At 35.9% G+C, this 144,179-nt stretch overlaps 4 protein-coding genes and 1 pseudogene across 10 annotated transcripts in view; 3 read left to right on the top strand and 2 right to left on the bottom strand.

Moving 5' to 3' along the window:
* Dhc98D (Dynein heavy chain at 89D) overlaps positions 1 to 8,593 on the bottom strand; it is a 608,487-nt gene extending 599,894 nt beyond the window's left edge. The window contains exons 1-2 of one of the 5 annotated variants that reach the window (XM_081742517.1): positions 8,462 to 8,593; positions 3,298 to 3,533 (exon numbers count right to left, since the gene is read on the bottom strand). In XM_081742517.1, the coding sequence (XP_081598643.1) occupies positions 3,298 to 3,494 (197 nt within the window). In that variant the 5' untranslated portion in view covers positions 3,495 to 3,533; positions 8,462 to 8,593. Of the gene's footprint in view, positions 1 to 3,297; positions 3,534 to 8,159; positions 8,326 to 8,461 lie in introns of those variants that run through there. The other 4 variants (XM_081742516.1, XM_081742518.1, XM_081742519.1 and 1 more) reach the window with 4 other exon arrangements.
* A 28,670-nt stretch (positions 8,594 to 37,263) lies between these two features.
* On the bottom strand, positions 37,264 to 38,775 carry LOC145672761 (cAMP-dependent protein kinase catalytic subunit beta pseudogene; annotated as a pseudogene).
* A 5,754-nt stretch (positions 38,776 to 44,529) lies between these two features.
* LOC145672491 (uncharacterized) lies at positions 44,530 to 47,231 on the top strand. Its single transcript, XM_081741653.1, has 2 exons — positions 44,530 to 45,124; positions 47,206 to 47,231. Exons 1-2 carry the CDS (start codon positions 44,530 to 44,532, stop codon positions 47,229 to 47,231), a joined length of 621 nt encoding a protein of 206 aa, XP_081597779.1.
* A 3,689-nt stretch (positions 47,232 to 50,920) lies between these two features.
* Positions 50,921 to 109,797, top strand: LOC145673127 (peptidylprolyl isomerase domain and WD repeat-containing protein 1). 3 transcript variants are annotated; one of them, XM_081742514.1, is made up of 13 exons: positions 50,921 to 51,036; positions 64,580 to 64,682; positions 66,900 to 67,096; positions 69,261 to 69,348; positions 71,817 to 71,922; positions 73,884 to 74,102; positions 83,989 to 84,107; positions 90,361 to 90,553; positions 93,156 to 93,292; positions 96,354 to 96,451; positions 98,504 to 98,692; positions 104,055 to 104,206; positions 105,934 to 109,797. In XM_081742514.1, the coding sequence occupies exons 2-13, from the start codon at positions 64,645 to 64,647 to the stop codon at positions 106,075 to 106,077; spliced, it is 1,680 nt and encodes a 559-aa protein (XP_081598640.1). In that variant the 5' UTR covers positions 50,921 to 51,036; positions 64,580 to 64,644; the 3' UTR covers positions 106,078 to 109,797. The 3 variants fall into 3 exon arrangements, with proteins under 3 accessions (XP_081598640.1, XP_081598638.1, XP_081598641.1); XM_081742512.1 differs by having other exon boundaries at positions 50,974 to 51,241; XM_081742515.1 differs by having other exon boundaries at positions 51,001 to 51,025.
* A 23,699-nt stretch (positions 109,798 to 133,496) lies between these two features.
* On the top strand, positions 133,497 to 135,818 carry LOC145673126 (transcription factor Jun-like). The gene has a single exon (XM_081742511.1). The coding sequence runs from the start codon at positions 133,822 to 133,824 to the stop codon at positions 134,725 to 134,727; it is 906 nt and encodes a 301-aa protein (XP_081598637.1). The 5' UTR covers positions 133,497 to 133,821; the 3' UTR covers positions 134,728 to 135,818.
* Positions 135,819 to 144,179: the final 8,361 nt, after the last annotated feature.

Raw genomic sequence — 144,179 nt, 5'->3', positions numbered from 1 at the left:
TGAATGGCGGAAACTTCATAACGAGGAACTACATAATTTATACGGTTTACCAAACATTGTTACGTCATCAACTCTAGGAGGCTCAGGTGGGCAGGTCATGTAGCCGGGATGGAAGAAACCAGGAACCCTTTCAAAGTCTTAACTGGAAGACCAACCAGAAAACAACCATTAGGAAGACCTAGGCACAGATGGGAGGATAATATTAAAATGGATCTCGCAGAAATAGGAATACAAAGTAGAAACTGGATCCAGTTGGCTAGGGATAGAAGTCAGTGCAGAGCTTTTGTGAACGCGCCACTGAACCTCCGGGTTCCATAGGCCATAGAGTTAGTCTGAAATAGGGCGATTGCTGAACACCTTTTCTACATATGCAGAATCAAAAAGAAATTTTTTCCTGTCTACTAATGAATCCAATTTAAAATATGTTCTCTAGTAGTTTGATATATTGGAGTAATGATTGAGTATTAATGTGAACAATTTCAATTTTCTTCATAAATGTCTGTGATAGGCTGTTCTAAATTACTAACGCGTATTCTAATTTTGATCTTACTAGCAGTTTATATAGAAGTGTGTATGTATCTGGTCGACAGAAGGCAGGCCATTGATTAAACAAATAACTGATTATTTTCTTTGCTTCGTTACATACAACCTCTGACAATAACGTTCGGTGAATGAAGTCGCCGTACTCGACCTGGCAATACTGGTGCAACGAAACTCTACACACGAGTAGTGACAGGTGCCGCCATTGTGGACTCACCGTTCTTCAGTTGTGAGTCAACTGTGGTCTGTGTGAGACGTGTTATACCAAGTGAGTGTTAGTATCTTCTGTTCCAAACTGATAACAGTAAAATGAACGAACGAAGGATTAATTTGAAGTTTCGTTTTAAGCTTGGCATGACACCGAAAGAAACCTATGATATGTTGGTACAGGTTTATGAAGATCAAGCAGTGTCCTTGAAGTGTTTACGAGTGATTCGGCTGTTTTCGAGAAGGGCGGGATAGTGTTTTTTGATAATCCCCGTAGCAAAAGGCCGTCAAGCTCTCGTACAGACGAAAACATTGAAAAGAAGTGGACATTAATCACGAACGATTGAAGATTAACTGTGCGAATGATTGCTGAGGAATTGAACATTAGCCGCAAATCTGCGAGACATATCTTCGCCAACGATTTAGGGAAACGGAAAACGTGATGTCGACTCGTGGCACATTACTTGACTGATGATCAAAACCACGCACGTGTTCTTGCCTCACAGAATTTTATTGCTGTGGCGGATGAAAATCCAAATTTCTTGACCTGTATTGTTGCTGAGGAGGAATCCTGGTGTGGAGGTACGATCCGGAAACAAAACGCGAAAGCACGGAATGACGTTCTCCTACATCACCTCGTCGGAAAAAGGTCAAAGCAGAAAAATCACGCATCAAAACGAAGCAATCACCTTTTAGACAGTAATGACATAATCCACAAGGAATTTCTACCTAATGGAGCAACATTGAATGCTGCTACGTATGTCGAAATTTTGAGACGTTTCATGAAACGTGTACAAAGGGTACGCCCCAGTACTGAGAACAAGGTTCATGGTTTTTGGTTCACAACAATGCTCGGCCTCACACAGCCAATAGAATTCCTGGCCCAAAGTGGGTGGCGCAAATTGGCCATCCACCATACTCGCCAGATCAGAATAATCCCGACTTCTTCTTGTTCCCATGCCTCAAACTCGTGTTGAAAGGAAAGAGATTTGACGATATTCCAGACATCCAACGAAACGTGACGAGGCTTCTGAGCACCATCTCGAAAGAAGACTTCCAGGACATGTACAGCCGTGGTCAGCGTTTCATAGCTGCGGGAGGGAACTACTTCAAAGGACAGTAAGATACGTTTCATTTATATTGTATCTACTTTCTATTTACGGGATCATTCACCGAACTTTACGTTCATTAAAATGTTAAAGGTCTATTAAATATTACACCTAAATCCTTTATTGTGTCATTTTTTTCGAATATATTACCTTGTATTTCGTTACTGACATAATATTCATATTGAAATGAAATCTTTCAGTTTAACATCCCATGATTATGCCCTTTAGGCTAAGGGAGAGGGATGATTAAGGCAAGTGAACGATGCTGGAAGAATTGGTGGAATGAGGATGTAGAAGGAAACGAGTACCCCGAACGTAGTATATCGTCGTTCACCACAAACTTACCTGGCCAGGGATCGAACCACGGACCACACATATCAGAAGTAAGCGCTCTACCACTGAGTCACTGTGCCCCCAATATTCAGATTTATTAGTGTACGTCAGTCACTTAGTTTTTACATAATTGATATTCGTACTGTTATCTTTACATCATACAATAGTTAAGTTATCTTGTAGCATAACATTAGCCTTAATGTTGTATCTATATATTAAAATGCTAGGTTTATATGTTTGTCTTCAATCCTTTCGACAATGAGATCTCAAAAACCACAAGTGCTAGAACGAATATTTAAAAAACGTGGCCGTTATTTCTTTATTACATTTTTTAGGGGTACACTGGAAGTGTCGAAATTTTAAAAATTAAAGCATCATATTCTATAAGTTATACATTCCAACACAACATAGTTGTATATAGTGGTTGTATATCTCTCAGACATTTGTTTCATGACCGAATGATAATTAAAAACGAAGGATAACCATTTCTTCTGTCTAAGATGAATCTTTATTGTTTGGAGTGTTTTGCCCTATGAACATCATATATTACTGACATTATAACTAATTGTGTATATAATGTATTTGCTTATTACATATTACATATTACTTATTACATATTGCAAGAAGAAAGAAAGCCTAATCATACATGAATTAGAAACTCCAACCGGAAGTAGGTTCAATCTTGCAAACGGTGCGAGATATTGAAAAAAATCTTCCCTTTATGGTACTCCTTGCAGATTTTTATTAAAATGTCTTTCACTTGTGTCTGTAAAGGGACATGTACAGATGCTGTGAGGAATGACAAGGAGATTCATGCTCATATGTGAATGATCCGCTGTGTAGAAAGTGCAGGTTCAGCTAGTATTATTAATGTTACCATAAAGTAAAATATTTGAATAGTTTAAACAGTTGCCTAGTCAGTAATAAAAATTGAGAAAAAAAAAGTTCTGGTCAATATGGAGGATCTTAAAGAACGCCTTTACTGCTAGTGAATGTATTAAATAACACATCTACTCAACGAAAGGAAGATAATAAAAATAACAATAATAATAGTAATAGTAATAATAATAGATTTAAAACCAAATTATATTTTTCCATCTCCATTTACCTGATCCAGTCCATCCTAAAATCATCGTATTCTGAACCGTAAATACTCTCTTCCTCTTCGACTTCTTCCTCACCCATCGGTGTTTCATATTGTTCCACGTCGAGTCCAGAAAACCCAGGAACATCAGGACCAGTAGTTTCGCCATATTCTGTCATTATATCTACGCCAGTCGTTGGCCCAGTAGTATCTTCTTCCATGTTTGTATGTAGACAATACTCTTCTTATGAAAAAAAGGTCTATGTTAAAACAAAAGAAAGTACTGTAACCGGCCACTTATAAACTCTCATTTTTACTGTACTTTAATTTTAAATTTAATATTAACTGTCAAAATTTAATATTAACTTGCTATATATCAGGGTTGGCAAAAACCATGGTTTTTATTAAAAAAACCAAAAAACCCGGTTTTTTTGGTTTAAACCAGGTTTTTTTGGTTTAAACCAGGTTTTTATGGTTTAAATGATTTGCTCTATATATTCATATCATATATGGACAGAAATAAGTTTGTTTCGCCTTGATGTTATTATGCAACAACCGGGTTATGCTGGAAGGGGTCACATAAGCTTAAAGCGGAATAAAAACCGCTTCGAGTTACATCCGAGAGAAATTGTCCTCCATTTGAACTTGGAACCAGGACTAATTGGCCACAAATGCGATACGTCTGCCGACTCACTCACGAAGGAATTCTGATAAAAAAAAAAAAAAAATACGTTGTACTGATCTTTACATGCTTCTTAATATAACTGTCAAGAGTCATTTCAGAAGGACAAAAAGATAAACAGTTGCACAAGTGAAACCATTACACAGAATTACATATGAACAATTTCAAAGTACGACGGAGTACAGAAGAATTAATTTAGTTCGAGTTAGTTAACAACGACTTTTATTGGTCCAAATTAAAGAAATACACCGACTTAATCTGCATATCAATAAGAAAACTGAATAAAGATACGAATTATTTGAGTCCACTTTGGCTCAAACTCATTTATACATAAATAGATATCAAAGATACTTATTTCACTAAATGCCTCTCGTGGGGTCTGTATGACACCCCCCCCCCCCAAACACACACAAAAAGTACGGCATTTTCGATGTATTTTATCAATAGTAAACATTGAAACGAAACAATATTTAGAATTTTTCTTCGATTGTAATTACATAACAATAATAACAACTACAAAAAAAAAAAAAAAATCACAAAATAAACATTTATAAACTTGTAAAAAAAAGTTGCTTTTGTAGTATAATCTTTTTGAGTAATGAATGGGGAATTTAGGTCTGAATATAATACGAATAATATACGGGAGTGAAACGTGATAACCCACAAATGTGTGTTCATCAAGATTTTACAAACACTTACACTTTTACGAACTTTTTTTTTTTTTTTGGTTTAAACCAGTTGGTTTTTTTGAAAAAACCAGCTGGTTTAAACCTTGGTTTAAACCACCTTGGTTTAAACCAGCCAACCCTGCTATATATAATTTTAGATCAGAAAATCTATTATAAAATGTTAAAAATTATTAAATAATTTTATCTGTGAATTCGCTTTAAGTGCTACTGCTTAATTTACACAATGAATTCCCTCATTATGTAGATCTTGCATTGACAGATTTCAGAGTCAAAATCAAATTCCTCGGCCTATAATCATGGAATGTTAAACTAGAAATCTCGGTATTACTTTACAATAGCCCGTCACAAAAATTAGTAATATTACGGTTAAAATAAGTAAGTCCATACGAAAGAGGGTTATGGGAAAGGCAGTGTAGAGATGGTGCGAAAATGAGAAGATTGTCACATATCGTGTTTGTGTTTTATGGATTGTACAAAAATAACGAGTTTCAGTTGTTGAAATTGTGTGAAAGGGATGGTCTACTAAACAGGCGAACAGTTTCTCGTAAGTGTAGAAAAGAATTAAAATTACAGAAAAGAAGAGGAACATTCAACCAAACCTAATCTAACCTATGGCATTTAGCATCTCCCCAAAGCTGTGCAACACATAAGCCATGCCATTTATGACATATAAAGTGTTTTTCCACTATTCTGAGTTTGCGTAGAGCCATCGCCGCTGACGCGCCTGCTCCCTCGCTCCCGCTCGGGCCATTCTCCTGCGCTCCTCCGCTGACTCGGTTAGATAGCATTCGTGCTTTTTAGTGGGCATCTAGCACAAGTTGGATTGTGTTTTATGGACTAGTTTTTACGCCATACGCCCACACTGTATTGCGAAGAATAATCACTCCCAAGTGTGCCAGAGCCCCAACCTAGTATTTTGGGGAGAAACTAAACAATATTCTCTTCTTTTCGAATTGGTGTGGTCCGGCGATACAGCATTAATGACTCCTAAAACCTCGCCCGAACAATTTTAAGATTAGGAATTACGTCGCAAGCCCGAAGAACCTTTCACAGGCAGCGTCTAGCCCATGGGTTGTAGTTTGCTATTCACAATCTAGGATATTAATTTCCACTGTCGAAGCATTTATGTATATGTAGGAAATCAGTATTTTGTGTTTACAAGTTTAATTGTTAGTAGTGTTAAACCATTACAAGCGCTATAGCTACTATGGTTAAAATGAGTGAACATATCAAACACAACTGTTCTGCGATATCAAGTATTTTCAGCACTATCCTCACTTGTGTGCACTGTCCGTCGCTGACGCGTCTGTTCTCTACGGAAACGTACTCTCCTGTGCTGTGTTTTTACACTGACTGTAAGATAGCATTCTCACTTTTAGTGATCACTTAGCGTAAGTTGGTTTGCGTTTTGCTACTAGTTCACAATAGACCGTCATTAAAATAATAATTTTGTGGTTAAAGTGAGTGAGTGCATTAGAAATAGGGAACATGTTTAGCAGAAGGGGTCCAGCTTTTTTTTCCTAAAAAGTGTTACAAATTCAGTAGTTTCAGTTCATATTAGATTAGTTTAGGTTAGTTTCGGGGCTTAAGTTTAGAGTTGCCCCTCCAGTTTGTAGGTGCCCTTGGACTTTGCAACATACAAAAAACAGTGCTTAAAGTATTAAAAATTATTACATTTCACTTAACTTTAGTACTCCGTTGGCTTTACAAAAATTTAAAAAGGTTTTCTTCATTATTTTTGAGCATCCGTTACACCTGTTCGCCATATTTTACAACTACCATGCTGCTGAAACCTTTGCGAATGCTTCCGCATCCGGCAAATAGTACTAACTTCCACATATCTTTTCTCGTATTAAACATAACTCTCATGCCGAACTTAAATTCCTAAACCTCAAATAAAAACTTCAAATTATCATTTCTTACCTCATTTCTCCTGTAATTTTCCTGATTTTTATAAAAAGCGGAGGGGTAACTCTAAACTTAACCCAGTTTCGGTTAGGCAAAGTTAGTTTATGTTAGATTATATTAGTGTAGGAGTCCAGTGTAATTCTCGAAAAAATGATGGAATTTCGCTTATTTCTATTAATACTAGGTTAGTTAAGTTTACTTTAGGTTAGATTTGGTTATGTTATGTTAAATGTAAGTACTTGTATCTTCCATTTCTCCCGTAAATCTTGCTTGCTCTTTTTTTTTTTTTTTTTTTTTTTTTTTTTTTTTTTTTTTTTTTACTTCTGGATCCCGTATGCTAAACATTTACCGAAATAGGTTTGTCTAAGAGGGTTAAGTTTAGAGTTGCCCCTCCGTTCTTTTATAAAAATTAGGAAAATTTAAAGGAGAAATGGGTTAAGAAATGATGATTTGGCGTTCTTATGTGATGTTTAAGTTTCAAATTTTGGCAGTAAAGTTATGTTTAATACGAGAAAAGATATGTAGAAGTGGGTACTATTTCCAAGACGCGGAAGGTTTCGATAACTGAACAGCAGTAGTCGTATAGGATGGGGAATCGCTGCCTTGAATATGATATTTCTGCATTGAGGTTTACAGAATTATATAAGAATAATTAAGAAAATTTATTAAATTTTCATGAGAAGCATGGATTACTGAATTTAAGTGATACTTGAAGCTTATATGAGAACATGTTCCGGTCACTGTTCAAGTCTAACTAAGTCTTACCAGGTAATCTAACCGAACCTAACCTAGCCTAATCTAAGAATTGTTAAAGTTTTAACTGCATTTTTGTAGGTTAGAAACTGGAGGGGCAACTCTAAACTTAAGCCGAAAAGTGAGTTTTGCAGTTATATAAATTTTGGGGTTAAATTCCAAAGTTGGGCGTCCGTTTCCAGCGAAATTTTTAAAATTTACAGGAAAGATGTGGATAATTTGATCGTTTGTGTGCTTGATAATATATAAGAGTCTCGAAGAACCTGTTTATTTGTTATATACAAGCGGGTATAAACATGGGACTATATGGCGGGCGGAGGGAACTACTTGGCGCAAGGTAACCGAACAGTTGCATTGTGGGAAAGAAATGAGCATTTATGTTATCAACATGGCGAATGTACAAGGGCAATGAACTAACAGTTTTAACATTTGTGAAGCAATACGTTGATAACGAGCAAAATCTTTTAAAAGTTTGTGAAGAGCACGGATTAATGAACCTAATAACAAATTGCAAAAAAGTGTGGAAAGGAGATAACAGCGAAAAAACTTGACGAAAGCGGACGCCCAACTTCGGAATAAATTCCAAATTTTGTCTCCATATTCATAATCTTCACGGACTCTTTGTCCAAAATTCTTTGTTGTAATTTTATTTAAGGTAAAGCATTGTTTTTATTAAATGTCAAAGAAAAGTAAAATAAGTAGCTAATAAGCAGCAGATTTACCATTAATAGCACTAATACGTGTTAATTTTATTACCGATTCTGGAGATGAGAAAATTGCAGATAAAGTAATGTACATAATTCCAGTAATGTAATATGATAGGTAAGAGATATATAATGATAAAACTTCCTTACCAAGCACTCATGTATGTAAATTAAAATACGTTTAACAATTCACACTAGCTAATGTTCAAATTTCATGCAATATTGTTGTTTATTTACATGTGTTACTATAGTAACCAAGTAAAGCGATGAACAAAACACAAACGAATCATTAGATGGTATTTTCTCAATCCACAGAACTGAAACAAACGTCATTTTGTTTTTATTTTGTAGATTTAGAAAACACCATCTATAGATTCGTATTTTTTTTTTAATACCGTTATGCGCTTTACCTGCTTGGTTCAAACGGATAATGTTATTGAAATAAAACAAACCTCTAGGGATGATTACAATAATCACAGTAAGTTGTTACTTTATAAATAAAGTTCCGAATTACTGTGCGGACCCGTGCATAAATTCATCGAATGTACACTTCTCTTATCATTAAATCGAATCTCTGGCTTTATGCAGTCATTCTGACGCCTGATTAGTGCCATACTAAAGAGTTCGACTCACATATATTTCCTGCAGTAGTCGGTCTTTAGTATGACGCTAATCCCACTTCAAATGACTCTACATAAAGCAGTCTGTATTTACTATAATTTTTGGAGTGTGGACTTGTATCCTTATATACAGATTTACTTTAGAAAGATTTCAATGTACATACACGATAAGAACTTCTGTAGTAAGAAATTATATATTGCAAATAATGTAATAATTCTGTTCATTGCTCTTAGTCCTAACGAGCATCCATACTTGATTTCCATTACCATGGAAAACGAATTCTGGTTTGGGTTCAGCTACTTTATGTAGTATTCGTATGAAAAAGGGGTCTCCAATTTTTATTGTAAAAGTTAAAAAATGAATGGAGACATATTGAATTAAGCTAAACATACATAAATCCTAAAGCGTGTTTCGCAAATTTGTGTTAAAAAAAAAAACAAACAAATTATATATATTGTCAATTTATATTTGTATGAATATTATTGATGATGTCTTCCGAGACCCTTTTTGTTTCCTAATACTTCATTGCTTGCATTAGTGTCCGAACCAAATCCCCTAACCTCCCTGAAGTAACTAAATTGTCCTGATGTCATAAATCGTCATTTTGCTAAGGTTTCCGAAATCCGAGTAACAACTGACGATGCATTTGATAAACAAATAAATCAGTACAGTTCACTGAAACACACTGCTTGTGGAACTCCTTTCATGTTAAGACCTGTTCATGAATACGAAGTTAAAAGAACAATTGTTAACATTAAATCCAATGCCGCGTTCTTTGATGAAATAACCCCACATACAGGGTTTGTCCGGAAAGTAATAGGACTGAGTCGATTAAAAAAAAAAATTATTGAGCCAATCGTTACAATTCTTTAAAAACTTTCAAAATAGGCTCCTTCTGCGTCGATGCAGCGCTGCCAGCGCGATTTCCAAGCATTGAAGGCGTCACGGAAGTCATTCTCCGGAATAGTCTTGAGAGCCGCGGTGCAAACTGCTTGGATCCCCTCTATTGTCTCAAAATGCTTGCCTTTCATCGGGCGTTTCAGGCGAGGAAACAAAAAGAAGTCCGGGGGGCCACATCTGGGCTGTAGGGCAGCTGCGAAAGCGTTGGGATGCCGGCCTTGGTCAGGTAGGTGTTCACAAGAAAGGCGGTGTGAGCCGGGGCGTTGTCGTGGTGCAGCTTCCAGTCGGCTCCGATGTCTGGTCGGACCCCATTGACCCTTCGTTTGAGTCTCTTGAGCACTTCCACGTAAAACTTGGCGTTGACGTTTGTCCAGGAGGAACAAATTCATGGTGGACAATGCCTTTGAAGTCAAAAAAGACAATGACATCGTTTTCACTTTGGATTTGCTCATTCTTCCCTTTTTTGGGCGAGGAGACGCCGGCGTGTGCCACTCGAAAGATTGCCTCTTTGTCTCGGGATCATACTCAAAGATCCATGATTCGTCACCTGTGATTACGTTATTCAAAAATTGGGGATCACTTTCACACATGTTCAAATTTTCTTGGCACAATTCCACTCGCCGCAATTTCTGGTCGTCAGTGAGCACTTTTGGGACAATCTTCGCGCACACCTTGCGCACGTTCAAATGCTCCGTCAGAATTTCATGAACCACAGTTTTTGGTAAACGAATACTTAGTCGACGGTCTGAGTTCAAAACTTCGCGCACACGAGTCACATTGTCGGTGTTTGTCGAAGTCGAAGGTCTTCCAGCACGGTCTTCATCGGCGACCTCTTCCCGGCCCTCCGAAAAGGCCTTGTGCCACCGAAACACACCACTTCTTGCTAAAGCATCATCTGGGTAAGCGTGCTTGATCATATCAAACGTCTCTGTTGCAGATTTACCGGGTTTAATACAGAATTTAATCGCGTACCTGACTCTCCGTGTGCTCGGAGACAACTGACCAGCCGCTCGTTTGTTAGCTAGGAACGCCCTCTACCAGATCCAGTCGCTGCGCGCACGCTCCGAAGTACAGTCATGGCGGAATAAAATTAGTCATATTACTTCCCGGACAAACCCTGTATGCTTAAAATATTTTTACCTGTTATCACATCTTCCTTAACTAATATTGTAAACTACACTTAATCGAATGGTAAATTCCCTAATCCCTGGAAACTAGCTAAAATTCTGCCATTACCAAAGAAGCCTTGTATTAAATCAACTAGTGACCTTAGGTCAATATGTATATTACCAGTTCTTTCAAAGGTAATTGAAAAGTTAGTGCTTCAGCAAATGATTTCATATATTGATAGCTCTGGCATACTTCCATGCGAACAATCTGGGTTTCGTAAATTTCACAGCACTTCTACTGCTTTGTTAGGTATTAAAGACAATATGCTTCATGCACTAAATGACAAATATGTGGTCACACTGGTTTTATTAGATCTCTCAAAGGCATTTGACCTTGTCCAGTGTGGTGTTCTCTTAGCAAAAATGAAATACTATAACTTTTCAGTAAATACCATAAAATGGTTCGAATTCTATCTACATACGAGAAAACAGTAAGTTACTTTACGTAGTTCCTCTCATTATAACATTTCTGAAGCTGCTATTCTTGTTAGAGGTGTTTCACAAGGCTCAATTTTAAGGCCAGTATTGTTTACCTTATACACTACAGAATAATATCTATGTTTCAAAAACTTATACGTAAAAAGTAAATGAAACAAAAATACGTAACTAAAAATAACTTTTATATAATATTTGGTCTAGGAATTAATTCGTGCGGTTGGTACGCACACATTGAAGCTGTAGTACAAACACAAAATACATAAATACCTTAAGAAAAATATTGTCCATCGCTAGCCACCACTTTCGCCCATCTGTCAGGCAATGTACGGATTCCGTGGCGAAAGAAGTCCCCATCCTTGGAAGCGATCCAGTCAGAGACCCATGTTTCGATATCTTCTGAAGAAGTAAACCGCTGTCCAATCAAATCGTTGTTCATGCAATCGAACAAGTAGTAGTCCGAAGGAGCAACGTCTGGTGAATACGGCGGGTGGGGTAAAACTTCCCATCCGACATTTTCTAAATAGCTTTTGACCGGTTTTGCGACATGTGGGCGAGCATTATCATGTTGAACAATAAGTTTATCATGTCTGTTCTCCCATTCTGGTCGTGTTCTGGCCAGAGCTTGCTTCAAGCGCATTAATTGTCGTCGATAACGTTCTCCATTCATAGTTTCACCCGGTTGCAGCAGCTCATAGTACACCACACCTTTCATATCCCACCATATGCACAGCATAACCTTTGCACAGTGAATATCTCGTTTTGGTTGTGATGGACCTGGTTCACCTGGTTTCACCCAGGCCTTTTTTCGTTTAGGGTTCTCGTAATGGATCCACTTCTCATCACCCGTAATAATTCGATGCAGAAACCCCTTTCTGCTCTGTCGTTGAAGCAGCAATTCGCAAATGGTTTTTCGTCTTTCAACGTCTCTGTCTTTCAATTCATGTGGAACCCAATGTGACATCTTTTGAATCATTCCCATGGCTTTCAAGCGTTTGGAGACTGTTGTTTGATCAACGCCTAATGCTGCTGCAAGTTGTTCCTGCGTTTGACACGAATCCTGCTCGAGCAATGCTGTCAATTCTTCGTCTTGAAATTTTTTTGGCTGTCCAGCTCGCTCTTGGTCTGCCAAGCCGAAATCACCACTTCTAAACCGTGCAAACCACTTCTGACACGTTCGCTCAGCTAGAGCATGGTCACCATACACTTCCACCAAAATACGATGACTTTCAGTCGCACTTTTCTGCATGTTAAAGTAATGCAGCAGGACATCCCGCAAAAACACTTTATCAGGCACAAATTGCGTCATGTTCACTTAACTACAAACTGGTGTTGTTGACGCTTTAATCCACTGCCCTATACTACGAACGATACGCGATGACAGGGGTTTGCAACACATGTGTGGATACACGGAACTGTGGGACGCTCCGTTCGTTGCGCCATCTCTTGTCCACCCGCACGAATTAATTCCTAGACCAAATATATCTTTTTACTTTATGATCAATTTCGTTTCAACGAAACCAAAAATGAGTTGTTTAGAAAATCAAGCAATAGTAAAAGTTTACAAAGAAAATTCTACATCCACTTCACTTTTAGTAAGTTTCTACAGATAATCAGCTTGCTATCGGTAATATGTTATTTGTGTCTCTAAACGGAAGCTCTGCAGACTTAAGGATATTAAAGCTTGAAGTTTGTCTTCATTAGAGGGCAAGAGATAAAATCAATCAAAGCAGGAATTCTTAGTTCGTCATCACTTACGCTGATTCAAATAAGCAGAAGGAAAATAAACATATACCTGAAGTTATTCGAACTAATAGTACTTGGTTACAGGACAAGTTGTTCGCAGCACAAAAGTCGCTAGATTTGTAAGTCGCCAAACTGTCATTCAAAAATCACCAAAAAAGTCGCTAATCGGAAAAAAAAATTTGTCGCTATTCTTGAAGTCGAATTCCTTAGATTTAGACTTTTCCCCCAAATTGGCAACACTGATCTGGTATCTGTTGTACAGCATTCAAAGATGTACTGTTACGTAGACGACACTCAATTGTTTATATAAGCCTTGCCTCAGGACTTGCCACAAGTTGTTCGACTCCTTAACCAAGATCTTAATGTTATCAGTAACTGGTGTATTGATAGCGGTCTTGTTATTAATCCCTTAAAATGTCTTATACTGTTCTAGGTTCCGCTAATCAACTCAATAAAATTGTTCCTGACAAATTAGAATTACAACTAATGGACTAAAACATTAGCTATTCACCGTGTGTAAAAAGTCTTGAAGTACAAATTAATGATAAGCTTTCTATGAATAATTACGTTTCTACTCAGTGTTCAAAAGCTCTAGGAATACTAAGAAACTTGTACAAAATACGAGACTATCTGTCCAAAGATACCAAGCTACTCCTGACACAAACGCTGATACTGTCTTTGTTTGATTATTGTGATGTTGTGTATGTTCTAACAAAAAGCAATGCCATCCTGATCCAAAAGGCACAAACTTCATGCATCCGCTTCTGTTACAATGTACGAAAACTCGATCATATTTTGCCTATTCTGAACAGCAATAGCATGCTAACAATGTCCAGAAGACGACATTTGCATTATTGATTTATAAAATTCTTAAAACAACACGTACCGTGTATTTATAAAAGGAACTCACTGCTAGGTCAACTATACACACTCACTTAACACGCAAAAGAAATACGTTTAATATTCCACATCATAGACTCAAGCAAACCACTGCGGCATTTTCAGTATTAGCACCAAGGTCATGGAATGCTCTACCAACTGTAGTAAAAGAAGCTAAAACATTTAATTTCTTCAAGAAAATGTTAAAAATTTATCTACTCAGCCAACAAAATTTAAGTTCAGGTACCCATGATTTGTATTCTATCAGTTGAACCACGTAAATGAAATCAGACTTGACTTAGTACATCTTCTTTATTAAATAATTTCGCATTGTAAAAATATTTCATCACCCTCCTCCCTGTATTGTGAATCACAAGCATAATTTATTTTGTCTCTATGTTATTGATCGGTTTGTGTTTGTTTTCATGTTTGTATTTGTATGCTTTTTTCTTTCTTCACTTGTAGTACTTGTGCGTGTGTGTGTTTTGTTAAAAGTACCACTTTTTATTTTTTTATCATCTTAATGTATATCTGTATTTTTTGTTGTATATCACCGTATCATTTGTACTCAATTGATTGTATCTTTTTTGTATAACTCAATGTACTTGCTTGACAAGAGTTAGATGGTAGAGCAGCAATATGCTGAACCTCGCCCGCTTGAGTAAAGCCTTTTTCAATTTCAATTTCAAAAGTCAGTGTGACCATCACCGCTATTCACGCACATGGCACCTTAGTAGAGTGGTAGGATCAATTCAGATTTGAACAGGATAATACCCGATAACTTTTGTAGAAATTTGATGATAAGAATCAGAATTTGACAAAAGAAAGAAGGAGAAAGAAAGGAGAAAAATAGAAAAAAGTGAAATTTTCACGTGTTCTTTGGAATTCAAGTCTGTAATACACTTTAAATTTAGGGCATAACATTTTATTAGTTCTAATCCAGTGATTCTCAACTGGTGTGTCGCGACACGTTGATGTGTGGGGTAGTCCCATAGGGTGTGTCGCTAAATTTTAGAATTTTAAAATCGGGTAATTCCATGTCAAATCACCTAATTTTAAAACATGGCCATGCTTCAATATCTCAGATTATCTTCAAAACTTTTTCATACATAAATACCAATGAAATTATGCTTATTAATTTTTTTCGGTTTTTTGGATGAGAAATGGGCCGGGGAAAATTTTTGAAAAATGTGAATTTGGCACCAATTTCACTTTCCGGCACTCAGCATCAAGGAACTAAAATTACCATAACTGCCTTATTTTTGAAGTTATTGGGTTCATGTAGGTGTCAAATGAAAGCTTAATTCAATAAAAAGAAATTTACATAGTTGCCCTCACAAACATAATCATGACGAACACTCTGATGAAGAAAGTCAATAAAGTTTGCCATTTTTTTAAATGGTTACTTTTTATTTATTAAATGTATTTCAGATTTTCTTTGCAATTTTAGATCATCTCTTTTGTATTTCAGAGCCTTAAATGTATTTCAGATCATCTCTTTTGCTACTCCTAAGCATAATATATATAAGAATTTTCAATTTATAATATTTCGGGAGCAAGCTTCATACTATTTCTGCTTACTCAAATTAAAATTTATTAGCTCCTGTGCCCATAAATAACTAACTCTCAGTTCAGTTCAGCCAGTAATCATTATTTTGTAAATTCAAATGGCTTAAATATATCTGCGTTCATGGTAACTACATTCTTCTTGCAGGATGTAAGCCTTTCCTGTATTTTCATTCTTCCACAAATATTTATCTCTCACATATTACATAAGGGAAAGAAAAGGAAAATGTCAATAAGCACAAAACATAATAAGACAAATCCTAAACCTATCTAACCTAACCTAACCTAATAATGAGAGGATGAGATATGTACAGAATGGAGATGGAACACAAAATAAATGAATAAACATAAATGGTACGGAGATATCTGCACAACGAAAGCAGTAAGTATAGGACGTATTGTATATGGAGCCAATCTCAAAAGCTCATTCTAATCCATGACATTTCTAAAAGATAGTAAATGAGGCACAGTGAGTTCATCTCTCCAATAATTATTTTCGGTGAAGAAAGAAAAGTATCATGACGATAGTCGAAATCATTTTATTCAAGACGTTTATAGAGGAGGTAAACCTATACACAAGGACAAACAGAATTAAACAAGAAATAAATCATAACAATGGGTGATATCAATAAAAATAAGTAACTACTCCTGAGAAGTCCTGCTCGAGAATCGGAATAACTACACCTGGAGTAATCTCCTCCCTCAATTTCGTATCAATGGGTGATATCAATAAAACGGAGAAGTTACTCATTACGCCCAATTTTGAAGTAGTTACTCGCATTGGTATCAATAAAAAGAGAACTGAGCACTAGTCGCCTCGGCTGACCTCGGAGAAGCCCCGCCCTTTTGAAGTAACCACACCTCTATTCTCGAGCCGAGTAACTACTCCGCGTTTGATATCAATAAAAATCAAAGACTCCTCTGTGATGCTAGTAACTTCTCCAAATTTGTGGAGCAAGCTAAATAGGTGACTCCGTGCGAAATATGGCAGAGAATATGATTGTTTTACTACGTAGAAAAACTTATAAACTGCATAGAAATGTTGGAAATGGAGATTATAAAAAGCATTATAAGTTTATGAAAGAAAATGTAGTGATTAGCACAACATTTTTAGAGGAGAATCAACCGAAATTCGGGGTGGTGGACTACGTAATGATGAAAAGATGCGGGTTTTCTTCAAGGGGCCCCCTATTGTATTTATACAATATTTGGCATAATTAGAGTGCAATTTGTCTTAAAAATCCTGATATATATACCTTCTGCATCTGAATGCCCTCCCCCCCCCCCAAATTTACAGAGAAATCGGTGCCCTTGGTTTTCTTGCGTTACGTGAGTGATCTGGGATTCCAGGTCGGAGTGTCAGGGGATTCTGGTGTGGCTCAAAGTACTGTCTATGACTACCTGAAAATGGATTGTTTCCGGAAGTGTGCGTAATATACAAACAGCAAAGGCACAGTGGCAAGAACAATATACATTTCCGGGTGCTATCGGAACACTTGACTATACACAAGTGGCATTAAAGAAACCTAGTATTTTGGAGAGTAATACGTTAATAGGAAGAGCTATTTCGTGGCTAAGCGGTTAGCGTACATGCCTTTGGCATAGGAGACCCGCGTTCGATTCCCGGCAGGAGCTCATGTGGTTTAGATTCCACGTTAATCAGTGGGTTCTGTCTCATATAGGCACGCTACTGAAAAGGACGTTAAACTAATAATCAACTCAACTCAACGTTGATAGAAAGGGTGTATACATGAGAATGTATTTTGTTTATGTCAAGGCGAAAGGGGACACGTATGGTGTGGAAAAAGCAATCAAATGGACGTGATTTATGACGTGGGTGGCTGGACTTCTTTAAAAACAAAACAAAGGAGCCAAGTGTCTGATTTCGTTCTTAAAGCCAAACAATCTACAAAGACCTTGGACAACACGTGATATGCGCTTGTCGTGTTAATCTTGATATTGCTGGATTCCAATCAACATCCATCAGTTCCAAGAAGTTCATTCTCGTGGTTTCAGTATTACTTTCTTATTTCCCGTTTTCTTTTTCAAATTAGTTTTTTTTTTTTTTTTTTTTTTCTTAATGCTCGCTCGGATATTAAAGATTCTCTTTTGGATTTGTGTCTCATTTGTAGATGTATTTGATATTTCGTTGCATTTCACTGTAATTGCCTTCAAAGCTTCGGCTTTCCTTCGTTTACTTTCTGGTAACTGTGACTTTGAAAGTACCACTGGAACTTTTATAATATCCACAAATGCATTTTAATTGAAACTGTCGTTGCTACTTGTCCCTTCCATGGCGTTTAGGATATTACGTCATAAGTTAAAAACAACGAAATGACCACGCGACGGAAGGGAGAAATGAATAACTACTTCTTTTATTGATACGACTCAGTGCTACGTGCAGAGGAAGCGCGAGAAAACGTTCATAAATCTGGAGCAGACTAGACCTGAGTAGTGGCTTGTTTTATTGATACAAAATTGAGGGAGGAGATTACTCCAGGTGTAGTTACTCCGATTCTCGAGCAGGACTTCTCAGGAGGAGTTACTTATTTTTATTGATATCACCCAATAAAACAAGCCACTACTCAGGTCTAGTCTGCTCCAGATTTATGAACGTTTATTCGCGCTTCCTCTGCACGTAGCACTGAGTCGTATCAATAAAAGAAGTGATTACTCATTTCTCCCATTCATCGCGCAGTCATTTCGTTGTTTTTAACCTATGGCGTGTATCTTAAAAGCCATGAAACGGGCAAGTAGCAACGATAGCTTCAATCAAAGTGCATTTGTGGATATTCTAAAAGAGTTTCCAGTGGTACTTTCAAAGTCACAGCTACCAGAAAGTAAACGAAGGAAAGCCGAACCTTTGAAGGTAATTACACTGAAATGCAACGAAATATCAAATACATCTACGACTGAGACACAAATTCAAAAGAGAATCTTTAATATTCGAGCGAGAATAAAACAAAAATAAAAAAGAAGAAAAAAACGGGAAAGAAGAAAGTAATATTGAAACCATGCGAATGAACCTATTTGAGCTGACGGATGTTGATTGGAATCCAGCAATATTAAGATTAACACGACAAGCGCATATCACGTGTTGTCCAAGGTCTTTGTAGATTGTTTGGCTTTAAGAACGAAATCAGACACTTGGCTCCTTTGTTTTCTTTTTAATAAAGTCCAGCCACCCACGTCATAAATCACGTCCATCTGATTGCGTTTTCCACACCATACGTGTCCCATTCTCATGTATACACCCTTTCTATCAACGTTGAGTTGAGTTAATTATTAGTTTAACGTCCTTTTCAGTAACGTGCCTATATGAGACAGAACCCACTGATTAACGTGGAATCCAAACCACATGAGCTCCTGCCGGGAATCGAACGCGGGTCTCCTATGCCAAAGGCATGTACGCTAACCGCTTAGCCACGAAATAGCTCTTCCTATTAACGTATTACTCTCCAAAATACTAGGTTTCTTTAATGCCACTTGTGTATAGTCAAGTGCTCCGATAGCACCCGGAAATGTATATTGTTCTTGCCACTGTGCCTTTGCTGTTTGTATATTACGCACACTTCCGGAAACAATCCATTTTCAGGTAGTCATAGACAGTACTTTGAGCCACACCAGAATCCCCTGACATTCCGACCTTGAATCCCGGATCACTCACGTAACGCAAGAAAACCAAGGGCACCGATTTCTCTGTAAATTGGGGGGGGGGGGCATTCAGATGTAGAAGGTATATATATCAGGATTTTAAGACAAATTGCACTCTAATTATGCCAAATATTGTATATTCATAAATACAATAGGGGGCCCACATGAGCTTTGGGGGGCCCGGGTCTCCTGGCCCCCACAGGATCGGCGCCCTTGAAGAAAACCCGCATCTTTTCATCATTACGTAGTCCACCACTCCGAATTTCGGTTGATTCTCCTTATAAAATGTTGTGCTAATCACTACATTTTCTTTCATAAACTTATAATGCTTTTGTAATCTCCATTTCCAACATTTCTATGCAGTTTATAAGTTTTTCTACGTAGTAAAACAATCATATACTCTGCCATATTTCGCACGGAGTCACCTATTTAGCTTGCTCCACAAATTTGGAGAAGTTACTAGCATCACAGAGGAGTCTTTGATTTTTATTGATATCAAACGCGGAGTAGTTACTCGGCTCGAGAACAGAGGTGTGGTTACTTCAAAAGGGCGGGGCTTCTCCGAGGTCAGCCGAGACGACTAGTGCTCAGTTCTCTTTTTATTGATACCAATGCGAGTAACTACTTCAAAATTGGGCGTAATGAGTAACTTCTCCGTTTTATTGATATCACCCAATATTAATATAGTAAATATGCATCGACCCTTAGGTACCCGCAATGGCAATGTACCAGTGGCGTAGCAGCTGCCCCCGCAACCCCCGCAGTGCGGGGGGTCCCCGACGTATAGAGAGCCCCGAAGTCTTGCAATGAATAAAGATTTAAAGAAGTAGAACTTCAATCTTACTTCTATCGGCTTTACAACTAGGGCCCCTTCTCTATACTTTGCGGGGGCCCAGCAAAAGTGTGCTACGCCACTGCAATGTACCATGCATTTCCTTGTTATATGGAACAGCAAAGCATGATTAATTGGCAGCAGTAACATGTGTGCTAACCAGGCGCAATTATGATAATTTTTCTTGTATTAACAGTTACGTAAAAACATATGAGAATACAATATGATCTTAGTATTCGTATTCAAAATTCCTTCCCTTTACAATCTGTTAAGACGTATGTGATGGTGCGAGGCCGGTTTAACTGAGGTTCATTTCCCTATAGGACATTTCTATAAGTTCAACACACACATAAAAAAAGAAGAAAATCACTGAAGACAAAGAAAAAGTTATCCAACAATTTTATATTATTTTGCTGCGGTTTCTAGGGGGCTTAGTTACAGTTTCACAAAATGGTGGCACTAGGCACTAGTATGGGCCTTCCGATTGGTATTAATGACAATTCAAGATTACTTGCAGTTAGTTCCTTTGAATTCCTTTTAGCTTCTCATAGTTCAAATAACCAGTGAATCCGAGAACCAAAATCTTCGTTTGGATTTGCAGCTTCCATCGGTGGGCGTCTTAAAACTCAGGATTTCAGTAGTATTCCCTTTATCCTGGCGAAATTTTGTACCCTTGGATCTCTGGTCAAGGGGCCATGGTTTCTGCTTAGGGAGAATGAACCAGGGGTACATAGGACCACCCTGGGTCAACTTGGGTACCTTGACTCACCTCAGTTTTGTGACGAAAATCGTTTTAAGAAATTCTTGAAGAAAGATCTGAAAACGGAATTTTGTTACTGATCTTGAGGAAATATCTGAAATTCTTGAAGAAAGATCTGAAAAACTTACACAAAAATTTTAAAATTTCTGAAAGAAAATTTTTCTTTGAACAAAACTCTAGTAACGAAAAATTAGTTTCGAATTTTTTGAATGATTTTTTTTTTTCGCAAATAACGATTTCAGAAAATTTTGTTTCTGAAATTTTAGTGCCCATGAAATTTCATTTTCACTGTTTAACTAATTTAGAAAAAGAAAGTGAAATAGAATTTCAATTTTTACCGGTAAAATTTGTTACAGAAAAAAACACTGAATTTGATTTCCAGGATGCAGTGGCGTATTTAGGATTTTGTTTGAAGGGCGGCTATGCACAACACCTGAATAAATGCTTATTTTTTTCTTTTGGTACCGGCAAATTTTAATGAAGATGTGCATATAACAAATTTATTTTGGGGGCTTGAGCCTGATAACCACCCCCTTAAATACGCCACTGTCATGATGTGAAATAAAATTCAGAATTTCTTTTTTCTTTTCAAACAATATATATTTAACATAATATTTTTTTCTCCATGTGTACATTTATTTACAATGATTTCTTTCCTTCGTACGTGAAGTGAAGGTATGTTTGTGATTTCACTTCGGACGGTGCAATTATATAAGAGGAAAATAAAACATTAATATAAGTAATATATTAATATACTAGTATATTAATATACTATTAATATACTAATATACATGAACACCAACAATGAACAGCATGTAATTAATAAAATGGCGTGTTCATTGTAAGAGAGAGAGAGAGAGATGAGAAAAAGAAAGCAAATTGTTTTTCCTTAAGAATGATTTGTTTACAAAATTTAATAGATACAACCTTGATCTCCGTCTTCTTCTTTAGGTCGTCGAGAAAGTTCACTGTTGACTGTTGCATTTGGGTTTTTCGCTAATGTAAGAAACGGGGTGCTCAGATGAATCCTAAAATAAGGTGGGGAAATGTGCATTGTAAGTATTAAACAACACGTAGTATTTTATGACGAAATACACATAAAATGATTAAAGATTTTTTCGCGCCTGAATTCGTTTTTCCGTTGAGGGGCCTCGGTGACTCAGTGGTAGAGTGTTCACCTCTGGTGCTGCGGTCCCGGGTTCGATCCCAACCCCCGCCAAGTGAACTTTGTGGTGGAGAAACACCGTATGCGTGGGTTTCCTCGGGGTTCTCCCGTTTCCTCCCATTTTATTCGTTCCACCATTTCATTCATTACTCATCATCACCGTCTCCTTTAGCCTAACCGGCATAACTGTGGGACGTGAAACTCAGATTTCATTTCATTCTTTCGTTTTTCCGTTTGTTTCTGCAAGGACATTACATGTGTGTGTGTGTGTGTCTTTGTGTCATGTATTGGGATTCGTTTTGGTCTCCTGCAAAATGTCATCGTGGTTTGCAATTAGTCATCTTCTGTACCTGTGTTCGTTTTCCCAGTTCGTTTCTGAGGGACATCAGGAGAAGAAAGATGTATGATGGCTTGGTACGACTTGGTGCACAATTCCATCACGGCGTGTACTCTAGTTGGCTTTTGGGGTTTTCTTCTTCGCTCGCCTTGAAGATGTTCAGAATTTAAGGTATAGATTATGTTAGTGGGATTGGGAAATAAATATGACTATTGCATTTATTGTTCTGTTTTTGCTTTCTTATAACTAGAACTAGAGACCGGATGTTTAGGCACCGAAAACCTGGAAAATAGGCAGGCAAATAGGTACTTAAAATTTTAAAAAAATAGGCAGTAAAATAGGCACTAAAATAACTCCAAATAATGAAGATAAATATCAATAAATTAATAAATAAATTCAAATCATAGATAATGTTCAAAGAATATAGAAACATGCCTGTTTGTTAATATTTTCGTTTACTGAACGTAGAAAAACGAAGCTTGACATGTATTCCATGCAGTGGCGGATCCAAGATATGATCAAGGGAGGGGCTAATCCATAGTTTGCCGCTTTATCCAGTGTAAAGCAGGATTCAAGTCCATTTTATCCAGTGTATCCATTTTATCCAGCGTCAAGGGGGCTATAGCCCCTATAGCCTCCCCTTGGATCCGCATCTAATTCCATGCATAATTAATAAATACATTCTATACAGCACTTTATCACTAAACATAACAATCCAAATTTTATACACTTTATTAGTACACACAACAGTCCAAAATTTTACAGCACTTTATCAGTGCACATAGCAGTCCAAAATTTCACAGTACTTTATCAGTGTACATAGCAGTCCAAAGTTTCATGGCATCTTATTACTACAAATAGCACTTATAGTTCTCGGAAGAGGCAAACTCCTTTCTTGAAACACTAAACTACATTTCCTGCAACCCAATAAAATGTTATTTTGAAGGAAATGCGTAGAATCAGGAATATTATGCACTAAAGCAATTATTTAGACAGGGAGGGGCGAAATTAAAATTGGTTTAAATTGAAACTATAACCCCCAATATAAACTCTAAAACGTTATTTTTAATCATATCTTTAACATTAGATAACAGACATTTTGCCTAACATGCGGTCTCTACTTATAACCATATGGTAGTCTCGTACATGTCAGGTATTTTTCGGCGTTTTTTTAATAATTGAAACTGCGTTCGATCCCAGCTCTCGCCAAGTGAATTTTGTGGTGGACAAACATCGTGTGTGTGTGGGTTTTCTCGGGGTTCTCCCGTTTCCTCCCACTTTCTTCATTCCACCATTTCATTCATGTCTCATAATCACCGTCTCCTTTAACCTAACCGGCATAATCGTGGGACGTAAAACTCAGAGATTTCATTTCATTTCATTATATAATTGAAACTGCACGTTTTCTTCGGGTTTTGTAACAAGATTATGATCTTGAGTTCTGTAAACTTTGTGTTGCGTACCAATGGATATTTTTTTTTTTTCCACGGGACTGTTTGACGATAATATGTTCCAAACCATTGAAATTTGACTTTCGGCTTGCTTTGTAATTACGTGTAAATTTACGAATTTTGCATGCATAATTGGTTGACTTCGTGTGGGGGTCATAGATTTCCAACGCATACTGTTTTGAACCTCAAACACGAATTTCCTAATGTAAGATTTTTTTTTTTTTTTTTAAATTTGGCATTTCGTTTATATGCAAGCAAGAAATGCCTTTGAGTGGTATCATGGGTTCAGATGGTCGCTGTGTGAATATTACAGAGGCTGTATCAAAGTATAAGACGATTTCTTGGAGCAGTTCTAAATATTTGTAGAGTTTCAAACAAGCTTGCCACGTTGAAAATGCTCTGAGGTCAACGTAAGAATTGGATTTTGTATTGGAGCATCTTCTTCATACTGCCAATAAAGGTATAAGAACGAATCATTTACTGGTAAAGTTTGGATTACTTGTATATCTGGAGCTGTCAATTTCTGATACAATTGTTTGGGATCCTTAATTATGGTAGTCTGGGGGAAATTGTTTCTTATGGCGAGTCTTCCCCAAAACGCATTCAAGCCGGGTTTTGCGACACTACGACATGCTTAATTGGTCACCATATTAGATGCATCCAAGGTAATTCCTTCACGTTGTTGTACTGTCCGCAGCAAAAAACCTGCAACATGAGCATGTAAGATTATTGTGAAACGACGAAGTCTTTTGCTCTAAAATAAGTGTGCAGGGAAGGACGCCAAGGTTTCTCCTGGCGTGATTCGTGCCACTTAGACGTTATGTTGATTCCCTGCGCTGTTAGGCGTAGTTTCCCAATAAACTTACATGTTCATGGTGCAGTTTTTTGCTACGGACTGTACCACATTATGTTTTTTTCTTCCCTAGTGCAATTGACCGGCCATCCAGAAGCTTAAAGCTTGGGTTTCAGAATGTGTTGATATATTCGCTGAATAAGACGCCCGTCTTGTTTTCAGGATCATATACTGTAATGTCGTAGAACCAAATTTCGTAGACTTCAATCAGTTGATAACTAAGTTTGATGGCTTTTAATTTACGTAATGTTAGGAGAATTGTATCACATGTGTTTATAACTGATACCTTTAGATTGTACTTGGAATGAAAAACACAAATCAATTAAAATGATAATTTTATTAATAAACACATTGATTAACCACACATCCATGCTAGATAAGGGCAGGGTTGATATGTTTAAAACAAAATACTTAAAACAAGTGTTTAAAACATGTTTAAAACGAGGGCTGTTGTTTTATTCATTTTGTTTTAAGCGTTTTAAACAAAATGTTTTAAACGTGTTTTTTTTTTCGATGGTGGTTGAACATGTTTAAAACAACTAAAATATCAGATTGAGTAAGTTAATTTAATTTTCTAACAAACAACCCATTCTCCGCAGGATTTATGCATGGAGTAAATTACAAGCAGAGTTATTTTCTTATTATAACAGAAATTACTGAATGAAATTCTGCACATCAATGTGCGTATAACTAAACCAACAGAAATTCAAATGAAGTATTTCAACATTTCTTAATTTCCAAGAATAACGGAGGTTAAACACACTATACACTATTCTAAGATCCAAATTCACAAATTCAAAACTTGGTATTTTTTTGATCACTATCATTTCCATAATAATGAAGAGTTCTCACATCATAAGCTAGACGAAATGCTCTGACAAATACAATACAACTCATAGAAAAGAGCAGTGACTAGCCTACAAGGAGCAAATGACATATTTTAACTAAACAGTTTTCAAGATACATCTCTATCTGCAACATGGGTAGCTAATAATGATCAATGTCTACGGCATAACAACACAATTAACTCTAGACGCCCGCCAGGGATTTTAACAAAATGGTAGAGTCTCACGTTCGGGGCTCTGGTAACCTCCCTAATTATCAGAGTCATGAGTTATACACCATTGGAAAGCTTATAGACCACAAATTCCAATTAGGTAACATTCGTGAAATTCCCGTTGTATTCGTAGAAAAAGAACAGACATAAAAAAAAATCATTAAAAATAGGAAAATATTGACTTTGCGGGGCCCTGGCAACCCTTACAACCACCCTACGCTGACAAAATGATGAATGTGTAGGCCACATACTTGTGACAATAATGTAAGAAATGGTAGCCATTGCTGCCATTGTGTAATGAATTCGTTTTATGTAGAAAATATTTAATATATATATATATATATATATATATATATCAGTGGTGCCCACCCCCCCCTCATGTCCATGACGCACCCCCCCCTCAATTGCCTATCCGTAGGTGTTCTTCCATGAAAAAAAAATCTTTTCGGTTAATTTTTACACCCTCTCAAACATATTTATATAGATTTTTACCCCCCCCCCAAATATTTCAATGACGCAGTTTGCGTCATAGCCCCCCCTTGTGGGCACCCCTGTATATATATGCGCAGAAAACACTCATTGAATTAGACATTCTCTCCCCTCCCCCACTAGTACCACGTCCATATGCAAATCATTTTTGCTGCACACATCATGTATACGAACAAGAATTATGCTTCTAGACCACTTCAGTGAAATATATCTTGTGTTATATGGGACCGTCCCGAAAATAAATGTAAATTAACCAAATTTGACCCCTTCTTCCTCTATAAACAAGAAGTACACATACAGGTTACTATCATGTAGGGGACTACCTCATAGCTTCACATACCAATTTTTATGGATGTACCACAAAGGGGGAGGAATACCCGCCAAAACCTGATGAAAAATAAATTGATGAAAAATTAAAAAACGAACTTCATCCTCCCTTTCTCGGACGTACATACGTACCCCCTATATACATAAAATGCAACTGACGGAAGCTTCATCCCTCAAAAATACTTTGGTACCAAACCATCTTTCTAGCTTAATTAGAGGCTGAGCTATTGATGTTTGTTGTAAAAATAAATTTAATTTACGTCAAAAAACTTAAAAGTGCAAAAATTGGCTAACTTTGCCCCTCCCTTCTCCCCCATATAAGCAAGAAGTACAAATACACATTACCATGTAGTGGCTTACTTCATTGCTTCACGTAACAATTTTTATGAATCTATCCCCCAAGAGGGGGAATGGCGCCCCAAAAAAACTGTTGAAAAAAAACACAATATTTACCCTTCTCCCATATACATAAAATGCACAAAAGCAAAGCTGCATCTTTCAGGAATAAATTGGTAGCAAAACCATCTTCCAGCCTTAATTTGAGGTTTAAGACTGAGCCATTGAGGTTTAAAGCCCTGACACAGCAGTTGCGTCAATGGGCGTTTAAAGATTAAGAATGCAGACAACTAGTAGAACGTAACACAAAGAAACTAAACTATATATTCCGTGAACGGACATCGGGAAAATCCCGATTTCTTTCTCCGGAATTGAACATTTGGGCGAATCGAGATTAGGGCAGTTCCCGAAAGATGGCAAGCAATACCTAAGAGTGTAAAAATGTAATATATATGCCTATTTAGATTATTGTTTTAAACAAAATAAACATTTTAAACATGTTCTTTTTGTTTAAAACAAAGTACTTTGTTTTAAAAGTTTAAAACGTTTTAAACAAAAAAAACATGTTTTAAACATAAAAAACGTTCTTTTTGTTTTTTAAAAAAAAAACGTGTTTTTTTTCAACCCTGGATAAGGGATCCGAATATTATTGATAAAATTTATTTTGCAATTCTTGCACCAGTTGTAACAGCCCGGCTGGGCCAGCCAAACAATTGTAACAGCCTGACTGGCTCAGCCAAACTGTAGCGTGCTCCTGGCTAAACTCAATGTATATAGAGTAATACAGGTAGCACATTTTCTGCTATCGAGAGAAAAAATTACCCAGAATTCTTGCGCGACGTGACGTCACGTGGAAGAGAGCACGAAACAAACACATTGTAGGGAATACAGTGAGCGGTGTCGATGCGTGAAATTTATAAAGAATGGGTAATTATTGAGACAAAAATGAATAAAAATAACTTTGTTGTTGCTCAATGTCCGAATTGAGAAAGGAAGACTCCATGTATAACATAGCACCCCTTTCCTAAAATGTTGCTTGTACGACAGTGAGTTTCTAGGTGTAAACTCGCAATCAAAATCAATGTAAACAATGCTAATATTTTACAACACGAACTTCATAAGCTAAGTTCCGCTTAAATAAAAAAAAAGTTCCGCCCTCATGCAATTTCTTCTCTGCATATATCGAATTGGCAACGAATTGTTAAAATGTTAAGAGAAAATAATTTATTTTTCAAACATATGAAGTTGAAGAACTTGAAAGAAATTTAAATAACTCGAGTCATGGATGAAGATCCTGTAGGACGAGCAAAAATGTTAGAAAAGAGGATTTGCCCATTTTGTCTCCATAACTCGGTGAAGCCAAAAAAATAATCGAGACAAACCTGATTGGCTGCTCTCCTTTTCCGCCAGTAATGCTCGCTCAAAACTAGGTTTTCCGTATGCCAATATATAGTGTTCATTGCGTTTATTCTTATTTAAATATTCACTTTAACGTTTAAAATGGTTACATGTGCAGCTTATGGATTCGTGTTCGTTACCTTCAATGGGGCTCGCGTTCTTATTTCGGTTGAGGCTCATGCTCACTTGAGCTAGGACTCATCTTCCAATAATTATCACACTCAGGGTGGGATCCAGGATTTTCTGAGCGGAGTGCACCAATAATTACCAAACTAACCAGTCACACTGAAACTCTTCAAAGTGACATGTGACAATATTCTTTATCCTTGACAAAGCTGACACATAGAACGGGAAGGGCGGTTTTTTAAAGAAGGTCGCGTGTTTTCTGTCCTACTTGTCAAATGTTATATTTTGCTTGGTGAATCCTTTTCCTTCAACCTTAAGAAAATCGACTTAATGTATTGCTTTTGCAAAGCTCTGCTTTCTCTTAAGCCACAAACGGGAAAAACAATGGCAGAAAGTCTCGGAAAGTGTTGCTATTTTCATTGCTAGCTTCTCATTTTAGATAGTGTATATTTACAACGAAGGGGTGCACGTGCACCCCCTAAATCCGGCCCTGATCGCACTCACTAGACTGCTGGGAGCTCGTGCTCACTAATTTCATTGGGGGTGGAGGCGCGGTGGCTCAGTGGTAGAGCGTTCACCGCCGGTGCTTGGGGTCCCTGGTTCGATCCCAGCTCGCGCGGTGTGGACTTTGTGATAGACAAACACCATGCTCGTAGGTTTCTCGGGGTTCTCCCGGTTATTCCCACTTTTTTCATTCCACAATTTCATTCATTTCTCATAATCACCGTCTTCTTTTAGCCTAACCGTGGGACGTAAAACTTAAAGATTTCATTTCATTTCATTGGGGTACACGTTTATTAGGTTTGGGCTCACTACACTCAATAAAGCTCGGGTTTACTAATCTGAACTAGAGTAAGGGTCACTACCATTAATGACCTCGTGTTCAATGACGTCAGTGGGACTTGCAATGAGTTTATTACTTTCAGTAGGGAAAGCGTTCACTATTCTCGTTAAGGCTCGCTCTTACTCAAGCTTGAGCTCATACTCGTATCCTTCAATGAGGCTCGCGTTTACTCGGTCTCGGTCTCACACCTTCCAGTGAGGCTCACTCTCACTAGGCACCTTGGAGATCGCGCACCCTAATCTATTTCGAGTGAGCACGCGATTAGTTAGGCTCGGAGTCACTAATCTTAGTTAGACTCTTGCTCACTCGCGCGTGGTATCTTCCGTCAACTGGGCTCGAGCTCACTCATCAATGGGGCTCAAACTCACTGACACCAGTATTTATTAATGTGGGCTCGGGATCCATATTTTCAGTGGGGTTCGCGCTATTTATTCTCGTTGAGGCTTGAGCTTTCTTGGTCTAGGACTCACATTCTTTAATGAGGTTCGAACTCACTAGGCTTCTTGGAACTCGCGCTCTCTAGTCTCCTTCGGTCACGCACTTGCTTGGATTCGGGCACACTAATCTGGATTGGACTCTTGCTCACTTTTCTTGGCTCACTTCCGTCAGCTGGGCTCGATCTCAGTACCATCAATATAACTCGAGCTCAAGGATACCAGCGCGGTTTTCACTAATGTGGGCTCGGGTTCATTACCTTTAGTGTGCTCGTGCTCATTATTCTCGTTGAAGCTCGTGCTGATTTGGCCCCGGGCTCATATCTTTCAATGAGGCTTGCACTAACTAGGTTCCTTGGAACTCGTGCTCTCGGATCTCTTTCGGGCAAGCACTTACTTGGGCTCAGACTTCAACACTCAGTGGGACTCGAGCTCACCAACGTTAGTAGGGCTTGTACTCATTTTTGCTTGGGCTCACATCCTTCATTCAGGTTCGTGCTTAGTCGGTTCTGGTTCAGATCCTTTAATGAGACTTGCAGTTATTAGCCTCCTGGCACTCGCGCTTATGAATTTTGTTCGGGCACATTTTCCGCGAACTAAACCCAAAATAGAGAAACACGTAAAAACAAGAACATTTATTTGAGCAAGCTCAACCTAAAAAAAATAAAGCCCCAACAATGAAGAAACAGTGCAAGGAAAAACAATCAATGCGATCCGGGTTCTGTGACTTCTGAGGGCTGCAATTAGAATTATCACTAACATTTCCTATCAATATTCATAAAACAACAATGAGTGGATGATAACATTAATATAAATTTATTATAATATAGCAATTTACCCTGCGTATTTGTAGTGTTAGAATTAGTGATATTTTTGTCTCTATGTAGTTTCAACAATCAAATGAAGTTACAATATGCTCGGAGTATACAAAAAGTATATGCTAAAAGCAGAAGACGCAATTTCCTCTCTTCCGCCTGACGTCACACTTCCAGCGACCAATGCCAGTTCGAATCGCATATTTAGCAGCCCCTGGGCTAAACTGACCAAAAGGTGAGTAGCTACTACTACTCTATTAACCTTGGGTGAGTAGCACGTCGATTGAAGTCATCTGAGACTGTCCCGAACGGACTATAACTCTATGGAAATTTATAAAATTAAAATTGAATAGTTCCGCTAAATTTTAATGTACCCATAATTTAAAATCACCCTCTCTAAGAAGGAAAAGTTTTGAGCAACGGATATTTTTATAACAATAAGCAAAATAAATCCAGATTCTAGCTGACAACGTGTCAAAGAAAAGAAACTAAATACTTACTGCCGATGCGTCATAAAGAATGTATTAAACCTGAGTATACAAGGAAATATATATATATAGGAACTCTTAAGTTCAGATTAATTTGGATTAAAATTATTCTGGCTGATATCAAACTCTGAGCATAGGGTGTTACTATTTTATTTGAAGTTCTTATAAACCACCAAAATATCGTTCTACATAGCCATAATTAAGGTAACTAGGAACAACAACAACAAAAAAAAGAAGAATTACTAACTTTCATTTCAGTTAGGCAGGTAACATTAACCGACGTTCACATACCTTCAGAAAAAAGAAGTCTGAACAAATCGAGTCATTTGACGTTAATTCGTAATAATGAGAGTTCGGTTCTATGTGATAAGGTTAAGAGAAGTTTTCCACAGCTCCAAAAGTAGATTTCTAAGTCACTGTCAAATTCTAGGTTCCGAATTTTAAATAACTTGTAACAGTCCTAAATTATATCTTGAATTTCCAGATCATCAGTGGGTTCATTTTAACTCACCTTCCAGTTCCCATATAGAACCACTGCATTCTTTTACTTTATAATTCACTTTCATGTGAGAAAGAATTGGACTTCCGTTTAAAAATCAATATATATTTTGTATATGCCTTCCTTCACTTTACTCAAAACACTATCACACTGTGATGCTGTCAGCTTTGTGGAGTCTGAAATACACTTTACAAATTTACAGTATGGTTATTCTTCCTCACTTCTTTAATTCATTTGCTAAATTCTTTATCTTGGAGCCATGCATTTTGGAAGTTTTCAATGTAACTTCACTTACTCATTATGTTAATATAGATAATACAATAACACAATTTGCGGTATTCAGGTTTACACACCTCCTTACAACTATTAGCCCTATCCATTAATCGAGACAACATGGATCCGGTCAGTGATACTGCAACTGCGCAAATTCAACAAAGTCTAGTTTTGTCAGACTTGGAGATTAAAAAGTCCTAAAAGAAGAATTGAATTACTATCGAACATGTTAGTTGTAATAAAACTTTTGCTCATTGTGAATAGAATACTCAACAAACAAAACTTTTATTGTATGATATAGCACTAATTATTTGTAATTTCATATATGATAATAAGAAAGTAGAGCATTCTTAAGAGTAATAGTCTGGAGATAAGTAAGACCAAAAAGTAGCGTGTTGACCAATTTGAAATTTTGGTAGCGAAGGCACTTAAAAAATCGCACAATCCGCCACTTATAACACAATCTGGCAGCACTGTTATCAAAGACCTATCTTCGTCCAATCGTCACAAGAAAATATGTCTAGTTAATGAATTATATAAAGTAATAAAGCTGCTCTTTCCTTGTATGATTAAAGATGTGTATGTTTTCCAGTTCTAGATTGTGATAGTTCTGGGTGCGATCCTCATTGGAAATTTTGATTTGCTTTCCTCTGAAATTTCCTTTTTTTCTTATTCACATAAGGAGAATAATAAGATTAACCAAAGTTAATTATATATTTAGTAAACAGACTAGAATGTATTTTTAACTTTTTACTATGTCTAGAAGACAAACATACAGAGAGAAAATCGACCGTTAGAAGCTTCAACTACATTGAAGAGGACATTCCTCACGGTCGTAAATAAATGACTATGGTTCCGCTTTGGAAATAGACTCAAGGCGACATATCATTTTTTTTTTTAACGTCCAACGATTATGCGCTGTGGTTAAGGAAAAAGATAATATAATGGATGGCATCGGTAAAATGAACTAAGTGGGAAGAAACGGGAAACTCCCAAGAAAATCCTCGCGCATTGTGTTTGTTCACCACGAAGTTCGCTTGGTGCAGGGTGGAGTGACAGGTCATTCTCGGATCTCACGACAGGCTATAAAATACAAAGGCGACGCCTACATTTATCAATTTAATTGAATCATCTGGAGTTGGAAACATGTCAGATATCTGGGTTGGCAACGAGTATGGCTGTTGGTGATAGAATGTTAGGGAAAAATTCTACTACGTAAGGTGGAGTAGCACGTCAGTGTACGGTCAACTGAGCAGACAGTGATGGTGCAAAATGGCCGACCTCTTTATTTCCAAAGAGACAAATCCAAGATCGCCTGGTATATCTAGAAACCCATTCACAATTGTGTTGGAATTCATGTACTGAATGCTGCACATCACTCAATTAAAAGCTGTCTGGTAGGCTTAGAAACTCCAGTAACCATTGCGTTGGGACAAATGTGCAAACCACATATCACTTCATTATAAGTCATCTGGCTCGCCGAGAAACCCAGTAACAATTGTGTTTGGGTCGAAGTGCTGAGCAGAGTTTACTCGATTAAAAATATCTGATAGGACCTGAAATATAGCAACAATGTGTTGACAATACGTCAATTAACTAAAAGCCGTCTGGTAGGCCTAGATAGCCCAGTAACAATTACGTCGGGGTCGATGTGCTGACCACAATCCACACAACTAAAAGCCTCTGATAGGACCACAAATATAGTAACAATCTCGTTGAGGTCAGTGTGCTCATCACACATCTCTCAATTGAATATTGTTTGTTATACCCTGGTTCAACCTTAGCTACTGCCAGGTGAGCTTTGTAGTCAAGCACAGTGTCTGTCAGAGGCTTAACTACAATGGAGTGAGTGGAGCAGTTGCTCCAGGGCGCACAGTAAAAGGACGCAAGGGCGAAAAAAATACGGAAAACTCTTCCTTATGCAAAGAACGTTTGAAAAGATTTCAAAAGGGTACGCTATGACCAGTAGCGTAGCCAGGATGTGTGTTTTGGGGAGAAGGGGCAAGTGCTGTTATAGGTACATATAAAAAAATTACAAACAAAAAATATATAAACATAAAAATATATAAAAAATTACAAACATCAAATTACCAAAGTACACTCATGTCCAAAATGAGTGTCGCATATGTATAGCTGTCTTCTTGTAAGAATATGATTTGATAATGATTTTGCAGGTTAATACTGATACTATGTGTATAATCGGGAAATGTATATTTGCGGTAAATTTCATTCGAATAGAATTATAAATATGAAAATTAGAATGAATAAAACAAAATGTTGCTAAATGGACAAGAAAGTTTTATATTCGTTTTATTGTTCTTATTTACTGCCCTCTTGACATGAAATTTGCCACATACATGTCTTTGCCGATTATACACGTACTAACATTATAAGAAATACCGGGCGAATTCGGTATCAAACTATATTCTTACAAAAATGCATTTATAACCATGCGACAATAATTTTGGACATGAGTGTACATTGTCGGACCTCTTTGGGGAAGGCCGGCCCCTCTGCCCCCCTTCTCTTGGCCACTGGCTATGTCTGTTAGCAGTTAATTGGCAACAGCCGATACCGGGCGCAGATTCAGTAGTCTTGAGGGGGTGCGGGTCTAAAAAGTAAACTTGAGACATTTTTCGATATTTGGTTCGCTAACTAAAACTGTGGACTGGAATGCTTCATTTATCTCCAGTCTGGAGTCGGCATTGAGGAAATCCATGTTGTTCAACACGAGAGAATCCAGGATTACCATAAACTGGAAACTCATACATCAGTGGTGCCCACCCCCCCCCCCCTCATGTCCATGACGCACCCCCCCTCAATTGTCTATCCGTAGGTGTTCTTCCATGAAAAAAAATCTTTTCGATTAATTTTTACACACCCTCAAACATATTTATATAGATTTTTAACCCCCCCCCAAATATTTCAATGACGCAGTTTGCGTCATAGCCCCCCCTTGTGGGCACCGCTGCATACATTATCTGCAATGAGTGGAGAACGAACTCAGAATCTTCCTTTCGAGAGAAATTGTAAAACTTTTTTCCCCACAGCCTTTGAACAAGCGCTTCATTAGGGACTAATTTATATATTTTGCTCCTCACGGAGAGGCACACGAGCCCCGCGCCCCCTTTCTGAATCTCCACTGGGCGATACCCGGACAATCGTCACTGCAATGTTTGTCTAGCTAGCTCTCTAGTGAAAGTTTTGTATAATGAGTCACTGCAGTAAAGTAAACCTTTTTTTTTTAAAAAAAATAATAATAATAATTTCTTATGAACATAATTCATATTAAGTATGTAGTGATAACTTAGGAAAATGATAAGTAAAAACTTAGGTTTCTTAATAAAAATAACTTTGTATACCGGTACTGTTAGTATATAGATAGATAGAGATATAACGCAGCAGCTGAATTACGTGGGCCAGGGAGCGGGTATGAGTAAATCGATGATCGATTGATCCAGCAACCAGTAAAACTAGTTACGCCATTGTACTGGTGTACGTAGATTTTATCGGGGCTCCCTCGTTTTTGCGTACTTCCTTCATTCCACCATAGTTATGATTTCAGGGGGTCGTCCGAGGGGAAAAATTCACCTCAGGGAAATACTTCTAATCGTTCTCAACGTGGGTTACCAATATTTTTGCAGTACTACTTCTGTCCCCGTGTTCTGAAAATCTCTCCTTCCCGGATAGAATCTTCTGAAAGCATCACTCCGCCCAATTCATCATCACCGTCTCTCTAACAAGCAATGTACAGAACAAGGCAGGATCAGATCCGACTCAAACTTCTTCCAGAGGACACATAATAAAAAAGAAGAAAAAATGCTAGCTTCGAGACACAATTCGAGTCGTCATATTGTGTGGTAAACTAGCCTTTTACTGGGAGACTGCAACAACTCACGGAATTCATCCAGGGGCGTCATTTCGGACTTCGCTTGGGAAGGGGGGGGGGCAAGAGCACCACCGACGTAAGACTTTCGCGTTTTGTACTAGTATATTAGTAGACAATCGATTAAAGTATATGTATTCTTCAAACTCTTGGGGGGCAATTGCCCCCTCCTGCCCCCCCTAAATGACGCCCCTGAATTCATTGAGTCAATGCAGAACGCTGCATTTCCCTGATATTGTGACTGTTTGGGACTGCCGCGAAACAGTGTAGCAAACCGCGCAAAGAAAAAGAAATATTCGTAAAGAAATGTAAGCTAGAACATGGCTGGGCTTTCTCATTTGTACACACTTTGCTTCAGATAGTGTTGTTTAAACATATGTAGTCCGAAATGTCCTTTGTTTACACGAAACAGCAAGAAAATTGAACAAGAAACGTACAAAACGTTGTCTAGGAGTGGGCTTCAATCTCAGGTAGGTCGTTGTTTTGATCACCAATCCAAGATAATATCTTCTACACTCCGGAGCAAGCTGCCGAATTGCTGTTCCATAAGAGATAATCCTTTGTAGTTCATGTAGTCGCCAAACGAACGCTCGTATCGCGGGTTGGAATTGTGGTTTCCACTGTTCCAATCCGAATCCCAATATCCTCGAAAGGCATAATCTGTTAAGGCGGATGCACTTTCATGCACAGACACTGTTGCAGTTACTTGTCGCGTATCATTGTCGTGGGGATCTTGCCCTATTATTCTGTCCTTCGATAAGACGATTGTTTTGCCCGAGTCTTCCACACTTCGTCCCGTCCACACCATTACACATATTTTTTTACGCGGTTACATCATTGGTTTTCCTTTTGCATTTTACCTTACATTGATATATCAGACATCCCGCTTCTCATTTCAATACCTTACGCTATATCCAACATCCCGATGTTCAAGATGGCTGCCAAGTCAGTGTTATACGACCCGCTCGGGAGAGTAATGCTCCACGTTTTTTCGCGCGCTACTCTAGCCAGCTGTTTTATGCGCTATCCTAGGCAGTTGTTATAAGTTGATCACAAAATTTATATCATGGAGTACAAGGGGAACAAAACGAGCCCTGCGTGGCTTCTAACCCGTTCCTACTACTACTACTACTTATCTGCACAAAAGTAAGTAAATCACTTTTTTGAGTATTATTTTCATATTATTTTAATTTAAAAAGTGTTATAAAAATGTAAAAATACTTTCCTCGGGCCGGGTTTGAACTCACGCCAAAAGAGATTTTTGTTAGTAGCATATAGCAGTAGTCCATTCGGCCACGAAGACCAACAACAACAATTCTTTGATTTCTGCTATTTGAATGCAACGTGACAAGAAATGGATAACGCCAACCAATCAGAACTGTGTTTTTCGTTCCTACTTCCGGGAGCATTACTCTCCTTAGCTAGTCTTAGTGTTATAGCATATCAAATATCTTGATTTTATTTTGGTGCTGCCCATCCTTTCTGTTTTCGACATAAATGTTTATCTTGCGACATTTACCTTATATCATATTGTCGCGTAGTGCGTTATGTAGAGGAGCATATCTCCGGTGTTTCTGGATATGGGCAGCTAAAATTTGGAATTTTTCCCCTTTTTCATTATGTGTCCTCTGGGCGAAGTTTGAGTCGGATCTAATCCTGCCTTGTTCTGTACATTGCTTGTAAGCCTCTCTATATAACTGAGTACACTAAACTCGAAGAGAACAAGTTTTCTGAGCTGACTATATTAATAAAACGTACAATAATGCATTTCATGATAATAAATAAACCGAATGTCTTGCATAGAGATACTCTGATAATTTCTTGAATGCCTTTTTTTTTAATTAATAATAGCTGTATGCTCATTTTTTTAAGGATTCAACATGTAACATAAGTACAATAAGTTAAAGTACGTACTTGAAATATTATATTTAATAAGACTAATTGATGCTTGAAATATTATATACATTATAGAAAATTGTACCTGTACATTACAACGGAAGTTACGACACAGTTACTTTTCAGTTTTACGACACAGTCATTACCCATGCAATAGCTCGGGCAGTTCTATGTAATAGCTCGGCCAGTTCTAGTTCGGTATTATGCAGTTCTTGTCCTTTTATTAAATTGCAGTATTGTGTATTAAACAACAGTGCTATGTTTCGAAGAAGACATGTTCAAGTAAAGTGAAGCTATTGACACAGATGTTTCATTAACTAACAAGTAATCTAAAAATCTTTAAATGCCTCCTTGAATAGCTCTTTAGACCCCTCTCTCAAAGGTTCTTCTTGATAATTATCAAAATTAGAGAAGTCACCTGGACCTCCACACTTAGGAACATACGGAGCTTGAACTTTACCGTTAAGATACAATATCCAATCAACGTTCGAGAACCATTTATGATTTTTAATATCATTTGGACCGTTTTTTAAGTTTCCAAATCTTTTGGTCATATCCACTTGCAATAAATGTGAAAGCAAGTCTTTCAGATCTGTCGAGAATGACAAAGGGAAATTAACTTTTCCTTCTACTATCTTCTCATACGTTTTTATGGTTTCTTTTGCGTAAAAAGGAGAGTTTCCTGCCGACAGTTCATATAGCAAAACACCAAACGCCCACCAGTCAACTGATTTGCCGTATCCTTTACTCAATATTATTTCAGGTGCCAAATATTCTGGTGTACCACACATAGTATAACATCTTTCTGTTACGTGCCTACAAAATCCAAAATCCGTTATTTTGATATATCCTTTATAGTCCAGTAAAATATTTTCGGGTTTCAGATCTCTATACACTAAATTTAGGTGATGAAGATATTCGAAACTTAACACTACTTGAACGGCGTAAAATCTTGAATGACTTTCACTTAATTTTCCTGATTTCCGCAAGTATCTAAAGAGTTCACCTCCTCCTACGTAAGGCATTAGCAAATAAAGATAAGAGTTATCTTTAAAAGCTTGTTCGCAATTGATGACGAAAGGAAATTTGATGCACTGTAATATTTTCTTTTCGTTCAATGTATGTTGCACTTGTTTCAACTTCACGGCTTTAGCTCTCTCAATTATTTTCAATGCATAGTACTTTGAAGTACTTTTGTGAAGTACTAGAAGCACTCTTCCAAATGTTCCTGTTCCTAATGTTTTAATGCGCTTATAATCTGACCATTGTATTATTGAGGCTGGCTTATTGTCTTCACTGAACCACAGTCTATCGAATTCTTCTTTACTCTTATTCAAGAACTGATTGAAATCAGTTATTTTTGAGAACGGATTATCATAAAACTCAGCTTCATTATTACCAGCAACTTTCGACGAGAGTGTCGTCAACCTCCTCTCAAAAGCCTTTGATGAAGAAGCCCCACTACTCAAAATACTCATTTTGGACTACAGCTTTAGCATTTTTACAAGCCCTTGAATTTATAAGGGTCACAGTTTGGCATGAAAACTCGCCATTAACTTTCTTTTCTATTGTACTTGAGTTTTCTTCGGTATGTTCTTGTTATAAGCACTTCCAGTCATTTAGCTCAAACTATAATTTGTTTATTTACTACAATTAATTTGGAGAATCGATAAGTAAAAACTTTCAAACTAACTTAATTCAATTTCTTTAGATAATTTATATTTTGTTTTTTATACTAATTGCTGAAATTTAAACATATCCAGTTCCATTAACAATATTTATTTATAACAATTTCCTAGATTAAAGAAATTTCACCTTAAATAAGGCTATTTGCATTCATGTTCTGGTAATTTTGGTTATAGTTTATGCTGTAACTATTGAAACTATTATACTTCACACAATTTTAACATTATAACAATATTAGTAATAACCTACTTGGCTCTAAGGCCGTGATTCTAATCACATAACCTGAAAAAGTTGAAAGAAAATTAATATTTACAGAGTTGGATTTAGATTTGATGGGGCCCTAGGCTACTGAAGTTAACGGGGCATTTTATGTGTCCAGATGAACGTTAAACCCAATGTACAGAAATGAAAAAAACTGTGATATTTTAGGAAGCAGGCAAGCAGAAGGGGCCCCATTACTTACATCATAGAGGTTTACACAGACGAAGCACTGGAGCTATATCTAGATTTTACTTTATTTATTGGTTTTCTTATATTTTGGAAATGTACATTCAATTTTTTTTCTTTAATTGTTGGGACCCTCAAGAGCGTCGGACCCTAAGCTATAGTTTGTTTAGCTTATACGTAAACCCGGCACTGAATATTTATTAAGAGCAGAAAAACATTTCTTACACTCAAGGAAATCTCAGAATGTGAGATTAGGGCACGGTTATAGCACGGTTAAATTTTCCTTTCTCAACCTTCCTTTTTCTTTCTTTTTTCTTTTCTTTTTTTTTTATCTTGAATCATCATTCATCCTTCATAGAACAGCGTGTTTTTGCCGAATTTAACGATCAATTTTCCTCACTCAGAGGCAAATCAAGGTTGGTAGAAAACCCAGTATTTAACATTTAGATACAAAAAATAAAATACAAACTGTTTCTGAAATGAAATCCCAAAATTCTAACACACATCTCAGAAAAATCTTAAATACGTTACTATCATTACATACTGAGAGTCAGGGGCGGATCCAAGGGGGGCAATCGCCCCCCCCCCCAGAAGAGGAAACTATTATTTTATATATATAAATAAAACCCATCCCAAAGTTTGGAGCCCTTAAAAGTAGCAGTATGACAACCCACCGCCCCCCCCAGAAGTCGGTCCTGCATCCGCCCCTGCTGAGAGTTTCGGGTCCCCTGAGTGATCACTCTCCTGTAATGTTTTTGCGTGCAGATTGAGAAAAAATCGTCAAGTTAAGAAAACAAATTGTTTTATGCTTTGGTTTAGGTTAGATTGGATTAGTATAGTAGGATGTTAGATTAATAAGGTAGATAAATTTAGGTTAGCATAGAGTAGCTTAGGTTAGTAGAGTAATTTAAATGATGTTGGTAGGTTGAGATAGCTTAGATTGGGTTAGTGGAGTACGTTAGGGTATGTTAGATTAGATTAGTAGAATAAATTATGTTAGGTTAACAGGATAGATTTGGTTAGGTTAGTGAAGTGGGTTTGGTTAGATTAGTAGAGTAGATTAAGTCAGATTAGTACAGCGTGCTAGATTAAGATACTGCTTGAAAACATATTTACAAATACCTTAATGTAGTTTTCGTAGTGATACGAGTTTCTGTAGCAGTTTTTAATAATATACAGTACTTGATTTTGTCTACAGGGGCACACTTAGGTGGACTCATTCAATCCGGACCTCCTCCGGTCTTTGGATTCTGGACCCTCCAACAAAAATGTCTGGGTGCACACCTGACAGAATACTTTAAAACATTCTTATTTTATGGGTACTTTTAATCCCATGTAGTCTTAAATCTTCGAAGCTACTTTTTGTATTTCTGAGTGATAAAAAGAAAATAGTTCTTTTTTCTTTATTTCATGGTATCATCCTAATGGTAATAGTGAGTAACAAAACAATTTATACAGCCAGAATAATAGTCCAAATATGGAACTAAGTTACAAAGGGAACAAGCAATGTAATATCACCATAGTGTGCCGGTGCTGTGTCATCAGTCGTAGCTCAAAATACTTATTAAATAAATGCAACAAAATGGGGAAGAAACTGATGCACAACACGGTACTTAACTGAAAAATTATGGTTGAATTTAAATGAAATTCAAATGTTTTAATTTTGAAAAAAATGACTAGTTGTAGGAAACAGGTGAGAGAGAAAGGTTTTAACCAAGATAAAGGAATGAGCACTAGCCTGATATTCCAACAAGGCTGGCGTCGTTCTGGTTATCTGGAACGATGAATGTCTTTCTCTGGAGGAGCCTGGATAAACTGGAGTCAGTCAACATCTGAATCTCTATCCTGTTGATCTGCAAGGGGCGTCGAGTTCTCTCTTGACAATGCGTCTTTTCGATGATTGTTCTCCTACACCTTCATTCCACTAGTTTCAACTTAAGTTCGATGTATCTGCGGTGATAAACCAACAGAATGGTATTCTGGAATTATGGAGCTGACTGTTCTCCAATAGTGTGATCCGCTTCTCTCGTTGATCCTGCACCTATCCTAACCGTGTGTTGAATACTCCTTGTCGATGTGTCCTCCGTGGTTTTGTCTGGCTGTAAAGTGATGACTTTGGCATTGAATGAAGCCTGCGCGTAAGGTATGCGGAAAATGAATAAGGAAACTAGTCCTGTTTATTGACAATTTCGAAAGTGACAATTAACAAATACATGCTTATTCAAACTGTCTGGCAATGTACAACATTAATAAAAGTTTTGTTCAGATAGATTTTAAAGCGTTCATGGTTCTGTCATTGATAAATGTAATTTAATAAAATAATTGAATTTAGCGAATTAAGTTAAGAGTTTACACAATTATCACATGGTCACTTTACATCTAATACACAGCTACTTCACAATAGTAGTGTACCGGTAACGGAAATTCTTCTTTTCTCTCTCACCTCATTACATATTTAATTTCATACAGCTGTGTAGTCATACGATAGTTATTCGATGTAAGAATTATTGACATTTCTATTTGGAGAAATTAATATCAACCGAATTTTCGTTGAAAGGATAAAAACATTCTAAGAACACGGGATGGAACAAGGGATGTTACAACATTTTCTAAAAAAACAAGATTTCTGGCTGCATAACTGAAAGCTTCCCGGTTATGATGTGACTTTTAGTACCAGAAATGTAGTTATACTATTATAGTTATTTTTAATACAGTATACTTTGTTTCGGACCGATTTTCGATCAAGCACAGTTTTCACAGTTTTTAAACTACATTTTACACACTTGAAAATTTACTTGAATTAAGAAACAGGGAACCTTGGCCTAGAACAACAAAGAAAGCAATGTGCTGACCACACATCACACAACTTGCCTTCGTTAGTCCTTGGTGATCTGTAGCATTAGTAAATAATTATTTTTATTACTACTAATCATAAATTATTTATTAACTGGCTGAAGTACCGGCGTTCACGAGAAGAGGTAGGTTTATGGAGAATATCTGAAATGTGTATAATATTTCAACCCTCTTTCCCCATTTAGAACAGATATTTGAATCGGAATGGAATGATAAATGCTTAGGCGACCAAGTGCTATTTTCAAAAATTGATTTTAAACTGTTAAGCAGTTTGTGAAACATTCTATTTTTGAACACTTTCCCCTAGAATACGCCTTTAATGAAAGTGGCATGAAAGAAACCCGACTCGAGTCAACTATTTCCTGGATTCTACAATTCATTTGAAACAGTCTGCCTGTTTTTCCCATGATGATAAGGTAAATAGCATCAATTTGGGTACGGAAGAAAAAAAATACCTCTTAGGATACTAATTAATGAAAGGGACATGAAAAACCAAGCTCGAGCCAAATGCTATGTTCCAAAATTCATTTCAAGTGGTTTAGCAGTTCTCCAGTGATGATGAGACAAGACAGTCTCGACTGTCTTCTTCCCAAATTTTTCTTTTTACTTTCGAACGAGAATAAGAGAGAACAAATTATGACAGTCACGAAAAAGAAATCGAGATTTCAACCTGATTGTATATACTTTTCATGGCCTCCACATGCTCAAAATGAAGTTCTGAACTCTGTCCATCTGTTCGTTCCACCGAATATATGTTCGGCCGCTAAGAGGGCATACGGTTCAACGTATCGAGACCAAATTTTAAACTTAAAATTTTTATAAGATTCTCAAACTTGAACGAGTACATCTATAGCTATTGACTGCAATATATTAATTACATCAAAGATAGAACTTTTTCCTTGGACGCTGAATCAATGTCAAAAAGCCATTACTCTCTATGCGTTATTCTTTTTGTCCTATGGCGATAGATGTTTAATTTTAACCACTTCCGAATTCAATAAAGGATTAAAGGAGGAGGTAAAACCTACTCTTGAGAAGCTGAATCGGTTCCAAAATACTGTATCTCGATATCTCATCATTTTTGTTCTACAGAAACCCACTATGGAAACCACAAATAGTAGTAAATTTCAGCCACTTTCGGTTTGGTAGCGTTGTGGTTTGTGATGGTATGTTCCTTTGACATCCAGAAATTACTAATTTGAACAACTTCCGGTTTAAATATAGGGCTAATGAAGAAGACGAAACCTATTTCTGAGACAATGAATCGATTGCAGAAAACTGAATCTTAATATATCTTTCGATTATTTCCCTCTAGAAATCAGAATTGAAACCGGACGTAATATTAAATTTGAACCACTTCTGGTTTGGATAGAATATTCGGAATAGTTATGATATGTTGCATTGAGACTGAATCATTTGCATTAAACCGCTTCTCATCTGTTATCGTTTCCCTCCTATGGCGATAAACGTTGAAACTGGATAATTTAACCACTTCCGCTTTGAATAGGCGGTTAACTGAGAACACGAAACCTATTCTTGGGATGCTACCGCATCGTGTTAGCATTTACTGTCTTTGCTCTACGGTAATCAGTATTGAAACCAGAATAGTAAATTTGAACCACTTCCGGTTTCTGCAAAATATTGTGGATAGCAATGACATGTCTTGAGATCTCACTATCTGTTACGATTTTCGTTCTATGAATATAAAAGTTAAAACCGGAATAGTAAAGTTGAACCACTACCGGTTTTGATAAAGTATTCGCGATAATTATAATATCTTGCCTAGAGACGCTGGATCATTTGCAGAAACCACTATGTTTCTTTTGTTCTATGGCGATAAACGTTGAATCCGGGAACGACTAATTTGTACCACATCTGGTTTGAACAGAGAGTTAACGGATGAGATGGAACCTATCCTTGGGATGCTAAATCGATCACAAGAAACCGCGTCTCAATATCTCTTACCATTTTTTCTTTGATACCTGTGGATGGGCAGACGGATAAAGCCGTTCTATAGGACTTCTAATACTTATGCATAGCACAATTTGGAAGTCTAGAAAGTTTGAACAAGACCATTCAACACTTCAAATTTACATGTTCAAAGGAATATATTTCAAGACACTTAACAAGAGCCTCGAATTAACTCGAAACAGCAATTTCGTAGAACATAATCACCCCAGTAACCAAGAAGCATTACAGTCTGCAAGTTACGAATGAAGATGAAGATGGAGGCTACGAACTTAACATCTAGACCTATAAGTTATTGCAAATAATTTGCAGGATGTGCCAAACGAAGTAATGCCTCATATTGGTAAAGTTTCTTCTATTCAGAGAGATCTTCGAAGGCATAAGAGAGTCACACTTCCAAAAGAACCAGCCACAATACACGATCTGGGTTTAGAAGGTGATTGGACAACAACTGGAGGAATTAATTCCATGCCTTTCCTTGTCCACGATAGCGGGCCTGCTGCTACAAAAAGAGTAGTGATTTTCGCTACTGAAGAATGTTTGAGGCTTCTCGCGTCACCGGACACATGGTTTATGGATGGAAACTTCGCAATGGCTCATGCAATATTTCGCCAGTTGTACATAATCCGGGTTCCATTGGGCGAGACAGTTGTAACGTGTGTGTATGGATTTCTGTCGAACCAGACACACGAGACCTACAATGAATTTCTATCAGCTATTGTTGATAAGTGTGATTCTCTGGATATAATAGTTGACCCTCTGACTATTGTGATGGACTTCGAAATGGCGATGATGAACGCCGTCAAACATGTTTTCGGACCAAGTGTAAATGTGAAGGGCTGTTTCTACCATTTATCGCAGTCTGTGTGGAGGAAAAGTCAGGAATTAGGCTTAGCAATGTCCTACCGGGAAGAAGAACCAGTGCGTATGTATAGTGGAATGATATCGTGCTTATCATTTCTACCGGAGAACGAAGTTGAAAGTGGCCTGAAATATACAGATGGTGATCAGAAAAATGGAAACACCTGTAGTTGGCAACACGTCAGATGTATGGGTTGGCAGTGGTGTCGTGGCGCCCGCAGCGCCGGACCGCTGGTAGTGGTGTGTTAGGTCGGTCTCCATAGTAGGTCAGGCGCAGTGGAACAGCAGTGTCCAGTGGCTGCAGCAGACGGAGGTAGTGTAAAATGGGAGACCTCTCAGATTTTCAAAGAGGGCAAATTGTTGGTGCGCGGTTTTGTGGAGTGAGTGTGACGGCAGTGGCTACTGTGTTAGATGTGTCGCGTGGGACAGTGTCGAAGGTGACGGCCTTCACAACACACGGCAAAACCACATCGGGGAAGCGGAACAGTGGGCGGAAGAAAATCATGAGTGACAGGTCACGCCGGGTATTAAACCGCATTGTCACGCAGAACCGTCGTGCCACTACGGAGCAAGTGACGGAGGAACTCAATCAGCATCTCCCCCACCCTGTTTCGACAATCACAATCCGCCGCGAATTACATGACATGAACTTACGGGGTCGTGTTGCAAGGGGGCAAACCACTCATCAGAGACCATAACGCTTTCGCATGCCGCAAATGGTGCCGCGATCATGCAACTTGGACCGTTGAGCACTGTAAACGTATGATATGGTCGGATGAGTCATCCTTCACTCTATTCCCAACCACGGGCCGTGTTTATGTGTGGAGAACGCCCAAAGAAGCTTATGATCTGCAGTGTCTCCGCGCAACTGTGAAACATGGCGGCGGCTCGGTGATGCTGTGGGCCGCCATATCATGGTTTTCATTGGGTCCTGTGGTAACACTTAGCAGACGAATCACTGCCAACGATTATGTCGCAATTTTAGGAGACTACTTGTATCCTATGGTCCGGATGTTGTTCCCGGACAATGACGCCATCTTCCAGGATGACAATGCACCCATTCATACAGCTGGCATTGTTGCAGCGTGGTTTGAGGAACATCGGGATGAAGTTCAACACCTCCCCTGGCCCGCCCAATCCCCAGATCTCAACATAATTGAATATCTGTGGTCCGTCTTGGAAACACGACTCCGGCGACGATTTCCACCTCCATCCTCTCTCACAGAACTGGCCGATGCCCTGCACGAGGAATGGTGTAAAATTTCACTAGCTACCATTCACGACCTCTATACCTCCATCCCACGTCGCATCAAGGCTGTTCTGAAGGCGAAAGGTGGCCCGACACCATATTAATCTGGTAAGTTACAATTCCCTTCAGGTGTTTCCATTTTTCTGATCACCATCTGTATAATGGACAGTGCACCACCAGAGTTAGCAGAATTGGTAGATTATTTTGTTAAACTTATGTGAGGGGAACTTTTCGTCGAAATCAGCAGCCGAATGATAATAGCTTTCACTTCTGTGAAGCATGGAAAAACGGCTTTCAGTGATTGATTGGACATAAGCATCCATCCATGTGGAGTGCAATCCAAGGTATCAGGAAGGATCAAGTTCTGGCAGCCACAGTGATAGAGCAGGCAAAATTTGGCGAACTACCAAAGAAAAGGGTAAAAAAAGTCAACAGTTCATTTTCAAAGAAGAATTCAGAATTTGTGCACTAGACTAATTGGCAATAAACTAAGTGTAAGTGATTTTCTGAAAAGTGCATCACGTTGTATACATTTAGATTGAAGCGTACTTGGTATGTGATTGACGTACATTAAGTTGTAAAACTATGTATTTTCATTTTATTTACATTATACATGTAATAATCATATAAAAACATTTTTTGTAGTGTTGTATGACTTTTTTTTTAAATAATGTAATAACGTATGTGAATTTAATAATGCAATATCTAGAAAATCGAAATATGAAAATGTATATGTTATTAATTATTTCGGCAAGTGTAACTCATGTAAATACTTTGAAGGTAATGAAGTAAATTTGTTTTTATCTAAATTATATTAGATTTTCATTCTCATGAGATAGCATATAGAAGCCTTTTTTGTAGTGTTGTATGATTTCTTTTATAAAAATTTAATTCAGATGTACCTATCAACATCAAAATATGAATATGGTAATGTTAGAATGCTGAGTTTTTTTTTTTTTTTTTGCCCGTTGCCTCCCACCGGAATAAATTGAAGAATTACAGATAAAACTTTAGAATGCATGACAATTGAAGAAAGAAACAAACTTACAATTTAATTAGGGTGTTCACAGGCACTAGTCACATGATACTGTTCTTTGGATTTTGTCCGCCTTGCCAGAATTTAGCTTGGATTTTGTCCGCGCCCCCTCGTGTGCGCCCCTTTTACGCTCCTGCCCTGCCACTGTTAAATAGCATTCTCCATTTTTTTGCACTTTCGTATATGCGTTACCGGTATATGTCTGAATGCGCATATGCGTCTTACACGAAAGTCCTCGTAAAATTAATCTGCACGCATGAAAGCAGAAGCTTAAAGAAACTTCTGAAATATTACATGTGAATTTCGTGATAAAATAATTGCATATATTATAATAGGATAACATGTAATTATTTCCAGAGTGAGTCAGATTGCGGGCATATTATCAATCTATATGCAATTATTTGTTATTATCTCAAATTAATAACAAATACAAAACGTCTTATTAAAGGAAGAAGAGATAGATATATATTAAAATGCTACAACAGCACTTATAAACTTTTTTTTTTGCCAGCTAGCCGTCGCTAGCTACTACCCGAAGAGAGTACCACCTTCTGTAGGGGAAGAGGTGTTTAATATATTGTGCTGTTCACGAAGCAGTGGTTGGGATATGGCAGGGGCGGATCCAGGACCGACTTCTGGGGGGGGGCGATGGGTTGTCATACTGCTACTTTTAAGGGCTCCAAACTTTGGGATGGGTTTTATTTATATATATAAAATAAGAAAGTTTCCTCTTCTGGGGGGGGCGATCGCCCCGATCGCCCCCCCTGTATCCGCCTCTGGGATATGGGTTGATACATAAATTTTATTGTTCAAATTGTGATGGTCATTATGGCCTTTAACAATAGTCATGAGGTAAGGTCAATACATAAGCTTCAGTGAAGGAAAAGCATAACTGTAAAATGATATGAGATGAGAAGATGAAATGAAGTGCGAAACTCTCTACAACACATAGGTTCTGTTACTTGAACGAATGCAGGTTATCTTCTCGCCTAGGGGCTATAAACGCCTGAGCTCAACCTATAACTTTGGCTATCAAATCTTTCATTTACAGTTATATGTAATTTCACGTTTAGCAGAGACAGGCATTTAAAGTATGTGTATTTCAAATAAATTAGTTAAATACATCTTTTTCATAAAGTTTATGTTTTACAATTATTGTTCAAAGCATTTGTATTTTAATAAGACTTCACCAAAATCAATGCAAATGAAATGTGCTGTCATCTTTGGAGTTCTTTTAAACTATACGCTTGTGGAAGTTTATATGTTTGTGGCCAATCCTTTCGACAATGAGATCACGGAAACTACAGGCTCTAGAAAGATGTCGTTTTCACTGATCGATTACAAATTTTGTGTATATTGTCCAATTCTAATTGAATATTTAAAAAAATAACATAGCCATAATTTCTTCATTACATTTTTACGGGAACACTGGGAGTGTTGAAATTTTAAAAAAAACCTAAAGCATCATATTCTATATATTATGCATTCCAACACCACATAGTTGTACATTGGGTTGTACATATCTCAGGCATTTGTTTCATAGCCAAATAATAATGAAAAAGGAAGGATAACCATTTCCCCAGTCTAAGATGAATCTTTATTTTTGGAGCATTTTGCCGAATGAACACCATATATAACTGATATTATAATTAATTGTGTATGTAATGTATTTGCTTATTACATACTGCATGCAAGAAGAAAGAATACACTTATCATCCATGAATTAGAAATTTCAACCATAAGTAGGCTCAAATCTTGCAAACGGTCCGATATATTGATAAGATAATCGAAAAAATCTCCCTTTTATAGTATCCTTTACGATTTTTACCACGACTTCTTTAACTCTTGTCTGTAGAGGGACATGTACAGATGTGAAGAATGGCAAAAAGATTCATGCCCATATGCGAATGATGCGCTGTGTAGAGAGCGCAGGTTCAGCCAGTTTATATACATATCGGCTGTCCAAAATCGCGAAAAACCCAAATTTCAAGAGTCCCTATTTTGAATTCGAGAGACTATGGATGGTGGTCCTTATCAGTCACGCATACACAATCCAAAAATGAATATTTCATTAATCTTCAATGAATGTACAGAGTATTCCGTGCAGGGTGAAATTGTCAAACATGCCATCAACCGAATTTTGAGATATGCTCTGACTTTATAATTGGTCCAAAGTAGGCAAACGATAAGCCTTGACTGCAGTGAACAGGGAATCCTTTGTTGCAATGTTGGAAGTGTTAAGAATCATCGGTAAGAAGGTCTCTTGTACTCTGGAAAACGCATGCTGCGATGTTTTCTTTCACGCTTATAAGTGAAGAAAACGTGAAATATACCGTGATGAAATACATATCATCACACGTTATTCCGAACACACACACACACACACACACAAACATGGAGCTGCCGGTTCTTAACACTTCCTCCTTCCCTCCGAAGCAGTGGGTGTCCATTGTTGTCAAGGTTTACCTCCTGCCTCCTTGAAACCAGGGTATATCTGAAAACTATTGAGAGCATATCTAAGAATTACACCCTGTAGAGAATACCGTCTACATCTATTGACAATTGATGAAATATGCACTTTTGGATTGTGCATGCGTAGCTTCCTTTACGCTAATAAGAACCACCATCCACAGTTTCATGAATTCGAAATAGAGCCTATTGAAATTTAGCTTTTTCGCGATTTTGGTCAGCCCTAGCTCTGAAACTATGCACTTTTCACCGTAGGTCCATATAAACTTTTTCTCTTATTTTGATGTGAGGAATCACTTCTTACAGTTTGTCGGTATAGTTCATTAACACCCTATATATATATATATATATATATATATATATATATATATATATATATATATATATATATATATATATATATATATATATAGATAGATAGATAGATAGATAGATAGATAGATAGATATGAGGGACTCTTTTTTTCTTAATCTGAACCCGATATTCTTGTATATTGTATTCTCAAATTAATATTTTTACATATCATTGCCTCAAAATTTAACAATATAGTTATGGGCATGCAAGCACTATAACTACATAAATTGTTTGTATTATTAGCAAAAATACTAATAATATTTCCCGGTGTGAGTATTGGCTTTTGTTTATTATTGTAATACACAATTTGAATATCAGAAAAGAGTAATAAAAAAAATATGTATTCAACAACTGCCGCTCTGTCTCACTACGCCATCATAGTTGTTTTGTATTTTTCCTGCAATCAACTGAGTCCTGATTGGCTATTCAATGCTTTTAAGTTGGATTGTTTAGGACAGGACCGGGACGAAATCTCTTGAACGAAGTTATTGAATTCAAGACAAAAATTACATCAGTACTGACGTCTTTTCATCATTGTCCAAGCTTTATTTGACCGTGTATAACTGTCGTAAGACAGGATAGAAAAGAAAGAAAAAATCAATCACTCCGATATTTAAAAACGTAGGAAATCACTTCCTTCAATTAACTTCAATTTAATACAATTGTGAAAATTAAAAAAAAAAAAGAAAAAGAAAGAAAGTTTGAAGAGAAGTGATTGTGAAAAAGGACAACGAATGAAACGGAGCGAAGGCAACAAGGATCTTGGAAGGCAATGTAGATTTGAACAAGAAGTGATTTTAGTGACACCTATTTAGTGTTTATCGTAGGTAGTGAGAAACAAACGAAGCAAGTGCTGCGTGAGTTACAGGTTGATATTAATGTATTATGCTATTATGTGTATGTTCACTTGAAGATCCGTGGAATTTATTAATTACAGTGTTAAATAGGAAGGTTAAAATAAATAGTAATAATGGAAGCTAGCAAACGTACACATCATGATGAAGAAGAACAATCTGATGATGACTGGGTTGGACCAACATTATCAGAAGCTACTAAACCGAAGAAACAAAAAGGTTACATGTTTGTTTACATTTTCAGCGTTGTAGTAAATGCAATTTTCGGTCTTCATAAAATTTAAAAGATAGTTACAAATACTTCTGTATATTAATCCATTGAGGCTGTTAAACCTGAGTGGATGAAGGCAAGCGAATAGCATAAGGCGCAGGGTCAAGCGCTTTTTGACAACATCTTTGATGGTACTGCTGAAGAATAGTCCCTCATTAAAATTGTAATTGTACGGTAAAATGACTGAATGTACATGAAACAGAACTGCCTATGATAAAATTACCACTATCGGAACATTTCTGCACAAGTAGGAAACCAGTATTTTATATGAAATTAAATTAAATCTTTGTTTTACGTCCCACGATTATGCCGGTTAGGCTAAAGGAGACGGTGATGATGAGAGATGAGAGAAATGGTGGAATGAAGAAAGTGGAAGGAAACGGGAGAACCACGAGAAAACCCACGAGCACGGTGTTTCTCCACAAAGTCCACACGGCGCGAGCTAGGATCGAACCAGGGACCCAACGCTCTACCACTGAGCCACCGCGCCTTCACCAGTATTTTATGTTTACAAGTGTAATTTTACTTCTGTTAAACCATTACAACGGTTAAAATGAGTATGTTAAAGAAAACTGAAACATTCTAATTTCCACCGGCGGAAAATTTCTGCACGGTATAGAAAATCTGTATTCATATATATTGATTTATTAGTGTGAGACCATTACAAATACCCTGATCAGGTGAACTTTACAATGCCTGTTCCAGTTTGTATCCTTACGCACACACAAGAAATAACACACTATTAATTTGGCCTGCTTAGCAGAAGTGGATTTTGGTTATTTCTATTAATATTAGATGAGTTCAGGTTAGGTTAGGTTATAAATTATTTGGTTACGTTATGTTACGTCTAAGTACTTGGATCATCCATTTCTCTGTAAATTTTGTTTTTACGTGCTTCTGGATCCCTTCTGCTAAACATACTCCATTAATTTTACAAAATGAGTCCAAACTTCCGCATTGGGCTAACCCGACTCTACTTGTCGATGTACAGGTGGAGCGTGTATTGTATAGTTTACTCCACTGACCTATGTAATTTTATGCGATATCAAATGTTTTGCACAATCCTTTCTGCACATACATTCAGTCGCTGATGCACCTACTCCCTACGGATGCATCCCCCGCGCAGGCTGCGCTCCTGTCGTGGCTCGGTTAGATCGCATTCTCGCTTTTAATGACCACTTACGTTCATGTGCGTTTTTTTGCACAATCTTTTAACGCGTCAAGATACGTAAGGTAATGCACATCAGTTCGTGCTCATTTTGTCAATCTGCGCAATTATTTGGGCATGCTCCAAGGTAATAACAGTGGGCTATTCTCCACCTGCACTCCTTTGGTAAACTTAGAGTGTAGAGTTCTTCGTCTATGGCAGTTTACATATTAATTGTATATATGTTACTCGTATAATTGGCTTTAAAAAAATGTCTGAGTTTAAAAGAAGTATGCAAACATTATATGACAAGCACTTGTCACTTTCGCCCAAATTGAGAGTAGATAGTTAAATTATAAATAATTTTTCTTTCACTTTTCTGCCTTTGATTTTCCAAGATATTCTGCTTTGCTATTTTCTTGGTGCATGCGCAGATGCGTACAGATCGATAACAAGCGGGCAAACTATTGCCATGAAAACGGTTAATTATATATATATAATATATATATATAAAACACGCAACAGCGTGTGCTACGGTACAGTGAGGTAAGTTAGGTTAAATTTGTGGAGTTCGTACTAAAGTTAGTTAAGCAGGTTTTGTTAAGTTAGTGATTGTATGTTGTGTTTATAAGTACCTTAATTTGACTTTCGCAGTGATACGAAGTCTTGTAGGTTGTAGCACTTGTAATGTTTTGATAATAATAACACCATACTTGTAAAAATAAAATATAGCTTCTCTTCACTGTGCAGAATTACACGGCCGGCAGAAAGTAATATTTAACAAAGTCCTCTTTCATATGTTCTCAGACATTATAATAGTTTTATTGGACTTGTTATAGTTTGACTAGTGACTAAAATACAGCTGTGCTACCCTGTGCAGAAGTACTCCGCCGGCGGAAGTTACCTAATGCAATCCTCTGCCATATGCAGTTTCCTATTTTAATCGTAAAGTAACCATTCTTATAACGACTTATTCACAATATGCATCGTTATTTTAGGATTAGAACCCAAATGGTAATGAAGGACTGTGTCAGGAAGAGCAAACTAGATTTAGTCCTCGGAGGGGGCATGGTGGCTCAGTGGATCCCAGCTCGCGCCGTGTGGACTTTGTGGTGGACAAACATCGTGCTTGTGGGTTTTCTCGGGGTTCTCCCGTTTCCTCCCACTTTCTTTATTCCACCATTTCACTCATCATCACCGTCTCCTTTCGCCTAACCGGCATACCGTGGGACGTAAAACTTAGGAATTTCATTTCATTTTTTTTTAAGTCCTCGGAGCAAATTTAATATGGAATATTTAACAGCGAAAACTACAATAACAAGGAGAAAGGGAGTAGGATGTTTGTGGCCAATCCTTTCGACAATGAGATCTCGGAAACCACAGGCTCTACAAAGATGACGTTTTCACTGATCGATTGCAAATTTTGTGTAGATTGTCCAGTTCTACTTGAATATTTATTTAAAAAAAAAAAAAAAAAAAAAAAAAAAAAAAAAACATGGCCATTGTTTCTTTATTACATTTTTATGGGTACACTGGAAGTGTTGAAATTTAAAAAGAAAAGAACTATACTAAAATTCACCTTTAGTTCGGAACAAAGCGGAAGTGAGAGGAAGCGAAGTGCAGCGTTGCCGCTGCTTAACGCGAGGGAATGTTGTCGTCTGCTTCAGATCAAGGAGTTCCAATGTCGAGCACTGAACAGGCAGGAAAGAAAGAAGGAAGAGAAGAAAATAGTTTCATTGTTTTGTTTTCAGATACTAAATTTAAAAAAAATATATAAGGTCAAATAATATTAATTACGTTGACACTGTAACATTAGTTTCGTAGTAAGTTATCTAACGTGAACTATGAATTTCATAATTTAATTGCATACTGTGAGAAAGTAAAGCAAACTCATGGAAATGAAATGAGAGAAATAAATTCGTCGAAAAACTTACCATGTAAGGTCAATCTTGTAGAATACTAACTCTGAGATCCTCTTCGTCTTCAATTCCTTCGTCCACTGCATTATCAATTGTTCCCTCCCAAATGCCACAATAACCCTCCTCTTCAGAAGTAGTAGACGTGTCACTCTCGAGATTTATTAATATCTTGTGTATTATTTTGATAAGACCGTCTGCTTCCCACATTTCCTTTTCAACATTTTTTACGCAATCAACAACGATTTGCGGCCACGTTTTATAAATTTAAACCCCATATCAATCATGACTCTTCGAAGAGTAGGAATAGAAAACTTCGATAGGTCACTATGTTCATTTATAACGCGCTGAATTTTCGCTAAAGTTGGGAGTTCGTTTTTTCTATACATGTTATGAATTTTGTGCCGTATTACTGCTTGTGTAAAGGTATCATATTTCTGTAGCCGAGTCACTTTCCTATCATTCCGTCTCTTCTTCCTAGGAGTGGACACTTGACCATTATTACTCAAAAATTCCCGCTTCACGTTCATAATAGTGGAGGGAGAAATGAGAGTTGCTTCAGATGTTTTTCTCAAAGTCTCTCTAACAGTTTCCATGTCCCCTTTTCCCCGTGATTACGAAAGTATGTATACACATTTAACAACATTATTTTCTCTCCTTAGTGAGAAGTTTGCCTTGTTTCTGCTGCTATTTGTAGCACTGAGGAGAATTTGAAGCCATTGCGATTTATTCGTAAATTGAAAATCAAGAAAACAACTAAACACAACAAAACTACAAAACAAAATGTTAAACACTACCGCAAACTAATATTAAAACAATATAGAGAAAACACTTGGCACGCCACCGCTCGATAACTACAAAGACACCAAAATGTCAAAGTGACAACCCGTGGCAACGTCTCCGGTCATTGTTGTCGGATTTCCGCAAAGACTGTGTGAATGCATTAAGGTTAATGTTCAAAAGCCATATATCACACACAGCAACACGGGAAATCTGACAACACTGACACCCACCCCTACCAAGGCCTACCCCTCTGTCAATGAACGGTTGCCAGTGCATGATCATCCTTCTTAGAATTCGGCTAAAAGGGTATTCTGGGATTCATCAGAGATTGCCTTACTAGGACAGTGGGGTATTTACGGTTTTGTTTCAGGGGGCTTTGCTAACTTTATTTCTTGAAATGTGAAAATTGTAAACCTCATATTCATGCACTAATATCTTTCGAGAACTTGTACTTAGCGTTGTCTAGTACTGGGTGCTTTCTCTTTCGTTTGTGAAATATATACCAGAAAAAATACATAATTATGTATTTGTATGTTATTTAAGAGCTAAAACACTAAACATTTCTTTTTTATTTCACATATTTCTGAAAATGAAATGCAAATGTTGAAGAAAGCCCTGCTCCTCTGATCCTCCACGACATTGTTTTTCAACTTTATAAATATCTTAATCACCGCTTTTTTTTTTTTTTTTTTTTTTTTAAAGTAGATTATGCGAACGCCCTTGCCCGTCCCATCAATGTTAAAAACATATCTGCATCCATAGTACCATATAAAATCAATTTACAGCGGAAACGTTCCCATATTATTTACTATACATTTGTCAGAAGTATTTGTGCCGTACGATCTTAATTGCCCAGCAACCAATGCTAGAGAAGCTCTATATAATAATAATAATAATAATAATAATAATAATAATAATAATAATATTCATAAGATTGAAACTTTTTTTTTTTTTTTTTTTTTTTTGTCAGTTGCAGTTCACATTTCAGGTTGATATATTTGGGAAAAAGGAAACTTTTCTTGATCTGCTATCTCAGGGCTAAGGAATTCAGTTATAATTCAAACCGATTCCATTTAAATGAAATGAAATCTTTGAGTTTTACGTTCCACAATTATGTCGGTTAGGCTAAAAGAGACGGTGATTATGAGAAATGAGTGAAATGGTGGAATAAAGAAAGTGGGAGAAAGCGGGAGAACCCCGAGAAAACCCACGAGCACGGTATTTGTCCACCACAAAGTACACACGGCGCGAGCTGGGATCGAACCAGGGACCCCAAGCACCGGAGGTGAACGCTCTACCACTGAACCACCGCCCGCCCCGCCCCTTCCGATTCCATTTAATCTGGGACAAAATGAAAGATCGAGTGCAAATCACATCACCAGTTATGTGTGATAGTTATTTTTCAGTTACATCTTGAAGAATCTCTTTCAACGTAATAACTGGTATATTGTGTAAGAATTGAATGTCAAAGTAATGCAGAGATTATCTCTGTTTCTATAGTAGATGTATGTGAATCAAGTTCCTCCGGAGTCGCACGGCATTTTGGCAAATGTCATGACATGGAATTGAGAAAACTGCAGATCCGCTTCTACATAAATTAAATATAAGGAATAATCTTAAATAAGTTGTAGATATGTCAACAAAGCATAATCCTAGATATAAAATAATGTGTATTTCTTGTAATCACTGATATCGTTCAAAGCTTAAAGTGACACTGCTTCGTTTAATACTTGGTGCAAAGAAAACTACCGTTGCAGTTGTTTTATTTATTCTTCTTTCAAACGTTTACGCATAATTTGACACATCTAAAGATCATTGTGACGAAATTGAAAAAGAAAAACTAAGTGGATGTTCTTTGGAACTAATGTAAAATCATACTACTGTACAGAAAAGAAATACATATATATGCGTATGAAATCTTTGCCATCCGCCACATTTCATTTCTGCATATGCCTAGCTTGTTCTTCCTGCTCTAAAGGTTTGAACACGCTCACACACACTAGGATAAACAACATTTTCTACCTGACGTACTGGCAACCCTGCTAACTGTCGTCACTTCCGTTCTGATCCTAACCTGAATTTTTGTATAAAGCATCATGTCCTACACTATACATTCCAATACCACAAAATTGTATATAGGGGTTGCATCCCTCTCAAGCGTTTGTTTCATGGCCAAATGATAATGAAAAATGAAGTGTAGCCATTTCTCCACTCTAACAGTAAGTTGAATCTTTATTGTTTGGAGTGTTTTGCCCAATGAGCACCACCATATCACTTACATTATAATTAATTGTGTGTGTGTAATGTTTTTGCTTATTACATAGTGCATGCAAGAAGAAAGAAAACACTGATCATACTTGAATTAAAAACTCCAACCGGAAGTAGGCTCAAATCTTGCAAACGGTACGAGATATTGAAAAGGTAATCGACAAAATCTCCCCTTTATGGTATCTCTTACAAATTTTTATCAAGACGCCTTTCACTTGTGTCTGTAAAGGGCCATGTACATATGTGAGGAATAACAAGGAGATTCATGCTCATATGTGAATGATGCGTTGTGTAGAGAGCGCAGGTTCAGCTAGTCTATATATTAAAATGTTAGGTTTATATGTTTGTTTCCAAAGAAAAGTTTATGTGTTTGTCTCAAATCCTTTCGACAATGAGATCTCGAAAGCCACTAGTGCTAGAAACGTGCCGTTTTCGCGAGTCGATTCCAAATTTTGTGTAGATTGTCCAGTTCTAATTGAATATTTGAAAAACGTGGCTGTTATTTCTTTATTACATTTTTAGGGGTACATTGGAACTGTTGAAATTCCTATGAGTTATACATTCCAACACAACATTATTGTATACAGGGGTTGTATATCCCTCAGGCTTTTATTTTTTCTTTTTTTGCATGGCCAAATTATAATGAAAAACGAAGGATAACCATTTCTCCAGTCTAAGGCCCGTTACATTGTCAAGCGGAGCTCCGCGCGCGGAGTCCCGCGTGGCAAGATTCTTACATTGGTTGTTATGGGTGCATACATAGTCACGCGAGGCGGATAGGGCCATTGAGCAAATGGGTGTTTACATAGTCAAGCGGAACTCCGCGCGCCGAGCAGCCACTTCTCTTTAAAATCTAAAAAGAAACGTGCATGGTAGCAGAAATGAAAATTGATCCAGATTTCTTTTCTTATTTTTGATAGTGAGTTGCTAAATAATATTTTATACTGTTTTATAATAGTATATTCATATTTTTATAGTGTTATTTTTTTAATTTAGCCATAATGTCTTCGTTTAATTTGAACTTCCAATTAATGTCTTTGCTTAATTGGAACTGTACATGTAGTGCCCGTAATGTACCATTGTTAACAGTACGTGACTATTGTAATTTTTCATCTTTCTTTTAATAAATTTCAAATTTCAGTTTCATTTTCAATTATCACGGAGGTTAAATTAATACCATGTTAATGGAATCCCTCTTGTGAGGCATACAAAAAGTGTGACATTAGTGAACAGGCATGGAACGAGATACGTAAAAGATTTTTTTGTAAGAATGAAGGTATGGACAATGAGAAAAGATAAATTGAGGCAAATAATTTATCTCTATTATTAAATAGTTGATTGGATGAAAAGTGATTGGATGTGAAGTTCTAATCAAATGTACAAACATTCGTTATTTTCATTTGTTATAAAACAGTACCATGACATTTTTTAAAGGAAAGTACTGTATTGTAAGAGCGTGCATATGGATCCTATTTAAAATACATTTTTATAAATTCTATGAAATTTTTTCAATTAGGTCATTGAACGACTGAATTGACGTATGGAAATAATTGAAGTACTTCTTCTCGTGTTCTCGCAAATCTATATACACAGACACAAAAGCTCCCTTCAAACTTTTTTGAGAAATTAAGGATGAATCTTGAGACACTTATTTTTCTGTGCTCGTTTTCGCTTCTTACAGAGATATTCAGATTCCACTATTGTCGTTTCGATCTTGTTCATGTTGACTCGCAACACTGACTAAGAAGAATCCTGTATATAATCACGTGACGCGTAGCGCGTAGCTACGAATGAGCACCGCTTGACTATGTAACGGACCTAAGATGAATCTTTATTGTTTGGAGTGTTTTGCCTAATGAACGCCATATATCACTGACATTATAATTAATTGTGTATGTAATGTATTTGCTTATTACATACTGCATGCAAGAAGAAAGAAAACACTGATCGTACATGAATTAGAAACTCCAACCGGAAGTAGACTCAAATCCTGCAAACGGTGCGAGATATTTAAAAAATCTCCCCTTTTATGGTACCCTTGCCGATTTTTGTCAAGACGTCTTTCACTTGTGTCTGTAAAGGGACATGTACAGATGTGAGGAGTGACAAGGAGATTCATGCTCATATGTGAATGATGCGCTGTGTAGAGAGTTGTCCGAGGATAAAAATTCTACAATCCAAACCAACGAACAACTACTTTTTAATGTTGACTAGTGAAAACAGAATTTCAAGTATTAAGAAATTCCTTATACTTAATTAATACATCTTTTAAAATGTGTTAATTTATATTTTATAACAGCATTTACTCGTATATTTTAAAATTAAAAATATAGTAGTACAGTAATTTACTTCTACACATTTAATTTGAAATTTCATAACGTTAAGCTATATTAAAAGGTACTAAAAAGTGGTTTTTTTTTTTTTTTTTTTTTAAATCTCTCAAACCTGGTTACTTCATTGTTTTGTAATTGTATAACTTTGTTGGATGTTCTAACGTAGGTGCTTGTAAAAATTGACTCCTTAGACACGTACAATTTTCATTTCGTACCTTGGATATTCAAAATTTGCACTCTTGAAAATGCGCAAGTGGCACGTTGCAAAGTACATTTAAAACAAACTCATTGCGTTCAAAGTGTGTAAAGTTTCTGTTCACCTACTAACTAGTTAGATTTCCTTTAGATTTTGTAAATAGTAAAATATAATGAAACCTCTGAGAAAAAAACACCGGAGAACAGCATTATTTGCCCACAAATGATATATGTCCGTTGTAGAGAAGTTTAGTACGGTAACTTAGATTAACCACAGCTTACGCAGGAACATGTGTAGTGTACAGTAAATACATTAATTATAAATGTAAATATAAGCTAATATCGAAATATTGTACTCACTGTTCGATAACTGGAGGGATGAGAAGGATACCCGTCTCAGCATAGTAACCAGGGTTGGCAAAAACCATGGTTTTTATTGAAAAAACAAACAAAAAAAAACTTTTTTCGGTTTAAACTCTTTTTTTGTTTGTTTGTTTGTTTAAATAATTTGCTGTATGTATTTATATCACATATGGACAGAAATAAGTTTGTTTCGCCGTGGTGTTATTATGCAACAACCGGGTTATGCTGGAAGGGGTCAAGTAGGCTTAAAGCGGAATCTAAACTGCTTCTCGGCTTACATTCGAGAGAAATTGTCCTCCATTTGAACTCGAAACCGGGACTAATTGGTCACAAATGTGATACGTCTGCCGACTCCCTCACGAAGGACTCCTGATAAAAAAAATACGTTGTACTGATCTTTACATACTTGTTAATATAATTGTCACGAGTCATTTCAGGAGAACAGAAAGATAAACAGTTGCATTAAGTGAAACCATTATACAGAATTACATATGGACAATTTCAAAATACTGCAGAGTACAGAACTAATTTAGTCCAAGTTAGTCCATTATGACCTTATTAGTCCAAGTTAAAGAAATACGACGACTTAATTTGTATATCAGTAAGAAAAGTGAATAAAGATATGAATTATTTGAATCCACTTTGGATGTGACCCATTTATACATAAATAGATACCAAAGATACTTCTGATTTCTTGTGGGGTTTGTATGATCCCCCCCCCCACACACACACAAAAGTACGGCATTTCGACGTATTTTATCAATAGTAAACATTATTAAAACGAAACAGTATTTAGAATTTTTAAATTTCAATTGCATAACAATAATAACGAACTATAAAAAATCACAAAAGAAACATTCATAAACTTATTAAAAAAAACAAAAGTTATTTTTGTAGTGTAATCTCTTTGAGTAATGAATGGGGAATTTAGGTCTGAATATAATACGAATAATATACGGGATTGAAACGTGATAACCCACAAGTGTGTGCCCATCAAAATTTTACGAACATTTTTCGTTTTTTGGTTTAAACCAGTTCATTGTTTTTGAAAAAAAACAAGCTGGTTTAAACTAGCCAACCCTGATAGTAACTAAAGTATCAGAAGTGTGATTTGCAAAATGTATTATACTTTCCGAAGAATATTGTCGATATAAACATATCTGAAGTATGTTTATGTTTGAAGAATATTTTGCACGTATGGTAAATTTCTTGATTATGCGTCATCCTCTTCTAAAATTCGCATGCTGACTGTGTTAAAAGTAAACATAACGTACTAAGAACATACAACATTATTATTAAATGGTGGACATTAATTGTGGAGAGAGAGAGAGAGAGAGAGAGAGAGAGAGAGAAAAAAGAATTTCAGGTTCACATTCGGACAAACAGTCGTCAGAACGGAGAATTAATTTAGATCCATAATGAACTTACGTGACGCACGATTATAACTATTAAATTAAACTCAGGAAGGCTAAATATTTATTAATACCGGAAGTTTCACTGAGATGCTACAGCTTCCTCATGGGTTTACTTATTTACATTAACACACACTGCTGTTTCTATCATATCTCATAACTTTTATTATATTGTGAAAAATAATTTCAAGAATGATTAAGCTTACCTTTAACATTGTGAAAACAGAATATATAAACTATATCGTGATGAATAGTTTGTAGCAAATATAATATCTTCAAATAAAGTTATGTTTCTGTTCCAATCACTTATTGGGGCTTCAGTTGTGTTGCGAAAAATTTTATTTTACCAATGTAGTTATACAAACAGATAATATGCCGAAAACTTAAATAATAAAAAACACGTTCTGTAATAGCTTCCTTAGGCTCGGTTCATAATTGTAGGACGCTAAACTTAAACAAAGACAGTGTATTTAAAGCTATTATATTTGGTAGAAACCATCATGGTACGGTTTTATATTTTGTTTTTACAATGTTAGAGGTAAGCTTAACAATACCTGAAATGACTTTTCATTGTATAATGAAAGTCATGAGATGTGACTGAAACAGCAGTGTATATATATATATATATATATATATATAAAAGCCACTGACGAAGTTGGGAGGGTTCCATTGAAAATTTCGACGTTAATAAACATTTTAGATGCATTCCTGGGTTTAATTTAGTTATTATAATTGAGTCACTTTGGTTTATTCAGTTGATCTAAATTAATTATCCGTTCCGAGAGAAAACGTTTTTCCAAACCTTCATATTCTACCAAAGAAGATATACTACGTAAAAGCTTTCGATGAATTGAAACCACAGAGAAGAGTGAACAAGAAGAAGAAAGTGCAGTACAGTTACCGGTGCTTCAGAGTTTCGGTTAACAGTTTCTTTTTTTCTGTTATATCAGTAAATACAAAGCTCATCAAATCCGAACTTCTTCGTAGCTAATAGGCTCGGAGTAGGTATACCATAAATTATCGAAAATTCAGCACAACTTGATTTACAAATAGGGCACCAGAAAATAAGACAATAATAAAGTTTTAAAATATATATATATGTTTCTGCTTTTTCGTAAGTTGTCTTTGCGGTTAGTGGGAAACAAAGTAAGTATGAATTGATGTACATGCCTGGAGAATCATGTGTAATATCGATACTTCAAGATTGAAGTTGATATGTTTCGATGTTCGCGATAATTAAAGTGGAGAATGATGTCTTTTTACTTATCCACTTGGTATCAAACAAAATCTTCCACTAGAATGTACACATGAAAAAAAAAAAAAAAAGCGCTGAAATTGTATATTACTGATGTATTGATTTTAGCCTGGCAGCATCAATTATAAAATAATGTACACTATAACTTCACTTTCTAAGATAACTTAAAAATATGGCGCCCTTAGTGTTCCACGTTTTTTCGGCATATATGTATATGAAAGAATGTTTGATTTGAAAAGACAAACATAATATCATTGATTACTTTCGTAATTAGTGGGATAGATGCGTTTGTTGCTCTGTAAATTTTGAAATCGTAAAATAAAATTGGATACACTCTTCATTTCCAGGTTCCACGTCAATCTTCGACCGACACATACTTTCTTCATTAAAAATTTGGTGAAATTAAAACGAACGTAGGCTAAGTACCATTTCGGTATAACAATTTTGCAGCACCTAAGGTTGTAAGTTAGTCAAAGCGCATAATTTGGGAAACACTGGATTAGTATATACACAATGTACGTAATAATTTCGACGATTGTTACGAAATTCAGCAGTACTACCTTGTGTTTTCGACATGATCTTTGTTCCTATAAGGATATTGGTCAAGAGTATAGACCAGCGTTTCCCAACCTTTTTCAACTTGCGTCACACTACGGGTGTAACTTGAATTCTCGCGGCACACTCATAGATATTATTATTATTATTATTATTATTATTATTATTATTATTATTATTATTATTATTATTATTATTTGCAAATAAAAAATACCATTGTATTTTTTGTGTGTGTGTGTGGTTACTGATCTCCTTTTCACAGAGATGAACTCTCAGAGATCACTGGTTTTCCCGCATGCTAATTCATTATGCTTATTTTTTATTCTAATTTTAAAATAGAAAATAATTGCAATGATATAAAGGACTCAGATTTTTAAAAATACACTTTCTTTTTCGAAAACTGTATCCAACCTTTCACTAAGAACGAAGATCACTAAATAACGAACGAACAAACAAATGTCTTGTACTTTTAACTTAGCTGTTTTAACCTAAACCGGTGCATATTATTGCAATCACACAGGTTGCGATGCGTGGAAGTCAAAACACAGCTGTTGAACAAAGTGTTGTTCTGTCATTCACGTGCGAATGAGTGTTCTACGAACGTTCATTTGACGCATACCATACAAGTGTTTCCATTTCTCGGTGTTAGTATGACTCTCAATTGAAGCGTAACATTGCAGCTAACCGTGAAAATGTGTACGAGCCGAAATACTGTCTGCTACACAGTAATAGATGTAGAATAATATATTATAACTACAGTATTTTATCCATTGTAAAAATTCATAGTAGTGTGAAATACAAAAATATACATTTTTTTGCTATTTCTTGCAATTTGGTTGCTATAGAATTAATAATTTTGTTTCGATTTTCTCGCGGCACACCGGTTGGGAAACGCTGGTATAGACGCAGGTAATTTTTATTATTTCAAATTATAATTATTTAAACAAATAACTTAGTGTGGTACTTTATTAAACTATACTGCTGAATAATATTAGTTAGAGTTGATATTTATTTTAATTAAGATCTACAGATGATATACTTAGTCTTTTCTTCTTACAGTTCTAGAACATGAACATTTATATCTTGATAATTTGCCGTGTGCAGAGTCCTACGAAAGAAGTTACATGCATCGTGACGTAATCACTCATATAGTTGTAACAAAGTAAGTATTACTAAATTGTTTAAAGAAAGAATTTGGCTAGTGTTAGTGTATTAAATTAGACTTATCATAAAATATCTAGAATAGTATAGCTCAAGTAATTAGAACTTCAGTATTCACTCCCTGTAAAACAACAAACCTAATTCTCTCTTGGAATCATACTTTTTTTCTTAATACTTAACAGAATTCTCTTTGAATCTTATTTATTCATATACATAATTATTTCTCTCTACTCTTTGTCCGCACGACATATTATCTGAATCTTCGTTATATCTTGCCGCTGTACCGCCTGACACGGATGCGGCCATCATGATGCTGCAGACAGAGGTAAGATTCATCCGAGAAGAGGATGTGGTGATTTCGGTTCTCCAGGCCTATGTTCGCGGCACAATTGCATTCGCACACTATTATACGGTACAGTCAAAAATAGTCACAATAATGGGTGCCATCCTAATATGCCCCGCGCCACCAGATGACGTCGAACTCTTCGATTAGACACTGCACAAAAATTTTCAAATTCATGATCCAATATTCGAGATAAGACTGTTCGATCCGCCACAGTCATGAACGTAGGAACTAGGAAGTCTATCCTCACGTCCGTGGTATGACGAGCCTTCCGAATCCTGCGCGTAATTGTATATTACCTTCATAGAGCCATCAATTTCATATTCCCATTTATAAAGATGTTTAAAAATTATATTTAGAACGTCTTATTTGAACATGCATGTTCATGTAGCCATAAACTTCATTATTTTGTGATTGAGTAGATATACAAAGTGCAGCAGCTTTCATAGCATAATATCACACCATATAGAAGTAACTGCTTTTTATTTATTACTCTTTATTTCAAGTAGTAGTTATAAGTATGCCGTTTGTTAATTTGTAAATCGATGTTTGATCGAAGTAATGAACGTTTGAATATGACAAGTCTTCAAATGATGTACCCGCTGCACAAAACATTCATCTAAGCGGCGTTGGAAGCTGTTCGTTACTTGTCATAACATATCGTCTCGAATATTGTTGACGGCAGTTTTGATGCGGTCCTTCAACTCAGGAATAGTGGCACAGCGTGTTCGAAATACTTCTTGCTTGAGGTACGCCCTAAGGAAGAAATCAGCACATGTAAGGTCGGATGACCGTGGCGGCCAGGAGATATCACCATAACGAGAAATTCCTTTCCCTGGATAGGTCTGTCGTAAGAAAGCCATGCAAATTCCGCCTGTATGCGAGGTCGCTCCGTTTTGTCGAAGCCAGAATTGGTGCATATCCACATTCAACATTCGTAATTCAGGAACAATGAAGTCTTGCAGCATCTTTAGATAGCGTTCACTGGTGACAATTACAGCTGTATCTGTATCTTCCTCGAAAAAATAAAGCCCAATAATCCCAAAGGAAGCAACACCACATCTCACTGTGACACATAGCTGTGCAAGGGCTTGATGTGCAAATACATGAAGATTTACATCACTTCAGTAACGTAAATTCTGTTTATTCACAGAACCACCTAACTCGAAATGCCCTTCATCTGATATCATGGTGTGCAACATTTCTTAATTTTCACGGAGGAAACCACGCATGGTTATGCGGAATAGCTGTCATGGAACGCAAACGCGAAAATTTATTTCATGAACAATTTTCATTTTATAAGGGTGAAAATGGAGATGTTCGTGGAATATTCTCCCGAATGAGCGATTGGACATTTCTAAACATTGGGAATGTTGACAATCAGATCTTTTGGGGCTACGTAATATTGCAGACGAACATTGTCAATGGCTTCCGTTGTCCACGCAGTTCTTTCGCTTCTACCTGGTTTGGGATTGCAAGCAGAAGCTGTTAATCGAAATGAAAGTACCCACCTTACAGTGTTCCGTCCATCTGGAATTTTCCCATGACGCCCCAAGTTGAAATAGTGCCTGAATAGATGCTAGACAGCAATTACAGAATCATTACTCTTGAAATAACTTTCATCGACAAAGGCACGTTGCTCTGCATTCCACCGATCCTTGAACTAACAACCGAAATGACAGCTCAGCAATGCACGAACGCTGCATGAAATGGCGCGCATCCATACATTACGTCATTGTATTACGCGAATCAAATTACGCTATGAACGTTGCCTCACCCTTCACATTATTTGCCTAGGACTTGTCAAATATTTGTGCTAACTTCTTCTTAAATTTTATTAGTAATGTAATATTAATACTAATCTCTATTTTGCAGGACAGATTTTATAATCACAGCAAGTTGTGATGGACATGTAAAATTTTGGAAGAAATTGGAAGAATCAATAGAATTTGTAAAGCATTTTCGGAGCCATCTTGGGACTATTCACGATTTAGCTGTAAACTCAGATGGGAGTCTTTTATGCACCATTGCTAATGACAAATCGTTAAAAGTTTTTGATGTGATAAATTTTGGTACGTTGCTGCATGCTATTTGTGGAAGCATTTTTTTGTAATTCCATTTATTACAACATTGTTTCAATAGTGCTGTAATAAAAGTGTTTTGTATTGATATGAAATACGTTTTCGAAATATTTTGGAAAACTTTAGCAATTTACGCGTTTCCCACTTAGATATAGAACTAGGAAATAGTGTATATGGAAACTAGAATGATGTAGTTGGCTACTTGCACTTTATATCTGTCAAAAATGCATTAGTCATATAAAATGGTACAGATTTTACTTTTTTAATGCAACTCCTATTATGTATAATAAAATTTTAAAAAATTAACCTTTTGTTGCGTTGATTCTGTAGTTGATCGTGATATTTTGTGCACGTGTTTCACTGCGGATGTTATCTTGTTTTGAACCTAAAATTTATAGTATAGATTTGTAATGAAAACACCGAATATTGCTGATAACTGTCTCTACAATTACAAGAACAGTGTGCTTATTCTGTCTGTTATAGCCTCTGGTGCTAGGTATCTTTACAAATCGAAGTATTCATTTTAACTTCAAAAATAAAAAGATGTAGAAAATGCACTTAACTTGAAGAATTAAGCTGAACCCCTGAAGATATTCCTAGTAAAATAAATGAACGAAATATCAGTCAATTAAAGAATCAACGCGAAATAAAGATAAAGATTTTTTTTTTCATTTTATTACATTAGCTAATTTTACAAAAAAAAAAAAAAAAAAAAAAATGCTTGTTGGTAGCACCGAGAGATTATCTGTTTCACTTGGTCATGGGAACAGAAATATTGATTATCATTTGATAAATGAATTATGCTTTCTTGTGCAGGAAATATTTTGAGGATGGATTTTCGGAAGAAGGGACACACTATCACTTAGAATCCTGACATTTAAAGTAAATCCGTATTAGTGGAAGAATCTTCCTCGTTACTGTCGAGAAAAAAGTACCGCAGCGATTCGAGCTGAACTGAGCCGAGCCACTCTCTGACCGGCCCTGATCACCTAATATAGCGATCTTTATCCTTAAGCAGTGGGGTATTAGCCCGCCAAATTTCGCTCAGATCCAACCAGTAGTTACCGAGAACTGAAGTATCACATACACAACATACATTTAGAGAGAAACTATAAGCTTCCATATGCTTATGCCGGGAACTAATGACGCACTCAAAATTACAATCACTATCCGCTCATTTACTGGAAGTAAACACAAACATTACATTCGTAGTATAGGGGCGTTGCAGCACATAGTGTAAAATCAACTTGAATACTCGCCATTCGGCAAAAATTGAAATAATGTGTAATTGAAACATACTGCGTATTCAGAAGATGAGAGTTACCGTTGAAACCGTTGAGCACAACAAATTTCTGCGTAACTCAGTTTAATTATTAGTTGAAATACGTTTACCCAACATTAAAGTTCAACGTAAAATATAGCCTATCAGAGGATTATAACAATATTCAGTGCTTGTTTTCTCTTGTAAATTTGTCAGGTATTCAGTTCCTTTTCTTACAAAAACAAGCTCTTCAACAAATCATTTTACCGCTTTTTTTTTTTTCTTTCTTCTTTTTTTACTCACGAAAATGTATGTTTTGCACCAAACACATTCATCATATTGAAGTTTGTGTTTTACCGAATGGTGAATATTCAGATTGATTTTACAAATTTTATATAGAACTATGTTACTATAGCAATTAATGCATTGTTGCAGTTACTAATGGTTGAAGTAATAATTATATTAACTGAAAGCTAGTGTTGCGATTGTGAAATGTTCTCTATCTTAAGAAATCGGTCACAAAATTAGTAATATGGGATGTCTGTTGAAATTAGGTGTGGAAAGTCGAGAAAAGGTCAGGATAGGTAGTCTTAAAAGATTGTGTGATAGTCATGGAAAATTTCACGAGTACCAAATATAAAAGAGTAATATTCAGTCATTTTTACTGAAAGAAGAGAGAACATTTTGTTATGAGAACAGCGTGGGGAAAGCTTCAAATAAAGATAGAGTACAGCAGAACTGTAGTTCTGTTCTTGTTAATAGATACTTTTGTTGACCCGTTTGTCCGCAGTCATTTCAATAGCACATTAATAGTTTTCGCTTCGTTAACATGATTATTCAGCCTGTTAATGTTTCGTGTTACTGTAAAATGATTTATGTATTTGTATGTTTCAGATATGATAAATATGATGAAACTTGATTATGTTCCTTTATGTGCTGAGTGGATTCATTCCCCTGGAGATGCTATTTCTGCATTAGCGATGTAAGTACGCCCATTAAGAGTTTCTAATACTTTTACACTATTTCTAAATATTTGAGATACATATTGTAAATGTATAAAAATAATCTGTTTGAAATAAACATTAATAAATGTTCTGTTATGATCTTCACAAAACGAAAAAACAAATCCCGTTCAATTTTTGCACACCGTTAACTAAGAATCTGTTATAGGTTTTGACGTTTTATATGTTAATACTTTCTAAGATAGTAAACACAATATAAAGAGGGCTAACGAAATTGACACTTGTTGCAGTAGAATCGTTTATTATTGACTGGGAGAATTATATCTTGTAATTATTTTGAATCTCAAGCATAGAGGATTAAATTTTGTTCCATTAAGATAATATACATTGAGGGAAATGATATCGAAACAACAATATTTCCCTCAAATTTTCGGGGAAACTTACTTTATGGTTTTTAGGATTTTCAGGAATTTTACATCTCTATCTAAAAGGGATAAAACATATTACAGAACGTTGTTCTATTTATATATGACCGACATGTAAAGTGTACTTACCCTATAAGAAGCCGTGCCACAGCCACTTGATTGTGTTTTATCGGGCCACCAGCATTAGTAACGATCGCTCGACATCACAATTCCCAGAGCCGCTCTGGCTCAGGGGAGAGCGCTCACCTCTAGTGCGTAGTTCTTTGGTTTATCCCAACTCGCGCCAAGTGAGCTTTGTGGTAGATATGCACCATCTACATGGGATTTCTCAGATTTCTCCCATTTCTTCACACGTCTTTCATTCTACCGTTTCATTCATTATCGTCACTATCTCCCTTAGCCTGAAAGCATAATAGTGGGATGTTATACTAAAAATAATTCACTGCAACAAACACCGTTAGAACAGAGGCATAGGAATTCCATCACATTCCTGTCTGTATGATTTCCAAAGGTAATGAGGACGATATTGGAGACATCGTTTTAAAAGTCCAAATGCGCAAAAGTTCGTTGGGCTGGCGTCAAGACTTTTGATAGGAATGTCGAGAAATGGAATAACATGGATTCCCGCTTTATGCCATGATAAAACTGGAAGAGATGGGTAGACGCTTTGTTTTTGTGGATCCCCACGTGGTTCTTGTTGGCTCTGCTTAAACTCGAGATTCGTTCCAATAAATTGGGGTCATGCTAAATTGCTGCAAGTAGACTGCATTTATCTTCACGTTTTTGTCTACCTTACGCACCTTAGTTTCCTTCTTAACCGTATCCGGAATCCATCACGATTCTCTGTTAGATTTAACTCTGCACTAGCGGTAAAATTCAGTACATCTTTTGCCAAAATTATCAGATACGAAATTGCCCGAATGATACCATTACGCATGAGGTAAATATAGGCATCATCCAATGTAACAAGTGTCTTTCATTTTGATTCCCTTCCCCAAATGTCGTTTCTACAGTGAGCGGCAGTTTATGTCAATCAATGCGCCACCTGAGAAGGTTGTGGCTGACAGCGGAACGCGTCAGGTTTAATCTTAGACAGGTGACGTTGAGGTGGTTGATTCTCCTAGTCTGCTAGTCGACTATTTCCACGAAGCATCTTTGGTGACATTCTCGCTCGTGGCCACTTTTTTTGTCTAATGTTTCTGCATGGACACCATTTATGTTTGTTTGGCCACGATATCTTTAGCTGTGACATTTTCTCCGACACTGTTTCACTATTCGGTTGTACAAAACATAGCAACGAGCCCTAGTGCATCCTTCTCAATAACGGCTCACTTTTGACGGCATTTCAGCAACACCAAGACGACACTCCAGTACCTTTAAGCTGAGACAATACAGTGATAATGGCACCGGTTTCATGTTTGTGGCGCAACTACACAGTGACAGCAGTGTTGTCAATTCGGTCGTCGGATATAAACTGAACAACCTTCTATATATTTTCGAGGTTATCCGCTGAAGACAGAATATAAAAAAGAAAAGTTTTAGTTTGTTTTTATTTTGTTTGTTTTTCTATTTGGAATTTGAACCCGAGTCTCTGCTTTGTCAAGGCGGTGCATTAAACACTATGTTACTCAGTATTAGTAACTGAACACCAACCTGAAGAGCAAAAGCCGTGTGGCTGGTCAGTGAAAGGACTAAGTACCGTACTGGTTAGTGCACCGGCAGAGTAAGGCGAATACTTGGGTTCGACAGTCATCCCAGTAGCGCTCTTTGACTCTTTGAATTTCAGGGAATTTCACGTAGTTTGTCATAATTTCCGTAACTATATACAATGCTCACATCATTAAATTCAACTCATACTTTTGTTCTTGCTACATATTACAAAGTTCGTAAAGTACATTATCAAATTTGACGTTGACATCACATTATTTACGTCAGGTGTGATAAGTAGTGTCCTTATAATGTGAATACCATAATGTTGTGTTTAAATGCTGAATTTAGAACAGATTTTCTTCTTGTAATGATTTATTCCTATTTTAACCTTTACTATTTATTGTTTTTTTCAGATCTGATGCAGACTCGAATAAGCTTTATGTGTATGATGGAAGAGGCTCAAACAAACCTCTCCACATGTTTGAGAAACTACACACAAAGGCTATCATTCTAATGAAGGTAATTTATTTTGTTCTTATGTCAATGTCTTTTCAAATAAAACCGAAACATGTATCTTACACTTTGTATTTAAACTTGAAATTTGGAGATAAGGCGGATGAGTAGTAAAATCTTCGATGTGTTTTTCATTTCCTCATACTATCTCTTCAAATTATATGAATTCTTTCGCTGGTCGTATTTGTCTTCCATTTCCTTTGATTCAAGAGATTGATTGAGGAACATTTTTTTTTTATTTCATTTCAAATTCAGTCTTTTAAAGCAAGTTTTGAACAACCTTGAACTACCCCTTACTTCTGGGGATCAGTTAGTTTTCTTAGGAACCTATTTCTCCAATACCTCATAAAAGTCGAAACGGTTTAACTTTCACGGTAATATTCCATATATGGTGAATATTGACGTCAGTGATTGTGTGTCATTTGATCCTTCTCTTCCGTCGTTAGCGTCCTTTAAAATATACATGAGTCAATCCATACTAAGTGATCAAGCATGTGCCGCTCGACCATCTCCAAAAAAATATATTTTTTCATGAATGTTTATCCTACATCAGGGTACTTCAAAACCACAATTAATTATTTTTTACAACATCCCATGGCAACACAACGGCTGCCGCCATTTTGTGTTTTTTTCGATTTTAGGCGTTTACGATGTATTTGTCCTACCAAATTGAAAATTGCCAGACGTCTCCAACTTGCACAGAGCTAAAACTTTGAACTCTTAACATTTTGCCAAAACCACTTGAAAGGGGTGAAATCAGGGTCTTCAGTAGCAACATTTTTGGTCATTGAAGACATGTTTGGGAAGAGGAAACAACTGACTTAGAGGTCTGAATTTGTGTGTGCATGTAGTCCAGGGCCATAAGTTAACACACAAAAATTTACAGACCTGTAGCTGCTTCCAAAGGCCTGAAAAAAAATCGTAAATTTGGGGAATTATGCCAATTTAGCATGTTTCACTGTCCAATATCTCCAAGGGCCTTAATGAAAAAATCTGAAAGTTTGGGAATAGTTACTCCTTTAGTATACCATAACACACAACAAAGCGCATTTTGTGTTGTTGAGAGAATAGGGTAAAAGTATTAAGTAATGACGTCATAACTAGGTGTTTTATTCAGAAATTCAACTGAAAATTCGTTGCTGTGAAGTAAAATAAAGTAGGATAAGTGGTTAGTCCAGTCAAGGTTCTCAAGCTCGTTTCTTTCCTCTAGTTGTAACACTGTCTTATCACACCCACAGCAGTGCTGGTGAAGAATGCCGCTATCAGCAGAAGGCGAGGAACGTCAAAATACACACACAACAAAAAAGTCCGTAAGTACTCCTTGCCCTTGCTGCTTGCTATATCAATGATATTCAGTCATGTTTATCCTTGTATTAGCTGTCAACTCATGCAGGAGACAGTTGTCCTTTCGTTCGATTTCGTTCGATCTACATTCCCAAATCAGTGAACACTTACTTGCTGTCAGCACTGACTGATTGGCATAATTCCCCAAATTTACGATTTTTTTTCAGGCCCTTGGGAGCAGCTACAAGTCTGTAAATTTTTGTGTATTAACTTATGACCCTGGACTACATGCATACGCAAATTCAGACCTCTACATCAGTTGTTTCATTTCATATAGCCCCACTACTGAAAGAGTTGTTAAACGCAAAATCAAATTAAATGAATATCGGAATATAAGGTAAGACTGTTCATATTTGAGTTTCCAGTAGTGTAGTTTTTAAAAGAATTTCGAAGAGATAAAAGTAGTGTTAAGCGTAAACTTAATTCTTAGTAATTAGTGAAAGTAGATAGAGTAATCTCGGTGTGTCTATCTTGTTGCATAGTCGCTTTCTCTAAAAGTATGAAGTATGGTGTAATGTCTATAGTTTCATTCTACGAAAGACTACACCGTTAAACTAAATGTGCGTTATGTATGTTCGTGATTTTATATTTTAATACTGCGAAAAACATATTTATATTTTCAGTATAATCATGTGTTTGAAGTGGTCCTTTCAGTGGATAAGGCTGGAATAATCGAATATTGGACGGGTCCAAAGACAGAATATAAGTTTCCAAAGTGTGTTTCATTTGAATCCAGACTGGATACAGATTTATTTGAGTTTGTGAAGTGTAAAACTAGTCCAACAGGCCTTTGCTTTTCACCTGATGGCAGGAAATTTGCAACAATGTCTACAGACCGGAAGGTAGGTTCTGATTGTGGGATATATCTTTTGAAAATTATTTTTTTTAAAAAAAGGACTATTTTTTCGCAAAGTTTTTAACCAAAGGTTAACTCATAATCAGAAAATAACTATACACTTGTAAGGACGAGGGTTCGCCCTTACTGTGTTTATTTTGTGAATAAATAATTAGTGTACAAGTGTAAATAGTGTTGTTATTGATTAAGGTAAGTCTGGCCAGACATATATTTAATTACATATATCGTATTATGTGTTATATATATTTATAATTTCATATTGGATATTGCTTATTTGTATGTGTATATCTGCTCAAGCTATGTATTCCTGCTTGGATTTTTCTTTTCAGCTATATTTAACGAACTCTACGTTCAAGTTTTTTTTATATAGATTTCTTATAGTGATTGATGGAATTTTCCAGAGGCTAGCGACGGTTGCTCGTTTTTTTTTTTAAACTTTTTTGCGGATTTTTAAGCGAAAATAAAGTTAAACAAACTAAAAGGGGAAGGGTCATCGACCATATAAAAGGAAGCCTCTCGCCGCATAGGATATACTGCTGGGTGACTATGGCTGTTAGAGCCACTCTTCGTTATTAAGGTCCTGCCTCAATTTTTTTTTTCTTTCCTATCTTGTAGGGAACGGTCTGAATGATGACCGATGACAGAGAATAAATGATTTCTCTGGAGCCTAAGTGATGGCATTAGAATTTTCTGATATTAAATGAAATAATAGGGACTGGCCTAAGTGATGGTCAGAGCAAGGAATAAGCGATTTCCTTCGGTCTGAATGATGACCAAGTTGAGGACAATTAGCTAGTCAGGGTTATAAGCTTAAATGATAGCTTATTGGGATAAGTGATTCCCGTTATCTTCTAGTGAGAAGTAGGTTATATATATATATATATTTTTTTAACCTCAGAGGCAGAAAACTCTTTAAGGTTTTTTTTTTATTAGATTTTTTTTTTTACTAGGCCAGAGAAAAACCTAAGTGATGGTCTTCTCTTTAGAGAATCAGTCATTGGGCTAAGTGATGTCCATTGACAACAATATCTCTTATATTTTGGAAGGAAAGTTGTAGTCAGGCTTTCCTGATAGAGGTAGGCGTCAGATGAAACTGTGAGGGAATGACGGATCGGTGGAGTCTGACTAAGAAATTTGTAGGAGTCTGTAGGTCTAAGTGATGATCTTCCGACTTAAGGGATAGGGCTCTGAAGTGAAGGAGTCCCGTATTTTTTTTATTTGCCTTAAAAGAATTTTCATCGAATCACTTTTTGACTTACTTATTATCTAAATAAATATTTATCTACCCTGATATGACTAGCAGTTTTCATTGAGAATATAATTACCCATAAATTTGATGGAAGTTAGTAATTTGATTGTGGTTTACATTGTGAATTGATACCCTTAGAGAGCCGTAACAGATTAGGAGGAGGAAACCACAACAAATTTGGGGGCTCGTAGCCGGAATTTTTCATGATTCTTAAGAAGCGCATAATTAGATAGTTAATAGTAAAGTTTATGTTATTAAGATCAGGGAAGGTAAAGAAAGGAGTCATGGCGAATACAATAAGTCTAGAAGAGCTTAGAAACGCTCTAGGGTTAGAGGAAAGTGAAGATACGAATCTGTCAGTTATACTAGAAGAAATTAGGAAACTGAAAAGTGCAAACAAGGATGAGGCTAGAAGCGAAACACCTTGTAATTGCAAGAAGTCAGACGATATGATTGATATTAAATTATCGACACCAACTTTTTCGGGAGCCAAAAACGAATGTCCATTTGAGTTTTTAGATTCAATAGAAGATTTCGCGAAGCAGAAAAAGATCGCCGAAAAGGATATATTAGAGCTAGTACTTCCGAAAATATTACTTGACGAAACAGGAAGATGGTTCAAGTTCCGCAGACCATTCGAAAGCTATGCAGCATTCAAACATAGTTTCTTACAAGAGCACTTTAGTTTTGATTATAACTCAGAAATAGAGAGCATGATTGCGGCTAAGATACAAAATCCAGAAGAATCGTTGGCCAAATTTATAAGAGATATGGCAACCCTGTTTTCGAGACTTAGGAATCCTCCGACGGAAAAAGAGCAGATTTCGAAAATTATAGGGAAATCACATCCGAAGTTTAGACAATTTTTGCATGGAAAGGAATTTGGTTCTCTGAAGCAACTTGAGCAAGAATCGTTAAAGATTCAGTCATATCTGTTAGGCGAATATAATTACGTGCAGCAATCGAGAACTGGAATTTCCAATTATTCTCACTCGGTAGCAGCTATAAATACGAGAGAGAAAAATGAAACAACAGTTACCGCAGATATAGCAATTTCTGCTTTAGATCCGGCTAAGTTCAATAGGGTTTCTAAAGAGGAAACTTCACGAAAAAGTAATCAAAATTTAGAAAGGAAAAGGATCCAATGTTTCTCTTGCAAAAAATTCGACCACAAGAGCTACGATTGCGAGGAAAGGAAAAAAACGAACGAGCGAGAGAGAATGACAGTTTCAGCGTCAGTCCTAGATAAGAACCATATTAATAAGAGAACAGTTGAGCCTTATTTGTATGGATTTTTTTATAGAGAGAAGGAATTTATGTATTTAGACAGCGGCTCGTGTATAAGTTTATGTAATACGAGAACGGCGAACAGATGGAGAAAAAAGGGTGCCTTCTATGAAAAGCGAGAATTTGAGATTTCTCTAGCAAGTGGACATACGAAGAGCGTTGCAGTAATTACGCCAACTTTTTGTATTAAAACACGTAAAGTTAGACATACGTTCTACGTCCTCCGTAATACTAATATTCCCTTAATTTGTGGGTCAGACCTAATGCAGAAACTTGGTATATCATTACATCTTAAAGAAGGTGGATGGAAATTCGAGAAAGAAAATTTTATCACTTCGTTCGTTCATCCTAACGGGACCGAGAAAAACAACAGAACAGTGTATGGTTCTAAACAGAAGGTCAAAGGAGAAAGGCACAATGGCCCTAGGGTACGTACTCAAGTTGACAACCTCAAAGAAGGAGGGGTGAATTTTTTGGCTAGCACAAATAGAGGAGAGAAACGAAGGACAAGAAAGAATTCTTGTAACAATGTAGACACAGTTACAAAAAACGGGGACAATTCTCGTCTTCGACCAGGAAGACGATGAAAAAGAAGTCATTAAGAGAACCCCTTGTTAAATGCAGTGTTTTGGGGATGGAGGATATAATGTATTTAGATATAGGCAGTACTATTTCATGTATTAACCTAGAGACAGCCGAGAAATGGAGACGCGCGGGCGCCAAAATAAAGAAAGGTTCTTTAGAAATACTTTTAGCTTCTGGTTCTGCCAGAACGAACGGTTCAATAACCGTAAATGTTCAATTCTATGGTCACACAGTTCGTCAGACCTTCCATTTGATCCCCAACCTGATAAAATCTATTTTGGTTGGAAGAGATTTTATTTTGAAGGCTGGGATCTCGATTCATTTAAAATCAGGAGGATGGAGTATAGATAACAATGAGACACTTGTATGCCTATTTGATACTAGGGGAGAAAATAATAGAATGAATGAAAATGAATTGAACTTGGTTAATGGCGAGAAAGTAGATAACATTGAGAGTATGATTCAAAATGTTAACTTAGAACCCTCTCTGATGGACCAATTTAGGGAAATTATATATAAATATAAAGAAGTTTTTTCGGAAAAGCCCGGGTTAACAAACGTAATTGAACATACAATAAAGCTTAAAGACAAAACACCTTTTACTTCGCGATTAAGACCTTTATCGGAGGAAAAAAGAAAAATTATGTCGAAATTATTGGATGATATGGAAGCTGAAGGTCTCATTGAGAAAACTACGTCGGATTATATAAGCTGTCCTATTTTACATAAAAAACGTAATGGTAATTACAAGCTGGTCCATGATAGTCGCCGCCTCAATATGGCCACGGAGAAGGAACCGACGAATATTCCAGGGATTTTTGAAGCATTAAGTTACCTAGGGAATAAGAAATTCTATCTTAAGCTTGACCTCACTTATGCGTATGCAAATATAAAAATAGCAGAAGAATGTCAGAAATATACAGCCTTCATTACTCATAAGGGAGTGTATATGTACAAACGAGGATTTTACGGTTTGTCCGGTTTACCGCTTAGTCTAAACCGATTAATGCAGTTGGTACTAGGAGAGCTTTATTACACAAAAGTAATTACTTACTATGACGATCTCGTAATATCGACAGAAACCCGAGAAGAAATGTTAGAACTTTTAGAAGAAGTCTTGAGAAGATTTAGAAAAGCTAATTTAACCGTCAGTCCTTCCAAAGCATTATTCTTCGCTGAAGAAATGGAATTTTTGGGATTTCAGATAAAGGGCGGAATGGTGTCATGCACAGAGGAAAAGAGAAAAATGGCTCAGCAAATTCTGAGACCGAGAACTAGAAAACAATTACAGTCTTTACTTGGATATTTCTCTTATTTTAGACAAAATATTCCAAACATGGCGAAAATCACGGCACCTTTGAGTGATCTTCTTAAAAAGACAGAGAAATTTAAATGGGAAGAAAGACATGAGAATGCTCTGCAGAAATTAAAGGAGTCTTTAATTGCAGACAAGAAACTTTTACTTCCGAGACAAGGGAAGGATTTTTTCCTGTTTGTTGACACTTCAAATGTCAGCGCCGGATATGTTTTATCTCAAAAGAATGAGCAGGGTAAATTATGTGTAGTTGCATATGGTTCCAAGAAACTGACTGACGGACAACGTCAATATAGCACAACCATGAAGGAATTATTGGGAATAGTATTAGCTACTGAAAGATTCGAAGTTTATTTAATTCATGCACCTGTTGTATACGTCTACACAGATCATGAAGCACTACTAACAATGATAAAATCTACTAAGCTTTCTGCGATGCTGACAAGATGGACGGCTAGATTGGCGCGATTTCCGATTGTATTGAAGTATAGAAAGGGAACTAAACATTATGTAGACTATCTTTCTAGAATAGATAGTGGACATACGGAACCAATAGAATTCGAAGGCTCAGAACTTGCCAACGAACATTTTCCTTTGGAATCTGAAAATGATACAGGATTTCTTAAAATTCAAGAGAAAGATGGCTCTCTAGTGAATTATGACGATTTTAGAAAGGAGGAAAGTCTACTAATTGATTTTGAATACACTAAAAGAATGAAGGAATTCAAGAAGTTACAGAAACAAAGGAAGAAGAAACCAGATAGAACCTATAGTGGAAAATTAGAGATTAAAGACGATGAAAAACTTAATTTGTTAAAAGAGTTACCATTCTGTTTAGTAGTAGAAGAAGATGGGAAGGAGAAAGAGGGAGGAGAAGATGAGAGAAAAGAGATTTACTCAGATAAGACCCTAGTTGAATTGAAGGCAGTTAAGAAACTACAAGAGGAAGATACTTCTTTATCTCCCGTGATTAAATTCTTAAGAAACGATGCATCTGATTTTAGTAAAAGCAGACTTAAGAAGCTAAAATCGAGCGCGAGAAAAATCGTTTATTTCAAGAAATGGACTATTAATGAAAACCGTAAAAATTCAGGGAATTGAAAGAGATGTAATCTGGCTACCTAATACGTTAAGAGCAGCTGCGTGTGACGTGATGCACAATAAAAAATACTCTGCACACCCAAGCTTTAAAGACACACTACTAAGAATCCGAAAAAAGTATTATTGGACATCCATGTATAAGGACGTAAAACAGTTCACGCAAGCCTGTGTAGCTTGTTCTATCTTTAAAGACTCAGGAAAGGCAAAGTACGGCTTCATGTCTAGTTCCTTAGTGGAAGCCGCCGGTCAGTGTGCCTACGTTGATTCTCTGGGACCACTGAGTAGATCGAGCACAGGTGGTCATGTATATTGTTTAGTCATAGTAGACGCATTTACTCGATTAGTGAAATTCTATCCGCTTAGGAAGGTTACTTCTAAGACAGTGGCAAATTGCCTCCTAAGTTTTTTCTGTGACAATGGATTTTTTCAAAAAGTGGTGAGGCGACAATCATGCAGTTTTTAAGAGCAAATTATGGAAGGAAACACTAGAGATTTTAAATTCTAAGGCGATATATATATCAGCATATAGAGCCTGTGCAAATAAAAGTGAAGTATGGGTTAAACAATGTAAAACTAGTATTTCGATGTACTGTGAAAAACATAGCGACTGGTCTAAGGATATCAAACTATTGGAGTTTGCCATAAATTCTAGAACTTGTTCGTCCACTGGTTTTTCTCCGTTTCAGTTGACATACGGGAGGGAGGTAGGATTTCCCTACGATAATACTGAAACAGCCGAGATGTCCCATGAACTTATTGAACACAATTACACCAAGTTTGTTACGGACCTTAAAAAGAGAATGAAGACAGCTCAAGATTGCGCAAATATAACGCAAAGGAAGAGGCACGAGGCTTCGAAGAAGATTTATGATAAGGGAAGAAGACAACATTCTTTTAAAGTTGGGCAGAAAGTTTGGGTAAGGGCGGTGCGATTGTCCTGTGCACCGAAGAACATTTCTGGCAGTTTATTACCAAAGTACCTGGGTCCGTATCTTCTTTTTAAACAGTTAGCGACGAATACTTTTTTGGCAAGAAACACGTTTACTAACAAAGTCGTAAAAGTTAACACCGATCAGATGAAAATGTTTAAAAGCCCACCAGAATTTGCGAAACATCTTCCCGAACAGAAAGAGGATTTCGTAAACAGAACTCCCGAGATGGTGGGGAGGGGGAAAGAAGCCCCTAGAATAAAACTCCCATTCACAGAGAAAAGGCAATAGGGGAAGGGGAAGTTTAGAGAATTCTTAGCGTAATAGAGAACTTTAGTTTTATTTAGTCACTCTGAGGTGAAACAGCGCAATTTCTCCGACATGGCAGGATTATTTAAAAAACCATATCCTAAGAGAAGATCAGTATATACTTCATGCAGACCTCGTTCAGACAATCCGTTTGAACTAGAGCTATTATTTCGAGTTGACCGCAAGAAAACGGAGGATAATAGCGAAAGAAAAGAACAAGTACCATCCCATCCAAATATTGATCCGAGAGTTTGTACATTGGAGGAACTTAGAGCTCTCAAAAGAGCTAAATTCAATGTCCGGAAGGAAGAAGACCCTAAGCCTGGACCATCAAATTCGTTTGGTTACAACGAACATGATCAAGATGATGATGTACTGTCCATCTGTGTGGACGACGACGAGATCCAAGGGATTCCAGTAACTCCGGGGAAATTCCTCGAGGTTAGTGAAAATAAAGGGAAGGACACAGTTATTAGAAAATTAACCTTCTAAAGACTCATGGTGCAGTTTTTTGAACAACTATGAACTCTAGAGGAAAGAGCAGTGTTTTCAATTAGTGAAGTGGAATTTATGATTAATTCGTGACATTAGACTAGGCAGAAGTAAAGCCATCATACGTATTTTTTTTTCTGTGATTAATTGCGAATTGTGTTTGTTTGTGAATATTGAGTGTATTTTTTTTAATAAAAAAAAGAGAGAATAAAAAGATTCCAGAATGAACAGTAAGAGACGTTGAACTGACGAGGAATCTGATTTTTTTTCTTTTTTTTTTCCTTTTCTTTTTTTTTTAGTTCGTCAAGTGCTATGTAAGGACGAGGGTTCGCCCTTACTGTGTTTATTTTGTGAATAAATAATTAGTGTACAAGTGTAAATAGTGTTGTTATTGATTAAGGTAAGTCTGGCCAGACATATATTTAATTACATATATCGTATTATGTGTTATATATATTTATAATTTCATATTGGATATTGCTTATTTGTATGTGTATATCTGCTCAAGCTATATATTCCTGCTTGGATTTTTCTTTTCAGCTATATTTAACGAACTCTACGTTCAAGTTTTTTTTATATAGATTTCTTATAGTGATTGATGGAATTTTCCAGAGGCTAGCGACGGTTGCTCGTTTTTTTTTTTAAAACTTTTTTGCGGATTTTTAAGCGAAAATAAAGTTAAACAAACTAAAAGGGGAAGGGTCATCGACCATATAAAAGGAAGCCTCTCGCCGCATAGGATATACTGCTGGGTGACTATGGCTGTTAGAGCCACTCTTCGTTATTAAGGTACTGCCTCAATTTTTTTTTTCTTTCCTATCTTGTAGGGAACGGTCTGAATGATGACCGATGACAGAGAATAAATGATTTCTCTGGAGCCTAAGTGATGGCATTAGAATTTTCTGATATTAAATGAAATAATAGGGACTGGCCTAAGTGATGGTCAGAGCAAGGAATAAGCGATTTCCTTCGGTCTGAATGATGACCAAGTTGAGGACAATTAGCTAGTCAGGGTTATAAGCTTAAATGATAGCTTATTGGGATAAGTGATTCCCGTTATCTTCTAGTGAGAAGTAGGTTATATATATATATATATTTTTTTAACCTCAGAGGCAGAAAACTCTTTAAGGTTTTTTTTTTATTAGATTTTTTTTTTTTACTAGGCCAGAGAAAAACCTAAGTGATGGTCTTCTCTTTAGAGAATCAGTCATTGGGCTAAGTGATGTCCATTGACAACAATATCTCTTATATTTTGGAAGGAAAGTTGTAGTCAGGCTTTCCTGATAGAGGTAGGCGTCAGATGAAACTGTGAGGGAATGACGGATCGGTGGAGTCTGACTAAGAAATTTGTAGGAGTCTGTAGGTCTAAGTGACGATCTTCCGACTTAAGGAATAGGGCTCTGAAGTGAAGGAGTCCCGTATTTTTTTTATTTGCCTTAAAAGAATTTTCATCGAATCACTTTTTGACTTACTTATTATCTAAATAAATATTTATCTACCCTGATATGACTAGCAGTTTTCATTGAGAATATAATTACCCATAAATTTGATGGAAGTTAGTAATTTGATTGTGGTTTACATTGTGAATTGATACCCTTAGAGAGCCGTAACAGATTAGGAGGAGGAAACCACAACACACTTATCTCATAACAAATATTGTGCCAGTACTAGTAGATTCTTTGAAGTAAATTGAGAGTGTGCTCTTCAGTGCCCAACTAACCTGTTCGTCTTAACATAGGAGTTGTCTACGTAATTACACTCCATAATTACGTTACTGTATTAAACAACTGCTCAAATTATATTTTTGAACTATAGTTTTTCAGGTAATAAGTCCCATTTTTTAAGGAAGATGCGAACTCCAGAACAGAAGGCATAGCTACCGTCTCCCTTAGCCTCGGTCCATAATCATGAGACATTAAACAAAAAGGAGACGTAATATTTAGGGGTTGCAATTGCTGTGTTATAGTGCTCATCTCTGGTGTGTGGGGTCCCTGATTCAATCCCAGCTCACACCTAGTGGGCTTTGTGGTAAACCAGAGTACCATGTGCGTGGGTTTTCTTTCATTCATTATCATTTTTCTTGTCGTCTTTAGCCTCAGAACATTAATCGCTCACTATATATATTGTGCACACTATATTTATTGGAATATATATAAAATTGAAAAGGCTGACACATCAAATAACTATATTAATTCCCATTTTCAAAGTGTATTTTTGTGCTACATTTATTCCGGTAAATGTTCTCTTATTGTAAGAAAGATCTCATGAAAATCTCCTATAGACGCAATTAAACCAAATAAGTGCTACACTTATTACTTTTAAAATATATTTAAAAAGTGTTAATTATCTTCATTAAATCAATAAGTATTAACTCTATATAATTGTACATAGTCATTCTAAATCGTTTTGTATACTTGATATACGAAGAATAAAGAAAAACGCACGACTGGACCGAGAATCAAACCTGAGTCTCCGGCTTACCATGCCGATACGTTAACCACTACAGATACCATTAATGCTCTTTGTATATTTTCTAAGAACTATGATATAATTTGTAATAATCTTTGAGACAGAAGGAAAGTTAACACATTTTTATTTGCAACAGATTCGAGTATTTAAGTTCCTGACTGGAAAACTTACCAGAGTATTTGATGAATCGCTTCAACGATTTTCTGAACTACAGCAAGTACGGCAACAACTGCCTAATATGGAATTTGGAAGAAGGTGAGAAAGTTCATGTTACCATAATATTGGTACAATCATAAAAAGAGAAAAAAAGAAAGTTTGAATATAATATTTATATATCAATGTGCCTAAGACCATATTGCCACGTTAAATGAATCTTGTAGCTGTCATTAAAAAAAAAAAAAAAAAAAAAAAAAAAAAAAAAAAAAAAAAAAAAAAAAAAAAAACTTGCAACACGATCTTTCTATTTACTATTTAGATGTTACAACTTCTTGAAAGCAAGAAAAGTGTCTCCACACATGCAGCACTGCACTTTAGTAGACACACAGTGAACCTCCTCATTAAAAGCGTGTATTTTGGCGCACTTCCCCTCCCTGTCCAAAAGAACCCGTTTCGGAAGCGGCGAAACTGGTTTTTCCTTTATGTCAACGGGAGACCGATAGCAGGTAGCAAGCAAGACGTCCCAGAAAGTTGCACATTGTTCAACTTCTTGCAAGATGGAAAAAATGTTATGTGTCCCTTTCAAGACTATGTTTACATGGTAAAATATGGTAGGGTTTCAAGATTTTTTTTATGACAGCTACAAGATTCATTTAACGTGGCAATGTGGTCTAATATAGTGATAATTAAGAGAAGGTTTCAACTACTCATATAAAAGTCAAAGTAATTTTCGTAGGGACGTAAAGTTAGATTGATTCTGCTTCGTTTACTATTTATTAGTGGGGCCGTGGTAGCTCAGTGGTAAAGTATTCACTTCTGGTGCGTAGGGTCCCTGGTTCGATCCCAGCACGCGCTAAGTGGTGGACAAACATCGTGTGCGTGGGGTTTCTCGGGGTTCTTCCGTTTCCTCCCACTTTCTTCATTTCACCATTGCATTCATTTCTCATCATCACAGTCTCTTTTATCTTAGCCGGCATAACCGTGGGACGTAAAACTCAAAGATTTCGTTTCATTTTCATTATTCTTTCCCTTACAGAGGCCTCATCCGATTAGTTATCGGTGGAAATGAAAAATTCTTTTTTTCCATTCCATAGTTTCCAAGCTACTCCAACTATACAAACTGAAAATTAACGACAGAACATCTATACGTATGAGTTATGAGTCAATTTACATGTCTTATAAAAAAAATTGATTTACACATTCGGTTACATCTGACAACACTGTGTGGTTCATAGTGTACTTCAATCGTTGCTTCCTAATTTAAAAATATATGCATGAACAAGGCTTCATTTTGGTATAACCATTATTTGTGTATCTCTTCCGGTTCAAAAGTTATATTATCCCAAACTCCGGGTTGCATTGTACATTGGAGACCCTGTAGTATTAAGCCGCTTTGGTCGGATTTGTATCCGAGGCCTGTAGGGTTTCTCCAATTGGATTGAAACCAGTTAACAATCGAAAGCCAGCACACTGGTCCTGAGGCTACAAAAATAGTTAAAATGACATAAATCTTTAACAATCCTGTTTTTATCCTCTGTAGGCAAAAAACGACAGGGCTAAGATATTGGAATGAAGATATTGGGAGGAAACAGGAGACTTTCCAAAAACACTCGGACAGCATCCATTGTAATATTTGCCAGACGGGCATAGACTAGTGGTAGCTATTAATGTTTCGCAGTCGTCAGGTATCTTCAGATTTGGTGGCCGGCTGTCTTCACGGATTTTTCCACGATTTTTCTTCAGTTCCATTAGACGAAGCTGGATAGTACCTTGTAATATAAACCCAAGTCGACTTCTTTATTGAAGTAAGAGACAGGAATAACATTTGACGAAAAATATTTGATGAACATGTGAAGTTAATATGTTGAGATGTTGCAACGCTTGTAGGCTTTCTTTTAACCCAACACAAGAATTTTAAGAATATTGACACGCATATCTCGTTGTACAAAATTTAGTTAGACAAAAATTAGGGTACGCGTCTATATTGTGGAACTCTGTAGCCAAAGTACACTCCCAAAAGATAAACCAGATACAAAAGAGACTCATGATGTACTTACTTTTCAAAACTGGATACTTTTTCACCCTTCTACTTAAGAATAATGAACAGTAATTTTAAAAATGCTGAAAAATGCTTGCGTGTAAAATGACCAAACACTAGTAAAAATCTTTAAAACCACCAAGATTGTCCAGCACATACCTAGTTTTCCAGCACAAAACTTTTTACTGAAGTTTTCCAGTGTTACTACAAGACAAAGAATGGTATACATTAACAACTGTAATAGGTACGTTTTAGATAGATTATTAAGGAAATGCAAACAGTGAAAATAAAATGACAACAGGAAGTGATTCATTAATTGTGTGTTGGGATAAGTATTATGAAAAATGAAGTGAAATCTTTAAGTTTTACGTCCCACGGTTATGCCGGTTATGCTAAAGGAGACGGTGATGATGAGCGATGAGTGAAATGGTGGAATGAAGAAAGTGGGAGGAAACGGAAGAACCCCGAGAAAACCCACGAGCACGGTGTTTGTCCACCACAAAGTCCACACGGCGCGAGCTGGGATCGAACCAGGGACCCCAAATACCGAAAGTGAATGCTCTACAACTGAGCCACCGCGCCCCCAATAAGTATTATGGTATCAAACTTAAAATTCTCTATAACTGACTGATTTGAAATTGAGAAAGGAGGCGAATATTTTTGTATAGGAATACTCGGTGTTCTCGACAGTATATAATTCTTAATCTAACATAGTGATGTATTGGCTCATCGCTGTTCTGAACACTGCAAAATAGATTATTATTGGTGCTAGCTATTTATTCTTGAACTATACTGTTTTTTTATTACATAAACTTTTATTTTATCTTTCTCGTTATGCTTTATCGATCCTTTTATTTCTGTATCATTTATTAATGTTTTAAATCTTTGTTCTTAGTTTTTAACTTGGGCTTTGCGTAAGCTACAAGTTCAGGCCGTTCATCTATATCACGACAGGCAAATAAACGTGTCAAACACCTCACTCATCCAGTCAAGATACGATAACAAAACTAACTGTGATTCATATGTTCAGTTCATTTGTTAGCATCCGTTATCATGTACCATGAAACAAATTCCATAATAAGAACTGAACTGAAGCTTTCCTGGTGTCGTGATGAATATAGTTGTTCTAGGGCAATCAGCCAGGTGAATTCCACGTCGTCCAGCGTTTCGAAAACAATGTTGTCAATTCTCGAAATGCTGGATAACGTGGAATTCATTTGGCTAATTGCCCGAGGACAACTATATTCAAATTCCATAATTTTATAGAGTCCATAGAAGGACAGCTTCATTCACTTTTCGATATCATTTCGGATTTTATGGAAGATTTCATTTGTCGTTTTCAATGAGTTTCACCTCTCTATAAGACAAACTACTAAACAAAGACACAAAATTTAAAGACATCATATACACCAAAGCTACCATACTCACTTAAGCCATTTGTTGTGTATCCTCATTGTCCTACACTGCCAACTTCATCTTATATAATATGTGTCAGGCAATAACGTTTCCGAATTAGACTTTCAAAAGTGCAAAGCGGAATGCAAGGCAAGGGTCACTCCAAAAGTTGTGAAATGACTCTTGTATTTCCAAGATCATTACGTATCAACTTGATATCTCAACAGATTAAGTATGAAGAAGAATTTTCATAACTTTTAAAATAATAGCCGAAGGGTTGTAAGCATAAATGGGAGATTTTCTGATATGCAACTTGAAAATAAGATCCCGTTTCAAATTTAATTAGGAAGTTCACTGGGGTTGCCATATCGTACGTTTGTCTGGCACACTTTACTATGTAAAACCGTATTTGAATATCACATATCTTTTTTTTTTTTTTTTTTTTTTTTTTAATCTGAAAAGATGTGACAGCGCTACGTCACATTGATAATAACGTACCTCGTAAATTAGTATGCGGCTGATTATGTTGGAAATATTTTATGTTGCTTATTCCATATTATCAAAAGCCTCTGATTCCGAAATTGTTTCTATCCGGACTTGTATTCGTACTGTTGTTGCCTTGATCTAAGGAGTTCATTTTTAAATTGGTATCTGTGATTTAGTTATGTTCTATTTATACATTTTACCTTTGCGTTATGATCTCCTGTCTTCTTGTACAGCTTGTAACAATTATTAATTATTCTGGTTGATTTCTTGTAAACAGCTTTCTAGTTCTTCTACCGTTATTTTTGTTACTATAGTGTTATTCAAATATTGTTGCAACATTTAATATTGTTTATTGCTTTAGGAAAATCAAATAATAAACAGATTTCTAATTATTAAGATCATGACTTGATTGAGTCATAGGACATTGTTTTAAAAGCCTTTTAAGAAACGAAATATTATATTGTCAGTATTATAATTTCAGTTTATATATTTATAAAATGCGTACTTGAAGCACAGTGGCGGCTCGTACTGTCATTAACAAAGCGTGCTACAATATATATATATATATATATATATACACTTGTATTTACCCACTGAAGGCGGAAGTTGATATCCATCCTTCGATTCTTAATGCTGGCAAACTTTTCTATCACCCTGGAATTGAAATCTAGCATGTTGTTGATCAAACATTTTTCTATCGAGAGCATGGCAAGGGCAGTTAATCTTCCTGACCTACGGAAATTGCTTACGAATGTCTTAATTCTCTTTAGAGACGAAAAGCATCTCTCAGGCTCTGCTGTGGACATTGGTATGGTCACTATCATTTGCAAAAGGGTTGTTATTTCGCTAAAATTGTTCTGTAAGTTGTTTTTAAAGATAAGCTGACAGTATCAAAAGCTCAGTGCGAAGTTACTGCTTACCTAACATTGGGTAGCTTTCAACCGCAGTGTCCAGAATATGTTCCGGAAAAAGCACTAAAATTTGCATAATCCAGAAGTTTGGCGGCACCCAAATGGCTTGTTTTGTCATCCGCAGAAATGCGATCACATACTTCTTTGGCATTGGGTACTCTGCAAGATATAATCCTCCCACATTTGTTTTCACCAACTGTTGGAAGAAACATCACTTGTCCCAATATTATCTGTGTCATTCCGAATTTTCTCAATAGCTTCAATGAAATATTTAAGTGCTGTTTGTACTTTAATGGTAGGCCTGCACTAAATTTGATTATAGAAAATATTCACATGCGGCATTATTTTGTGAAAGAATTCTAACCAAAACATGAATTCCCTGTGTTGGATTTCTCTAGTTCTGAAAAGCACTCTTTCAAAACATTTAAATTTTCATAGACGGAATTGACGGTTCGTGATTTGAAATTCCATCGAGTAGCTGACCCACTCGGAATACGTCGTACAGCCACTTTTTCCAAAACAGATACACACTGTGGGGAGCAGGAGGAAAAATGTGGAGAATCCTGAAAGACTACAGGAAAAAAAAAAAAAAAAAAAAAAAAAACTTTTCGATTGATTTTGAGATGCAGTTCTTTTCATTATCAAATTTAATTGATTAACAATGGACGTAGTGTGCCAAAGGAAAGTGTTCTTTAATTTTAGATTGTACACCATTAATTGATCCCTTATTACCGATGCCTCATTAAATGTATGTGCTATAATTTTGCTACGATCTGAATCTGTGTAAAAAATGTTCAATTCATTTAATATACACTCCCGACAATTCTGGGCTCCCGGACCTTTAGGATTAAAGAAAATAAAAAAGAGGAGAAAAGAGAGAACCGAGCGGCGAGCGCCGCCAGTAAGCAGAAGAAAAAAGCGAGAAAGAGGAATACTTGGCACTTGCGCAGAATGACTTCGGGCTCAACCTAACTCAGCACGGTGGAAGCTATTCTGGGTGTAAAAAAAGGAAAGTGGACAAGGCATATTGAGATCTTTGCTCCATGCTAGAGATAGATTTGTTGAGTAGGCTTGTATAGTTCAAGCGGGCTCCATTCAGTACAGCCCGCTCGGTTCGTTAGTACAACTTTCGCACTGCTGAAGGCGCTGATAATCGCGCTGCACGCTCGAAAAAGAAGATCGTCATGGGAAAGTTCTGTATTTTGTTAATTAACGAACAGTTTAAACAAATGAATAGATGAAAATTTTTTGAACTAAAATTAGTCTAACACAAATACACAAGCGTAGGAAACGTGCTGTAACCCGGTAGCCCTACGTCAGAAACCGCTACTGTTGAAGCATAAAACAATGAAAGTTTCAGTGTTGCCACAGCTTTAGAATAACCTGAATTAAGAAAAAAAGAAAGACTAAGAAAATCAGAAATGCGCTGACCACACCAACACCTAGTTACGCTTGTTAGTACTAACGTTTAATGAAAGAGTTTATAGCATTAATATATTCCAATTAATCTGTGTTATTTCAGGATGGCTGTGGAACGTGATTTGGAAAAATCTGAAGCTATTAATCTCGGAAACATCATATTCGACGAGAGTGGATACTTTATTCTCTATTCGACAATGTTGGGAGTAAAAGTTGTTAATCTGCATACAAATAGATGCGCACGTGTTATCGGAAAATCTGAGAATTTGCGAATTTTGAAGCTGGCTCTGTTTCAGGTATACGATCTCTCTCTCTCTTTTCTCTCTCTCTCTCCTCGTTATATTAAGTTTTTGTATAGTGGAATATAGCACCAGTGATGCCTCTAAAAGGATCAATAGTAAGACTTTAGCAACATGGAAACTAAATACATAAGAACATTTGTCATTCATAAACAATGTATAAATAAACTTCTAGACGGAGAGAGTAAACTGTATACCTCAGTAAGGCATTTTAATTTTGATAAATAACTATGAAATTACTATTTATTAATTTTTTTTTTAATTGAACTGAAGAGAAAGTTGAGTCGATTTTGAGTTTAACGTCCCTTTCAGCAGCGAAGCTATATGAGACGGGATGAAGAGAAAGGATTTGATAATTAAAATGATTTAGATTGACTTCGGCGTAACCAGAAGCGGAGAGGCTTCTCTGGACAGAACTCAACAGGATTAAGTTAGTAGGTGACATTTATTCCTGTAGAAAAGCTTAATCGTGTTTTTCAGGCTGATTTGCAGAGTGAGATTAGGAAGCGAGGCGTTGCAAAGAGCGTCCTAGTCCGTTCATTGTGTTGGGAAGTCTTCAGGTGATTCTTATACTTAAACTTGCTTAATAAAAATATCATTATTTCAAAGTTCAGGTAAACTTATCCAAGAGATATCATCTGTAGTGTCTCAGATTCTCAAGTTCATTCCCCTATCGATGGTGTTATTCCGTTTTCAAACTAGTTTCATGTATTTAAATCATGAGTACTGTGTAATTGTCCTTCCCATTTGCCTCAAGACTGCATGCACCGTCTTCTTAATTTTCGTAAGTATAATTTCATCTTATTCGAAATTCCTTTCCTATCAGTGTATTTAATAGAAATCCAACCGTAAGCTTAACGACGCTATGAGCTGTTCTCCGGTTCCTTACATCAAGAAGCAGTTGCACTTTTTTCTTGACCTGGCTTGCTGCTGGTGTCGTCATCTTGCTAATTTTGCACCTCTTGTCTCTTCGACTCAGGTGGGCAGGTCATGTAGCCAGAATGCAAGAAAGTAAAAATGCTTTTAGAGTTTAGACTGGAAATCCAATCGGAAAACGAACGTTAGGGAGACTTAGGCGCAGATGGGAGGACAATATTAAGATGGGTCTCGCAGGAATAGGATACAAAGTAGAAACTGGATCCAGCTGCCTAAGGCTAGAAGTCAATGGAGAGTTTTTGTGAACGCGGCATTGAACCTTCGGACACCATAGGCCATAGTGTTAGTTTCTCTTCGACTTGATGAAGAAGGATCAAAAGATTGTCTTTTCGCAGAAATTGTTAGAACTATTCTGTCAATGTTAAATTCTAATCTGAGAACCTCCTACTTTATCTTAGTCGAGTTTCAACTGAATTTTCCATGTCTTAACGAATTTTAGAAATAATTCAACAAAATGAGGATAATGTGTACCCTGTTTAAAGACTTTTTTTGTTTTTAATAGACTCACGAATCAACATGCTATGCTTTTACACTCATTTTCCGTCAGTGAAGAATAAATATCGTATAGTTCCGCATTCTCTACTTTCTCGTTATTCCGCCTATTTGTTTTTATTATTATTATTATTATTATTATTATTATTATTATTATTATTATTATTATTATTATTATTATTATTATTATTATTATTATTATTATTATTATTATTATATACTTATGAAATTAGGCACCTTCTTGGTCTACTAAAATTATGTGAACGAAGAACTCTATTCGACATCAAACTACTCCATAATATTTTGATTGGCAAATTATCGTTAATTGAGGCTGTTAGTCTTGGTGTCCCTAACATGGCAAGAAGAAATTTTAAAATATAATCTTAATTTTCGTGATGCACCGATATATAAATGTTTGTCAAATGCCAACAACTATTTACATATCATTGATGTCTTTACTGCTAATTTTCCTTCTATTCAAAGAAAGTATATAACTTACCACTTATAACCTTTTGTTTTTTGCATGTTTTAATTAGAATGTTTCTATTTATTTCATTATTATCCGTGTATATTTTTTTCTTTTATAATTGATTGTAATTTTAGTTATATTTGACTTTCTATGTACTATTATGCTACTTTTGTATGTTTTTTTAATATTATTGTATGCATGATTGTTTTATTTATGTACTATTCTTGGGAATTGTAAATGGTCTATTAGTCTGTAATTTCCTGATACCAATAAAATTATTATTATTATTATTATTATTATTATTATTATTATTATTATTATTATTATTATTATTATTATTATTATTATTATTATTATTATTATTATTATTATTATTTCCTCAAAACTGTGAAAAAGCTCAGCGCATGTTCATTCCTACAGTTTAAAACATTCCATAAAAAATAATTGATAATTTACATGCTTCAGCCATAGTGACTTAATGCGAATGTGCACCTGTACAGCGAAAAGTCACAAGTTGTATCTGATCTCGCGTCACATGGGCTTAATACCGTCTTTGAATATTTAGATCTCATTTCGCTGTATTGCTTCTGTCATTTTCGTAACAGTAAATATATAATTAACATAGCAGTGAGTATTTTACTATTTTAAAAGTGTACGCTATGATTTTCGTTTCTAATTTACGTATTGTTCATTTTCATATAGGGCCGAGCCAGAAAATCCAAAGCAGCAGTTACGGTAGAGATGGAAGCCTCGGAAAATCCAACGCTTGATTCAGTAAAACCAGATCCAACTCTCTTCTGCACGGCATTCAAGAAGAATAGGTTTTATATGTTCACCAGGTATGTAAACTGTAACGTTACATTTTTCGTGTAAGATCGATTCACAGAGAGTAAGTTTACTCCAACGGCTTCAAGTGTTTGATTTTAAGCTCAGTTTTCTTCATTATCGTTTATTAAGGAATTTGGTATACTAGAACTTCTTTATATATTTATCCTGGCTGTCAACGTGTCCGTCTGGGAGACAAAAAAAATCTTAAGGACTACTTGATGGATTATCAATTTTGGCCAGGACAGGGTTGGTTGCTTTAAACCAAGGTTGCTTAAACCAGCTTTTTTTTCATTATTTTTTATATAAAGAAAACCAACTGGTTTTAACCAAAAAACGAAAAATGTTCGTAAAAGTGTAAGTATTCGTAAAATCTTGATGAACACACATTTGTGGGTTATCACGTTTCACTCCTGTATATTATTCGTATTGTATTCAGACCTAAATTTCCAATTCATTTCTCAAAGACATTATACTAGAAAAGCAACTTAATATATATATATAAAGTTTATGAATGTTTCTTTTCTGATTTTTATATAGTTTATTATTGTTATGCAATTGCAATCAAAGAAAAATTGTAAATATTGTTTCGTTTTAATAACGTTCACTATTGATAAAATATATCGAAATGCCGTACTTTTTGGGAGGCGTCATACAAACCCCATGAGAGGCATTTATTGAAATCAAAAGTATCTTTAGTAACTATTTATGTATAAATGGGTCACATCCAAAATGGACTCAAATACTTCGTATCTTTAATCACTCTTCTTACTGATATGCAAAGTAAGTCGTTATATTTCTTCTAATATTCTATTAAAAGTCGTAGTGAACTGACTTGGACAAAATTAGTTCTTCTGTACCCTGTAGTACTTTGAAATTGTCCATATGTAATTCTGTAAAATGGTTCTACTTGTACAACTGTTTATCTTTTTGTCCTTCTGAAGTGACTCTTCACAATTATATTAACAAGTATGTAAAGATCAGTACAACGTATTTTTATCAGGAGTGCTTCGTGAGTGAGTCGGCAGACATATCGCATTTGTTGTCAATTAGTCCGGTTTCGAGTTCAAATGGAGAACAATTTCTCTCGAATGTAAGCCGAGAAACGGTTTGGATTCCGCTTTAAGCTTATGTGACCCCTTCTATCATAACCCGGTTGTTGCATAACACCACCAAGGCGAAACAAACTTATTTCTGACCATATGTGATATAAATTTAAAGAGCAAATTATTTAAACCAAAAAAACCGGGTTTAAACCAAAAATCCGAGTTTTTTTGGTTTTTTCAATAAAAACCATGGTTTTTGCCAACCCTGGGCCAGGATGTAGAGGATCAAAAGTTAGGAATCGAGTTAGTTGATGAAGGTGATGCATCCAAAGGAAATGGTAAAAATCAACCATTTCCTGTTTAAATATTGATCACTATTGGGCAAAAATGGTAATATATTGAGAAGCACTTTCCTGTAATTAATTAAGCGTCCCAAGAATATATTCTATCTTCACTCTAATTTATCTACTAAAACCGGAATAAATCTTCCACTTCCGGTTTCAATATTTAGTGCTCCTGGCGCGTCTGCGTATCGGACACTCTCATCTGACGCATAGCTATTTGTTGCGTGGCTTAGACCGTCCGTATTGTGAGAAATGTATAGTTCCCCTGAGTATTCAGCACATTCTTGTTGAATGTCCTGAATACTCAGATCTCAGAGAACGTTACGGACTGCCTTGTCTCCTTAACCGTGCTTTGGGGGATGATAGTGCTGTTGTTGGCCGGGTGCTTGCGTTCGTTCGTGATATTGGCGTTGCTCACGTTCTTTGAGTTGTTTTAGTCTGTTGTAATTGTTTTATTGCTGCTATATTTTATATTGTATCACATGTTTTAAGTTTTTTTGTCTATTGTTATTGTTATTTCTTTTATCTTATTTATTCTTTTATTTTCCACTTTAGCGTTTGTTTCCCTTTAGTATTCATTTAGCAGCACTTTCGTTCTATTAACTGTCTTCTTTTTAGGCTGTAATTCTTTTTTAATCTTGCAGTCCTGAGCAACGTGGTTAGTCGTGACGGGGACATATAGCCTCGTTACTGACTTCCCCATTAATCCCCATATCCATCCATCCATCCGGTTTCAATATTTATTGAGAAAATATGCTATACAAACCAAACTTTTTCACGTGGTGTACACTGCTATTTGTTTTTCCACAGAGAATAGTTACATCAAGAACTTGAAGCCAGAAAACTTTTCCGGTACAAGTCTATTCCTCTCGCTATAGATAAAGACTATATTAGTTAAAATACTAGTTGAAATGTCTGTTCTTCGCTCGAGAAGAATAAGTTTATAGAAAATATTTGGAACTCACATCTGAACCTCTTCCCTTAACGAGGCATAGTGAAACATAAATTTAAAAGACTCAGTTTGACTCAAGTGTTCAACAAAGTTCAAAAATACATTTCAGTTTCAGATAATACACTTTTTTTTAAATTTATTTATTTATTTATTGAAAGACATGTTAAAACACCGTTCTCGCCAAGTGCTAATGGTTCAGCCGTTTTCCCGTAATGAAATTACAAAGAAGTCGTATATTAAGAAGAAAATAATAGAAATTATTAACTTATACCACGTCACCCGGTACTTCCCAAGACCAATTATATATACATTTTCACTCTTGAGGTTGATGTTCAGTCAACATAGATCAGTTTAACTGTATTAAACTTACTTTTGTTATGATAGGAAAACATACAACCGTACATATTAATGAAAACTTGTGACGATGAAATATGTAGAGAACTATATCAAGATAAGAAAGCTGTTTCATCTGTTTCTGTTTTTCAGCTTGTATGGTCAATCTGTCTAGATTGTAGTCTGGCGATCGCAAGACATATCTGTCACAGGTTCGAATCCCGCACAGGCTATGTACTGTCTTTTCAGCATTCATTTGTCATCATTTTGTTTAGCCTAAAGACAGAACTGTGGGACATAAAACTGAAACCAAGTGTGTAAAATAAACCCTCTATTTCTCTCTATGTGTATGAGTATTTATTTAGTGATCATCGATTAATGTTAGTTACCAATGTTTCAGACGAGAGCCTGAAGACACGAAGGGCGTTGATGCAGAAAGGGATATATTTAATGAGAAACCTTCCAAGGAAGATATCATAGCTGCTACGGAAGCATCAGGTTTGTACTTACAATGCTTTTCTTCTTCTTCTTCTTATTATTATTATTATTATACCAACAAATAAGTAAATATATAATTCGAAAGACCGGAACAAATTATATTAGTATCCTGTATTATTAAAAAAATAAAGTTTCATGACGTCCTAAAATATCAATTCCTGCCAGGAGTTAACAGTTCTTTGTTGAGTATAATTCTAACTTCAATACACATTGTTCTTATAATTACTATAAGAAACGAGAGATGCACATTAACTAGTTAGAAAGATCAGTCTAGTAAAGCGTATAATAAACAGTTTCGGAATATTACTCACTCTTTTATCGGTGCAAATCTGTGAAGTTTCGCTGCTGAACAAATGACATAGTGAAGAAATCTTTCATAATGTTAATCTTTAAAAAAAAAAAAAAAAAAAAAAAAAAAAAAAAAGTAAATTTGTATGTTCTTTTCATCTTCAATTGATGTGTAAAGTAATTTAGTCATTTCCAATGCATATGAAAATGCAAGGTTCTAAATGTTAATTTTTTCCATCTCAAACAGTATTGTCCTTTCAACAGTTTGTTAGACATTTTATGTGCTGAAGTGTGGCGTTTCTTTTCAGCAGCGAGCCCCCGCCAAGTGAACTTTGTGGTGGACAAACACCGTGTGCGTGGGTTTTCTCGGGGTTCTCCCGTTTCCTCCCACTTTCTTCATTCCACCATTTCATTCATTACTCATCATCACCGTCTCCTTTAGCCTAACCGGCATAACCGTGAGACGTAAAACTCAAAGATTTCATTTTTCATTTTCTTTTCAGCACCGAAGCTTATATGAGACGTGGTCCTACAGTTCAAGGTGGAATACGAACCACCGTAATTCATTCAAATTTTAATTCTCTTTCTCCGGGAATCGAACCCGAATCTTAATGTTTACAGGTCAGCGTGAAACGTAACCGTTTGATACACCATATCTAGACATTTCTTTGGCTCCATCCGAAAATAAATAAAGTCGTAAAGTACTGTCAAAAATACCTCATGCTTAATCTGTCCATGTTTACATTATAATTTAAAAAATTTTTGACACGAGTATGCGTTACAATATTTGTTATGCCTATTTTGTAAATTTGATATTTCGTTGTCACCTTGAGATTTATTTAAAGTTGTTGCTTCCTCAGGAGATCTTTAGAAGCATATCACCTTTTACTCACAAATTAGGATTATAGTATCCATCTTTTTTAGATCCATTATACTGATAGAAGAATGTTAAATTTAACGGATTCACAAAGTAAATTAATACATACCGATTTGTTTTTCGGAATAGAGGAAGCATGAAATATCTAGAAAAATGCCAAAACTTTTCTTTTCTTTCTTCTTTTAAATAACAAAACGTAAGGCTCCTCTACCATCGTTCAAAGCAGATATTACCAAAATGAAAAAAAAATTTTAAGGCATTTATATTGTAAATTAAAGTAGAATATTCCTCCTCTCGTAATTAGCTCTTTGTCCTGTCCTATATGAGATCTTTCCGACGTACGAAATACTCTGGCAGAACTCCCCTCTGAGCCACTGTCAATAGGTTGAGATTCACTGGATTAGAATGTAAGGCGGAAAACGATTGTATTCTTAAGTGTGTAGAAGAATCGACAGAATTTTATTATTATTATTATTATTAATGAAGATCTTTAATAAGTTCACAAATTTAAATGGTTTAGCATTGGTTTTTGTAATACACAACTTTCGTAGCCAATTATACAGTCCATTCACGTACTTCATACATTAATTTTGTGAATAACCTTGGAGTGAATGAACCGGTTTGAAAAGAATAACAGTTTTGGTAACTTCCAGAGAATTCCACTTAATCTAGTCAAAGAAAGTTATTCATTCAGAACGTAATGCTATAATAACTTCTTTGAGTAGGTGTTCATTTTTGCTGATGAGTGCACAAATAGAGTAAATGCAATAACAGTAGCTGTAAACGTCTTGCCATTTTTGGAAATACTTAATTTCCGTGTATAAAAACAGTTCTTTCCAGTGTGTTTGTGATACAATTCTATTAATATATAATTTAATATTGTACAGGAGCACAACACCTTTATGACAATGCCATCATTCATACAGCAATGGGTGACATTCATGTAAAATTGTTCTCAAAAGAGTGTCCAAAGTCTGTAGAGAACTTCTGTGTACATAGTAAAAACGGTTACTACAATGGTCACATATTCCATAGAGTTATCAAGGGATTTATGATTCAGACTGGGGACCCAACAGGTAGGTTTTGTTGTGTCACTTTATTAATTACAGTTTTAGCTTAATGCAGTTTTACAAGTAGTATGAGCGTCATTGTTAGGTTTATACTTTTCACTGTTAAGAGAAATCAAACAACAATAGATAAAATAATCTGGTAATTAGCAGTGTATATTTTTCATATACGATACATAGATAGTCTATTGCAGAAAAACAAAAATTGTCAACTCTCTCAGATTGGCAACTAAAAACTAGTTTTTAACACAATAAAAAATTGATCTTCTCAAAAACTACGCAATGGAATTTGTCCTCAAGCATGTTATTTTGTTCAGCTCGATCTGACCTATTGATTGATATACGAGGTGTATTCAGAACGTATCGGCTGGCAAAAGTACATTTATTGATTTGGAAAAACGAAACACTAATCCCCTTCAAAGTAGTCTCCTTGGTAATGCACACACTTCTCTCAACGACACTTCTGGAACGCAGTTTTTGGAATGGTGAGCAATCGTGCCGTCGCATTTCGCATGATACTTTCTCTTGACTCAAATCGAGTTCCTTTCAAGTGGCATTTTTAGCTTGGGGAAATAACCAAAAGTCACATGGAGCCATGTTGGGTGAGTAGGGAGTCTGACGGCACACAGGAATGTCGTGTTTGGCGATAAAAGCCTGAATCAGATTTCGCGGACACTCTTCTCATGCCCAAATTCTCTATCAAAATTGAATGTACCGATCCGATTGAATGATATCCGCTTGAGTATCTCCGGGCTTTTGGCAAAATTTGTTGCAATATTACTGCTCAGGTTTTTCTGGCATTTCATTAAAAAAAAAAAAAAAAAAAAATGAAATCCGACGACCGCCCACTACACGTCTTCATTCGTTGGCTGACTGCCAACGACTGACGGGATTTCTGCGGGCGGGGAAAAAAAAAAACACGAGAGTCCTCTCTACATCTGCACTGAAGAGTCTCCTGCGCTTGATTGGTTTACACGGGGAAAAGTAAGGTTCGATACTTTTCGAACACACCTCGTTTGTCTTATTTTTGGGAGATATTATCATTAAACAAAAATTAAAGTTTAAGAATTAATAATAATTTTGGGCTGTATCTCATTAACCATAATGTATCTTGTAAGTGTCATAGTGAAAAGTTTAAAGGAGGATCCTTCAGTATCAATTTCATCTTAGCAAGCAGCGTGGCTATCGTACAGCTTCAGTATATGGGTTTAGGAAGGATTAGTTTTCCTCTGTTTTATCAAAAATTAGGCATTGAGGACTTAAACTCATCATATTTTCTTTTGCTCAGTTTGGTCTATTGATTAGTATATGTGTCCTCTTTGGACATTGTGTGTGTGTTTTAAGTACTAATAATATTGTCTATATTAGAGATGCAAAAAAAGCTGGCTTTTTTGAGTCGATGTATTTTTTTAATATAAAAAGCCCGCCTTTTTTGGAAAAAAACGGAAATTTTGTCTTATTTTCAGTTTCATGATTTTTCTATCTAAATAGCTTTCTTATAGTATACTCTATAGTTAAATAAGATTTCATGACCTAAATGCCATATTTCGCTTTCGAATTCACCATCATGATGGATGGAGCACATGTTTTATGAATTAAAGTACGTAGTATTTGAGGGCAATTTTAGGGACTATTTGACTTTATTTTAACTTCTGAGTTATCGACATTTTTTTTTCTTCTCTAGATCATTTCATTTTTAGTCATCTGTGTTTCATTTCTTGGAGCTTAGTACTCTAGCTTCTAGCACATAAGTTAAACTTTTTTTCAATAATATCGTCAGAGCGTACGTTTTTCAATCAGAGGGTACTTCCACATTTGTTACACTGTAGCTGTGCAATGATTTAGCAGTAATCTTCCAGATACAACCTTGAATACATTTATACATTTATTTATAAACCATTTTATAAAATAATAAGCAGTGGATTTTATTAATGTTCAGTTTTTCTAAAAATTCGTAATTTTTATTTGAGGGGAGATTGAACTTTATGAGTAAAGGCATAACTAATATTTCGTTTGTTTTGAAGTTCCGTAATTTCGGGGAACAGGCTTCAGTTCGAAAGACATCCCCTCACCCTAACCCTCTTCGGAAATCGTCACTGCTGGTAAGTAGTAATAACAACGATTTAAAAACAATAAGAAAGGAAGTCGGCTAGTATTCACAGTACACGCAGTATTTACATTTACAGATGGAATTAAAAAAAAAAAATTGTCAGAATGGTCGAGTGCGGAATTGAATCCCGGAGTTCCCGATAGAAGCGCAAAAGCTAACTCACTCATGGTTGTTGTGCATTTGTGCTTGACTTAGCTTAAATGTATTCTGTACTTCTTATTTTCTTTTTTCTTTTTTTTTTTTTCTTTTTTTTTTTTCTTTCATTCTTTCTTTCTTAAGGGAAAGTTTCGTAATAATATGTTGAATTCCTCTTGTTAAAAATTCAGGACTGAGTAAACCGTTATGGTATATTCTAGAACAGCGTGCGAATTACCAGGGGGGATTTCGGGAATGGGGGGGATTTTTCCCCTCAATCGCATTTTGTTCCCTCCCAAAAAAGTTAGCAGAAATATCCCCACCGGGGATGCTCGCTCCCCCCTCCCCTTCCAAACTATGCTTAGTATAACGCCAAATTTCACTGATTTTTGTCATTTCTTGTAAGTTTAATCTTCTAGCTGTATTTTGAAACGAGCGATGTAAACTATTCAGTTTTGGTCATTTCTACTTACCCACTATTTTCAACGTTGTTTAGTTGAACTATTTTATTATGACTACGGTTGTTACTTGCAACCGTACCTTCGTACTCTTCAGTTCGTCATCATTCGTGAACTTGAATGTACTAATTGCTCATAACAAAGTCACATATGGATTTATAAATGCTGTTAGCGGTTGGCCAAGAAGAAGTAAACAAATAGCTTCTTCCACCATACTTGGCGAAGATCGGATATGTCATATTCATCCTCTACATTTGTATCTATTATCATCTTGTTTTAATTTTTGTTATATTTCATTTTCCAGTGTATTCTTTGTTAGCGCATGGTCCTCATTCCCTAGTAGTTTGCATGTATCCAACTCAAAAATTGCATTTAATTTGTGGTAATTAGTATAGTAATCACTGCCTTTTACAGTTTACGGAAATGAACTTTTGAAACTGTACTCAAAGTCTGAGATATAGGTATTCTCTCGTGGCTATATGTTAACATACACGCTGGGGATGCGCCACTAGTGAGTATACATGTTAGTGAAGGTGAGTAAGCGCATAATTGAAGATCTTTTTCAGCATATGCTAATACGCCTGGTTCTCCGTGTCACTGTCCGTGTCTGTATAAGCACTTTAACTAGAGCTGGCTTTTAAAGTTAATCCTTCATTTCTCCATCTTTCTTTTCGCTGTACAATTTGCTATCCACACCAATAATGCTGGAAAACTTCAATGTAATGTTTATACTTAATTTGATAATGTAAGACATAGTGAATCTACTCAGCCGTAATCTAACAGTAAAGTACTTGTAAGTGTTGACTTCCTGAGCTCCATCACGGAATCGATATTTGGAGAAAAAAAAAAAGTGTGAAGATCGCAGCTTTCCCGGGGAGTAGAAGCGCAAGCTCGAAATTTGAATTAAGTTTTAAATATTTTGCCTTCGATTTGACTTTGATGCCAGAAATAGGGACCAGCAACAATCCCTTTCTCGTATGATAAACTAATACCAAGATTTAAAACAAAAAAAAAAAAAGTACGTCCAGTTTAACTGATAATTGTAGTGGTTTTCATAATACTGAAGTAGATTTTCTTTTCCAAGCTGTGTGTAATAACGCGAAGTAGAAGATTTCAATATAAGTAGAAAAATTAACATATGCTTGTGATCATGACTGTCATGGCCGAATTATTAAATAAATAAACCTTGGAGAGCTACAGTCAAGAGTGAGTACAACATTTAAACACGTTCAGAAAGTTAGGTGCAGTTTGTGCATGTCAGATAATATATACCTACATAGATATTGTCCGTAGATTTATTTAATTAATAAATCTCTTATTTATTATAGATGTCATATTTATATATACATATGTAGGTGGGGGAAGGGGGGGGTTGTTAAGGTATTATTCTCATTTTGAATTATTGCACCTTCAGACTTTACGTCCTGTTGGCTTAATTTTATCCCCTTCACACACTTCTAGAGCCTTGGAAACCACACGCTCAGATAAACAGTTCATTACGCATATGATCCATGAACAGAAAATTCGGTACTTTTCCGATTCTAAACCAATTGTTGGTTTATTTTCGAGGTTTTGTATTATTGTTTCATCAATCACTAATTAAATAAGTTTTTGTAAAGAAGCGAAACAGTCTGCTTTATCAATTTAAAGCAGAATTTTGAAAAAAAGCCCAAAATTTCTCAAGCAAAAAAGCGAAGCAGAAAAAACTGATTTTTTTCAAAACAACAGTGTTTTTCGAGCTATTGCATCTTTACTCTTTATTATTATTATTATTATTATTATTATTATTATTATTATTATTATTATTATTATTATTATTATTATTATTATTATTATTATTATTATTATTATTAATCTAGAAATAAAGGACATGTATGCAATATATATTCATTACGGGTCTAAAAAGAAAGAAGGTCTAGTCAAGTGTAGATATATTTGTAGATATTAAAAGGAAAAAAAGTACGCTTTGTCTTCAATAGTAGCGTATCTTAAAAAAATAATAAAATAAAATAAAATAAAGAAAATTAGGAAAGGAACTATTTTCATACAGCCTCTATACAACGGCTGAAGAACGGTTTACCAGCGGACGTTTTACCTTCAGTTTTGTAAAAGACTACATTTCAGCATTAAATGTTGTTACTAGATAAAGTACAAACGAATTATGATTAATCAGTAGACTTCCGTAGCAAGAATGACTTATTTTAAAAGTATAAATTGAAGTAGAATCATGGTTGTTATTCCTTGCGAAATAACTAACATTAATATCATACTAACAGGTCAGGTGAAGGTTCAGATATGATTGTCTATATTTTCATGTAAGAGTAAAAGTGTGGAATGTAGGTATTTCCAGATGTAACGTTCACTTTTGATGCGATACGTGTAGATAGAGGGATTTGGGATTCTCCGATGTAAAATACATGATAGTAAGTTCTAAGGAGGTAAATGAGTTCAGAGCAGTCGAAACTGTCAGAGGGGTTAGATAGTGTTTTTCTAGGAACTCGTATTTTTTTTTTTTTTTTCTTTCTTTCAGAAGCCTTTTTTCTTTACCTGTATTCCTTTCTTTACCAATGGGCTGACTTCCTCCCATGATTATTCTTTAACAAGACAAAAATTTCAGTCTCATTCTCAGCAAATGTTACGTATATTTAGACCATATGTTATGTCGTAGGTACGGGGACAGGTGGTGAAAGCATCTGGGGTGGAGAATTTGAAGATGAATTCCATCCAACACTTCGTCATGATCGTCCATATACACTGAGCATGGCGAATGCTGGTCCAAATACCAATGGAAGTCAGTTCTTCATTACGGTGATACCAACGGTGAGTATAATTATAAAGTAATTTAAGCTTGTTGACTGATAGAACGTATGGAATACATGCTTCAATGTAACTAAAGTACTCACCTATTTAGTTGTATTCCTTAAAGAACTTCCAATATTTTTGACGAAAATAAATAAGGCTTAATTCATGTTGTATATTGAGATTTTCACATACTTATTGCTTTTATATCAGTGAACAGTACCAATTTGCAAACCAAATAACGTATTTTTCTTTCTGTGTAAAATATAATCCAATCCCCTCTTCCTTCTAAATTGATCGTTTGTGTAGAGAACATCCCACATACTCTGACTGGTTTCCATATCGTAGTGGGAATCCATATTGATGATATGAAGAAGACGTGTAGTTACATCAAGATTAGTGGAGGAAACTATAATTCTTCTGTGTAAGCCTGAGATATAAAAAATAACAGCGTTAATAGATAAAGTAATGTGGGAATGCTCTCTACACATATCACCAATTTAAGGAGGAAGGGGGGGGGGTTAATTTAGATTATAATTTACACAGAAAGGAAAATACGTTATTTGGTGTACAAATTGGTAATCTTCACTTATAATAAAGCAATAAGCATGTAGAAATCTCACCACACAGCGTGGATATAAGCTTTATTTATCTTTGTCAAAGGATATTCTAGTATGTATCCGAAATATTGAATGTTGACTCTTCTATAAGAAATACAAATAGGCGAGTATCATAATTATAATTTAAACTTACTTGATATGCTCTCCAACTCCTAATAGCTTACCGAGCGAAGTAACTCAAGTGGTAGAGCGTTGGCTTTGCATTTGAGAGGTCGTTGGTTCGATTCCCGCTGCGATCCATCCTGACTGGTGTTTTCCAGGATTTTCTTCAGTCCTACCAGGCAAATGCTGGAATGGTACCTAGTAAATAGACCCTGGCCGATACCTTCCCAAATCCTGTCCATTGTTATTGTTGTTGTTAGATATCCAGTATAAAATGGCCTCTGAGCTGTATCTGGTGATTGTTAAATAAATAAATAAAAGTATAACCCATTTCGCTGGGAAGAATTAGTCAGGACAAAAAAAGAACCATCGAGTTGAAATAAGATTGGGTTCATTGGATAGGAGATTGTATTGCATACAATGCCGTATTACATACTTTGCTCGTCCGTCCCACTTTAATCTTGCAAATCATACATAATGCTTCTTCCTGTTGTCAATATAATTATGCAAAATACGTATTTAGAAGTACGCAGATAGGTAATTTTGATTTGTTAAATATTGATTTTGGTTATAGTATGTGATTCAGAAAGACGTATTGTCCATTTCCAAGAAATATTAAGTGGAAATACTTTAATGAGATTTTTTCTTTCTTTTTTTTTTTTTTTTTTTTTTTTATTTATTTATAAAACACAGAGCATATATGTATATTTAAACAAGAAATCTGTCGAGGTTGTAATCATCTTACAATGAGCATGTAGATTTTATTTGGTACTTGTCGTTTCGGGTTTGATTTCTAACGAAGCACAAAATAGCGCTTCAGTATCATAAGCTCTTAGGGTTGCTTGATCAAGAATTACCGAACTTACGCTTAAAAAGAACTATGTTGGGAATTTATGTATTTATCACACGTTATTAGAAAGCTGTCTGGCGAAGATTTTAATGATAAAATAGAATTCTTTTCGTATGCTTATTATTATTTTAGAATTCTTTTGTTTACAGTCATAAATTGTATATTTTCTATTGCAGCCATGGTTGGACAATAAACACACGGTCTTTGGACGAGTGGTGAAGGGCATGGAGGTAGTACAAAATATCAGCAATGTAAAAACTAATCCAAAAACAGACAAACCGTATGACGACGTTCAAATTGTAAGCATAACAGTGAAATAAAAACTGTTATGTCCTCTAGTGCTAATGCAATAACAGAAGCTACAATGGCTAACTTCGTTTTAATTTCATCAGTAAAATCATCAAAACTTCTTTGTGCTCAGTGAGAAACTGTTATTTTGTTACGTAAACATAAAATATGACGGACTGAAGTGTGTATTCGCCTCATACTATGAAGATCACAGGTTTGAATCCAGTGCTGATTACTCAGACTTCGTCTGGATTTTCATTTAAAGTGTACAATGTAAGATAACACGTTGAAACAAGATGAGAATCGCTCTGCTTTACAGACTTTTTTTTTTTTTTGGTCCAGTATTAGATTACTGAAAGTCCAGTGAGTATTATTTAGAAAAAAAAGCGATTGACTATGGATAAAAGTACTTAAAGAGTAACTTGTAATATACAATTTCCCAAACATGTATGTACGATTATATTAATGAAAGGAGGAAACAACCAATTTAAACGTTTTTTTTTTTATTATTTTTATTCTTATTAAATAAATAAATAAATTCCCATACTCGAAGATTCCGGGTTCGAGTCCCGATTCAGTCATGTACTTTTTCACTCTGTATGTATTATTGAATTCGCACCTACAGACAGGGTCGGATTTCCATGTTTTGCGCCCATGGGCCCTAGCAAAATTGCCGCCCTTAACCACACCAATCGCATTGCTCTCCAAAAATTCCATTCTCTTGGATCCACTTCTTAAAATATTACTTTTACGTTTGCTACTAAATTATAATTATTACCATTACTAGTTATTATTGTCCTTATTTCGTATTACTCATTTTATGCAATATATTTCAATCCTTTATCTGGCCAGCATTTGAAGTAGATTCATTAAAACTAAACCTGGCTTCTGCCTAAACTGTTCAACATTACATGGTGTAAAAGACGGCAAAATATAAAACAATCTTAAATTATATAAAGAGTTATATTATTGTACCTAAAAAAATATAAAATGACGTTTCTGAAACTTTTGTGTACCAAAACTATTTACGCCTTGCTTTGACATTTGAAAATCATTAATAGTGTCATCAAAATCAAGTTTAACAGTTAAATCATTTTTGGTGGCTAAAACAGTTAGATGAACCAGTCTCATCTGACAGAGTAGATCTCAAATAGTTTCTGATTCTTGACAATGTGGAAAATGATCTTTCCGCTGCACAGTAGTTGCTGGTATACATAAAAACACTTCAAGGCAAATAAATACATGCCAATTTGTGAAAGTACGAGCGTCGAGCTGGCTACTGCCGCCCTTTTCAGCAGATCCACCAACTGATCAAACCGCCATAATAACCAACTGACTTACAGAATGACAATATTTGCTACGACTAATCTGCTACAATATTATCGTAATCACGGCCATAAAAAAAAGTAGCTTCCGCTTATTGAGTCGTTGGTGAAATATGTATTTTCAATAGCTCTATCGATTTTTAAATAATTCTTTTAAAAATTGCCGCCCTGGTCCCGGGCCCATGTGACCCGTGCCTAAATCCGGCCCTGCCTACAGAGGATTTGGTGTGTAAAAATAAGATAAAATCGGTTGTTTCTTCGTTTCATTAATATAATGATAATACAACCGTTGTTGTTCTGAAATATATATAGACACTGGATTTATTCAATCCTAACAACTAAGTTGTAGTACAAGTCACGTGTGCTGAGTGGAAGAGCATCGAAAACGTAAGAAAGTGTATGGCTGTTCCGGGAGCGGATTGGGTAGCGTAGTGGTTAATGTATCGGCATGGTGCGCCGAAGATCCCGGGTTCGTGTTCTGGTCTAATCATGCACTTTTTCACTCGTTATATATTAACATACACACAATATTTATTTCGAAACTGTGACTTATTTTATTCTTTCCTCTCTAGAAGAAGAAGAAGAAAAAAAAGTTTTCGTAACGGAGGTTTGTAATGAAGTGACCTTGAAATTCTAGAAATCACTGGAGAAATTAATTGGAACCTAACGCAAGTAATCTTTATTAAATACTGTCTTCCTAAGCTTTCACATCTCATAGCTAGAATTTTGCTTGAAATGTGGGAGAGCCTAACCCTATTTCCGATATAAGCACATGTTCAGATCATAAGTTCTGAAATGTATAAGAAATAAATGGGGGTTCAGAGCACAACTGAATCAAGTCACATTACCGAAATTGCCAGAATAAGAGACATAAAGTATAAGTAAGTGCTTAAGTGCATGGAAAAGTTAACACTGTTTTCTACATTATGAAAAATACAGTATTTACAATAACTGGAGAGGAATCTCTTAAGCTCAGAAAAAACTTCAGGTAGAGATGATAAAGATGAAATATGTCGAAAATGACCAAAAAAATGGAATTGGTTCCTTCTTGCACTGAACGTGTTAAATGCTTTATGCTTCATAATTGGCCTAAATGTAGTACTACCTCGAATATAATTTGATCTCAAGATTTTGAGGTGATTTTAATAGAAAAAAAAATGATACGCAGCATAAAATACTACCCACGCTTTGAAAATATTAAATGATAGAAATTTTACGAATTAAAAACTTTTAAAGATTTAAATCCCAATCTTTACGTTCTCTTTTTCTCATAGTATAGTTCCAATCGATTTGAATATCCCGTGGAAGCATAGGGAAAGTACATTAATAACAAATTTTAGATATCGGTCAGATGAAACCAGAACGTTACGTATTTCCTAGATACGTCGGATGTTGAGTCGTGCAACGGGTCTGCACTGTCGCAAAAAGAGTGATGTAGATGGTGTAGTTCTCCATTGTATGAAATAAACTTTTTCAAGTGTAAAGGACTAGGCTACCATTATAATACTTATATATATATATATATATATATATATATATATATATATATATATATATATATATACAATAAAATATCGTACTGTATTCGACCCAATATAGTATCAATGTATCCTCAAGATTGTGATCAGCCCTTTTGTTACGGAAAATCTGAGATGTCGGTATACATACATGCGATTTGGATCTTTCATTAAATGTAGTTCTGTTGACATGGCCTTAGTGCTGAAAAGGACATTGAATTCCAAAGAAAGACAGTGAGAAATATCTAACATAGGTTATAAAGTTAATTTAATAGAAGATTAGAAATGTTTGCTTCCATCGATTTCTGAGATTATTTGATTGATAAGATAGAAAAGAGTTTACAGCATAAAGACTGATATGCAAAAATAAAGGTGTTTATGTATAAATATGGTCTTTGTTAGATAGATAGAATTGTGGACCATAATAGTACACTCGTGTAAAAAAATAACGTAATCCCATCCTGTGTCTCAAACGTATATCCCAGCTTGTGTCTTTTAAAAGCTGGAATATACGTTTGAGAGAAAAACAAAAAAGGACATCTTTTCTGGATAATACATCACTGTTCATAAATAAATAAGACAATAGTAATAATAATATAATAAGTATGTGGAGATTTCAGTTATTGTAAACCTGATTATTCAAGTGAAACAATTAAATATGAATGATCACTTTAGTAAAAAAAAAAAAAAAAAAAAAAAAGTAATGTATTCTTTCTGAACACATGTTTTGTAAACTGCAGAGGGAATATGAATTTGATATGCCTGCCATTTAATAAGAGCACATGTGTTATAAGAAGTCATGTGGACAAATTTTCAGGTCAAAATTCCCAATTTTATATGTACAGTTGTAAAATATATTAAAATGAACTGAGGAAAAAATAAGTATAATAAAATTACATTTATAAAAAAATCTTCTATTTTTGTTATGGTAATGATAATTCTGTTTAAAACATTGTGTTTTAATATCCTATGTACCTGTCACAACCATGGTTGTTACGGTCAGGAAATTTGAAAACGTTAGAGTTGCCATAGAGGTAAATGTTTATTATCTAAGTTCAGTTATAGAAACCAGGCATTGGATATGAATATTCCAACTTCGTCACAATTTAATGTAGCTGCTGAGCGTTGCAGTTGCTAAGATACAGTTTGCAAATCGGAAGACCTAATTATGAATCCCTCTTTATTAGAGCTAGAGTCCGGAAACTTTATCCAATGAACCTGGATTGAGATCAAGGTGGAAACTATATTATTCAGCTTTGTAACACCACGAAAAATGGTTTTTATGTGTACCCATTAATTTCTCATACTGAACTAACGACTTTTTCAGAAGTTTTTCATACAAATATAGTGATTGGCAACGCTTGAATAATAATGACGACATGATGTTGAATATACGCAGCTCATTTTAAGTCAACATTTTTATTTTTTTATTAGTTTTATACTATTGTATTTTCAAGCGATAATTGAGTTTCCATAAATTTTGTAGTGTTTTTATAAGAAGTTATTTAGTTTAGTATTTGGATGAAGATATCAAAGAACTAATGTATAAATTATTAACTCGTTTTGTTATTCCAAGGTTGTGCTTACCTTGCCAAAGATGCCGGAGGATTGCATCATAGGTGTATAAATCGACTTCAAAATAAAAATATCAAAATAACGTAAATGTACGTTGACTTTTTTTTATAATACATAATTTCGTATTACACTAAAAATAATAACTTTAACGTATTATACTTGATCATCTTGAGACGGTTGCACGATAAATTAAATTTACCTTGGAGCTCATTCGTGGCTAAGCGGTTAGCGTACACGTTTTTGACATGGGAGACCCGGGTTCGATTCCTGGTGGGAGCTCATGTGGTTCAGATTGCACGTTAATTAGTAGATCCACGTCTCATATATCCTCGCTGCGTTAAACTCAAAATCAACTCAATTTAAATTGACCTTGTGTTAATTAACCATAGGAGGCGCACGAGCATCATTGATGTCCTTACATACAGAAATGCAGACCGCAATTCAAACCATAACTTTGGATCGTGAAAATGCAACAGAATCCTCGGAGAAATTCAGAAGTTGTAAACTTTAAAAGGTTTGGTGTTAAATTCAAGAAGTCAAGCGTAAAGCACAAATTTCTAGTTAGGATTTGTAACAGAGTTAAAGTTTTCCAAGTTTCAGCTGTGGAAGAAATGAAAGGCAATGATGAGGAAACATTCTCTACACGCTGAAGAAAGCATAGGATATATTAGAGGTAAGAAAAGAAACAAAGATTCATTGAAAAATGTAAAAACGTACAGGTACTGAAGTTAAAGATTATATTGTCTACAGAATTCAATCGTTTCAAACACTGCAATATATCAAAATTGTAGACGCTAAGCTACTGGTATTTTTAGGCCCAAAAAGAAACATTGCATTTAGAAATATAGAATTACTGAAATAAAGGAGAATAGCAAACTAAGGAAATTATACAAAGAAGTAAACAGATTAAGGAAGGGTTATCAACCCTGACTGCATATATATATTATTATATTCCCAAAAACATTAAACGATGAAAAGTTTAAAATTTTATACACGCATATACTTTGTGATTTCTCCTTCGTAAAAGTTCTATTAAAGAACAAGATTAACAATATGATCCAACCACGGAAAAGAAAAAAACAACACGTCCTATGACATTGCTACAAAAGAACTAGTACGCAAACGGATTTTCCAGTGGCATCAAAATATATTAGATAAAAACTTTCAAAGTGATGGTATCAAAGTATATTCAAGGTGATGGTATCAAAATATATTAGATAAAAACTTTCAAGGTGATTATTTTGAAAGAAATTGAAAAAATACATTTTCCATATAATAAAAAGAAACCAGCATAAACAGTGCCTTTCTAAACCCAAACTAGTTTTTCTGATAATATAAAACCTGGCGTTTTAAAACAAGATGGATCATTCGACCTGCACCCGCTAATAGTGTAGTTTGGTATATTCAATCTGCATCCAGGATGAACCAACCAGGACTGACAGTCATGAAGGGAGGCCTGAGTTTGTGAGTATGCACTGTGCTGATGAACTTTTGCATGACATATTGTCGTGAAAGGAGGACTACGTAACATTTAAAAACACACGAGAGAACCAAGGATTTCTCCTTGATATGACTCCAACCACTATACTTCTTATGTCTTATATCATGATCTTGTAATATTATTTGTTTCTATATTATTATCATCTAAGGTGACGGTTTTAATAAATACCCCAAATGAATGACACTTTATCTTTTTATTAGCATTTTAATTACTTTACGTGACAATTGATTGTTGCTATATTCAGTAGCACATAGTACAGATTAATATATTAAAGATACACACACATACGATTTACAAATAATTTGTTGAAAAATGTAACATGATGAGGTACTCTCACAAAAATTTGTTTTTCAGTATTTGTTCATTTCTCGACTTTAATTAAACTATGAACTACATTACAATTTATTGTCCCAGCATTATTCTGTTGTGGTAGAACAATACAGAAAGACATTGTGATTATATCACATTGACCTTAAAACCTGCGAAAATACAACCTATTACTCAAAAAATAATAACATAATGATATGATTATTTCTTGCAACTACTGGTCAAACAAGTGATAAAAATTAAATTTGAACAATTACAATAATAAATAACGTACATAAACAGAACAATCCTAAAGCAAATCACATAGTAGAGATAACTTTATATACAAATCAAATTTCTTCTTCTTCTAGCATAAAAAAATCAGATAACATAAAGAAAGGTGTTTTGAGAAAGATTGCTAGGGGGATAAGAGATGGCGCTGTAAACCATAAGTATTGGAGAGCTTTGCTCTCATTTTTTATTCAATTTTAACTCTTTACAATTCATTACTTTGGACAATTTTATTATTTGTTACAACTTTAATATATTATATACATTTTCAATATGTTAATGCGCCGCTTATCCTTCAGTATTATTACATTAATAGTGTGATAAACAATTTCATTTAAAACAGGCAATTCGGCCATCTTGGCTCGTGCCATTTTAGTACATTTACTTATTTAAACAATTTATAATTAAAAACAAATATAGTGATATAGTCCACAAGGCCCTAATGGCTGGGACGTCCTTTATAAATCTCCCGTAAGGGAGGTGACTGAAAGAAAGAAAAAGTGTTTTAAAGAAGAAAAATCTCCTCTAGCTCTTTACCTGGTGGTATGGTTCCTAATATAGAGGTTGCATTACCTCTTTGCACTGCCATATTTATTCTCTGAATTAAGGTGCTGGTTCTATCATCACCAGATAATTGAGTGATGCGTTTACCTACTTCCTTTATAAAGCTGAGGCCTTCTTTGCCCCAGCTGGTACTTCTCTGTTAGGTTACTGTATTTTCTTCTTTTTTCTGTTTCCTTTCAGCTGGCTACATTGCCCGCTTGGAGTGAGGAAAAAGGGAAGGTTGGAAGGGGCGAAAGTATCTGTGCATGTAAAATCCCAAATCAATGATTTGCCTTTCTTCCAAGGTATTAAGGTCATCCCATCCGGTCTTTTACCATCAGTTCTACTACATCCATTTGGCTCCCTTATTGCCGGTATACCTGCTGAAATGAGTGCTCTCATTATAATGCCATTGACATTTGAGTGTCGGGGATATCTACCTGTACTTTTTATGCAAGACAGTCCATGCAGTCCTTTTTTATCTACTGGATTTCTACATGACTGACATTTATGAGTCACACGAGATATGTAAGCAAATGGGCAGTGGAGTAAAAACTGCATAATGTTTCGTTAAAAGGCCGCACCTCTCATAGATTGAGACAACTATTACAAAAATGAGGAATAGTACATCACCAGAAACTGGTTTCATTCGAGCCGAACTACTGGAGGCAGAAGAAACCGACCTAATCGAACAGATATAGACATTGTTCTACCTAATATTGGCAGAGAGAAGAAATTCCTAAGAGAGGGAAGTAGTCTATTATGGTGCCAATACTTAGGAAGAAAACAAAACAAATAGTAGAAATGACCCAAGAATGTCATTACTCTCAGCCTGTTACAAAAGTTTTTAGCGACTATATTGCAATAACCCCTTATGCTGATGTTTGTAATTCGAAAGCATCAATGTAGCTTCAGGTGTAATACATGCACATTAAACCTATATTTTATGAGACAAATAGTAGTAAAGAAATGTGACTTTGGCGATACAGTTTACCAGTTATTATTCGTAAAAGGCGAAGTCACGACTTGTTTAAAAAGTGTGAGCTTATATACCATCTTGGAGGAATTTAAAATTCCCAAGAATATTGTAGACTACTAAACATCTGTCTTAGTAAAACCAACAGTAAAGTGTGAGTAGGAAGAAGCTTGTTCAGTGCGGATTTTCAGGCAAATCACATCGGTAAAAATTAACCTCTATCGCTTCAAACTAAAAGAAGGAAATTTGTCTTATGAATACTTATTCTGATATATGTGAATTAGAACATTCGATAAATTTTCTTTCCTTAATTTGAAGCATTAAAAATTTAATTTGTACTGATACAACTTTTCTCGAGAGATACCTTTGAGTTTATCCGATTTTCAGAATTCATAACGGGTTGAAACAGGGAGACGATTACTATTGCTCTTTAATTTTGCTTTTGAGTACGCGATCAGGAAAATTAAAGACAGCAACAAGGGACTGACATTAAATGGTCTTGACCAATTACATACGGACGACATAGTAAAAAACTACGAATATTCTGTTAACAACTGGTAAGTAAATCGGACTGGAAACAAACATAAAACGGACAAAGTATAGTAAAACCTGTTAACTCGGTCATTGCGTAACGTGGTCTCATTGATTGTTATGGAACCTGCATTTTCCTATAGATATATATGACATTACTCAGTAAGTTGGCCACCTCGGAACTTGGTCGCATTGAAGCAGTGTTATTCCTACGCTGTTGATGTTCAATTTCTTTCAGTACGTTGGTCACCTGAACATTTCGCAATATATGTAATCATTTCCTGCAAATGTATTTTACTGTTGTTGTTGTTGTTATATTTAGAAGATAATGAATCCAATAGAGAAAGGGGAGAAAACTTGGCCATCGAAAGCTTCCTCAAAAATGCAGGAAGCAACGGTGACTGCTTTATTGTTTCTTATATCGTGTCGGCGTGTGTGCATGGACAGAAAGACCTTTTACATATTTTACATGAACACTGATTTATTGAATTATGGGTGCCTTTTGTTTTCGTCATATATTCGAGCCTTTTACTCCTGAAAAAGACTCAAAAAATTTATAAGAAATGACAATCCCGTTCATCTTGCAGAGAGAGAGAGAAAGAGAGAAAATTTCCATTGCTAGTGGCCCTCAAAACCCAGTAGCAATGTGAATCTAACTCTTCGTGAATCAAGAACTAAGGGACGTTACGGATGAATGACATGGAAGTTCTAGTTTTTCCTGGAACTGACTATCTTACCTGTACCTATTGTCATAGGTGGAAAGGAAAAAGGAATAAAGATTGTGACATAGTGTTTTGTAGGTAATTAGTATAACTGAAATTACAAAATTTAAATCATAGAGTGCAAATGGCAAATTCAGGTATTTATTGCATGTAATATTTTTATTTGTTTAATTTTTATCTTTAACATCCCACAAAAGTGAACTGTCTTTAACATGAACACAAATTAAGAATATTCGAAAACCAAGACTTGAGAAAAAAAGTTGCAGTCAAACGGGGAAGAGCAAACGGGTCATTGGAGAAAATTACATAATTAGCGGAACTCCATAATGTATATACATCACCAGATTCCTCGCTTACTTGGATTGAAAACTTCAAAAATGGTCGCACAAGTGTTACGCAAGATGGTCGTCTGGCTCTACACTTGTTCAACCATTTTTCAACGTTTCTATCCATTCGTAGACACTGTGTTGCGGGAACACATTTCCCGTATTATGTCGAAAGTCTGATGGATTGCGCCCCCTGACTACAAAATCTTGATCACTGCTCGTTGTTCCTCTTTAGTGCAAACTTCTAACGGAGCGGCCATGATCTATTTGCAACAAAAGGAACACAAATGGAGGAATTAGGATCAAGCTTTCCTAGCATGACCACAACAGCATAACAATAAAATAAACGAGGGGGGCCAGTATGAACAATGTAAGAAGAGTTCTGTCAAAATTGCGGATAATTTTTGATGTACCCTCGTACTAACCGACCATTGAAATTGTTTTCTAACGACTGTAAACTATCAAAAATTTATGTAAGGAAGCGCCACTGATTATAGGGGATTTCCCGTATTTGAATGTTTTAATGAATTACGTCTTACATACTTCAAATGGAGTAATCTACAAATTCTTATTCCTTTTCTACAAATAACTCATTAATTTACCATTATTTGTGAAGATTGTATTAGCACTACTAAACAACCACTGAAGTATAAAACATTAAAAAGCAATGAGAACTGAGAAATAATATTTTTAATTATTGTTTCTTTTAGGCATACTTTTGGGGAAAGACTTTGCCCCCCAGAATTGGTCTACTGTCCCCTCCGCTCCCGGAGCTAAGGAAAATTAAATTGCGAATACATGTCACTCTTGTGCAAGGCACATCTTTTAGCAAATAATGCCTCAGCGCAGTCCCCGAATATTTTGATCCCGCTCCCTCCGGATAAAATTTTCTGGAATTTCTACATAATTTTCTAATTGTGAATTATGTCCAGTGATGTATAGTTAAAAACAGTAATGTCATTTCCGATTTTGCCAGGGGAGGGGCAAGATTGTCCACCGACATAAACGTTTCACGTTTTTTCTAGTATATTAGTAAACAACTTATTAAAAAGTATGTATACTCCTGTCCAAAATTATTGTCACATGTCTATAAATCTATTGTTGTAGGAATATGATAATGAATTAGCCCGGTATTCCTTATAACGTTAGTATGTGTATAATCAACAAAGACATGTATGGAAAATTTCATGTCAAAAGAGCCGTAAATAAGAACAATAAAACGAAAATAAAACTTTCTTGTCCATTTAGCAACATTTTGTTTTACTCATTCTAATTTTCGTATTTACAATTCTTTTCCTATGAAATTTACCACAAATATACATTTCCCGATTATACACATAGTATCAGTATTAAAAAGTATCCTGCAAAATCATTTTTCAAGTTATATTCTTACAAGAAGACAGTTATAGATATGTGACAATAATTTTGGACATGAGTGTATCTCTCGAACTCGGGGAGAAATTGCCCTCCTCCAAGTGAAGACTCTGATTTAAATGAAGTGAAATTAAATCTTTGAGTTTAACGTCCCACGTTTATGCCCGTTAGGCTAAGGGAGACGGATGATTAAGGCAAGTGAACGATGATGGAAGAATTGGTGAAAAGAGACTTGAGTACCCCCTGAACACAATAATGTCCACCACAAACTTGGCCAGGGGTCGAACTAGGGACCCCACACACCAGAGGGGAGTGCTCTACCACTGTGCCACCGTGGGCCTGATCCTCTGATTTAAAGTGATTATTGTTCTGTAAATATATTACCATAAGTTTACTAGTAAAATCCTGAATAATATTTATATTCCGTACTAAAAAACTGAACAACCTTTTAAAAGAAAAAGTAAATAAGAACGTGGTGTTACGTTTAAAAAAAAAAAAAAAACTAAAAACTTTAGTATCCCCACGGCCATGGAAATAGCCCAGTATTTTTCAAAACCTAGCAGAAACTGACGAACTAATTATTTTCGTTTTATATGCACGGCTACCACTCACAAAAAGTTTGCTTTTAAACCGTGACCGATCTTCCACAACAACCTAAATGTTGGCCAATGTTCAAAAGATAAAAAGTTTCATGTGTAAACTTTGAGATATTTTAGGAGGAAAGTGACTGACAGTGCTTTTCCGTTCGGAAGATGGCTCTGACGAACAGCTACAGCATTGGTCTGCAGTTTGCACTCTGCATAGCTACAGTATGTGTGTGCGTTGGGCAACAACCATGTTTTGCTATTTTATAATCGCTAGACTCATGTATTTTTGGGAAAGAAAAGAAAAAGAAAACATTTTTTGTGAACAATAATGAACGGTTAAAATATCAAAAATTGTAATTTTCATTATTGGAAATAATTTAAGGATAAATAAAATCAATTTTTAGTGTTGTTAACTATACCTAGGTAGAACAGTACTAAAATTGGAGTTATGTTTGCATGCTGTTTATCATCGTTTAAGGTGACGAGTAATGTGGTAGAGAAAGAAGCAGGAACGCGGAACCTTAAAGATTCCATACCATTTCAAAATTAGATTATTTTTCCGTTTTTCTTTCTTTCTTTAAGAAATAGGGGAAACTATACAGTCGTGGGCACTCTGATAGTGATGGGCACCTATACCAATTATTTTCAAATAATAAGAGTCTGAGCGCCCGTAGAGAGCTATTGACGATTTTCAAATGTTGGTAGTCTTTCTTCTTTAGGTTCACAGTTTGTCAATTGTCTTTCTTCTTTCTTGTGTGTGGCGGGGTGTAGAAAGGTGCGCGATGTGAAACGTTGTGATGGTTGTTGTTTATTTCTAAAAAATTCTTTTAATCAGATATTACCTGACCAGGATATTAGTGCGGTTTTTCGTGGAGGGCGCTAGTGTAGTGTTTACATCAGTTTCTAGGTAAGCGCGGTGGGACAGGGGAACGGAGAGCGTCACTCTGCAGTGTATCCAACGATTTTCAAAAGTTGCAGTTTACATGTTATAAGTAGCCTAATCTGTTTCGCTTAATAAAGAACTCCATAAATTATACGAGTGGTTATTCCTGCAGTAATGCAGATGTATTGTGGATAATGACATATGCATGGAAATTAACAATTTAAGAACAAGATAGCATACAAGTAAGTTTCTACCGTGTATTAAGCAGATTATATAAAAAAAATTGATTACGTTTTATTTGATTTCATTATAAAACAGTAGAAACCTGTAAAACTCAGTAATTAGATGTAATGACTAAAATATTAATTATGGGTTGGTAGCTTAGATACTTGCGCAATATCTTGTAACTGTAAGTTTAAATCAAGTTAAGGCTCGCGATGCTTGTATTTGTTTTAATGTAGGTCTATCGATTGACAACTAAATTATTTTCTTGAGTTGTAGCCAAGAAAGAATTCCGATACGTTTCCACTCGAGAACTGTGGAAGTTCTCTCCGTTGGTCTATTGGCTAGCGCATGTGTCTTTGTTGTACGTGGTTCTGTGAGAGCCCAACAATTAATTTTATAATGTTTCACTTTCATTAATCATCTGTCTCCTCTAGCATAAAGAGCATAATCATGGGACGTTAAAGAAATTTCATTTCATTGTTTCGATTAATGTGAACCCTTTGGGGGAAAAGGAAGTGAAGAATAAATTTTCCTTAATTTTTAAAGGGCTACGGGATTGGATAGCTTGTCTTTCGGGATTGCCTTTTAAAACCTGATTACAATGTATCTTTCTTTTAGGATTATAATCGTAATCCAGCCTTTTGGTAAATGTGAAATAAAAGTATCGATAAAACATCAGCGTATGGGTAATGTAATCATAAATATCATTGGTTCAATACACAATAAATTCACAACTTTTATTTATGAGTATAGAAATTCCTTTTGAACTCCCTCTGAATTTCTTTCAGACCCTAGGTCTCTTGTGACAAAGAATTAATTATATTATCTGTTTTCATACACAATATAATTTTGAAACTTGGGAGCCTAGTGTTGTCTTTGTGTCTGTAATACGTAATCATTTGTCGATTGACTTCAGAAGACTGAGTTTAGCCCGTGAGCATAAGTTGCATATGGTTCAAACATATCAATTGAACATGCAATGTACGGTCTTGTTTAACAAATCCTGTGTGCACATATGAAATTCAAAGACAAAGGTAATCAATCGTCTTTAAACAGCTGTATTTTTATTTCAAGTGTAAGTACTAAAATGTGCTACGTAGATTTCCGGCCAATTGTTTCATCGCCGGTATCTTTGAGCAATGAGATAGCAGTGGAAGACAAACTTCGTTCTTCTAACTTTATATTTTGAAAAACTTACGCAAGTGGTTTTGTTACTTAAATACATATCTATTCACTCTAATCAATTTCAAAAGTACCATTAACTTTATAATAACATAATGAATGTAAGAGTTACCCTGAAAATGTATTTTGTATTTCTTTTTTAATATGAAATTTATTTTTTCTGAATTTCACGAGCTATAAGAAATCAATTGTCAGGCTCCCCACTTTAAATTTTAATCGCTCCCCTACCGCCTCAATGTAACATTGGGTTTATTTCTTTTAAATACTTTTTTTTTTTTAAATATGGTAGAAATACTGGATTTTTAAATTACCAAACCATGCTAAATAATGACAGGTTAGATATCAGAGAAAGTTATCTTTATCTACCTTCTTAATTAGGGGCGGATCCAAATCATCTTCGGAGGCGGTTAGATTATCAGTTTCTCTCTCACCAGTCTTTTGCAGCACATCCGAAAATGATCTCAATGCAAATTTGTTATTGAAGGTACTGTCAATCGATCGATCACATGGTCCAAATTGGTAGCAATTTCGAAGACGCCTTATCTCAAAACTACACAATAGAACTTGCTTTAAACAATGAAAGCGCAGTTGCCAAAGTATAACTTTGATTCACAAAGATGAACTTCGAGGTTTCGTTAACAGATGAATTAGGAATTCCTTACACTCTAATGCTACGAAGTTCTCAGTGTTCCTTTGTACAACACTGAGGTTAGTTTATTCGCAAGTTATTGTCATATTAATATGGAGGGTGTATGTACTTTTTTTTTTTTTTTTTTTTTTTGCAGTCCCTTAAAATGTTTTGAAAATAACTTCCATAACTTTTGAAATTGTGTTTGTCTTAACTTGAACATATGCGTGAAGTGGTTTATTATGAAGAGGGCAAAAACAACTGTGATAGATTAATTACAAGTGATCCGGTTAGAAACACTGTTGTTTGTATTTTAGTTCCAAAATCGGCCGCCCGCACTCGTTCGCTGGTGGACTAATAGGTGTACTGATTAAGGTTTCGTTTCATTATAAATCAATTGGAAATTAAAATTTTGTGTTTTGAGTGATTATTAAATGATAAGAGCACTTCATGCTAATGAGATGTAAGTCTAAATGAGTTTTGCTCTCAAATCATGAGGTGCTCACCACTGTATTTTAATTTAATGGAACATGACAGTAATGGGCACCTAGTGCCCATAACTATATTTTACTATATGAATTCTTTTGTCGTTATTTTAAGCCTAAAGTGCATTTCAGGCTGTTGTGTTTCTTGCTCGAAAATTTCATGAAATTTAAAGGTTATTTAACAGTGATGGGCCCAGTGCCCATTACTGTAAACTCACTATGCCCATCACTATATGTTTATATTGGATTAAGCCACGACTTCCTTTGTTATACAAGCCAGAACCTTGAATGTGGCAACTGCGCAAATCGGCCTGCCACAGACTATCCATATTCAACAGTTGCCAGTCCATACACTATTTCTCTACCATTTTGCGAGGATCCCCCCTTTCTCTAGACATTAATGCGGAGAATTTGGGCAGCCGGCTGTGCTGGGTGGATAGTCTGTGGAAGGCAAAAAAGCGCAGTTGTCATTTCAAGACTGGCCTGTATAACAATAAAGGCGGCCGTGATTAAGCATAACAATAGAACTAGGCTTATTTTATAGATACCCCTTTCTGGAAAAATTTACACAAGCGAGTGTATAACTACGGGCCCATTATAATCAGGTTACGTAAGTAGATTTAAGTTTCTCATGTATCTGATTACATTTAATTTTAGGGAAAAGGAGGAAATCTGCACTCTTACCAATATGAAAGGAAGGTTTCGATGTTTCGAGTCAGTTAGACCTAGATCATGATCCCAAAAAAGAACAAGAAGGGAAGCGCTGCACAAACGTCAGTGTGCATTGGAAGTCCGAAGCCTCTTTTTTCATATTGCTAAGTGTACAGTTTTTTCCTTGAAAATTAATAACAAGGCCTATTCATATTTATCACATATGATTACATTTAAAATATAGCTACAGTCCTCGCGCTAGGAGAAACGCCAGTGACTTACGTTGTGGCCATGTACAGTACTTACACGTGAAGTTATGGAGTATGAAATAGGCCTAGTTGCTTTTTAAGCTGAATTCTGATGTAATGGCCAGTGTCTATCGGTGATTTTTGCATTGATGCCTCGGATGTGATTACTCAGCACATTTGGCACTGCTGTAAATACCGGCTTTAAAGAAACTAATCACAGCGTTTTCACTCAGGTAGCTGCCCAAGTTAGTTTGCGGCGCTGAGTGACGACTGAATTATTTCCAAGATTATTTAAATACAATTTAAATGCAATCAAGTTTCCGTGATTTGACTTATGAGAAGTTTTGTGATTTACTTGGGCCCGAGAAGTGTAACCAAATAAAACAGTTTAAAGCTGCAAATGATCATGAAGAAAATTGTGAAGATTTTCGCCTTCTCTGTAAGATATTTGAAGAATTTTCTAAAGATGAAACGCTCATAAAAATCCACACAAATGATGAGTTGCCGTCAGATGAAGCTTCAAACTCACCAATATTACAACAGACTGAAAGTGCTTTAGCAGAACAACTTGAGGAAGCAAGCACTTCTCTACAAGTTGAGGTGACACCAGAAGAGCAAAACAGAACTACTGACCAGGGTAAATATGCCGCTTTTTAAGGACTGTTTGGTATGGCCAGAAACGCCAAAGCGGAAAGGTCGCAATATTCAAAGATTCCCATTTGTAATAACATCAGATAAATGGAAAGAGCTGCACAGAGAGAAAAGTAATACAAAAGAAAAGCAAGAGAGGGAGAAAGAGGAAAAGAGAAGTTAAACAGTCAGGTCCAGCTGGGAAAGTAGAAAAAAGACACGAAGATACTCCTAGTGTTAATCTATTTCTTCTGAACGTACGGGTATAACTGGAGCTGATGTGGAGAAATTACCTTCTGCCCCTCCGGCTAAACGAGTGCTTTTTGGCGAACTGCGAGAGAACAGAATTGAGGGAGTTCATTCTTCTTTAGCATCCAAAGAAGATTCAAACATATTGAAAGTGAGGGTGTTGGAAAACAGTACGGAACAATTAGAAAACTGTACTTTTTTCACTTTCTGGATTGTGTAACCAGTGTGGTGAGAGTGTAGGACCTCGTTTACCAGGAATGAACTGCAAATGCTGTGGACAGGCTTTTCATAAAGCTTGCCTTCTTGCTGTGGAGAAACCTACGATGATGATGTATGTTATTGTATCCAGTGTTTGCAGATCTTAGACGAAACTGAAAGTGACAGCGATTAGGCAAACAGAGTGCCTAATTTCATAAGTTCTTAATTTTTTATTAAAATTATTACTATAAAACTACAAAACATCAAAGCGAGATGCTGTATTATGCATTTATGTAACAAAGTAATGTATCTTGTCAATATTAAATAATTTTAGAAATTTCTGCACAGGTGCCCATAACTGTAATCAAAAGTGCCCAACTCTGTCTCTGTAGGGCCCATCACTATAAAAGTTGTAGTACTTTAAAAAAAAAAAAATATTACAGGTACCTAACGTTACATTTCAGTCCGATATCATATTTATTTTAAAGCCCATACTGTAACAATATTATTTAACGAATATTAGATACATATGGCCAAACGTATAAAAGTTATAAATTAATTACTAAAAAAAATGCCTTAAGGTGCCCACGACTGTATAGTTTCCCCTATATGTCGAGTTTTATATTATATAAAAAGTTTGCACTAATTTGTTGAGCCCTTTCATTTTGAGGGTAGCTAACTTTAGCCATACACATAGGATGTCACAAATGAGAAATGGCACATCCGCCCTCGAAAGAACATTTTTGGATCTCTTAATGAAAACAAAATCTTATATTAATAATTAATTGTGGTAGGTAAAAGCACGATTTTACTTTCCATTATACTCCAATGTGCAATTATACTCTCCTCCAATGTAGTAGAAAAACCTTCTAACTGATTCAGTGGCCAGCGCGTGGTGCTGAAAAGCCATGTTACACTACAAATTTGCAATCAACCATCCGAAGAAGTTCGGTTTTTGTTTATCGTCTCTTTTCAACACAAAGACAATATATACGACGTAAATCTACCATTACATATCTCGTATTGGGAAGCTGATCAAAGTCAGAAATTGTGTATTAAATCTAATCAAAAGATTAGCATCGAAAGTTTAGAATTTGGGGAAGGGGCTCTGCCGTGTAGGCAGGTGATATATTTTTAATTCAGTCTGGACAAAGGCTGGAAATTGGCGGGAGGAGAGGAGATTATACACTAGTACTTACAGCCTGTGATGATTTCAGAGAGGTGGCTCGGGAGAAATCTTCCTCGGAGCTACAAATCCCCCCCCCCCCGAGGCATTTCTCCGATCAAACTCGGTCACAGGGTTACCAGTATTTTTGCAATAATCCTTTCATTTATTTATTTATTTTATTGGCACAACAGGTATTGCCCAATTACAGTGACTACATATGATACTTGAATATAATATGTTATGATTTGATATAATATGTATAATATAATATGATACTTGAATATAATTTAACACATTATGTTAAATTCTAATGATACTAATACTTGAATACAAAATATTAAATTATAATGATACTGATACTTGAATATAGAATATTAAATTAAAATAATACAATTTCCTTGATAACTTTTTCTTTTAACAAAGTCCTAGAGATATCTTTTGAAATCATCGTACGGTGAGTTCTACGTACAGCTCAACATTAGATCCAAACCAGGTGAACCCCCACCCAGAATAGAACTTGACTATATCCTACACGCAAGTGGTGTAATTCAGCCGGGTCACCCGAACCGGTTGTTAAAATTTCCCAGGTTCCTGGCAGAGCCGGATCTAGGGGGATCAATTCGGGGCATTTGCCCCGGGGCGCAGCTAGTTGAGAGTATTTAGGGGCGCCATTTCGATGCAAAATTGGGAGGAAGCGGGACAGATATACGTCTTTGCCCCGGGCACAGTATTTCGTAGATCGGCCCCTGGTTCCTGGAACCGTTTCTTAAAGTGTCTCTTCACCTCTAGATTCAGTGCTTACGAAAAAGAAAAAATAGTTTTCACTACTACTATTTTCGAATGTCAATATACAAAATATAAGGATGATATATGACTTAACCCTAGTCACTTTTACTAGTATCAGAGATGCCCGCAGGAATTTTCCGGGGAGCGATTCCAAGAGGAGCAAAAGACCGATTTCAAAGGGTGTCAAAAGACCGACAGATAAGCACAGTCGCGAGCACACACAAACACACCTTGATGGAATCATCTTCATATAAAACAACATATAGGCCTATATATTCTTACTCACTACTGTAAAAAAAAAAAAAAAAAAACTGTAGTACAGTATTATAATATTTAATTTAAATATATTCGAGTATTAAATACTATACTATATGAAAGCAAATTAGTACGGTATGTTTTGATATCTATTTCTAAGAACTGAACATTCTTCGAAAATCCAGAGGGGACAATTGCTCACCTTTTTGTCCTCCACCGCATTCGGTCATGATTGCAATAAATAAATAAATAAATAAATAATATATTAATGATATTAATACTATGTCAACATATTAAACTCACCAATTGTCAGATACTAATCATAGAACCGGTTGTTAAATATTTTGAAGGACACCACTGCGCTACGCCAAAGACGAGAAGACATTAAAAAAAAAAAAAGAAAAGAAAAGAAAAGAAACTGTCGCTGCCACAGCACTATTGCATGCAATTGTGATTCTAGAAGATCCAAGGGAGAGTTCAATTCACGGAGGTGAAAAATATTTTCGAAAATATAGTAAATATACTCAGGGCCGAATTAACACACTCTGGCGCCCTAGGATACGGAGTTCTCCCCTCCTCTCCAAGTCCTCTCGAAAGGCAGCTCTTGCATTGAGCATTACAACAGACAAATTGTTGTCGAAAATGGATTCAACCAGCATTCAATCTCGGCTGCACAAAATCTCGTTGTTGAATACAAGTTTATACGGCACTATCACCCGAAAAACGAAAAAGCATAATATGTTATACAGAAATGCCTAACAATAGGTAACTTCCAAGGGCGCCCATGTTCTGTTTTCCAAGAAGGGGCAAGCATAAGCGACATTTCAAATGTAGTTCCAAATTTTGCGGTAACTATTTTAAAAAATCTATTTGGTTTTCAATTTTCCGAAGCACAATTTCCTCTAAAGGGCGGGGGGGCGCCCCCTTTCCCCCCTGATGGGCGTCCTTGGTAACTTCTAGTATATTAATTTATTATGTAACATATACGAGAGGAAAGGGAGCCAAACATGCTGCCCTAGGCCTCAGCCTACTCAGCCTAAGGCACTAAACATGGGCCTGAATATATTGGTAACCCAAATTTAACAAGCAGTGGTGCCCACCCCCCCTCATGTCCATGACGCACCCCCCCTCAATTGTCTATCCGTAGGTGTTCTTCCATGAAAAAAATATCTTTTCGATTAATTTTTACACCCTCTCAAACATATTTATATAGATTTTTAACCCCTCCAAATATTTCAATGACGCAGTTTGCGTCATAGCCCCTCCTTGTGGGCACCCCTGTAACAAGAATGATGTATGGATCTGGGAGGAGGAGATTTTGTATTTCCTGTGTTGAAATTTATTCCGGGCTACCTCCTGAAATCATTACTAATTGAATATAAATGAAATGAAATCTTTCAGTTTAACGTCCCACGATTATGCCCTTTAGGCTGAATAAGATGGATGGTTAAGGCAAGTGAATGATGATGGAAGAATTGGTGTAATGAAAAAGAGGGAGGAAACGGGCGTATCCCGAGAAAACTCATGAACACGATGTTGTCCACCCAAACTTATTTGGCCGTAGATCGAACCACGGACCCCATGCACCAGAGACAAGGGCTTTACCACTCAGCCACTGGTGCAAATCCCGGGGGATGAGGAGGACATGTCCCCCTCCAATCTTAGAACTGGGGGGACTGTTCCCCCTAATAATCCGATTTGAAATGTGTTTTGGGGTAGAAATGTAATTATTTGTGTCCAACTGACACAAAGTAAAGTGAGATGAAATTGATGTCCCCCCGAAAAAGCCTCAAATCTGTCCGCCTCCCAATGTTGGAGACAACTCTACTGCCTTGAGCCTCCAGAGTATTGTTTTTTAACTTCATCAATTTTTTGAACATCGCTTAAAAAAAATATAGAAACGGTCTTACTCATCCCCCCCCCCCTTACACAATGTTGAAGTAGATTTGCGCCGCTGCACACAGCCACCGTGTCCCCCTTGATTGTGAAGATTTTCAATTATGCAATAAAGATACAAGCAATAGAAGTTAACGTTTTGATCAACTACTGCTATGTTTCTTTGTTTGCGACAAAAGTTGCATAATTTTTAATAAGATGCAAGATTTACTCTGTTCTTCGAAAAAGAAGGGGGAAGTAAGAGAAATATAAGGGAGGACGAGAAGGGAAGCGGAAGGAAACCAAAACAATTATTGATTCTTCCGAGTGGTCTGATTGTTTCTTCCGCTCACGAGATCTTTTAAACTTTCTTTTGTTTTCTCTCCTTTTTTCGGCTGTATTAGTTTATCTGATCAACTTCAGAAGCTCTGTACCAATACATAGCTTTTTTCCTCAAAGAAGTCGAGAATTATTATAATGTGGAATTATGATTGTGAGAAAATTTACTTCGTTCAGACAAAACTATTGGAAAGAATTCAAGGTTAAATATGTTTTGATTTTTTTTTTTATTTGCGTGGTACGATTTCACTGTTGGTCTTTTTTGTTCCTCTTTTCCTTGTATATGATTACCCCTTCCCCCTTCAACTGGCGAACTCGTTCAGCAGCGTTGCCTGGCATACAAAGAAAATAATCGTGTTTAAACTCCTAATAGCAAACTTTTCCGCAAAAGTAATAAACTAAACTAATTTCGTAGCGTTGTGTACAAAAAGAAATAACTTTTCAGAATTCAAAAGGAATAATACACTGAAGTGTTGTGTTAAAATAGTATGAAGTCTTGAAAATATTTTAATAACTGATGTAGTATGCTTTGAAGTTATGACGAAAATCAATAAACGGACTATTATATTCAGAATGCAAAATGGTTTGGCTGATTTATATATCTTTTAATTTCCTTCCCCAGAAACCAACTTGAACTTATCCGATCGATAAAAGTTTGGGCTTACAGATTTCGGACCATGTGAGGTACGTAAAATGTTATTTCTAAGACTAACTATTTTAGAGCTGAGATGCTAGCTATCATGAATTATGTTTAAGAATGAAAAATGTTATTAAAGCAACTATATGTACTCGGAATTCGTATATAAAATTCGAATAATACACTGTATAAGTATGTTATACAGCTATGTTGATTTAATTAAATAAAAACAAAAGCTAATGGAAAAAAAAAAAAATCAGACATTCAGAATACAAAACTTCTACATGCGGCTTTAGTTCTGATTCTTTCGCCAAAACAACAGTTTGAATTTACCATAAAGTTCTGTTTTATGGATTCAGGAGATTCTATGGTAAGTTTTAAAATTATAGCGAGGTAGGCAATAAAAAATTCTTTCAATAATAAGACTTGTTACATGTTCCTATCCGTACAGTAATGACTTCGGAAGATTTTCTCCAATATGGGACTCTCAATATACGGGGGGAGGGAGTGAAAGTAGTACTGCGAAAATTGGTTTTACAAGACGATCGGAGGTATGCCCCGGGAGGAAGTCTCTTCCCCCAACTCACTCCTGAAATCATCACTGTATCCATAAGCAATCTGATGTTTTTTATAGCCTGGTATCACAGTGTGACGATATAGATATATGTGTGCGTTGATATGCTATATGTATTAGAATTTAAAAAAAGTTTAGTATACATTACTGTACACGAAGTCGTATTGCTTGTTAGATTGTATATTTGTCAATACACCGACATTTTACAGGGTGGGGCAGGGACATACCCAGAGGATGAGTCCTGGGGCTCGAGACCCTCCGAAATCCCAACTTTCCTGTAAATTTAGCCGAATTTTTAATATAATTTATCCTGATTTTGAATTTGCCTGCGATAAAAGCTTTAGATCCCTCCAGAAATAAATTCCTGCGTACGTGCCTGTGGCGGGGAAGGACTTTCAATACAGGAGGAGACAGTAGTAGAGTAGACAGTAGTAGACAGTAGATAGTAGACAGACAGTAAATATAATGGTAAATCACATTTAACATGGACAAAGATATGATTTCAGGGGTATTTTATATCTTCGGTTATGGATTTTCTGAAGTTACCACTGGAGGTGCTCAAGTGGATATTTGTATGACAAAACCTTAGTGAATCAGTTTTTGTATAAGTTATTTCCTTAATTATAATTCTTAACCCCAATTCATCCTCTTTTTCAACGTCAGAGAAAAAGGAAATAATCATTCTACTTCTCTACATTCGCTTAAAGAGGCATGCTAGGCAATTAGGCAAGGACCTGACTTTAAGCAGGACGCTCAGACAGGATATAAATTAAAAGTCTCCCGTTACGAAGAGGTCCGACAGATCAAATTGTTCTACCACCGCCCTTACTTCCGACTTTCTATCGGAGTGCATTTTCTCTTAATTTAAGTACCTTCCTGATTATTTCACGAGGGGGTCAATACCGAAAACTCCTCTTCCCTTTCCCAACCACTCGAAAATGAAGTGAAATGAAATCTTTAAATTTTACATCCCACGCTTATGCCGGCTAGGCTAAAGGAAACGGTGATGATGAGAAATGAATGAAATGGTGAAATGAAGAGAGAGGGAGGAAACGAGGGAACTCCGAGAAAAACCAAGGACACGGTGTTTGTCCACCACAAAGTTCACTTGGAGCGAGCTGAGATCGAACCATAGATCCCACGCACCGGAGGTGAACGATCTATCACTGAGTCACCGCGGACCGCCTTCCAACGACTCGAAACCGTGACAATGTGTGCTAAAAACACGTGTGCAATTTGGATAAACAGGAAGTCCTATGCATGACACTTTGTATATGCATCATGGTTTGTCATTTAACCTCCGAATGTTCTTGAGATTTTCAATTTTTACGAAAGCTCAGAACCCTGAGAATATACGGGGCTCATAAAACATTCTGTAAATTTGTTTAACCCCAAAATTGCACATTTGGTCATCTGGAGGAAATAGTTATGACCATGTCCGCAAGATGGCATACAATTCAACTTCCTTGAAGTCTTTCTTTCTTTTTCTTTTTTTTTTTCATACTACACAATCTTCAATAACATCTCATTGACAATGAACATTAAATTAAATGAAAATTTTAATTTAACGTCTCACATTTATACAATTTATATTAAAGCAGGCGGGTGAATGAAAGTAAATGATTGTAATATATTCTCACACTGGGAATCGAAGCGCTGAAAGCGCACACGTTATCCACTAGGCCAATGGGGAGGTTAACAATGAAGATTAACATTTTGAAATTTTAAGTTCCGGGTTTTGAGGACATTGTTCCTTGAGTTTCTTTCTATGTTTATCAAAATGTAAGCGATCGTTATTTATACCACTGTGCAGATTTTTTTTTTTTTTTTTTTTTTTCGAATAAACATTAATGAAAATGACACAATTGGTCTTCGGTTTCCGTCAGCCTAAGTAAGCTAGGAGTACAAATACAGAACAGGAATCTTTTTTATATATTTTTATTATTATTTATTGATTTATATTAGATACATTATATTTATATTATTATTTATTAATAAAGTTATTTTACACTAAAAACAATTACAGTAAACACTTTCCTGTTGTTTGCTTGTTTTGGATTTTAACTCTCTTGACAGTACTGATATTACATGAGACATGATTTTATGACTGAACATCGCATTTGAAGTCAGAAGCGTCATTATAGATTTTGCATTCCTTGGGGGCAGTAGGACTCTCCATTGATAAAATTTCACATGTTTCATTGGTGCTTTAGTATCATATCATCATCATAGGTATTTTGCCATTATTAGCAGATCACTTGCCGCAACTGAAAAGCTTCCATGTTCCACGGACTTCCGCTAAACTCTTCATTTTCACGTAAGATTTTTCTGTTTTAATATCGTCTGTTAATTGTAGTCTCCTTTGTCCTCTCTACCTCTCCTTCCTGCCACCATATTCTCTAGCATGCCGCCTCACGGTACAGTTCCTTCTTAGCCAATGTCCCATATAAAGGTGCTTTACTATAGTATTGATTAAAGTGTATATATATAATTACAGGTTGGCCCAAAAGTAGGTATACAGTCCCGTACTGATCAACTAATTGTTTTTTATATCACTTCTTATGTTATCCATAAGGTAGTTTAGTTCCTTTATTATTTGCTCTTAATGTGTTTTGACTTATATCTTAAGCTCGGAACAGCCGAAGCAAATAAACCTATAAGCTAGTGTGTTATGCTTGATCAATGCAGGGATGTATACCTACTTTTGGGCCACCCTGTATATATATATATCCCAAACTCAGGGGGAAGAGAGCAAGTATTCCCTGACTTCATTCAATGATGCCCCTGTTAACAATATCGAGGTCCACTAGATGTTCAACTTCGATCTCTTGCATCGAAGCCAAAAACAATGGGAATGTGTAAGAAAGGTGCAAAATAATTTGAAAGAAAGTCTGCCACGACGTGTATATTTATAACCACTTGCAGCATTTGTCATGTTCTAAAAGCCGCCACAAAATTCAAGTCCTAAAATTATAATGCAACAAAATGTAGATATTTTAAAATTAGATACGTCTAATATTAAGTTAAGCGTTTTAATGATTATTTGGACGATACAAATCCTTTTTAAATTGCTCGTCTCGTATCCTAAACGAGACCAAAAATACACTTTGAGATTCGAGGCAAGAAGAGAAACTACAATTCTCGTCTCGTTTTCAGATGAGACGAGAGAAATTTCTCCATTCTCAAGGGCAATAATAGTTCATCCAAATTTTAGATCTCAAACACTGTTTAGGTGTTGCACAGGGCCGTTCCGTGGGGGGCGAGCGGGGCGACGGCCTCGGGCGCCGAATTGAGGGGGTCGAAAAATTCAAAAGAAGAAAGGAAAAAAGATAGGAAAAATTGTTTGGAATATATGTATGGGGGCGTCGTCGTATACTCTCGCCCCGGGCGCTGATTTTCCACGGCACGGCCCTGGTGTTGCATTAATAATATCAGAAAAGCTATAAATTGATGAAGTGATTGTATGAACATAAGGAAGAGTATTTATCAACGTTTAAAGATACGCAAGCCATTATATAATATACTCTAACAATAAATATGGTTTAAATGTTAATATATCATTCTCTTCATGAGCCTCTCGTGACGCGGAAGGATTTTTATTACTTTCTAGATTAAATAAAAAAAAAATCAGAGCAAACATAAATTTACAAAACGAAATGATATTAGAAAAGTTTTCCCAGAATCGCGACGAGACGAGAAAGATTTTTTTTAGATTCGAGACGAAACAAGAGTTCTACATACAATTTACAAGACAATGCGGGAAAACGTTATTTCGCGTCTCGTCTCGTGGATAACACTGCTAACTTGTCCTGACATCGGAACATCACCATAGGCGCTGATCTCTCGCAAAAAAGAAAGTTATACAGAAATCGGCACCCACCACTGACCAACAGTCATTTGCATGAGAGGTAGTACCGGTACTTTTCAAAGTCAGTGATTTTCAACATGGGCGTCAACGCCCCCTTCGTTTCCAAAGGGAGCGCTGAAACAAAAAGGGGCTATTGGGAGCGATAGACTACTTAGAGGATATGAGGAGAATATGGATAACGTTAGACAAACTATAAAACTAAAATTTCCTTTCACGTCATATACTATACATATAATTTCAAGGCTGATTCCTCTACTTTTTTAGACTGCCTCGCCCAAATTTTACATTCAGCCCTGGGCACGGGGACACTAGAGGTTACGTTAAGATGACAAGGACTATAGGCTCGAAAAGGTTGAGAACCATTACCGTAAGTAAGCGCGCTGTCATTGTCATTGAGCAATTTTGCACTCCCGCTCCTTTCTAAAGCATATTAGTTAAAATTCACAACTTCCAACAAATATTTGAAAGGACAAAGTGTTTTTTAATCAGTCGTTGTATTGATTTTTCTTTACTTTTCTTCTTTTTTCTTTTCTTTTCTTCTTTTTTTAAAAGGTGGAATAATTTCTCCGATATACTCTGCCAATTCTTATAGCGATATAAAACTTCGACTTTTTAAATAACAATGTAAGACTTCGATCCATTTATAATTTTTAAAAAAAAAGCGTATGTTTAATTAGTAAGAATTATTTCAGAGAAATCTAACAAATGCTTTAGATGAGAGAAGTTTTTAATTCACTTCTGTGCAATGTTCGCCCTCAATCGATTCATAAATTCTCAACCGTAAATTTTATGAGCACTGGCAACCATGCAGGAACAGTATTCGTCTGCTAGCTTCAACACGTTTCGTGCGCTTGCGCATTTTAGTTCAACACCATGACATCATCTTACTCTGGCTAAGCCAATCACCAGTTCAAGTTTCTTTAGTTTCAGGCTATTCCGTCATCTTTAACCAATCAGAAACAAAAGTGTATTACATCAGTTCTAAAAATACCTAACATGAGTCAACCAGATATAAGAAGCAAACAGAAAGGATACGGTATTCAGTTTAGCTGTGTCAGTCTGAAGTGCTATGGGATAGGAGGTTGTAGTAGTGCGAACTTTGTTTCGGACACGTCTAGAAAAGACAAACGAGTGTGTCCCGTATTGATCGCTGAGTGAGTCATAGAAGACCACGCGGTTTCAAACAGTTCCGTAGAGACAGTGAAAAAGTTTAAGTGCAAAGATTGTGTGTGAACTGTTAATACTCACCAAAACATTTTTCAGTACTTTTTTTTTCTGAAGTTTGTTTTATAAGTGTTACCAGACTTAAAAGATTGTTTTAATGGTTTATAACTGCTCTCCGAGAATGGAGACAACATTTTATGAGGACCAGTCTTTCAACCGCGGTGACGTGCATCAGCTCAAGAAAACAATGACATTGGATCTGAATTCCAAGGGCCCAATGAAGAGACAGAAATTTAATCCCATTCTTTCGTCTCCGGATTTGAACATGTTAAAGTTAGGATCGCCAGAATTAGAGAAGCTAATCATCCAACAGAACGGCCTAATAACAACACCGACCCCAACCCAAATTCTATTCCCTCACACAGTAACAGAGGAGCAGGAGATGTACGCCCGTGGGTTTGTGGAGGAACTAAACAAATTACACCACAGTGATTCCAGCCAAATGAGTAACGGTTTACAAGCTGTTGATGTTTCGTCTGTTCCAGTTACCAGCAACTCGATCACGTACACCACATTGGAGCCTCAAGTTCCAGTTACGGGTACCGGGCCAAATTTGCCAGTGGTAACCGCTGCCAATTTGCCAGTTTCAACAATTCCGTCAACGCAGGGGGTTGGGTTTCCGCCCATTAGTACTACATGTGCTCCCGTATCGAGTGCTCCAAGTGCATATTCCCTACCACCTAGTGTCACTGTGAAAGACGAACCTCAGACTGTCCCAAATCTCGGAAATACCCCACCCCTCTCCCCAATCGACATGGAGTGCCAAGAGAGAATAAAGTTAGAAAGGAAGAGGCAGAGAAACAGGATAGCAGCTTCAAAGTGCCGACGACGAAAATTGGAGCGAATTGCGAAGTTAGAGGACAAAGTGAAGTCGTTAAAAGGTGAAAACACTGAGCTGAGTGCAGTCGTAAATAAATTGAAAGAACAGGTGTATCAGCTGAAGGAACAAGTGATGGATCATGTTCAAAGTGGTTGCCAAATCATGGTATCCACCCACTTCTGAACCGAGGCGTGCCCGGGTTGAAATCCCGGTGGATTGCTTGTAATTTGTGATGTCCCGCCTTCTGTGCAGTGTGTGCATGTGTAATTAAGTCCTACTTGAGCATGCAAACAACAACAAAGTCGGGTTAAGTGCTGTGTATTTTCATGTGATACATGTAGAGAGCGTAGCAAAGTATGAGTGATGGAGATGAAATATGTGGGGCTTAAAGTGGGATGCAATAAGTTGCCGTGTGTTTCTAGGCACTCGAACGACTCTCTGTGTGAATGTCAATGACTAGATATGAATTGACATTAATAGCCCATGTTGTAGAGCAGCATTTTTTAAACAACAAAGTCTTTTATTGTATAGTGAGAATTTTGTGGCACCCGTGTTGAGGCTAGCGCCAAGTTGGCCGAGCCGCCAATCTTCTGCTGCCTGGGCTGCAACTTGCGTAACTTCGGTAAATTGTTTTATCATGCAGAGGGATTTTATGCAAAGCCCAGCCATAGTATTTAAATAAAGTATTATATTTGATATTTTTGAATACAATTGAAAGACAATTTCAAGCAATATTTACCAGTTTGAAATGCTTTGTACAAGTAAAATTTTGTAATTTCGTGTCATGAAATTTCTTTATATACAAGTTTTTATCTAGTCTCAGCCCATTTGTGGCTATGTTTTCGTAAAGAATTTTTTTTATTGTGTGTGATTGTGAAGGTAAGCTTGCCTTTTCATATATAGCCGAGAATTGCTATGCATTATATATAGATTGTAAATCATATTTTTGTAATTACTCAGGACAGATTTGTGCTAAACAGACGCACGATGAAAAATTCAAAACATTTAGCATTGAAGCTCAATAATATTCAATTCCTTCCAATTAGTATTGTGCCTTTAGAACTTCATTTCTGCTCATTCATTCATTGACAATTGTGTGAAATAGTGATAAAATGCCTTCTGCTGAACTTTTTATTATTGAAAAATTAATGCATCTGCTTTTGATATGCAAATACAGTTGTGATTGTATTGTCCTGAAAGATTTAGCTTCCACATTTTTCCCGTTGATGAATGATTTATTTTTTGACAAATAAATGTCAACAAAAATCTTACAATGTATGTTTTTAAATCTTAAGCACAGAATGCCCATCAAATAATACCTATAATTTAGTAATTTATTAGGGTTATGTTTTTATAGTGTTCCAAAGTTAGTCATGCATACAAGTGTTTGCGTATATTCCATTGTGCTATCGTACGACTGGATTTGTTTTAACATACACCTGTCGAGTAGCTTTCCTAAGACCAAAGAAAGTTTCTGAACGTAGTAGACTGGATGTCTGCTTAGTAAGGTCATATGTAGATTGCACCCTTGCACTCGATTCATACTATTTCCCGAATTTCATCATACGTGTATCGAACCAAGATACTTCAATTTTGTTCTACAAGTTAAATTTTGTAAATATTTTGCAAACTTATAAACATCAGGTAGCCTGATAAAAGTTTAATACTGGTAGTGCATTTTCAGAAATTTGATAAAATTAGGTCTCAGATATTTTAAGTGGATAAGTGCTAATATTTACATAAATAACAGTGCTATAATGACAGAAGTCTCAATCAGGAAATGAATACGAAACTTTTCAGGATTTCACACAAAATAATGAGTTTCCTTCTTCAATATTACTAGCAAGCGAAACAGATATTAAAAGAAAACAACATAACGATAGAATTACGTTATTAAATATGAACATTCTGTTGGTTCTAGGAAAGCGAAACACCAATAAAGCGGACTCATGTTTTCGTCGTTATAAAGCCTCGCAAGCGAATTACCACGTAACAAACTTTACCATGTACTTCAGAATAGTAATGAATTAATTGTACGGTAGTTCGATGGATAGATAAAATACGCAAATACCGTTTAGTTCGCATGAAGATACTGATGTCACTTTTTATTTTGAGAAATCCTTGTACTAAACAAATTAAGAACATGGTATAAAGGCGCTATAAAAATACGCTTTTGTTTGGTACAGTTTCGTGCATATACAAAAGTACAGTTGGTAGAAACTAGTGTGTTCGATTAAAATTCAGTTATATTTATGCTCAAAAACGTAGTAGTGAAGCAAGACAGTTTTACTGAAAGCACCCAGGGTACAGGTAATTAACATCGATTATTGTAGATAATTTATGTCTGCTTAGTGTTTTAAAACTACTTTCGTATTTTGAGAAAGGGAACTTCTACAGTGTGTGGATTGATGAGAATATAGTTTCCTGTGATACATACTGTTTCTATATGACGACCACGTTGTTTTTAATTTCAGAAATATATGTTGAGATTTCGTTAAATCTCAAAAGTTGTTGAGAAGAATTACGGCATTACTCGAGCAGATGGTTCTATCAAATTTTGACACATTTCTTACCTTTTCAGGTTAGGTTAAAGCTTTGTATTCCTTTTAGAGGAGCACATACTAAGTAAGGAGGTCCATTACTACTTGCAGCTTAGCTCCAGGAGACCTCAATATAAATACAGTGTGGACGCATGGCATAGAAACTGCAATGAATAAAACACGAAACAACTTGTGCTAGGTGGCCACTAAAAACCATGAATGCTATCTAACTTAGTCAGGGCAGGAGCACAGCAGGGGGCCGAGCGGAGACGAGGGGATGCGTCCACAGGAAGCAGGCGCGTCAGCGACGGGGTTTATGAATTAAATAGAATGGTGAAAGAGTACCCTTACACAACAATACTTTCACTCAAAATTCATATTATATGCTGTGCACTGTCAGTAATTACTTATATTCACACTCACATTCCTGCACGAAAAATGTTTCACATTATATTTTACCTATATAAATTTTCTATTTGGTAGAACAGTCTGCTCGGGTGAGCCCAAAATTTCATAAGTTATATTCACTTCTGCCAGCTGCTGAATTTTTTTATTGTTCAAGGTTAAAAGGGTGCTGCGTATTCGTCCAACTTCACGTAAACATATTGAAGCCTTAGAAGAATAAAACATTTCGTTAAACTACTTTTGAAATAAATGCTTCGTTAAACTACTCTTGAAATACATGCTATTTTTTTTTTACTTTTTTTTTTTTTTTTTTTTGGTCCGGGTTCATTCGTGTTACGTTGATTTGTCTTCGGCAGGATATACCAGGAGACTTAATTATCTAATACAAGAGTTTTAAGATGTGTTATTGGTAAGTATTTCAATTTTAACACAGTAGAAGTTTTATGACCCTTTCCACAACAGGTTATGTCAGACGACGGGACCTACTGCTTCATATGAGATTCGAACCACTAGTTGTATCTGATCCAAACAACTCCTATCTTCCTTTCTTTCCGGGAATCAAGCCCAAGCCCGTGATCACACTCATTCGTCTTCGTTTCTACGAGAAAAAGCACAACGTTAACACGCTGAAACCAATATTAGTCACTTCTGGTTCTGTTGAGAACTGACCGAAAGTCGATATAATTTTTCTTCCTCTATTTCTAGTGTTAGCAATTGGACACACTTTCTCGTTGCTTATTTTTCTTCTCTCCCCTTTGAGACTTTTTGACGAAGAGTGTCAGTGTAAAATTCGAAATATAGGAAGAGAAATTGACAAGTCTAATATTGGTAAGTGAATTACGAATCAAACATTGTTCTCCGCGCTAAAGCCTTATATATTGGCAATACACCTTCGAGGGCAGCTTCCTCGCGGCTATGTGGAGAGCTTAATGCGCCCTTGACACAGGAGACCTGGGTTCGATTCACGGGATCTCATTTGGTTCGGGTCCCACGTTAAGCTGTCAGTCAACGTCTGATACAGCGTTACTGCTGAAAGAGATGCAGAACTGAAGACATATCGAAACCCCTCATCGGAGGGTTAAAAAAACAAAAAGTCTGCGACAAGCTCAACTCTCCTCCACAGCTCGATCATGCTATCTGCTTTCATGGTGATGAAGTAAGGAAGATCAGGGTGCTGGTAATTGTAAGAAATGAAAACATGTTGATTACGTTTTTTAAAATAGAGTATTACATGTGTCTAAGGCACGAATTACGGACTTTAATTTAACATTTAAAAGTGCAAGAATAAAGTTGCTCCAATGCAACCAAGTTTTGAAATAAATAGCTGGTCAAGTACTACATAAGGAATGCAATGACGTGACTGTATCAATACACCTTTGATGTTCTTGATAGAAAATTTTCTCAGAGAGCTGATGTTCTTTGACAGAGTGTAGTCGGAGAATGGTGTGGAGTACATTTAAATTGGTAGCGAGTAAAGAAAAAGAATAGAACTTAGCTCTTTAAATGAAATTAAAACAACACTAAAAGCACCTGTATCTTCTTTGGGCCTTTATGACCGTTACTTCATACAGTTCTTTGTAGAGTGTACGAAGTTCATGAAATACTTGTAAAATGTATTATTTTCTCCCGTGGAGAGTTGTTTCAGAGCCCTCTTTAGGGGAGGGAGTATTGAAAAATCACTCCTTATAACAGAAATTTTGACACAGGAATATGCAGTTGAAATTGTGTTTTTTTTAATTCAGGAATTTTATTTAAAGAATAAATTCCCTCCTTGTTCTTTAATCGCTACCAATATAACAATACTTTTTTCCTGTAAACATTACCGACATCCCTATTAGAAGGACATATTGTTGTTTTCGCAGAAGTCACTAACTCCCTGAATCTGAGTTCTTGTACGTTAGTACAGAAAACTGAACAGCGCAAGAGCAATGAAATTGTATGTAGGAGGATAAATAAAGAACGTAACGTAAGGCTACAGAGAACATAAATCATATATAGGCATTAATTAATATTTCCAATCCGATTTTAGCAATGATTTTTTGAACTTCGAAGCACCTATATCTCAAGACTAGTATTATGGACTTAGTGACTTCTGTGGAAACAAGTACGGTTACCACATACTGATAATTGAAAAGCAGAAGAAATGGGTTCGAAAAACAACAGATCTATTGAAACCAAACTTATCCAGTAAAATTGATAAAATAATACATCCTCACTATATGAAACCGTTAACACAGTTGTAAGTACAAAATTATATGCAGTAATCTCAGTAACAGTACTTAGTTATGCGTACTTTTCTGATAAGTCAGTCCTTTTTCACTGATTGGCTACACGTGAAATGTTTACAGCACAAATGGAAAGAGGCAATGTTAAAATACAAAATTATACGAATATGATTTGTAGATAAAAGATACGGACATTTTATAAATGTTCAAAAAATAAATAAATAAAATAAAAGATCAGGACAAACGTTATAAATACAGACGTGTCCTGCTAAGTGTGGATGTCTGGAAACTAAGAGTGACGAGGATAAAATATTTGTGCTAAAGTATTTGGTATATCACAAAAACTTCGAAGGCTGTTATTGATATAATATCTGTAACTATAATTATAATACTGGTTGGTAGTGAATCTGGATTACATGGTAATGAGTACACTTCATTATTTGTAACTGTGATGTAGTCATGACAGAATGGACGTATGCGATAAAAACTAGTTCATGAAACACAAACGAATTTGTGCCAGATGGCCACCAAAAAACGCGAATGCTACTTAACCGAGTCGAGACAAGAGTGCGGGAGGAAGCGAGCGATGGCGTGCGAGTAAGTCAGAAGGTAGCAGGCGCGTTAGCGACGGTGTGTATATTCATAAACGAGGTCGTTTAAAACGGCTCACTATAAAGGTCACAATGCCGGCTCCGAAGCCGTCCATGAATTTGAGAGAGATACTAAATGCCATCCATAATAATATATAGCAAGAAAAATTGCAGATACCACAAAACTAGAACCAAATTATAACTAAGAGTTGAGTACTCATTTTTGTTGTAAGAGTTTCATATTCATAGTCATATTTAGTATATTTTCATGCATAGGCTAACTAAAAAGAAAGAGAAAAGGCTAAGGTGCATATTTTCAAAAGAACGAAATGCACTCGTATTTAGGTATAAGAACATAATACCTGTGAAAGACAGATAGTTCATCTGTACATTTTTTAAAGCACATTTCTTGTATACTTTTTATTGAGTCAATAATTGCGAAGTGGATGAAAAATTCTAAGATTTGTGCAGCTTATTTGAATGAGAAACTCAATTTTATCAGAGTTCAAATCGTATTATGTTAATAGTCCAAGGAGTATTTCGTGCCAAAGTTGTTCAAAATATGCCGAAATTATTTATATATCTGTGCGTTCAGGATGCTTATTAATACTAACTAAAGCATAACGTAGTTTCAATATACCATCAACATTTGGGTGCTTCAGTTGATATAATTTCAGTTTTTAATTGTATTAGCATGCATCCTGTTACGTCATTAAGTAATTTTATGAATTAGTGACACACAAAAGTACTTGGAGTATGTTTAGTACAAGGGGTCCAGAAGAACCTAAAAACAAAAAATTTACAGGAGAAATAAATGATGCAAGTACTTAGACATAACATAACGTAACCAAATCTAACCTAACCTAGCATAAGCTAACCTGAACTAACCTAATATTAGTAGAAATAAGCGAAATTCTATCATTTCTTGGAAAATTATACGGGCCCCCTACACTAATACAAACTATCCTAAACTGACCGAATGTGAACAGAAATTACCAAAATCGTAACATTTTTTAAAGAAAAGAGCTGGACCCCTTCTACTAAACATAGGCCAAGTAATTTTGGAACATTACATTGCAAAATTGAACTCATGAGTCTTGACACTGATCACAATTTTTGGTTTAGAAAGAGCGACTCTTTTATTTATTTAAGGACACACTCATAAAGAAGGTTATAAGGGGTCACTGAAATGTATCATCGAAAAGTCGTCATAATTTGCGTTTTAGTTAGTCTAATTTCAATTTTTAAATTACCCATAGCGATATTTAAAAAATAACCAGCACCAACATTGTTGAGAAAACCTTGAACTTACATCTTCTCTTCAGATGGAGTTAGAAATTGTCACTCACGATCAGTGGCGTACACTGAATTTCAATAAGCAGAGTTCAATATTTGAGGTTTTCTTATGCATATCCATGTATAATATAGCAAGTGTGTATTTCTTCATATCTTGTTGAAAGAGGGACGTTAGAAGCTGGCTAAGGAGGTAACAAATTTTGAATACAGTTTTGTTTGTCGTAGAGAGAACATAATTCGGAGTAACTTGCTAAGTACTTAATTTAGTTCACATTTGCTGAACTTATTTCCAAGGAGTATGATATGAACTTCTTTTGGTGGTGCTTGAATGGCATAGATCATTCTTTTTCACCTTCTGGACTTAGGACTTGATTTCAATCCTAAAATGTTAAAATGTTACAAATCCGAAAGCTTTGTACACAAAGAAGAGTAAATGGGTTTTCTGAAACATAGAAACCTACTCTTTTTATTTTGTTTTTAAAGGGCCGATTCGGTAAGAATTAATTTTAAAAAGGAGGGCCGATAATGAGAATTGAATGTGCTAAATATATGTGCTCGAAGTGTAGAGGGGACTCATCCCATACTTGCAACAGCAGATTGTATTTTTACGATGTTTTGAGTACAGTACCTTCAATAATAGCGTTCTCGACACTGCTATAACACTATTTCTCTGTTTTTTATGACGCATTTTGATACAATTATTGTAACAAGTTAGTTGCAAAGCAATGTTTTTCTGGTGAAAAATACCGGTATGTAATTTAAGAGTTTTCTTTTATTTATTTTTTTCGTTTATTTTTTATTCTGCTTGAATTATATTCTACATCTTCCTTACCTTGATTTCTGAATTTATTTTTGGTGTATTCTGCAATAGTCAGAAATGTCTTTCATATAAAGCAGTGGTCGCCAAACTTATGAAGCTTCTAAGCTTCTTTAAATCCCACTGTGAGCTACCAACCAAAAGAACTACCAACTCCTTAAAAAAAAGGAAAAAAAAAATCTTAGTGGAAGAGTCAGCTTAGTGGAGGAATCAAAGTTACCCAATCGGAGCGTTAATGCAATGTTCTGAAAATGTCCCCGTGAGCTACTACTAGCCACAATCGACGGTTTGGCGATCGCCGATATAAAGGAACCATTAGCTGCTTTGTTTATGAGTGCATTTATTATATACAGAGTCTCCAGGCTATCTGTTACTAATCTGACTGTTGGATTAAGATGGTCATAATTTCAACAACTAAAGGTAGGACTTAAAAAAAAAAAAAAAAAAGCTAAGGCTTATTGTGGACTAAATTAATATTTTCATAGTAATAAAATACTACAACATGAAAAAGTGGAACAGAACAGTATTGTGTTGTTACGAATAATGAAGTAATGTTACGCAATGAGTATATAATTATATTGCAATAAAACTTAATTATGGTGTTTTGTTGTTACATTAAAAACCTATCTTTCAAAAAACTCGGGATAATTTTATACATATATATATAACCAGGAGAATCCCTATTAATCAGGACGTATGGCCGTCCTGTAATGACTTATAATTGCTCTGAGAATAACATTAAGGTCCTTATGAAGAAGACAAGTAAAGAGACACCGAAACTTGCGAGTAGCCAAAATAGATCTAAGAATAGAATATTAAAGTAAAATACAGTATTTTGTTGTTTCTAATTGTTAGTTGAAAGGAAATATAAGCTGAAAAAAAAAAACTCGTGATGTTTATCATTATATAGATAGTGTACTTCGTATTTGAGATAACTGTTATCTCCGAGTGCTCTTCGCTCGCAAACGAGGCCAAGCCTTTCTTGCTACAGGGTCACCAACTTGTTATCGCATCCATTGCGAAATATCCTTTTCAGTGAAGTGCATTTATTTACAAATAGTAGTTTCTGACACTTGGAAAAGAATCCATGGAGGTTTTTGTATTATATCACAATGTAGCTTAATAATTGTTTTTTCTGCCATCACTAGAAGGTCATCTTTTGCTGCAAATTAAGAAGTTTCTCATGTACCGATGTATTTGTTAACCTCTCCTTATGTAAGAATTACGTTCTTTAATTCTATCTGAACGTCTTTTTCATCCACCGTATTTTGCTCACAAACAATTGCTGTTGTCAAAATATGAGAACATTATTTCACTTCATAAATTGTGGGACTCATATTTTTCGAATGAAAGTTCCCTTTAATAAGAACCAGAAATGGATATTTGCTTTACTTATTCAAACTCTGTTTTAGAATTTTCTTCTTCTTCAGGAGGAGTATTTTGTTTTCAAATTGATGACCATTCAATCTCAATTGTGTTTGGTTTTATTCTGATTATAATACGATATTTTTAGTTTAACATTTGGGAACGTTTATGTACAATACTGTCAACTCACAGACAGAAGTAACCAGTGGTGCTATACAGCCGGTTCGCTAGAACCGGTTGTTAAAATATTTTGAGTTCGCAGAACCGTTTGTTATACCCAGACATAACAGTACATTTTGCCTAATTATACCTAGGCACAGTAAATTTTAATTTCTTTCTTTTCTTTTTTTCTTTTTCTTTTTTTTTTTTAATTTTATTCTTACAGAGTTAAAATGTA

Source organism: Thermobia domestica, chromosome 16 (assembly GCF_964235325.1).
Source record: "Thermobia domestica chromosome 16, izTheDome1.hap1.1, whole genome shotgun sequence".
Lineage (NCBI taxonomy): Eukaryota > Metazoa > Arthropoda > Insecta > Zygentoma > Lepismatidae > Thermobia > Thermobia domestica.
The sequence above is the reverse complement of the archived record's forward strand: the minus strand, read 5'-3'. Positions and strand labels throughout refer to the sequence as shown.

Coding starts and splice junctions, on each gene's coding strand:
- LOC145672491 (XM_081741653.1), top strand. CDS start 44,530: ATGCCTCATATTGGTAAAGTTTCTTCTATTCAGAGAGATCTTCGAAGG. Junction 45,125..47,205: donor CCGGGAAGAAGAACCAGTGC/GTATGTATAGTG, acceptor AATTTAATTCAG/ATGTACCTATCAACATCAAA.
- LOC145673126 (XM_081742511.1), top strand. CDS start 133,822: ATGGTTTATAACTGCTCTCCGAGAATGGAGACAACATTTTATGAGGAC.
- LOC145673127 (XM_081742512.1), top strand. CDS start 51,139: ATGGAAGCTAGCAAACGTACACATCATGATGAAGAAGAACAATCTGAT. Junction 67,097..69,260: donor TTTTGATGTGATAAATTTTG/GTACGTTGCTGC, acceptor TGTATGTTTCAG/ATATGATAAATATGATGAAA. Junction 104,207..105,933: donor TCATTACGGTGATACCAACG/GTGAGTATAATT, acceptor TTTCTATTGCAG/CCATGGTTGGACAATAAACA.